Source organism: Eretmochelys imbricata, chromosome 9, assembly GCF_965152235.1.
Source record: "Eretmochelys imbricata isolate rEreImb1 chromosome 9, rEreImb1.hap1, whole genome shotgun sequence".
Classification (NCBI taxonomy): Eukaryota; Metazoa; Chordata; order Testudines; family Cheloniidae; genus Eretmochelys; species Eretmochelys imbricata.
The window spans coordinates 31,847,233-31,986,638 of NC_135580.1; the positions used below are offsets into that span (position 1 = coordinate 31,847,233).

At 41.5% G+C, this 139,406-nt stretch overlaps 2 protein-coding genes across 8 annotated transcripts; one reads left to right on the forward strand and one right to left on the reverse strand.

Moving 5' to 3' along the window:
• Nucleotides 1–694: 694 nt before the first annotated feature.
• U2SURP (U2 snRNP associated SURP domain containing) lies at nt 695–69,165 on the reverse strand. Of its 7 annotated transcripts, none has more exons than XM_077826763.1 (27): nt 69,065–69,165; nt 49,971–50,018; nt 46,255–46,353; nt 44,820–44,934; nt 44,277–44,413; nt 42,687–42,754; nt 38,037–38,131; nt 37,924–37,956; nt 37,753–37,835; nt 37,096–37,261; nt 34,670–34,881; nt 33,659–33,702; nt 29,693–29,797; nt 28,195–28,261; nt 27,949–28,112; nt 25,351–25,513; nt 24,679–24,758; nt 23,182–23,269; nt 22,322–22,444; nt 19,535–19,691; nt 18,956–19,051; nt 18,163–18,229; nt 14,111–14,273; nt 9,696–9,806; nt 4,277–4,395; nt 3,266–3,442; nt 695–1,227 (listed from the first exon to the last, which is right to left on the reverse strand). In XM_077826763.1, the coding sequence occupies exons 1-27, from the start codon at nt 69,107–69,109 to the stop codon at nt 1,089–1,091; spliced, it is 2,964 nt and encodes a 987-aa protein (XP_077682889.1). In that variant the 5' UTR covers nt 69,110–69,165; the 3' UTR covers nt 695–1,088. The 7 variants fall into 7 exon arrangements, with proteins under 7 accessions (XP_077682889.1, XP_077682883.1, XP_077682887.1 ...); XM_077826757.1 differs by having other exon boundaries at nt 4,277–4,413; nt 37,921–37,956; nt 46,249–46,353; XM_077826761.1 differs by having other exon boundaries at nt 37,921–37,956; nt 69,065–69,164.
• A 32,670-nt stretch (nt 69,166–101,835) lies between these two features.
• PAQR9 (progestin and adipoQ receptor family member 9) lies at nt 101,836–102,900 on the forward strand. The gene has a single exon (XM_077827167.1). The coding sequence runs from the start codon at nt 101,836–101,838 to the stop codon at nt 102,898–102,900; it is 1,065 nt and encodes a 354-aa protein (XP_077683293.1).
• Nucleotides 102,901–139,406: the final 36,506 nt, after the last annotated feature.

Genomic DNA, 139,406 nt, shown 5'->3' on the forward strand with positions numbered 1-139,406 from the left:
AAAATCTAAAATGAAGAAAAAGTTACAGTTGTTTGGTTCAAACATATGATTAAATAAAAAAACAAGTTAATAAAAATTTAATTTCTTCTAATCTATTTTGAACAGTTTTCACAATTGGGAAATCTAGTCAATAAAAAACATGTAATGTAAAAGCTCTGCTTTTGGAATAAAAATCCACTTTTAGAAAAACAAATCAGAATGTACTAGATGTTGCAATCATTGTAACTATATTTCTTGAGGAAAATCATCCAGCCTTTGGCCTTTTTTTCCTTTCATTGTTCCCAAGGCATGCCACTAATGTGGCTTATAGATGCATCATTGCACATAGTACCCCTATACTTAAAATTCACTTTGATTTCAGAGATATTCCCCATACTTAAAATAGAGAAATACCACCAGAACTGGTAACATCTCTAGTACATCAGAAATTTTAAGTGTGCCCAACTGTAGGCACCAAACTGGTAAAATGCTCCTACATTAAGCATCACAATGGGAAATTATACCCATCAGCTGGATTCAAAGGTGCTTTTATTTTGATATTCAAACTAACGAAAAAGGACCACAGCCGTTGATGTTGTATACTCCATTGAAGAAAGCTTTTAAACAGCATAGTATGTCTGAAATACACAGTACTTCCAAACAAACTATGAATGCCTTTAAAGATCTGTGTCATAAGTGGGGCAAGAAAACCACGTTTTAAATTTCTGTTCAGATTTTATTTGAAATCTAATTCAAATTGTCAAAGCTACAAAAAGGGGAAAACATTTGTGTTATTTTTGCTATGTCACAACATTCTAAAACAAAAATATCACTACCGCCAGCAGATCAGATACACACATTTCTGATGAAATCTCTAAACACAAAAAATGTTTCATTTGGGGAAATAGTCACAATGAAGATATTTTGTACAATATAAAACAATGACAGGTCTACAGATGCAGTTACTCATGAGTATACACATGCATTCACAAAAAATTCAGGAATGCTTTTTTGTTTGATTTTTTTGTTTTTTAAACAGACTGTTCAGGCACAAAAACAAAACCGCATTTCCAGTAAGTGACACCATCATAAAAAATATGAACATTTTGTCAGTGTTTGCTTTTCTTTGACTTCTTGTGAGATCTGTGTGGAGAACGGGACTGCGACCTGGATTTTTTCCCTGACTTTTTAGGGGACCTGGATCGTGACCTTCTTGATCTTTTGGGTGTCCTTGAGCCAGATGGTGATCTGAAAAATAAAGTTTGATTACATACGGATAGATAATTCCTTTGCTTTTTTTCTGCAGCTATATGGCCCTTTCTTCTGATCTACTTTAGAATAAAATACAGGGAACTCCATTTAGCCGATCTAATTGGGACCGGGACCAGATCGGATAATCAAAAATTTGGATAATGAGGAAAATGGGCAATCATTTCAAGAAGTAGAGTTGCTTTTAAATTAGCTGACCCCTTCCAGAGAAGCATTAACACATGCCCTCCCCCTTCTTATCTACTTAACAGAATATACAAACCCCTAGTTGTTGCAAACAATGTTTTGTTCATTTATTAACAAGAAAACCAACATGAGTTTTTAACAAGTTGTACAGGTATTGATCATTTTTACACTCTTTACTCTTTAACCCTGAACATTATAGAGACTGGTTTCAGAGTAACAGCCGTGTTAGTCTGTATTCGCAAAAAGAAAAGGAGTACTTGTGGCACCTTAGAGACTAACCAATTTATTTGAGCATGAGCTTTCGAGAGCTACAGCTCACTTCATCGGATGCATACCGTGGAAACTGCAGCAGACTTTATATATACACAGAGAATATGAAACAATACCTCCTCCCACCCCACTGTCCTGCTGGTAATAGCTTAGACTGTCTACCTTTCTCAACCTTTTAGTTGCAATTGCCCAGGGCCCCACACTACACTGGGCCCAGCTAAGTTAAATGCTTCAGCCCCACGATGCTGACAGCCCTAGCCCCACTGCCCGAGGCTGAAGCATCAATTTCCCATATTCCTGTGTGTGTGCTGGTGGTTAATACGGAGAGATGGATAATGGAGGCTCGGATAAAGGGGGTTCTACTGTATTTGTCATTTGTAAACAGAAATATGTTACCTAGGAACATCAGTTAGCATGTACAATTTCTCCCCCCGTGGTATGTGCACTGACTCAGTTTCAGTGCTCAGAAAGTTTGAGAAAAACAGCACCAATCAGTGTCACTTAAAGAAGGCAAATAATGTACAAGCTTTCCTACATGGTTCTTTCTGCAAATGCACCTTAGCCTTTGCGTTAACACCAACTTATTCCAACATTACTCATTTCTATTCCATGCGATTATGTTAACTCGTGTTGTTAATATCTGGAAAATATCTAGCACTCTAACCAAACATGTTCATGGGTTGTGACTGAACCCAGGAATCTACAGACAAATGGATAATGAATAAACCTACGGCACCATCTGGTCCACTCTTAATGCACATGATTAATCTCATCTAATCTAAATTGATTTCATGCCTCATCAGGCTATATGACCACTGCATGAACTCTATAGAAAGATATAATTATCCCAAAACAACTTTCTGGTTTAATATAATTGCTAACTTTGTCTACGAGGAGGTGCTTACATACTTTTGCTTGAAGAAGAAACATCACAAATATAATGCACAACAACAATTTTTCTCTTCTCTGCTGAGTCACTAATAGTAGAAGCTGAAACTTCAGTAACATGACTGCAACAAAATGCATGAGTATAGCAATCTAGACTTGCAGAGCAATCCTGAGTTTTGGAATGCAAACAGTAATACAAACCACACAAAATATTAATGAGAAATATATCTGATCTCATGCATAGCATAAAGCCAGAGACCAGTATTTTGGTGACAGGAGCAGTAGGATACTGTTATGCCATACCTAGAGTCAGGAATTTAGGAAGTAATTCTCCATCATTGGAAGCCCCAGTGTAGACAAGACAAGACAACAGTGGTTTTCTTCTCTACACTGCTAAAATGTCTTCCATAAACCACCAAAAACTTGAGTCTACACCAGGTCTCTCACCAGTGAGAATCTTCGCTTAAGTTGCATTTCCCAAACATGACATGAAAGATAATGAATAATCATTAATACTGTGGTGGGGTCTGCAACTCTGTTGTCAATCCCAGAACTGGGGCATTATTATTGTAGTTTGGCATTAGGCAAAGGAAGGACCTTGAATCATGTGGTTTATTGGTACTGCTGCCTTGTATAATTTAGGGTAGATTTCCAGAAGAGATGCCTAGCTTACCGTTTGGCTTTTTTACTGACATCTCTAGGAGAATCTTTGTGAGATGACCTGGAACGTGAGCTCTCTTTGTGGGATCTTTCAGATCGCTCTGAGCGCTCCGATTTTGGTGATGGGGATTTTGCTCGTCTACTGCCACTGCTGCGAGATGGACTGGGTGATGTACTGTGTCGTCTTTTCCTTTATAAAAGAACCGAAAAAATAATAATTCACACACACACACCACCCCTACAAAGGGATCACCTCCTTTTGTATAGATTCTTTGTCAATTTAATACGCAGTTTCATTCAGTCATTCCTTAAAAATAGCATAGTGCTAACTTTTTTTAAAATCACAGCTTCCAAATAGTTCAGTACTTGGTCAGACTTTTTATCCGGTTCACAAACTACAACCTATGACTGATCCGTTTATGGATTAGTGACAAAGCTGCAATTAAATACAATATTGCTACAAGTTCTTGAAAAAGCAACACAAGTTACAAATAATGTAGCTATGCTTACTGAGGCAGCGCCAAGACTCCAGCTAAACACATACATTAGTAGAGGGCCAGCACACAGACTAAAAGCGACTGTACAATTTAAACTGTTTATACTTTCGTAGTGAGGTGAAGAATATTTAGACATGAGCAATTTACTTTTTCCTAAGTAATTTAGTTTTAGGTCCAGCTTTCAGACCAAAAAGTTATTTCACAGTTAATTTATTCCCAAAATAACAGCTAAACACAGTTAATTGTTTTCACAGAAGTCCTATTTTTACCCACTTTTCCAGGTGCATTGACTGAAACAAAAGGTTCAGAAAGTTACTTGAGGAGTGGTTTGGGCAGGTTAGAATACAAGATCTGTTAAACTCAGAATCCTGTGTTTTACTGTCCTACAATTAGATTAAATTTTAAGTAGCTGAATTCCTTTATTACGGCAAGAACCACAAATACAATCTAATTTAAAGTCTAATATTGTCTTCAAAGCTATTAAACAAATGGTTTCCATGTGCTCTGGTACGGAATAAAAGCTGCACCTCTCTTTTCTTGTTGGTGTACATTCTTCTTTTTCCTTCTTGTCTTTGGATCTGGATTCAGATTTTTCCTTGTCTTTCTTGTCTCTCTCTCGTTCTCTTTCCAGCTCCTTTTCTTTTTCCTGAGTTATTAAAAACAACTGAGAATTTAAGATTAGGTAAGATTTGTTCTATGATACGGAGAAAGGGTATCCAGTGTATCCACTACTGGGTTACAAGTTTGGAGGGACATGATCAACATCTGAATCTGGAGAAAATAATGGTTATACCAACCCACAAATCTTACATTTACTTTTCCTGATAGGTTTCAGAAAATTTAAACATCATCTTAACACCTACATTTTCTAAATTTCCATTTTCAGGAATAAGAGGTACCTCTATCTACTTAAATATATACATCCTGGTCCCTGTCTTGAGAATGAAACTATAGACTACCTTATGACAGTTTATCCAATGTTATAGAAAAATGAAATCAAAGTACTGTACCAGTCCCCACTCCTCCCTGTAACAGTGTATGTTGTCACATGCATCAACAATAAAATTAGAAAGGAGACCATACAGGTTGATGGCTGAACATGTTTAGTTTAATTTTGCCAGCTGGATCTCGTCTCCCCCCTACCCCCCTTCCCCCCCGGATTACAGGAGACAGGACTATACAGTTAGTGAGTTTGAGCATAGGTACTGAAACAAGATAAAATATGGGCTTCAACATAATGTCTACATTTTTATTATTTCAAAGCTCCCTCTGTAGTTGGGAAAATTCTGCTATACACTATAGCATGAAAGGAGGATAAAGCACTCCAGATGCTGAGATAACACTAAGTGCTGCATGGCAGCACCATAATTATAGATGCTAATAAAGCAGCCCAGGAATTCAAATGGACTGACTTTTGAGATTATTTGGATTATAATTCAAATGCTTAGATCTCTCAGAAAGATTATGTTCTACATTACAGTAAATCCCAGGACAACTATATTATTTCTAATGTCACATCTTTTAAATTTGAAATAGTTACAGTTAAAGCATTAACTTTGGATTGCTAGTCCACTAAACCTGCTGTAGTACAATGACACACTACCATGCTACTGAAGTCAATGGATTGTTAATGGGCTACTTGGCACATTTGGCAGTACAGCAGACTAGTTTCAACTAGACAGACCTGGAACATTTAGCAACAATGAAGCTATTAAATAGCTAAACATTGCTATTTTCTCAAACTGACTGCCATACTATGAGGCAACTTTACCCTTGAAATGCTCATTTACTGTAAATTAAATAGGCAGAAAAGGGCAACCATCTCAAAGCTTAATGCACTAACTGCAAATCAGCCATTTATGCACCACGCTTTGGCAGAACTGCTAGGTTTATTTTGTAGCAAACCCAAAGAAAAGAATTATTCACCAAATAGAGAAAAACTGCACTCTCTTGATGCCAGTATTGTAAATAATGTCCGTTATAACTGCCATATTTAACATTTATAATTTATATTTTTTTACATTTTATTTACATATTTATAATTTAATGAAAATTAAAAAAAGAACAAAGCCAGCTAATGACATAGAAATCTATGCTTACAAACTGCTAGAATGAACACCAATCAAGATCAAGCCATTGCAGAACACACAGCATCTGACATGGTTATCTTGATTGTGATTTTATTTTTTTAAGTGACTCCAGTTTACTACATACATCACCTTTGCTACTCAAGATAAATACCACTTCTCTCTCCAATTATAGCTAAGACAGAGTAAAAAAAGACTCTTTAAATGTCAACTACATTTAAAACAGAAGTTTGTGTTTGAAACCAGTAAGCACTAACAGCTGCTGTCATTCTCCAGATGTGTACATTTCCTCCATAGATCACCATTCTGGACTTTGACAGGTCTCTTTCCTAAAGGTGACCTGCAAATCTATTTTTAAGTGACAGGTTTCAGAGTAGCAGCCATGTTAGTCTGTATTCGCAAAAAGGAGTACTTGTGGCACCTTAGAGACTAACAAATTTATTTGAGCATAAGCTTTCGTGAGCTACAGCTCACTTCATCGGATGAGCTCTACGGCTGAAGAGTTTAGCAGCTCTTCCTTGCGCATACTCTGACATACCACGGGCCGAGAGGACTTGCTCGTTTATTTTGGGCCACTTTCCTCTAGCGCTGAGGGGAAAGCCAAAGTACTTGACCTTAGTGGCTCCCGTTAGTTTTCTGACTTCATCTGTCAGAGATGCATAGTGTCGGACTTTCTCAGCCGCCGCATCAGAGAAAGTTTGGTCTTTGTATTCAAAGCGAACAGTGACATCAACAACCAGGGCTGTTCCATCTTTGACAAAAACAAGGTCTGGTTTTCATAGTTCTTTATTGGCAGTGTGCAGATGTGGTTTTTGATAAATTGTCCACTTAAGTTTACGGGCTTCTCGTGTGAGTATTCCACATAACTTGTTGTGCCTGTGGATACGTGCATCTTGAACTGCCAGACATTGTCACAGAACATGAGAAAGCGATTCATATGAGGCATTACAATGCCTGCACTGTACATTGCGATTGTTTTTGCCATGCCCTAGGTATTCCCTGGTGGGATACACGTTTGCTCTCAGTTTTAAGGCAGTAAGGAATTGACGCTCGGAGAACCCACGATGATGTTTCAGCCAGTCACTGCTGATCGGGTCATTTCCAAAACGAGTGACTCCACTGCCTTGGCATGGTAGATTTTCCCAGTGGGAGAATTCAGTAGCTCTCCAGTTGCAAGGGATTGGATAGACAACCTTGGGAGCCGGCTTCTCCCATTCGTTCGGTAACTCAAGGACGTGGCAGTCTGTGATCGATGATCACTGGATCTGTTATTGCAGGCATTGCCTTCTGGTGTCCACCCGCGACCAACCACAATTTTTGGTATTCGTCCTCTATGCCATTAGCCAATGCAATGTACTGAATTGTCCAGTCTTTAGAGTGTGCAACTCTGTGTAACCGCCTCGCCTGTATAGAAGGGATAAGGCTGGAGAGCTTTGTTACTCCCAGTCCTCCATCCCTGGATCTGGCATATATAAAATTGTTACAGATGTCGGACGGTAAGTGTAGCCACTCTGACTGAATGCATCCGATGAAGTGAGCTGTAGCTCAAAAAAACTTATGCTCAAATAAATTGGTCTCTAAGGTGCCACAAGTACTCCTTTTCTTTTTAAGTGAGTTACCCTTACATTTGTGTGCTGAATGCCCCAAAGGAAAAGAGTCAGAGAAGTACTCAACACAAATTACTACATTTATATTTAGCTTCCAATAAATTGTATGGGTAGTTCCAAGCTTTGCTGTGACATGCCAGAAGCAATAATTCTGTAAGACCATGAGATGCTGGCAGACTAGGTGCCAGTTCACGCCAAGGCCGCACTGAACACTGACAAATGCATAGCTGAAAACCAGTCTGGTTCACCTGTGTGTTAGTACTTTTAAAAAAAGGTATTAGATTTACAATAATGCGTTTAGTCTTTATGGAATGCTTGTAGGATGCCACATGTGTTAATCTTCTTTATAATATCTGTGCCCTATGTTTTATGCATTGTAAACCTCTGTAATTGTGTAAGTCAACAAACAGGAAAGGGGTATTAATTAATGTAGAAATGCTAGTTTCTTACAGAAGGTGTTAGGTCCTGACCACCAAGAAGGCCCACTGAAACCAAATGAGCCATGGTGCTTCCCCCACCACACACACACACCCCGCCCCAAAGAAGAGGAGACATGCAGGTGGATTCATCCCATCAGCTTGAACTCTGAGGGAAGAGAATAAAAACCCCTGGAAAAAGGAACAGTAACTCTATGCTGCTTGAAATCTGAGGTGAGAAGATTTGCAAGCATAAGCAAGAGTTCCCCGGGGCTTGGCCTGGGTTAGCCCTAAAGGACATACAGAGTATGTCTACACAGCAACTAGACACCCGAGCTAGCCCATGCCAGCTGGCTCTGGCTTGCAGGGCTTGGGCTGCAGGGCTATTTCATTGCTGTGCAGATTTCTGGGCTAGGGCTAAAGCCCAAGCTCTGGGACCTCCCACCTCACAGGGTCTTACAGCCCAGGCTCCAGCCTGAGCCCAGAAGTATGCAATCAAACAGCCCCGCAGCCCGAACCTACTGGCACACGCCAGCCGTAGGTGTCTACTTGCTGTGTAGACATGCCAACAGAGCTTGCACACTACAGCAGCTTCTATTACTTTTTGGAGCCTAAGACTTGTGTGTGTGTTTACCTGCATTAAATTTGTAAACAACTCTAATTACTTTTCTTAGTTTATAAACTGACTAAAGATTTATGAATAGGATTGGCTACAAGTATTGTCTCTGGTGAAAGATCTAGGGTGCAGCTGACCTGGGGTAAGTGACTGGTCCTTTGGAACTGGGAGTAAACCGAATATTATTGTGATTTTTGGTGTAAGCTTGCCCGAGTGGCAAGACAGGCTGAGTACCCAAGGGGACCATCTGCGACTCCATGTTAAGGCTGTTATAGCACTTCAATCAAGTATCACGTATGAACTCCTGATGAACTCTAAGTATAGGACTTGCACCCTATTTGGGGTCTGTGCACTGCTTCCTCACAGTCTGCCCTGAAGTTGGTATTTACGCTCGTGAGCCACCCCAGACAGCCTGACAACCACCATTACTAGAACTCAAACTGCGAAGTCAGACCAGAGAAACTCAGGTTAAAAGTGTTTTTCATTTACATGCCATGGTTTTGAGAAGTTCAATTTTTATATTGTTTTGGATATATTTTAAAAATTCTGTAAGATACCACTTTCTTCTGAGCTGGCTCTGGAGGCCACAGAAGACTAATGGTAGTGGTAATGTTGCAGAATGATTCATTCTGGGGTTTAAGCACCAAGCTGGAGCTAGCTAGAACAAACTGAGGTGTAGGGAAACTAGAAGAGTTCTGAGTAATGTGTGTCCTGAATGCCATTCTCTCTCTCGCTATTTGAAAGCATTTCACAAAATGAAGTTTTTATCAATTTACCAACAGAACAGTCAAAAATCTTTAAGTGTAAACTGAAGATTTGTTTCCACTCAAGCCAGTCTACCTTGTTTTATATACTCAATAAGGTCCATAAGTGACTCTCAAACTTCTTGACTCATTCACTACAAGCTATTTTCAGCAGCACTTTTTCTACGCATTGTTTTTTCCCCAAAATAAATTTACTGTTAGAGCTTTAACTGTTGTGTGTTTTCTTCTCAACACATTCTGATGGCAAGGAACCAAATCATGATGAACTGAGAAATATGAGATATATATTTTGGCAAGTAAAAAGGTATCCATTCTGGAGAAAGCACTTGGATTGAAACACTTAATTTAACAATACAGTAGAATGTCAACTAAATGCATTTGTGAATACATTGCCTTAGTACAACACTACATCTGAAATCTAGAATCAGTATTGAATATATAAAGAACATTTCTTACCCTCTGAAGAAGTTTGTCTCTATAGTGTTCAACCTGTTCCTGAAAACTCTGGCCTGGTTTCTTGGGTCTTTTTCCAGACTCCAATTCATCTTGAAATTTCATCACCTTAAGCTGCAAAATTAATAACCACCATTTCAAATACATTTTTATTGGACTTAGTTATCCAACAGACAATTAGACAGACAATTTGGCTGAAAATGAAACTTGGTTGAAATGAATTATTTGGGTATTTTGTTCTCACAATATTAAATGTACAAGTGTCACATATGAAAGGACATCAACATCAAAGTGGTGAAATTGTGTATTTGACCTTAGTCTCATGCAACCGTTTACATACTTAAGAACTAAATGAAGACTGAGATTTGTTTACAGTTATTCTACTCAGTTAGTGTCCATCATTTGATTCTGCTACAACCTAAAATCTCTCTCGGAACACTGCCTACATATTTCTTGCAAATGAAAGTTTACTCTGGGTGTCTTACCATACCATTTCAATCTCTCATTTGCAGGTTTTCTTAGAAATTGTCTTTTTTCATTTAACCCCAAATTCTACCTGACCGAAATGAAGTGTTTGTGATACACAAGCCAAAATTATCCTTTTCTTCTGGGATTTTTTGGTAAACTAACTCACTTTCAAGAGGGATTATTTTAATGATGTAAATATTCTTTCATACACTGCCCATTACAGTAGTGACATTCAGCTCAGTAGCACTGCTATAAGTAATGTTGTCCTTACTGTGATGGTACCTCCACCACGAGTCACAGTAGTAGCCAGGGAGTCTTTGGGATTTTTCCTGTGAGGAACTTCATTTTTGTCTCTGCACATTAAACTTTCCATCAAATTGATTCAAACCATAAAACTTTACTCCAACTTCTCACCTTTTTCTAAAGCCTTAATTTAACACTATTCAGTTTCTACATATAAGCAGCACTGAATCATTAAGCCCTCTTCCAACTGACTATGCTCTATGCTTCCTGCTTTTATTCACCTGCTTCATTACTGATTTGTGCACTATTTACATTATGTCTTCCAGTATCTATAAACATTTGTTGCTGTCTCTACAGTCCACTTAGATATTAAAAGTCACCCACTTATTTTTCCTCAAAAAGCCACCTTTTTCAAAAAATATATTTATTAAAGCAAAGAAATGTTAACATGAGTTAAGTATCAGGGGGTAGCCATGTTAGTCTGTATCCACAAAAACAACAAGGAGTCTGGTGGCACCTTAAAGACTAGCAGATTTATTTGGGCATAAGCTTTCGTGGGTTACAAGATGCCTCTGAAGAAGTGATGTTTTACCCATGAAAGCTTATGCCCAAATTAATCTATCAGTCTTTAAGGTGCCAGCATGAGTTAAGAGTCAGAAAATGGAAAGGTTTCAGAGTAACAGCCGTGTTAGTCTGTAGCAGCCGTGTTATGCATCCAATGAAGTGAGCTGTAGCTCACGAAAGCTTATGCTCAAATAAATTGGTTAGTCTCTAAGGTGCCACAAGTCCTCCTTTTCTTTTTGAGAAAATGGAAAGTTAAGTGTTCCTAGAGCAAAATAACTCAGCCATATTGCATATGGAGGAAATACCTTGTAAACACTTCTCTGCAGATATTCTGGCAGGATTCTTACTCCTGTTTTATGTTCCCTAGTATCAGACAGGCAGAATGCCAAATTTAAGGTTTTGGGTTACCGGTTGTACTGGTCTCGGGACAAAAGCCACTATGTATTCTAAGGGCTACCCATGGAATGCTACTGAGTGGAAATCAAAGGCTCCCCAAAGAAAATAAGCCAATCACAAAAATAAAAAAAGAGTGAAAAAACAGTACCTTAAAGAAAGGTAGAGCAATAAATCCTTTTTTTTTCCTTTTTAAAGGTACCTCAATACACTCTGAGAAAAGGTAGGTGGAGGAAAGAGTCCTATCAGACAGACATCCTCACAAAAGCAGGCTTATAAGGTATACATTTCCCGCTTCTCGAAGGATTTTTCTCCTTTTCTCCCCCAGAACAAAAATCCAATCATGATTGCAAGTACAGCAGAACCTCAGAGTTACGAACACCTCAGGAGTGGAAGTTGTTCACAACTCTGAAGTGTTTGTAATGCTCAACAGACCCTTATGGTTATTCTTTCAAAAGTTTACAACTGAACATTGATTGAATACAGCTTTGCAACTTTACTATGCAGAAGAAAAATGCTGCTTTGCTTTTTTTTTTTTTTTTGTAGTTTATGTTTTACACGGTACTATATTTGTTTTTTGTTTCTGCAAACAACTATAGTGTTCAAAACTCTGAGATTCTACTGTAGCTTGAGGAACATCCCAAAACTGTAACCAGCATCAAGAACTAGGCCAGCACCCGCAACGTAAAGTATTTTGTTTAAAATAGGGAAGATATAAGATGCCTCTTAAAGCACCAGACTTAACAATTTAGCAGCCTGTGGATTCATTCAGAGAGAAAAACTTAAATATAGCCAACTAAACAAGGGACGTCTTGAAAGAAACAATGGTCCATAGTAGTGGCCAAAAGGCAGAGTCCAGAAAAGTGACTGCACAACTGCTTAGAAACATCATCGTTTTGAGGGGATTTTTAGTAAAGACTATTTTCAAGTCAGGCTACAAAGTTCATTTCTGAGAGTGAGAGGGGGAAAAGTATGGTAATATGCCTTAATATACTTCTGATCAGGAGCAAATTTCAACTGTTTTCTGTCAGTGGTGACCTGAAGCAGAAAGTTCAAAATCTAAGTTTACTACACAATTCTTGAGATGCTTTGAAAACTAAAAATGAAGATTTTTTTGAGGACCTCAGAAGTCTGAAATTCAAATGGCAATATACCTAACACCAAGAACAAACAGTAAGAGATCATTTAAAAAAAAATTCAAATGCATGCGCTAGCTGAAATTGCACCATTGCTAAAGATATGATGTTAACATTAGTAGTACGTGAAATAGTAAACCAACGTGCAGTTTGCTTCAACATTCACAAGGGTGTTTGGTACATTACAAATACCCATACTGAACAGAGTTTAACAACAAACCAGTAATACAACAAATATTACTGCAAATTGGAAGCTAGCTTACAAATGAACTTTCATTATACTAGCATAATGTGTGGGTGGGTGAGGGGTTGTTGTTGGGTTTTTTTGCAAGATTATTGCCACCAAGAGCAGAATCAGAAATAAATTCTATTTAAATTTTCAAATTATTCAGATTTCATCTATCAGAACTGCTTCTTACCAGGTAAATTTTCAAACTCTTGGAGGGCACAATGCTCAATTATGGCCTGTTAATTTTAATAATCTGAGCTGTTAAACAGTGTATATCAAAGCACATTCGGAAAAAACTAAGAATTGGCATGCTCAAAATATTATTTCTTCATGTCTTTTAAAGGTACCGTGGGAGTATATTTATATACTGGTTTTATATAACAATAGTGCTTTGGTAGTGATTGTTGGGTAAGCGGTTGCAATGCCACATACAATACATTAACCAAAACATAAATAATGTTTTGTCTCCACAAGATGCTGAATCTACAATACATGGCTTAACAGCCTTGTAGTGTCATTTTTATTTATTGTCTGAGTGCACTAGAGATCTCAGTTTTTTAAGTATCACAGCCCAATTCACAGGGCTTTAAACTGAATAAAAGTTGGAGAGAATGGTGCAGTTTTAAGTCTTGCATTTTTGTATTGCACCTGCAACAACAAGCCCCCCATTGCTGATTGAGCCCATGCTGAGTAAGGATCTTTAGTTCCACTCCCATTTAGCTCTTCAGCCAATCAGCCACTTACAGGTGTGTGCGAGGATAGGGGCTGGAGAGAATCTGTGTTCCCCAAGTTCAGCAGATATTCTTGCAACTCCGCTTGGAGGAGGAACAGAGAAGGAGCAAGTACTATATGCCGAACTAAGATCATCAGTTCAATTCCCCACCTGCCTAGGTGGTCTCTGCTTCCCTTGCTTTGTGGCCCTGGTACTTGGAGCAGTAACTTCTAGCACTTGTTCTATCTGCGGTAATAGACAGAAAGAAAAACTGGAAAGAGAAGAAACTTTGAAGCAGGAAAATTAGAGACAGCGCCACAAAGGGACCTGACAGTCCCTGAATAGCCCAAGAGTCACGCCTACTTGCCAGAAGAGGGGAAAGGAGGATCAGGGAGCAAACTGAGGCAGATGGTGGAGTGGAAGGAAAGCAAAACAACAGAACTGAAGAATAGGGCTGTACTTCACATGTGACCCTTCATGCCCACATTTTTCATTCTTTAATGCATTTTTGTGGGTGGATATTCCTAAGTACATATAACTCTTCTATAAAATAGAATGAACTTAGGAGAATCCATACTGCAGGACTAGAGTTATTTAATTCAAAATATAAAACTACTATATTTCTGGTATAAATCAATTTATTTTATTTTTTTTTTTTTTTAAATACACTGACCTCAATCTCTCTGAGTTTGGCACGCTTTTCTTCACTCATTTCAGAGTACTTGACTGATGACTTGGATTCAGGCATTTCTTCTTTGATGGGATTGGAATACATATGCTGCTCTTCTGATTTAGAACTCTGAGTATCCTCCTCATCTTCGCTTTCTTCTTCTTGACTTTAAAGGGCAAGAGTACAGAATCCATTAGTATACAGATATCTGCTTGATGCAATAATTTGCTTGAACATTACAAATCTTACTTATTGAAAGGTCTGTACTTCTGCAGATTTCTAGGTAAGTTAATCTTACTAACCGATACACCTAAACTTGCAATTTAATGGTGTACTGTGTGACAGACCAGGTGCATAGGTAGCTACCCTAATACTTTCTCTCTTTTTTTTTTAATATATAAAACATACATTTAAGCTTCAGTTATTTACACTGTACACTAAATGCATCCCAACAAAGCGCTTCAAAAACTATACGAACTCAGTCACTTAGTTCATAATTATTCTCATAATTATGAAGCTAAAAATGGTGACCCAACACTATTTACAGGATTGATCTAAGTGATGCAATTTTTGCTTCTTCAAATGTAGTTAGTTCCAAAACAAAATAAAAGTATTCTGTTTTTACATTTCTTCTCTCAGCCCTGGGAACAGACATCAGAAGTATCTAACTGTATAATGGTATTCCCAAACTTGCCACTAGAGTGCTGCAGCTCAACACATAATGAAGTCTAAGATGCTGTAATTATTATTATTGATGCTCTCAAACTACTTAAAGAACAAAAGACCAGAGACTTCTCAAAAACTATAACACTGCACGAGGTCTCATAGTATCAAGAAAATCATATATCTGGGAAAGCTACCACCTGCTCCTCTGATTCAAAGTAGAAAGTGAACCTTTAGATGGGTTCACGTAACTCTATGCAAGTCTCACATGTCAAACTTCAGGTAGTATTGGACATATACTATTTGACACTAATGGGTTACTGAATACAACTCCTTTTGAAAGAGTTCAACTGACATTATTACAAAGAATAACTGATCAAATCAGAATGTAGCAATGACTAACAAAGGTATGCAGTGCTAAAAATCTTGCTCATATCTACATTTTCATATTCTCCCTCTTTTCAAATTTTAATTTGGATTTTAAGTAGGGCTGTCAATTAATTGCAGTTAGTTCACACGATTAACTCAAAAAAATTAGGTTTCAGAGTAACAGCCGTGTTAGTCTGTATTCGCAAAAAGAAAAGGAGTACTTGTGGCACCTTAGAGACTAACTAATTTATTTGAGCATGAGCTTGCGTGAGCTACAGCTCACTTCATCGGATGCATACCGTGGAAACTGCAGCAGACTTTATATATACACAGAGAATATGAAACAATACCTCCTCCCACCCCACTGTCCTGCTGGTAATAGCTTATCTAAAGTGATCATCAAGTTGGGCCATTTCCAGCACAAATCCAGGTTTTCTCACCCTCCACCCCCCCACACAAATTCACTCTCCTGCTGGTGATAGCCCATCCAAAGTGACAACTCTATACACAATGTGCATGATAATCAAGTTGGGCCATTTCCTGCACAAATCCAGGTTCTCTCACCCCCTCACCCCCCTCCCAAAAACCACACACACAAACTCACTCTCCTGCTGGTAATAGCTCATCCAAAGTGACCGCTCTCCCTACAATGTGCATGATAATCAAGGTGGGCCATTTCCAGCACAAAACCTGGATTTGTGCAGGAAATGGTCCAACTTGATTATCATGCACATTGTGTATAGAGTTGTCATTTTGGATGGGCTATCACCAGCAGGAGAGTGAATTTGTGTGGGGGGGTGGAGGGTGAGAAAACCTGGATTTGTGCTGGAAATGGCCCAACTTGATGATCACTTTAGATAAGCTATTACCAGCAGGACAGTGGGGTGGGAGGAGGTATTGTTTCATATTCTCTGTGTATATATAAAGTCTGCTGCAGTTTCCACGGTATGCATCTGATGAAGTGAGCTGTAGCTCACGAAAGCTCATGCTCAAATAAATTGGTTAGTCTCTAAGGTGCCACAAGTACTCCTTTTCTTTTTTCAAAAAAATTAATCGCAATTAATTGCAGTTTTAATTGCACTGTTAAATAATAGAATACCAATTGAAATTTATTAAATATTTTGGATGTTTTTCTACATTTTCAAATACATTGTATTGTTTGTTGTAATTGAAATCAAAGTGTATATTATTTTTTATTACAAATATTTGCACTGTAAAAATGATAAACAAAATAAATAGCATTTTTCAATTCACCTCATACAAATACTGTAGTGCACTCTCTCTGTCCTGAAAGTGCAATTTACAAATGTAGATTTTTTTTTGTTACATAACTGCACTCAAAAACAAAACAATGTAAAAAGTTCAGGGCCTACAAGTCCACTCGGTCCTACTTCTTGTTCAGCCAATCGCTAAGACAAACAAGTTTGTTTACATTTACAGGAGATAATGCTGCCCTCTTCTTATTTACAATGTCACCAGAAAGTGAGAACAGGTATTTGCATGGCACATTTGTAGCCAGCACTGCAAGGTATTTATGTGCCAGATACGCTAAATATTCGTATGCCCCCTCATGCTTCGACCATCATTCCAGAGGACATGCTTCCATACTGATGACACTTGTCAAAAAAATAATGTGTTAATTAAATTTGTGACTGAACTCCTTGGGGGAGAATTATATGTCCCCTGTTTTACCTGCATTCTGCCATATATTTCATGTTATAGCAGTCTTGGATGATGATCCAGCACATGTTCCTCATTTTAAGAACACTTTCACTGCAGATTTCACAAAATGCAAAAGGTACCAATGTGACATTTCTAAAGATAGCAACAGGTTTAAGAATCTGAAGTGCCTTCAAAAATCTGAGAGGGATGAAGTGTGGAGCATGCTTTCAGAAGTCTTAAAAGAGCAACAGTCCAATGCAAAAACTACAGAACCCGAACCACCAAAAAAGAAAATCAACCTTCTGCTGGTGGCATCTGACTCAGATAATGAAAATGAACACGCGTCGGTCTGCACTGCTTCTGAAGGGACATATAAATCTTTATCACATCTGGCACATAAATATTTTGCAACACTGGCTACAACTGTGCAATGAGAACACCTGTTCTCACTTTCAGGTGACACTGTAAACAAGAAGGGTCTAAAGAAGACACGCCATAAGGCAGTGGTCCTCAAACTTTTTACCTCGCGCCTGCCACTTACCCTGTCCAAGCTCCCCGCCCAAACCTGGGCCAGGAGCAGGGCCACGACTTGGGGGTGGGTGTGTGAATGCGGACAGGGGTAAGGGGGCTGGCAGCCAGGATCCCGGGCGTGGGGCCAGGAGCAGAGCTGGGTCGCGCTCCCACCCCACTCCCGCACCCCCATGGAGGCTGACCTGGGCCCAGCCACGTCCCCCTTAAAGTTCTTCCATACACCCCCCAAGGGGGGATATGCCCCACAGTGTGGGGACCTCTGGCATAGGGTAAGCAGAATAGTTAAAATGATGTCATTTTAGACTGTGTTCTGGGGTCTCTCACAGTTAAAAATGCATATGTACACTATAATTGTAACAAGTTATATGACGTTAAATATTGCTTTCAAAGCAATCTAGAAACAAAACTGTACTGTTTACATAAACAAAAATATTTTAAATATAGCCTTTATTCAATAAAGATGACATTTCCTTGCTACCAAAATCCAAGCTTGGAATGGACCTTTACACTAAAATCAATACGCTGTTCGTTTGCCAGTCACACGTTACTGTTATATGGAATGTTGTAACCTAATGAACTACTGTATATACAAATGCACTGGGGAATTCTTAAATCAGAGGGATAATAATTTTTCAAAATTATCTGAATTTCAAAAAATTCCCGAAAAGGGTTTAGAATTTGTAATCTTACACCAAGGTAGTTATTACATCAGCTTGGATGAAAATCCTGGCCCAACTGAAGTCAACAAGAGTTTTGCCATAGACTTCAATAAGGCAGCCCTTAACTTTAAGAAGCCTACATGGGTAAACTAGAAACATTTAGAGCCTTACTTTTGATTTTCTTCCTCTTCTGATTCTTCATGCTGGTCAAACAACTCCCATTTAGAAGTTGTAACAGCTGGAAGAAAAAATAAGAAGGTTTTAAAGATAAACAAAAGTTACTTCATCTGAAATTTGACAGTCAAATGTAAAAATTAAAAAATGCAAAATGTACAACTCTGTAGCATCCAGTGTTTACTACAAATATCCCCTCTTCATTGAAATGAATTACATCTTTACTCAAAACTGCACTTCATCAGAATAGTTAAATATATTTCTGATTTATTATTTAATGACAACACACAGCAAACTTAGGGTAAAATTTTCAAAAGCACCTGAGTAACTTTCAGAAGCTTAAGTCCCATTTACAAAAATTATATAGGTAATTATAAGTCTAAGTCTCAAAACCAATCAATGGAACTTAGGAGCCCAACTACTTACATTACTTTTGAAAATGCAACTCTGGGTGTTCTTTAAAAATTTTATCTTTGAATAAAGATTTGGGAATAGGTAATCTGTAGTATATCACTAAATGATTTCCAATATTTATTTGTTAGGCACTGGAAGATTTTTAAAGTTGACAAGTTACTAAAGTATGAAAAACATGCAGAACAAAGCTCAATTTACTTCACAGAAAGTTATAGCTGAAGGAAGAGATTATCATTGAAGGTATTTAAACTGCATTAATAGTTTTAGATAGCTTGCTTACAAGTGTTCATGAAAAGCAGCCAAGTGATAAGTAAAACATTAAATTTCCAATTTACTTACAAAAGTGCCTCAATTTTAAACATTTTTTTAAACTAACCCTGAGCTTCCAATTCTGCTTCATCCACTGCTTCCCATTTTGAAGGGGCAACTTTGAATATGGGCTCATTCTTTTTAGACTCTTCAGAAGTATCCACTGTTGAGGAAAAAAATATTAAGAAAATCATTGTCCAAAGTTCTCTCAGTAGATCTTAAACTCTGAATTTTATTAGGGCATTTGCAGTCTAATAAAACATTTAAGTGACTTGTGCCATCTTACTTATTATTTGTATCACTATTAACACCCAAAAGGATCAGGATTGGGACCCCACCACAGTAGGCATTGCACAAACATTTAGGGAGTCATGGACCAAGAGATTACAATCTAAAAACAACAAATTATAAATTAATTTTGTTGAGATCATAAGATTAAAAATAGTCACTCATCAACTCAACATTCTATTTGTTACATACTCTGTCTTATTCCTTGTTGCTGCTCAATGTTTAGGTGTACTTCATTTTGAAATTCAAGTTTACAATGAGGAACAAGGCTATTAACTTCTTCAAGTCAAGCTCCTATATCAGCATTAAGTACATTATATCAGGAAACCTAGAATTCCAAATTACAAGTTGAACTTACAAGGTACACCATCAAGATCATCATCAAGTGATTTAATGGGGATTCCATCAAGATCATCTATCGGAGCAGCATCAATAGGAATTCCATCTACATCTTCCAGTGGTGCACCATCAAGCTCTTCCTCAATGGGAGCTCCATCGAGATCATCTGGTACTTCCTGTAGGCAAATATATTTATGGTAAATACTTAAATTCCTTCAGCTGGGGCTGCGCAATGAGTGATCTAAATTGTTTACTTTAATTTCTCTAATTCATTTCAGGTAACATTTACTTACTTTCTGGATTTTTTTTTTTTTTTAAGTTATAGCTTCAAACACATCTTAAATAGAAAATAACGAAGTGTTCCTGGTAGCACATATATTAGCACATTACTCTAAACTGATATTTGCTCCTTACACTGCTGTGTAATTTCAACAGAAGTGACTAAATTATCTCATACAAAACTAGGAAGCTCGAATTTGTCCACACATTACTTAAGAGTTCTGCAATATCCATATCCAAAGGAAAGGACAATGAAACACATATATAAAGTACAGGTTTGGCTCATGAGGCAAATGCCTTAATTTACTGAAGGACACACAGCTGTGCACCTGACTTCAGATATGTGAAAGATTCCCTGAAAGACTTTAAACTGAGCAACTGGCAAATAGTCTCCCTCCTTGGTAGCAACACAAAGCAATATTCACATAATTAACCATTCCTAAATAATCTTTCTACTACAGTAAGCACAAGCAAGCACTTTCCTTCAGGCTTGTATGTTTTCCTGATTCTATTGTTAGCATTCACAATACAATAAGACCAATCCTACTTTCCATTTATATTTCAGTTACCAACTCCTGTATACTATATTTTGGCAGTGCTGCAATGCAAAGACTTGTTCCTACCCTGTATTTGTTTACTAGCCCCAAGTGATTTGATCTTCCTCATTTAGGACATATATATATTTAATTATAAAAAAACATCAGTAAGGACCCATCCCATGCTCTGGGTGTTCTAACAACTAGGAGTCTACAGTGCATCCCACTGTAATTATACATCCAGGCACCTCACACAGGTTTCACCATTTACATTGGTCAAACTGGACAGTCTCTACGTAAAAGAATAAATGGACACAAATCAGATGTCAAGAATTATAACATTCATAAACCAGTCGGAGAACACTTCAATCTCTCTGGTCACGCAATCACAGACATGAAGGTCGCTATCTTAAAACAAAAAAACTTCAAATCCAGACTCCAGCAAGAAACTGCTGAATTGGAATTCATTTGCAAATTGGATACTATTAATTTAGGCTTAAATAGAGACTGGGAGTGGCTAAGTCATTATGCAAGGTAGCCTATTTCCCCTTGTTTTTTCCTACCCTCCCCCCCCCAGACGTTCTGGTTAAACTTGGATTTAAACTTGGAGAGTGGTCAGTTTGGATGAGCTATTGCCAGCAGGAGAGTGAGTGAGTGAGTGTGTGTGTGTGTGTGTGTCCGGGAAAAAAAAGAAAAAAGGGGGGGTGGGGTGAGAGAGCCTGGATTTGTGCTGGACATGGCCCACTTTGATTACCATGCACATTGTAGGGAGAGTGGTCACTTTGGATGAGCTATTACCAGCAGGAGAGTGAGTTTGTGTGTGTATGGGGGTGGGGGGGTGAGAAAACCTGGATTTGTGCTGGAAATGGCCCACCTTGATTATCATGCACATTGTAGGGAGAGTGGTCACTTTGGATGAGCTATTACCAGCAGGAGAGTGAGTTTGTGTGTGTGTTTTTTGGAGGGAGGTGAGGGGGTGAGAGAACCTGGATTTGTGCAGGAAATGGCCCACCTTGATTATCATGCACATTGTGTAGAGAGTTGTCACTTTGGATGGGCTATTACCAGCAGGAGAGCGAGTTTGTGTGTGGGGGGGGTGGAGGGTGAGAAAACCTGGATTTGTGCTGGAAATGGCCCAACTTGATGATCACTTTAGATAAGCTATTACCAGCAGGACAGTGGGGTGGGAGGAGGTATTGTTTTATGATCTCTGTGTGTATATAAAGTCTGCTGCAGTTTCCACGGTATGCATCCGATGAAGTGAGCTGTAGCTCACGAAAGCTCATGCTCAAATAAATTGGTTAGTCTCTAAGGTGCCACAAGTACTCCTTTTCTTTTTGCACCTCACACAGACATCCTTCAGACTTCCTCTCCTGGAAAAAAACAAAAGCAATTCCTGGCTCTGATAGACCCAGGTGGGGGTAAGCAAACTGCAGAGGCCATCCTGCATTATGACATACCAACAGTTCCCTCATTTAAACTGAGATACTTCCAGCTCAAGTAGCTCCACTAATTCCAACTGTGATACTCTGGCAGACGAAGAGAGACTTTAAAAGGTTAATACCAACACCTTAAATTCCACCTGGAAATTCACAAGTCAGCTCTACCAGATACTTAGAGTACAAAGTAAATGGCCTGTTACATTCTGCACTAGCATCAGTTTCCAAATAGCTCAGGATGTAACCCCATGATATACTGCATTACTGTAATCTAGTCTGAAAGTGACAAAGGCATGAATTATGGTAGCAACATCCATATCTGAAAGAAACTGTCACATTTATCTTCCAGGGCACAGATGGAAAGAAGTTCTCTTAGCTGCCGCCTGAGCAGCCAACAGACACCTCAAGTTTATCAAAATTTCAAACCTGTCATAAACAGCAGCAGCACTCACTCAATCAGGGGTGCCAAAATAATCCTTGCAATTTTTTCTGGTTGCTTCACCCCAGTTGCACCATTATCAAGGTTTAGCATTAGTCAAGACAAGCACTTACCTCTATTTCTTTTTCTTCTATAATATTTACAAGTCCCAAGAAAATATTCTGCAGTTTGATCAAAAAGGGTTCTGGATAAATCGCCCAGTCTTCCCATGCTCTGAAGCATGTCATTACCCGTTGCTAAAAATAGAAAAATACTAGCACTTTGTAATAAGAGGTATTTTAAAATTATCAGAAGTTTATAGCACAGCACTATAAAACTATAAAGTTTTAAAAACATGCATTTGGCATATAATCAATTTTCAACAGAAAAATAATACTGTATGTTTTCTGCACATAGAAATTAGAAATAAATTTAGTTTAAAAGTAGCAAATGACCATTCTCTGTTAAGATTTTATAAAGTCTAATTATCGACCACTAACAAACAAAAAGGGTGAAAATAAGATTGTGTATTCTGCATCCGGCAATTTCTTCTCACATTAAGATTTCTTACACTGAAACATACATTGTCTAATACAAAACTAAAAAGTGACCCTACCAGAACAAATCCATTCTCAAATGCTACATTTCTTTCCCAATTCCTTAAGTATATACTTAATCTATTAGTTGTTGTATTTATATTTCTTCATTTATATTGATCTTTACTCTCGAGCAAAAACCTTCTAATAGAAAAGCTGTTTTTCTTCTTCTAAGCATTTTTAAAGTAACATTTGTAGAAGGACACAGTTTGAACACAAATTTAAATTCTTCTATGACAGAAGACACAGAAATGGAACTTTGCATGTTCAAAATGGTACTATCCTTAATTTGGAAGTTTGGGGGTTTAATCAACTTTTGTTTATGAACACATTCTCTTGTGCCGAAGTATATTACTAATTCATGTTTTCAATATGTCATTTAACAATAATGCACATACCTTGAAATTTTCAGACTGTAAATGGCCTTGTATTGTACGGTAGGTAGCATTGAGATCAGAAAATATCTGACATAATTTTGTTTCAAAACTGGAATTAAACACATTTCTTAAATTAAACAGTGTAACATGAGGATTGTAATCTAGTTCATACTGCATGCACCTGGTACCTATTCCTTTTAAACACTGGGGTTTCATCATGAGGATTTGTAGCCATGAACTGAACTATAAACCAAACACAGTTACCATATGTGAAATTTGCTCCAGCCATAAGCCTTTCTTATAAAGCTTGACACTGGGGCATGCTGAGTGGAGGGCTGCAATGTTTTGGGGAGTCTAAACAGTGCTGCAGCCTAGGAGGCTGCCATAACGTTAACAAGGCTCCAAGGAAACCCAGGAGCAAAAGGGTACAAAGGCTTGCTCCCTCTCCCTGATTGCAAGTTCTCTATACTGTGCCTCTTACAGTGCTTGGAAAATTCTGAGTTTAGATTCTGTGCTATAGCAATCTTCCAGATTTTCAAAGGACAAAGTCAACATTTAAAAGACACTTCTGTCTGCTAGATTTACTTGCTATACTATTATTACAAATAACATCAACAGCCCCAATTCTATAATGGGGCTCCACATTGGTGTGAGGGACCACCTGCATGACTCTAATTGAAATGGCGGGCGGGGGGTATTCAGTTGTATTCTTTGTGCATTTGACAGGATTTCATACATAGTCAGTTTCATGATTTCCTTGTACAATATGCTTCTCCTTGTTTATGTGGGCCTTATACACAGTAACATGAGAGAGAAGAAATGTGATTGTAAAACAATAAAATTCAGCAAGGAAACTTAGGGACAGATATATCTGAAACACTTAACAACTCGTATTTTTTAAATGAATTTGATTTCAAGTTGACATTGTCTCTTTCACTCCAAAAGTTCAGCACATTTGGAAGTAAATTCAGTACAACTGACACAAAATAAGAAACTGAGGTGATAAACTATGTCACAAAGGAGCAGCTGTTCCTATCATTCTAATTCCTGCTACTATTTGATCCACTGATACGAATTAGGCTACAAAAGGGTAACAAGAGTAAGATGAAAACTAAGAAGCTAGGTGAGGAAAACTGTGCAAGGAATGGAAGGAAAAAACAACAGAAAATTGTTGTTCAAGGCAGCAGCCTAACTGTTGCAAATGGGTACTGGGATCTTAAGGTCACTTCTAAAATTCAAGCCAATGAAAACCATGTGCATAGATGAAAAGATGGTCATGAGAGAAAAAAAAAACAAGCAAAAAGGGCAAACTTACCACATATTTTAAAAGCATGCTATATACTATGAGAGTGCGCGATAATGATACCCACACCAATGAAGTAAGGTTTATCCTGTCCTATTTACAATACAATATTGCACTGCCCCTTTTATCCAGAGGGAAAAACTAGATGAATGTACTTTTAAAGCTATGATTACATTCCTTTATTTCTATAAAGAATGTAAGAAACTGATACTTACAATTTTCTATAATATGAAGCATTGGCAACTTTAGCTGAAGAGTTGTATAACACATCCGACACCAAATATAATCTTGCAATCTACAACAAAGAGCATCCAAATTAAGACCAACTTTTTAAAATTTAAATTATGCTGTGACAATACTGTGATATCTTGGGATAAATACAAGACATGCAAATTCAAGAGATGTTGGTCTATTTTAAATTAAATTAAACTAGCTTGATGCCAGCTTTCCTTTTCTATGTTTATAATCATTTTCAGCAAGAACAGTCATCAGAACTTCAGTACATACATTTGCTGTATAATCGTATCGGGTAAAGATTAGAATTCTGATTTGTTTTTCATATTTATGAAAACTCACAATATTCTATTCAGACAGTGAAAAGGCAACCTCCCATCCATCTATGCCCCCCCCGTACACAAGGCTAATTTAGAAGGAATGGAAAATGTGAAAAGTTTTGAATGGAAAAATACTAGGCAAAGAAAGAATAAGAATTTGCTTGAACAAAATGGCCCTTTTCAGAAGAATGGAAAGCCAACTTCAAACTCTGGTTTTAATACAGAAACTCAGTATCATCTTAAACATGGGGAACAATGCTTTTAACTGCATGCACCCATTATAGAGAAAGGTCCCCTAATTATACATAGTACAATTAAAGAAATTCTTCATACCTTTTTAGGAAGAGGAGTCTTCAGAATGGACAATGACTCAGTAATGCAGTCTACAATTTCTTCAGCAGCTTCAGCATTATTAAGACAGAAAACCATTGCATCGCCAATATCGTTCTTACGAGGCGTTAATCCACGCAGGATTTCCTCTAATTTGTCTCTCTGCCTAAAATTTCACAGTTTTTCACATTTTCATATAAATTTAACAGCACTTTGCCTATAAATTTCTAATTAAGCTTGTAGAGAGAGACCAACTTGTTTAGGGCCAAAGTAACCTTAATATTATAATCTGTTATATGTTTTCAGTGATTAAGATATACATATTCATTAAGATGAAAACCTCTTAAACATTAAATTTAAAGACAAACTAGCCACTAAAACAGACCAAAGGCTACTGTAAACTCTCCTCTAGTCTACGCCAAGTTATACCCTATTTTCAAAACTGTACATATTACAAAAAGAAAAAGGAGTACTTGTGGCACCTTACAGACTAACAAATTTATTTGAGCATAAGCTTTTGTGAGCTACAGCTCATTTCATTGGATACATGCAGTGGAAAATACAGTGGGGAGATTTTATATACACAGAAAACATGAAACAATGGGTGTTATCATACACACTGTAACGAGAGGGATCAGGTAAGGTGAGCTATTACCAGCAGGAGAGCGGGGGGGACTTTTTGTAGTGATAATCAAGGTGGGCCATTTCCAGCAGTTGACAGGAACGTGTGAAGAACAGTAGGGGGAAAAAATAAACGTGGGGAAATAGTTTTACTTTGTGTAATGACACATCCACTCCCAGTCTTTAGTCAAGCCTAATTTAATGGTGTCCAGTTTGCAAATTAATTCCAATTCAGCAGTCTCTCGTTGGAGTCTGGTTTTGAAGTTTTTTTATTGTAATATTGCGACTTTTACATCTGTAATCGAGTGACCAGAGAGACTGAAGTGTTCTCCAACTGGTTTTTGAATGTTATGATTCGTGATGTCAGATTTGTGTCAATTCTTTTGCGTAGAGACTGTCTGGTTTGGCCAAGGTACATGGCAGAGGGGCATTGCTGGCACATGATGGCATATATCACACTGGTAGATTGACTCAGCCTGAATGACCCGCTGATAGTGTGGCTGATGTGATTAGGCCCTATGATGGTGTCCCCTGAATAGATATGTGGACACAGTTGGTAACGGGCTTTGTTGCAAGGATAGTTTCCTGGGTTAGTGTTTTTATTGTGTGGTGTGTGGTTGCTGGTGAGTATTTGCTTGAGGTTGGGGGGCTGTCTGTAAGCAAGGACTGGCCTGTCTCCCAAGATCTGTGAGAGTGAGGGATCGTCCTTAAGGATAGGTTGTAGATCCTTGATGATGCGCTGGAGAGGTTTTAGTTGGGGGCTGAAGGTGACGACTAGTGGCCACAAGTACTCCTTTTCTTTTTGCAGATACAGACTAACACAGCTGCTACTCTGAAACACATATTACAATAATTATGTTGGTGAAAAGAAAGAACAAATAATGAAATAGAAGTCCACACATTGGCTTTTAGCAACATATGGGGAAAAAAGGTTGGCAAAATGGAAGATGTTTATAAGGAGAGAAACGTTAGACCCTATTTTCCTCTCATAATAGTGTAACAAGTGATTCAATTACATTGACTTCAGTAAAATTATTCCTAATTTATGTCTATATGAGAGGAGTATCATGCCTGTGATTTTCAATCTTTCATGAGGGTTTTGGATACAAAAAGGTATATGCAAGAATACACTTATTGTGAACGCTCTTTTGTGTACAATAGTCTTAGAATTTGTTTATCAAATGGAAGACTATAGGGAGAATAATTTAATTTTCTAGCTTCTGTTTTGAATTGAGTTGCAGTTGACATGGCTGTTTTCAATAAGTTCAGCCACAAAGTTCCTTTTGTAACATAACAGTTTGTGCACTACTGTTGTTAACACGTCATCGCAGTTACAGCAAATGGAAGAACAGAACTTTATATTGCCCTGTGAACTAAGTTTCTCTTTGCAATTAGTAGCTATTTCATATTTTAATTTTCAGTCAACAAAATCAGTGGATATAAAATTATTAAAAGTCTATCAGATTAGAATAAGGTCAAGATAGATCAAATTCTGGTGATAGGATGATTGAACAGGGACAATATTTACATTTAACTCTTTTCAGACATCCAAAGCAGGCAATGTTTACCTGCTCATTTATTTTCTCCAGCCCAGACTCTGGAATTATATTCACCCACCAACAGATGGAGATAAGACACCAACAAATACTTTGACATCATCCTTCCAAACCCCCATAAATAGGGGGCTACACTGACGTAAACAGTCTGAGCACTTCTCAAGCAGTTAAACAAGCCAGGGCAAGCCAACTCAACATAATCTAAGTCAAAAGCGAAAGGTGACTAGGAATTAATCACACTAAAAATCCATGAACTGTACTAAAAACATAACAATAGTTCTAAGAGAGTTCCAAACTCCTAACATTATAGTAAAACACAGTAGGATGCCTGGGATGGCATATCATACTACAATAAAAAAAACAAATTAGCAGGTAAGACATTACAATGACATCATTGAAAATACTAGATCTTTTAAATTCTTACTCCTCCTTAAGTGCACCCTTCTTGTTAGGTTCCTCTACAAACGCTTCAGTTTCTTGCTCTTCTGACATCCCATGCAGGTACGGATTTAATGGTGGTGGCCTCCAAAATGATCCATTTTTGAACATACGAAAATCTTCTGTCCTCCACTTGGTTGGAGCGTCTCCCTAAAAAGAGCAATAATATTTCACAGTGTTCCTGTACTTTATCATGTACAACATTGTGAATTATCACTAACATATTACTTGCCTGTAAAATTGAATAAAGCTTCCATCTGTAATATACATGGGCTGGAGTTTGGTTTTCAAACAAAAACCTAAGCCGGGGCAGGGAGAAATAAAAAGTAAAGCATTTTATTGCAAGTATACATTTGAAACACAATTCAAAGGAAATACTATTTAAAGAAATGAAAGGCATCAATATGCAACTCCTTCCCCTCGTCTCACTCTGGCCACAGAGCGACCCAAGAGCAGCAGAAGTAGAGTGCTGCGCCTGCACAGTGAGAGCAGCTTTGGGGAACCAACACATGAGACACACACAAGCAGCACGATGAAAAGCAAAACTCCATTAGAGCTCCCTGAGCCACAGGACTGAGTAGGATTTTGGTAGCACAGCTACTGGACCTAAAAAATTTAAGTGGCTTGCCCCATTGCAAGGGGGAGACATCAGCTTAAAGGGCTACTATAGCCCCCAGGACTACACTGGAAGTTGTAAAGGTACTCTCTAGAATATAGTTCAGTTACTCAAGTTGTACATGAGGGACTAGAACTGGTCAAAAGTTTTTCAACTGAACAGTTTTCCACTTGTAAATGATGATTTGACAAAATCTAAACATTCTGTGGGAATATTATGGCAGGCCAAAGTGCTTTGTTTAAAATTTTATAATATAATAGCATAAATTAAGATGAAAGTTAAAACAAAGTTGATATGAAACACTTCAAACTTATTGAAATTAAGGTAAGGTTGTTTTGATTTTTCTGAATTGCAGTTTTTCATAAATTTTGTTTTGTGGGAAATTTTGAAGTTCCATTCAGATTCAGGACAAAAGGAAATTTCAAAATGTCAGTTTCTTATGAGACAGAAATTCTGAATTTCAACCACAGATCTTATCCAATTCCTGCTCAAAGTTAATAGAAAGACTCCTAACTTTTACTGAAGCCTGGCATTCATGTAACACGTTGTGTAAAATATGCATTTTGTACTCTACTATTATCAATGACATTGAACTCTTCAGACTACTAGGAGTCACATGTCATTTGAAAGATAATTTTACTGTAGATCATCAGTAAGGTGTTGACTTCACCAATGGCTTTAATGGCATGAGCATTAGAGCTCACCGAAACAGTTTACCATTGGAAAAACATCCTTTTGACAAACCAGAATTTCACTAAATTGCACTGACATTTCATTTTTAAAAAGTTAGAAGAAAATCATGTTGAAAATGCCAAAACTGAATGTTTTGTTATTTAACAAAAATCTTCAATTTTTCATTTTGAAACTATTTTGTTTAGAAATTTTTTGGGGGGAGGAAATTTCATTTCACAAAAAATTTTGAAGTTCTGGCTTTTCATCCTGATTCAGGATACGTGAACAATTAGTAAAACTCACTCATTTCCAAAATTTTACTTATTTACATTCAAGATATCCACCCAGAAAGCATCTCCCACTGCAATATTTTAAAAAAGATAATTATTAGCAATAACTGAAACAGATTCAATGTTACTACAAATTAAACAAAAATAAGCACCTGAACATTGGATTGTTGATTTCTCGGTTCATGATCATGGCTTCAAACATAGGTCCTTCACGTACCACAAACTCTATCATTCGATGTATCAATGCGAGCAAATTCCTACAACAACAACACAGTTAAAGAAAAATGGATTCAGACCTAACGCTATACAAAACTACACTCCACCTAAGATACTATAACTGTGTGCAGGAGATTATTTTGCTGTACTGTTAAAAAAATAGTATAAAAATAAGGTAACGTGGAGCAACCGTGCTAAATGAAATGATGCCTGATAAAGGTGGAGTGTGCATTTTCTAAGTGAAGCTCTTATTCCTAAACGTCAACAACTTAGCACGCAGTCATCTTCTGCCTTAGTCAAAACTAACCTTTGCCTTAGTCAAAGCTAACATAATGATCTTAGCTATAAAAAAGGGCAACTGAACACCAAAAAGTGAACTACATCAACAAAAAGTGATCCCTGAACTAGTGCTGATACATTAAATCTAAAATGTATCATTTAGTGCAGATACATTTAAAAACTTAGTCAGTATTCTGTAGACCGTGTCTACTGTTTGCTTGCAGTACTCAAAATTAATACAAGTTATCATTTTAACCTATTTAATAGAAACTCCATCCAGCTTTCAAGCTAAAGACATACAAAAGAAAGAAATATCTGGGTGTGCAAAATTGTGCATCAGCATTCCTGACACAAACCAGGTGGAGATTTTATTAAAATTAGGCCATTAAGGAACCAACATCCTTTTGGTCAACGTTTAAGATGTATGCCATTAAAACAACCCTGTACATCATTTATCAAGACATACCATTTGATGTTTCATCCAATTTGTAGCAACCCAAACTCAATGAGCCAAATTACAATTCCAAAATCTATACAGATTGCTAGATCCCATGTTGCTCCAAACAACAGCCTTAGACATTCACAGTTAGATGAATCTGTCAGATGAAAATCTGAAAATATTTTTTAATTTGAAAATTTAGGCCCGCTTAAAGACTGGTAAAACAACTCCTGCAATATGGTAGAAACTGATTTTCAATCAGAAAATATTTACTATTTAACAGTGACCTTCTGTTGGCTAAACCACTATTAAAGTAGGATGCAAATTGGTTTATATTTTGAAACAGGGCCCTAAGTTTTCAAATATAGGTCATAGCCTACACATATCAATGAGACGCTTCACGATGGAAGTATTTCAGATATGGTGCAAGCAAAACAAATGCAGCTTTACTTTTAGCTGGTTTGTGTTTTTACCCCATATCAGTTATTTAAAGAAAAACAAAAGGATATTGGCTCTTTGAACATTGTACATATATTTCCCTTTCAGTGACCCCCAAATAGGTTAAAACCCATAAAGTGTTAAGTTTAAAATTTGGTAACTGTTCATAAAAGAAAAGGAGTACTAGTGGCACCTTAGAGACTAACCAATTTATTTGAGCATAAGCTTTCGTGAGCTACAGCTCACTTCATCGGATGCATTGAGCTGTAGCTCACGAAAGCTAATGCTCAAATAAATTGGTTAGTCTCTAAGGTGCCACTAGTACTCCTTTTCTTTTTGCGAATACAGACTAACACGGCTGCTACTCTGAAACCTGTTCATAAAAGAAGATACAGAATTACTTCATTTGTGTCTCCATGTACCGAAGAGCTTAATATGATTACTAGGTGATGACTATTTTATTTTTTACCGTCTTAATAGTTCAAAGTTCTCACAGATGTAAAGTTTTTAAGCGGACAATTTTTTTCCACAAAACTAAAGAATGTAATGAAAAATAAAAACTGAAGACTAAAGAAACAAAATCTGTCCCTATAGCTTTAGAAATTGGCAAATGGTCTGAATTATGTATTAATTATTACTAGGACTACTTTCCCTTCATATATCACACAAAAGACCAAAAGCAGTGCTTCAATTAAGCCCTACCTAGAACTCAGGGGTTTTTTGCATACTAATACATTTGACAAGCTTGGAAACATCCTGCAGAAAACATACTCAATGTAATTCTGCAAGCCATTTTATTCAGTGCAGTGTTCTGAAAGTTCAAGTAGCAAGAATGTTTCACAATGTACAAACTAACTGTATTTGAAAATATCAGTGTAAAATTACAATTAGACTTTCAAGCCTCCTGATGCTGATAAAGATCACAGATTTTTAAGGCCAGAAAGGATCACTATGATCATCTAAACCAACTTCCTGCATAACACAGCCATGGAAGTTTACCCAGCAACTCCATCATCAACTCCATTAACTTGCGATTGAACAAGAGAATATTTTTAGAACGATAGCCAGTCCTAACTGCAAGACTGAATATGATAAAAGATTTAGCACATCACACTTCTGAAAAGGTCGTATCACTCCTAATATCTACAGTGAGAATCCAATACTTTAAAACCAGTTTCTCTTGCAAAACTATGAAAATACAAACAGAAAATCTTCAGTGTTTAGAATATATGCAATATTAAATATTGTTCAAATCAACAGGAAGGAAACTGGCTTTACAATGTTAGGCCCCTAATCTTGCAGATATTTACACATTATCTGTAATCATGTGACTAGTCCCACTGAAGTCAATCACACAAATTAAATGTTTGCACAATAGGGACATTGTATAGTATTTTTCCACTACTGGCACCACTAATGTCACTTCAATCAAGTTACCAACAGGAAACTAAAAAATGTTGAATTTAAAGTTATTTTCTAATACAGTTCAGTTAATATCTGATGAGTACTCCTCACCATGTGAGCTTTCAAAATGCTGCAATACATAAAATGGGAGCATAGTTTTCTCTGAAAGCTAGTTGCACTACACACATTCCTAGTTTAATACTTGTTTTACTAACCAATAAATCTTTCTAAGTCTGATTTTACAGGCAAATTCCTGCTGGCCACTATAATTATCCCACATCACTGTTCAAAAGTTGCACCACCCTGAAATTTAGCAAAATTTACCACTGTATTTGAGTATACTGTAAAATATGTTTATACTACTGCCTTAAACTATTTTTACAAAAGCTTTTATACAAAAAAATAGGGGCTATTTTATGACAATAAAAACAGTGTAGTACAAAAGGATGATAGTTTAAAGTGCATTATTTAAAAATGTCAATTATTGTAAGTTGGCCAACAAAAAATGTCTTTCAGTTACAATAAAACCACATTTATTGGAGCCGATCGTACCAATGTCTGGTCAAAAACTGTATACTTTCCCAATCCATCCCATGATGTTTTCCTGGTCCCCCGCTGCCGCAGACAGTTCAGCTGGTGTTGCTCACCAAGGCCAATGTCAAAGAGAATTTGGTATTCTTTTGTGCTATTTACTTTTTAAACCAGTGTTGTGTTCCTATGTTTGGGAAAAGGTTTTAGCTTAACTGAGCAAGGGTATACCTACATCAGTGCCTCTACTGCTACACTAGTGTGAGGCCAAAATTAAATACATACTCCTTGCATTACAGAACACCCTTTTCCACCTGATTACACATCTAGTTGACTGCTGTGTGTAAAATTTTAAAAAAGGGTAACTTAAAGCTCAGTTAATAGGGTCATCTGAACCAGCATTCTGAGTTATATGTTCATAATTCAGAAAAGAAAGCAGTACTACATTAGAAACAGAAATGTTATAGACCTAATGTATTCAAGTGTTAATGGCAAGACCTACAAAATTATCACTAATCTCAAATGCTTCTCAGACTAATGTTCTCTGATGAAATTACACAAACTACACCTTTGTATTCAACTCTGGCTGCTGAGAATCATAATTCTGTTCTTCTCCACCAAACAAAAACTGCTGAGGTAAATATTAAATGTGACATATAGACTGTAAAACAAATGAATTTCCATTATAAGTAGTATGAAAGAACCATTGCTCAGTCAAGCCATTACCTTTTCCTCAACATCACAATTTTTCTTTAAAATTCCGAAGGGGATATTTTCTATATTTAGATCAGTAATAATAAAGAAAAACATGTACCTTTCTGTTGGGATAACCACTTTGACTATGGCTTGCGACAGAGTCTGTATATGAAGTCACATCAGATAATAAACATAGAATATGTGAGTATTGTTAACAAGTAACAAGCAAAAATATACATATGCATTGAAAATACTACACATCTATCACAAGATTTGCAGGCAATCACTGCTGGAAAGTTATAACTAAGCAATTACATAAAAAGCAGATGGTTGTGTTCAGTGAATCACAAAAGTTCACTAATTGCAAAGTATTAGAACATTCCTGTCGGAATGCACGTCAATGCACTGAATAAGTACTACACTGAGAATAATTAAGGAGTTTTGATTTATGAAACAATTCTCAATTATTTGACCTGGCTCATACTGATTTTTGCTACTCTGTTCCCAAGCCTTTTAAAAAATAACCCTATCATTTAAGTGTCATTCATTAAGGAATCAACAAATTCTTACAAATGTAAATCAAATTGGTTTGTGTTTAAAAAAAAATACTTACCCTTCATTTTTACTGTCATAACTAATGTTCTAAAAACCTCTGAAACTATTCTGACTCCAGAACTATCCTCAAATACTGACTCAATATCTGAACTTACTAGCAGTCATCTAGTCAAAAGAACTATTTTATGAGCTCATTCTAGTGTAAAAAATAAGCTATCTGAATTCAAATGTAGCATTTGCTTTAAAGGAAATAATTTAGATACTGCAAATTTGGCAGCTTACAAAAGGGGGGGACGTAGGAGAAAAAAACCCAGGGAGCTTGGAGGGGGAAAATGATGGCCGGATTTAAAAGAGTAATGAAAATAAGACAAGGCCCAATACCATGGCCTAATGTACTCAGACAATGCCTCAGGGATAAAGGTCCCTTGGGCTAAGGCAGGGAACAGCTCAGTTTGTGTAGCTAAGGGCTGCCAGAAACAGACTGAACAATGCAATTCTATAAAGCCATTGAAAAAGACTACCATAGATTTAATATTTAAAATTAGATATGGCCCAGGGTACATTTTTAAGTTACCTTCTCAAAATCCTCCTTGTTTTTTGGTGGTGGTAACATGGGAGCATTAGGGTTCTTCAATCTCTCTCTAGGCTGAGCATTAAAAGGCAGTCCTGATGGAGGTGGTGGGAGGGTGTGTTCCATCATGGAAGGTGGAATGTATATTGGGTGTGGTGGAATCGGTACAGCTTTACCCCAACCTAGCTTCATTTCAAAGGACATAATCATCTTGCCTGCAAAAGTGAAAGGTTATAGTTGATAAAACTGAAAGCTATATCAAAGCTGTGCCACTGTTTGCAATGTTTCATTACGGCTTTTGGGCCTGTGCCTGCCTATACTAAGGTTAATCTGTTTTCACTTACAGTGTATGGTAAGATTATACCAAGACTGCAGGTTACACCATACCAAAATGAAAGCCCACTACATACTTCATTTTGGATGGTTTCAAAGTATGCCTTCAGGAGAGTAGAGTGCACATAACTCAAATATTTAAAGAACCAACAAGATCCAGGGTAATCATAGGTTCTTTGCATATATACTGAACCTTAACTCTCCAAGCCCTGGTCTATACTATGACATTTCACCATGTCTGACCACAGCTGCAATCATTTTGGCTGATCCACAGTTGAATGTTGTTCCACAATCCATGTAAAACAGAATGAAACATGGTCAGCATACTATATTTAAACCCTAAATGTTGTTAGAATGGTAAAGCTTCAGCAAATATTAGCTTTCCAAATACTAGGTTTCTCCATATGGAAGTTCTGAAATGAGTATTAAACATTAAACAACAAGCTACTCCTTAAGGGAGGCCAAAGATAGCATGAATGTAGGATACAGGGAAGGTAAGATGCTCTCATTACAAAACAGGAAGTATATAAAAAGCAAGGACAATAAAAATTGTTAAATATTTATCCAAACTGGAGAATAAATAACTACCATATTAAAAAAAATCTGAAGTTTTATTCACAAACATACATTTTAATTAGTGCAAATCAAAATTGTACACTCAAATTTTAAATGTACTTTTGGAGCATGATCTCTCTTCATTATCCAGAAAGTTCTGCCAGAATGCCCTCTGGGAACTTTCAAGTTCAAAGCAATCACTAGCAGTCATAGTGGCAAAATTGAACTAACCACCACTAGCCATTCTACAGCTGGTCATATCTTCCTTAATCCAAGAAAAAATGTTTTCATCATAATATACTCACTGGCAACAACAACAAAAATGGAAATGTGGGCTGGAGAGAAAGCCTTTCCCCTCATCCCCCTATGTAAAAGCAGTACTTTAATAAGTACTTTTTCTTTGAAGGTTTATGTTGTATCTTCACTTGGCAGACTCTTCTCTTTATCCCTTGCCAGTATTACAGCACAAGGTTTGTGCATCAAGTCTAAAACTTTATGATCACTGTGTTAAATTCAATTGATTGTAATACTAAAATCAAATTGATGAGCTATAAAATAATCTGTACAGAGTTATTTAGGCCTAGTCTACACTAAAAAAGATTTGCCAATACAGTGGTACCATACTAGTAACCTAGGCCATGTCTGCACTACGCTTTTTGTCAGCAAAACTTATGTTGCCAAGGGTGTGAAAAAAAAAAAACAAAAAAAAACCCCTGAGCTACATAAGTTTTGCCAGTATAAGCGCTCATGTGCACAGCTGACACTCTCCTGCCAACATAGATACTGCCTCTTGTTTAGGTGGTTTTATTATGTCCACAGGAGAGCTCTCTCCCATCGGCAGAGAGTGGAGACATGAGCAATCTTACAGCAGCGCACCTGGATCAGTACAGTTGTGCTGCTCTACGTTCACTAGAGTAGACATGCCCCTAGTGTAGACACAGCTAGTATCAGCAAGAGTGTGCTTTCACTGGCATAGTTATACCATTTCCCCAAATGAAATAAGCTACACTGTCAAAACACTTTTTTGCAAGTATGTCTGCATCTACAATAAGATTTTGACAAATATAAAAATGATGTAAAAATATCACACCCCTAATCAATATTACTATACCAGCACAAGTTTTAAGTATAGACCTGGCTTCAATTCATAGCTTTAACAATTTACCAAAAATAACCAATTCACTGTTAACCGTTTTAACTATTTATAATATAGAAGTATCCCTTCCACTCTCTGCAAAAATAAAAATTTATAATATGGTAGTATCCTTCATACCCTCTGGAAAAGACTATTTTCACTCTCAGAGGAAAGGAAGCCATTATAAGACTTAAGTCATTTATTTTTTAAAATGGCATTTCAAACTGCACTAGCAAGTAAAAAAAAATAAAAATATGGTAAGTTTCCACCTTTTCTACGACACACAATATTTTCCATTATTTGATTTTGAAAGAACTTAATTCTAAGATACATATCTCCCAAACTTATACTTCAAGCCTCCCCCAAAAGGTAATTATGACTAGACACAATTTAAAGTCCCATTTACCATTTAAATTCTTTAATGCTCGTTCAGCATCTCTCCTGTTCATAAAGGCAACAAAACCACAGTTCCTTTCTCTTGCTCTTTCCTCATCGGTTCTTGGCCACATAATTTTAACACTAGCTAATGGTCCAAAGCGCCCAAATTCTTGACATAACATCTCTTCATTCATCTATAGGAAAAGAAACCAGAATGAACATCTAGTTACGATTTTTCTAAGGCACCTATATCACCTTGTTATCTAAGTGTTGTGATATTATTTCTCTCAATTCTCTGAAAAAACAGGGGATTACGTAGATGCTTGGGAGTTTTCAGGGTAGTGCTGCTTATGGGTGCCATTCTAGGGGGAGGGCTCTCTTGAAAAGGAACGTCTCATATTCTGACCCAACCACAATCAGGCTTCAGCTCAGCTTGATCTTTTCCAGCAAGGAGTTCTATAGCAGAAATGCTTCCCCGGAGAACGCCCTACCCTAGGTACTCGACTGTCTAAACCTGGATCTCTACAGTGCCATAACATTTTTCACTAATATATAATACTTTTTTAAGTGTATAGTCTGTAACCACAATTTCACTGAGATAAAAATCTACAGCAAACTCCTGAAAGAGTTCAACTGGATCCAATGTAACTGCTGCTCTTAGTTACATGGCTAGACCCAACATTACCTGAGGATTAATGTTTCCAAGGTACAAATTCGTTGTGCTTGGATCTCCAACATCATGTGAGCCTGGTGCGTAATCATCCAGCACTAAAATGAAGAGAAGATTATTATAACCCAATGCATTAATTTAAGGGACATAATATGGTACAAATGAAAAAAGAATCTATATTACCACCAGAAGATCTGTTTCTTCTTGAAGGAGCATCCACTATATAAAAAGAGATTATGTACATTTAGTCTATACATTTTATAAAAACAAACAAACATAATAAAATAATGATTACTTACTGGAACGGCGCTGGCCATCTGAATCTGACTGAGGTGGCTCAAAACGACTTAATCTACCTTTTGTTTTATGCCTTTCATCACGCTCCTCTTGAATTCTACAAAAATGTTAAATACAGATAGTAATTATCTACAAATCAAGTTATTTCTAATAAATAATTTTTAAAATAATATCTTCTAAAATATGATTCTTCAATATTTTGTTAGCAGTCATTTTAAAATGAAGTTAGTGGCAGTAAAAAGTATCAAGTTGCCAGTCAAAGTTTTCCACTTAGCCCACTTCCACTTCCCACAGAAATGGGATAACTGAAATAGTCATAAATGTAATCTTCCCCATTTTACCCCATTAGCTTGCCTTTTCCTCAACCTGGATGGGCCACCTGTAGGTGCCAGAAGTTGTTCAATTTACAAGATCAAGGTCTAGGGCAAAGGTTTGAAAAAAATAAGGAGACCTGGGTTCTGTGCCCTGCTCTGCCACTGACCTACCATGTGTCTCTGGGCAAGTCACTTCACTTCTCAGTACCTGTTTTCCCCTCCTACCTTTTCTCTGTCTTGTCTAAATTTAGATTGTAAGCTCTTTGGTGTATGACCTGTTCTCATGTTTGTACAGTACACAGCACAATGAGGCTCCAATCTCAGTTGGGGCCTCTGGACACTAATGTCACACAAATTAATATTCAATCATTAGAAGTTTTGCTGAATGTAGTCATTTTTCTTAATGTAGATATCTGTGTTTTAGGAACTAGAATAAGACCACGAATTCATTTCATATTCACAAACTAGCCATGAGACGGTAATAAAGTTTGGTCACTCTCAGCAAGGGCTATCTGTGGATTTATAACCCAATGACTCTATATCAATTACCATAAGACTCCCATGTGTCCTTTGCACCTATCCAACCTTACCAAAACAAAACATTTAATATCATGGCATACACGTATTTTATCATCTGTGGATATAGAGCAGTGGTGGGCAACCTGTGGCCAGTGAGGGTAATCCACTGGCGGGCTGCGAGACAGTTTGTTTACATTGGCCAAGAACAGCGAACAGCGGCCACTGGGAACCCGTGCCAGCCAATGTAAACAAACTGGTTTTTGAAGAACAATTTCATTCATTAAAAAAAATTATCTGAACTGTAGATTGACCGTTGCTCTTCAATTAAGTTTATAAAAAACCTCTTCGATCCCCTACCCACCTCCCATCCCCCACCCACCTCCCATCCCCCAGACCATCCTGCCCTCCTTTGCACACCTTCTTATCCAAGAATAAGATATTTTGGCTGTTTTCCCTTCAGCTACAATCTGCTCAGCACACACATAGAAGCTACCACCTCCCACCCCACTCTCCACAATACTATTCTCCACAAGTCATCTAATAAAACCAGAGATCACAGGCAACATTCAGAAGCATATAAATTGCCTCTGGTCCATGGGACATGAAGTCCTTGGCATAGCCAATGAGATATGTGCAAAGCTCAGTCAAAGAATTTTCATGTTTTGGTTTGTTTAGACTAAACTGCTTTTGTATTCAATCTTCATTGAAAAAAATGGAATCTTTCGTCACCAGTATCACTCTACAGTTCCTTTGGCCACAGTGTAAGAGACACAGACACAATCAAATACTTTGTTGTTCATTATTCCGATCAGGAAGTGGAACAAGTGTACTACTGAAATACATGTTGTTTCTTTGGATCCTGAGGGAGTGAAAAGAGAAGCCTCAACTTCCTCTTTTTTATAGTATCTGATCATTTTGCTTCAACTTCCATATATAATATAACCAGTGACGGTAAGATAAAAAGTAGTACTCACTCCTGAAAGTATTCAGTGGCTCACTTTCAAGGAACAGGAAGAGCAAAAAAGCTTAAGTCCCTTCTTTTGAATGGAAGTTGCACTGAGAGCAATCTAGCAAAACAGAGGATGCCCTGATCCCAGTTTTTCTAGCTGGATATTGAAGTATAATGTTGGTGGTTGGTTGATCCAATCCAATCTCTGATCTCTACTCACCCTTTAAACTGCAAGAGCAGCTAACTGATCCAAAAGCAGTCATCCTGGGTCATCCGCAAAAGCACTCTTAATGAATATTACTCATTGCTAGTCCCTGGAAATACTTCAGACATATTGTGGAATGTAGGTTCTCCACACAGAGTTGTGTGTTTTTAGTATCTTTTGCAAAATTTAGGTCTCATTTTAAACTGAATTACATTCCTAACCTTTCTAGTTACAAGGATATCTTTCCAAGTAGGAAGATCATAGTCCACTGTTTCAAAAACCACAATCAGACAAACTGAAACAGCTCTGAGAGATTCAACCCTAAAGAGAAAGTTTTAAGTGTCAACACTGTTAATAGTTTTGCTGATCATTTTAGCAGAGAGACTTTCAACTAATGTTGAGTCTTACAACACGATTTTTTTTTTTTTTTTGCAAACACTTACCATTGCTGCTATGACCAGTTCAATCCCAGAGGTGGTAGTAGCAGCAAGAACACCAGCATAAATTAAATGGCAAAAAAACCAAACAAACAAAAACACGACTCTGTTATCCCAGATTTAAGGCTATCCAGCAAAAGCTTGTGCCCTTCCAGAACATCAAGTTCAGTAAAACTCAAACTTGTGAAAACAGGATGTGCAGAGTTAAGGTACACACCCACACAACCTTAACTCTGCCCTCTTGAGTTGGCAATAGCCATTAGCATGAACCCCAGCTGCATTCACTGTGTAGGTGTAGCCATATTGAATGGTGAAGGAATTAGTTGGCACAGCTTAGAAGAGTTGTGATTGTGATATGAGGTTATCTGGGGGGCCGTGGCATTTTGCGGGTATATGTGACCCCTCTCCCCAAATCCTGTGTGTGAGATCAAAGAAAAGAGGTGTAATATGTACCTTCAGAAATCCAGTATGCTTCATTTCAGCACTGAGTTGTGTCACTAATGAGGAACAGTAGTCCCCTTGGGGACTGTCAGCAATTAGGCGATAGATGGGTGTAGTTTGTGGGATGAATGAAGGATAAGTGAAAGCAAGGTGTTTGATGGATTTGTGTGCACAAGGGTGAAGGGGGAGTAAAAGTGGTTGAAGAAGTTGTAAAATCTAGTAGATGTGGTGTTCTTTCTGTGGAGTACGCTAAGTACAAGAGCATAGGAAACTCCTGTTCCTTACAGGGCAAAGGCAGACTATGAGTGTGTGTGTTATGGACTTACTGGGAAATGGCTCAAAGACGACAGAGTTAACACTTCATGGGCTTGTACCTTAACTCTGTGTTTCTTAGTTTTCACGAGTTTGACTTTTGCTGAACTCAACGCTCTGGAAAGACACGAGCTATAGACAGATATCCTGACCTCTGAGTTAACTAAGATTTTTTCCCATTTAATTGCCCAGTGTTTTTAACAGCATGAGAAATATTGTTAGAAGAAGTTAGCAATCATTTAGGCAGCTGTAATTACCAAACAGGTGTGTAGTTAATGACAGATTAATTACCTGTCGACCCATAATGATAATTATACCTAACTCTTAGATACGCTATCACTAGATCTCAAGAAGGAAAACATTTTTCCCTTTATAGTGATGGGGAAACTGAGGCATAGAAAGGCAAAGTGACTTGGCCAAAGTCACCCAAGCAAGCCAGTGACAAAACAAATAGTGCGCCCAGGTTTTCTGAGTCACAGTCCACTGTTCTCCCTATTGCTATGTGATTCCAAAGTGTTGTCTCTCTCTTACTGCGGCACACTTTCTTGCAATGGAATGGGAATAATGGTCATGCTTTGAAATGTTTGGAGTCTGTGGTTGCTAACAAAGCCAGTGAGAGAAATCTCAGATACGGTCTGATTCCCAAGAACTTTATAATGTTACTAAATGACAGCTACAATAACTTTAAGCATGTGAGGAAAGATCCCCCCAACCCCTACTATTCCCTGAAACACAGAACTAGAGCCCAGCAAATCTGCAGATTCCTGCTTTGTATCTGTGGATATTTGCATACATCCCAGTCTACCAGCAACTTACCCCCATATTCTTTTCCCAGTGTCCCCCACCTGAACTCCCACCCAACCCCATTTATCTCTCCCCTCATGATGCAGCCCCAAGCCCCTCTCACCCCATTCCTCCCACTCCTCCACCCCCAAAAATGCTCCCCTCCCCGTTAGCAAGCATTCACGTCTTTTTAAATGAAAAAAAAAATTATTCCCCCAAAATTTAAAAAAAAAATCCAACAGACATTTTAACATTTGACACGTTCTGTCCCTTACCACATTTCCCAGAGGTCTGCCCATTTTGGGACTCAAACTGACGCTGGCAAGTTAGTAAAGTTCAAAGGCTTACTGCTTAACCCCTTGAGTAATCTATCTGCTGTGAAAGTTTTAAGGTAACAGACCCTGTTGGCTTCTCTGTCTGCACATACTCAATGTAATCCATTTGGTACATGGGCCTTAAGACTGCTGGACAGCATGCTTAAAAAGAACCAAACTCTTTGGCTACTAACATTGAAATCTGACTCCCCACAAAGGGCTAGTGGATGCCATATACTTTGTTGGCATAACACTCAAGTGTTTGAGACCTGATGTGATGATCTCAGCCCTGGTTTGATCTCTGTAAGAGGGAAAAATTCAAATATTTGTGCCATTTTTGCTAATTTATGATGGCATTCCATGCATAGTCAAACTTACTGTTTTAGTTCTTCTTTGAAGAGTTCTAAATTGCTCTTTTTCTTTTCTTTCTCCCCCTTCTTCAAAGGCTAAAATAAAGGATACATCAGCCAATATTTCAGAACACCACACAATGAATGGTTTGTCAAAGAAACTTTTGTGACACCTGTATTTTAGATCATTTCCAATCCATAATGTCTTTGGTCTACAGGTTTCCTAATGACTGAATCACAGACAAAAAAATCCACCTTTAAAACACAGAGTCAGGAAATACAAAAGTTAAAGTTGAATGTAATCCTTAACTCTGTTTTCATGCTTATACATTACGATGCAACCTTTAATTGTGTTCTCATGCTCAAACATTCTCTTTACTACTTAAGATAGAATTACAAGATGTTAAATGTCTTTGTCAGTCTTAACACTTATTTTAATCACAAAAGTTGACTACATCCTTAGTGACAAAGGGCAAGTCTTCACTACAGTGCTACATTGGCAGTAACATTTTTACAGCAACGTGACAGTGAAGGACTCAGGGGGAGGAGTAAGATGCACTCAAGAAGCGCAACTAAGTAGCTCTTTTGTGTAATTGAAAATCTTTGCACGCTGTGAAATATCTTCTATGTTGTCCATTAATATCCGACTCTACTATCTAAATCCACAGCATATTGTTTTATGTTTGGAGTGAGTTTGCATTAATATCACTTGTTACTACTAATATCACTAGCACACAATGCTATAGATGCTTCACACATATCTAAAGATTGTAGAAAGAATTCTATTTAGGAAACATGATTAAGTAGTTAAAGACCATCATAACGAATTGACACAGAAACAGCATTAAGTCTGCAGGTTAAACCTTAACTTTCACATATTCTGACTTGAGTGTTCAGTATTGCACAGTCTTAATGTGCCCCTAACAGTATTTGTATTTTTTTCCAGTTTTTTTTTTTAAAGGCAAAACAAAATCAAACTAACAATGTATATGCAAACTGACAGAAGAGAGAAAAATGAAAGAGAAAGTAAGTGCTTCATCTTAGAAGACTTGCAAGTCAAGCAGGCTATTGGTCATAACTCAAAGAGCTGAAGGATTTTGCTTAAGCTTCAAAAAAAATCACCTTAAGACAGAGACCAAGCATGGAAACTATAGATCAGTCCAAAAGATAAAAGTTTCTTAAAGTTACACGCATCTGAAAATGGATGGTTAAAATGAAAACTGTTTTGAAACCTTCAGAATAGCTGGTGGTACCAACCATATATATCTTCAATAGTGACTGGGAACATTCTTTTAACATTCACCAAATACTAATTCATGATGAAGTTATCTTGATTAAAAAGAATAGCTGAGCATGTACAATATTTCTTCTGAACGAATTCAAGACAGAGCGCCATTTTTAGAGAGCCATGGATACCAGTCTGCATACAGGACTAGTAGACCTTCACATTCTAATCTCTACAATGATTTACTATATGGTTTGGCAAATCACTTAATATCCATGTCTTGGTTCCTCTGATATGAAAAATGGGGATAAAACCACTCTAAGTAGTTAATGTGTATAAGTGCTTTGAAGAGGGATTAAACAGGTAGTAAATATTTTGAAAAGAATAACTTACAGGCTTTTTGGTTTCTATCATTAGAAGGGATGGAGGCTTCTCATTAGAGGATGGCTGATTTGGCGGATTTTTTTGATCTGCAAATCGTGCTGAAGGTTTGTAGATTTTACCTCGTTTTTCATCTGTTTCATGTTCATCTGGATTTAAAAAAGGAACTCAGTTAACAGTTACTGCATAATAATGAGCCAAAGAATCAGGTTTTTTGTATTTATTTCTGAAATTCTGTCTCCAACACAGAATCTAAAAAATTAGTTAGTTATTTATAAATCAAAATGAAATGCTGTAATAGTATCACACTCTGCAATTTAAATGTAATACTCAGGAAAAGCACGTGTAAAGTGTAGTTGGTTTAAAAAAAAAAAAAAAAAGAACACTTTCCTCTAAATATAAAAAAAAGTGATAATTTATACAAACATCTCCGAAAAGCATAATGAAAAATTCTGGCAAGCAACATACTGCATTAAACACAAAATAAAATCCAAACCTAACCTTTTTCTTTGTAATTAACCAGACGTTGTGGGGGATAAAATATTCAAGTCTTACCTTTAGACGCGTTAACAATTCCTCCTCTTACAAATGTTTTCACTTTATTACCATCACTTCCTTCAAAGGCAGCAAGGAATTCTTCATAAATTTCTGCAGCTGCCTTCTCATCCTCCTACACACCAAATGTTAAATTTGTTTACTATTTTTACAAACAGCATCCATGAGACATCTAACCTTAAGTAGCCATACAGCTTTCCTTTTTATTTTCTAGAGGTCATGATACTTGTCCTAATTCAGCGTAAGGTTCAGTTTCAGACAAGACAATATTTCAGAGCAGGAATGTGGGAAGAATTAACAACACAAGAACTAGAGACAAACAGTTTTGTATAGTCAAATATGATTACTCATTTAATAAATGTAGAGTTGATTTTTTTTTAATGATTTATAATTTCAGAGGTAAAAAGAAGATGGCAAACACAAAAACACGACAAAGACCTTAGATTCTGCGCTAGTCTGTGTGTTGCAAAAAAATATTTAGTGTATACTATGAGAGTCAAATTGTGTGTCTGGATGAAGTTAATAATGGGCTCAGTTTTAAATGGTGTGTTTCACAAATGACAAATTAATAAAAATAAGTGAGATAGCAAATTAAATTAAACACCATTGCATTGCCTTACATTAGGATTTTCAAAGGAGTCTGGGGAGGGTAGGAAGCTAGATCCCACTGAAAATTCAGAGAAAGTTGAGAACTTAACTTGTTTAGGCTCTTTGAAAACCCCCAACTTTAATTAGCTGAGTTGACATCACACAAGCTAAAGCAAGAAGTTATAATATATTGAAACATGTTAAAGGCTTTTACTAAAATTCCAAATTTCAAGATGTTCTTAAGCCATTTTACATCAGATATGTGCATTTCTGCACCAAACCATATTTAACATAAATTTACTGTGTTCCCAAGATAAAAATCTCTAGTTTGAAAATAAAATCTATTTTGTAGAATAAAACATTTTCAGCACTGAAATATCTAAACAGAACAGTGCCACTGATTCTCTCGGTAGAAATTAAAATCAAATAATATACAACATAAAACCACACAACAGAAAAGTCACCTGAGGTGATAGCAGGTCAAAGGGAGGGACTGATTTCACAGTCCAGTGACTGTTGTGACATTCAGTCTGTCATAACCCAAAGCTTTCAGGAAAGCCACAGAATCTGAGCTCTCATTTAGACTTAACCTGGCTTTTTTCCCATTTCAAAGGCAGACCTCTGTGCGCCCCAATACAATTGGCAGCAAATGTTTTAAAAATTACCACATGAAATAAATTAGTACAGTTACAGTATTATTTATTTAGATTTTTAAAAAGTTAAGTTACAACTAATTCTCTGAAACAGAATTTCTATTTTCAGTGCCAGTTCTTTGTTTGGATAAGTAAATGGCAAGATAATTTCATATATAAAAGAAGAAAAAAAAACCTTGTCTATTTACCATTACCTTCTTTTTTAACTCCTCTTGTTCCTTCTTACTTAAAGTCCTCTTGGCAGCACTCATTTTGCCAATACTGAATGCTTTAAGTTTGTTTTCCAAAAGAGGCTACAAAAGGAACAGAAAACAAAATGTTTAGAGAAGTAATTTTTAAATGCAATTCATCATTTGAATCTAACATCCAAAGTAACATTTTACCCGAAAGGACTCACCCAATCTGCTGATTTAGTTACTTGGAAAAAAACTGAAGTCCTCCTCGACTTGTCTCTCAGGACAGGTAGTTTTCCAACAGCAATACAATTTTGAAATATTTTGATAATTTAAAGCTATTCCGCAATAGCTTATGGAGGAAGCATTTAACGTCCAAACTTAGATGAGCTAGATTGGTGGTCTTGTGGTATGTTCTGCGCTAACCTGTGGGAAACCTAACAAAGTCTGTGAGCCCAGTACATGTGTCAGCAGAAGCTGACACTGCTGAAGATGCCTAGTTGCTTAAACCTGGAGAACAATATGCTCCATAACTCAGAGGCAACCCCTGCAGTCATTTAAGAAATAAGGACAGGCACTGAAAAGAGCTGCAGCTAATTAAATTCTCCTGGCCAGAAAAATATTTTGTGATCCTAGCTAGTTGTGATGGAGGATTTTAATAGAAATAAAATTAAAGGAGTGTTGAAGAATTTCAATATATGTTTTTGCTGTGGGAAGATACAGAGGAAAGTTATATTCTTGAGCCTTTTCAGCCCCAGGGCAATTAAAACCTTCATTCCCCAATATCGCATTCTCCTTGACTCTCCCAATTTCATCTCTCCCCCGTAAGACTATCAAAGAAGGAAGATCACATAGCAAAATTACACCTGCATACTGAAATAGTAATAACTCATCATCTGCAGGATTCTCCTGCTTTGCTGACTGAAGATAGATAGTAAGGCATTGAGAAGGAGGACAACTTCTCCAAGAAATGGGCAGTGGGGAGGTTTGGCAAGTGGAGAAGAGACAAGGCAGCAAACTTATTCTGAAATTCCAATAGTCAAAAGAAAGTAGAAATTAATCTCAATTTTTAAATAATTTAACTTATTTGTTATTGAAACTATGAATCAATATGGGAATAAGGAAAACATCCCCAGTAGTCACCAGAACATCTCTGCATATGGTATGACACTTCACCCCCTCCAAAATATTTTTGAAGCCCTACCACAGCTATCAACTCATTTATACACGATGCTAATGACTGCTATCTCAGCAACACATAACCTCTTTAAATAACAGGTCCCACACTTTGTGAGAAGTTAAAGTGAGTAAGCTGAACAACTTAGTCATGATACCAAAGAGATTTCAAAATCAGCTGCAAAAAAAATAAATGTTAGCTTTGGAAAAACTTCTGTCTGGAATGGAATTTCTATCAGAAATGTCAATGCCTTAGTCATTTAACACCACGTCTAATAGAAGTTTCCTACTCAAAGCCATTTTTACACAACATGAAAATAGCACTGTAGGAAGCTATTGCTTGAAATAACTTGAGCTACAATACTTGCTTGGTGTCCATACATGCACCGCCCTAGATGTGTGACAAGAACAGAGTCCAACAATAGGAACGAGAGAATAAGAAGGCCAAAGGCTCACTGCTCTTGAACACTGAGAAGTTTGGCCTGGGGAGTGAAGTGGCTCACTCATCTTAAAGCAGTTTTGTGCCCTTATGATTCCCAGGAAAACTTTCCAAATGTGAACGAATACAGTGTTGTCAGCAGACTTGGAAAAAATAATTCCCCAAGCAGCATGAAATTAACAAGGTTCTAGACTGTTTCACTGCTGGAATACAAAATCCTGTAAGCAGCTACAAAATTGACAAGAATTATATACTGCTTAGAAAAACTATAAGAAGAGCCAGGTACTTGAAAATTTTTGGGGAATACCCCCCATCCAAAAAAATAGAGGTTGCCAGGAAGAGGAGAGTAATTGAGACAGAAGGAGGGAGGAGAAAGCTTCCATTTAAATAGTCAGGTTGGAGCATGGAGGGAAGAGAAATGTCCCCATTTACAAATGCCTTGCTAACTAGAGGCTGATACAAAGGATGGAAAGCCCAAGCAAGATCCAGGATCAATGCTCTATTAGCACCTTCTTCCTTCCTAGAGGCTTGGGGTGGATAAAGGATTTCTCACCACGGCACTGTCTTCAGAGCTTGCTGATGCACCCCTCATCTTTTTTGTGGGCATATGGCTAGCAAGCTTATTAACAAGTTTTCCCATTTCTGCTGGGGAGCAAGTGTTCAGCACAGGCAAAACTGAGCTGGTGAAGTCTACAGTGGTTTCTCCCCTGTGAGGGAAGGAAGCCACAAGTATTGGCTTGTGACCATACCTGGTACACCATCCTGCATACAAAACTAGACTGAAACTGTGAATATAAAGTGTTCCATTATCAGCTTCAAAATTGCTTGTAAATCATCAACATTGTAGGTTGTTTTTTTGGTTTTTTTTACTTTTGTTAAGCTATGCACTGATTCAGCTTTGAAGTGCAGTGGTAGTCTAAAAAGCAACCATAAGTAGGATCGGGGGCTCCACAGGCTTACTGTCTCAACTTGCAGAGCAAACCACAAAAAAAAATTTTTTAAATAAAGGAAAAGGATATTTTTGTAACTACCGGGCCTGTAAATTCAACCTGAAATTGAACTCAAACTAGGTCTTTCTAACTCATACAAAGGCTCTGCACCAGGATTGAGGGAGGGAGGCCACCTCAAAGACTAACGCCATGCTTGTTGTAATGAAGCTGCTAACATCCTGTCATTAAACAATAATGCTGGTGATTTATATGCAATTTTGCAGCTGATAACAGAACACCTAACATACACAGACTGAAATTTTGAAAAAATCCTGTGCGCAAACTAAGCTTGGTGCTGTGTTTCAGAGCTCTATTTCCCAGGCACCTGAGAAAGAATTCTTTGCAGTAACTCAGAGCCCTCCCCATCCAGTGTACCCAACCCTGGCCATTGAATATATTGGCTGATCATTTGTGTGTTGGCTCAGAAGCTGATGTACCTATCAATCTACCAGCTATATAACAGGGATAAATAAGAAATCATCAGAAGAAGGCAAAAAAAAATTTTTTAAAGCAAGAACAAGTAACCTAACCAGTCGATTTTGTAGAAAACTGCTCTACTAGGCATTCTAAAAAGCAGAGGTTTAAATTAGAAAACAATAGTTCACACACCAGATCACTTAAAACATCACTTAATTTAGCAGGCAAGGAGCTACACTTTGTCTATAACACTGAAGAAATTGTTCAACTATATATACTCTCTTTACAACTAGTTTATTCAAACATCTATTGCCGTTGCAAAGAATATTATATACAGCTCTTCTAATATTGGTATTTATTATGAAGGAAAGGATCTTGTTCTAGTATTCTACCCCTTTCTGGCAAGAAAGAGGTGAGGGGAAGACAAATTCTCTAGTACCATCATTAAGCAATTATTGTTTTCAAAATTATTTAAGAATATTCTGAAGTGCTAAAATGAGGAGTGTCATATCTCGGAAACGTGCAAATGGATTACGCTAAAATCCCAAGAGGCAGACACACATGCATGAGACTCTAAAGCAAGGTTAAAATAATTCTGTGAATCATTTACTAATGAATATTGATAGTTTATATTATTACCCAGCAGTGGGGGCTGACTGTGGCAAAACAGGTGAAGTATTCTTTGCAATCTAATAGCTATATTCTTTAGGACTTACGTGACTATCGGCAGATCCAGTTGTTTGTACCGCATCTGGCAGTCTGACCTGCAAATGATGGGGAAAAAAGTCACTTAGGAATATACTAGCAGCATTTACTGATAAGCAAAAGACATTGGCCCTTTCAGATGCAGCTGTTGGGCTTCCATTCTCATTTCCACCACTATCCTGGCATGCATCTTTACCCTCATATATTTAAGATTTTTTTTTTAAATATTTGAGCAACACAACTGGTATACTCAATGTGGGTTGATATAGAAAAACGGCTCTTGCCCTTATCCATTAACATCTCAATTCAGCTCTCTGGATTTCACAAACTCATCACTTCCACCAGGATTCAGGAAGGGAGGGAGGCCATCTTGAACACTAATTCCAGGCCTGTTGCATTGATCCTGCTTAGACAGTGTCAACATGAAGTGCCTTCAAAGATAATGTTAGTTGTTTCATTACATTTGTCTTAAGCTATAAAATTAATTACTAAATTTTATTTGTTGATCTTATACTTCTGGGGGAATTCTGCGTGAAAATGTAAAAATTCTGCACACAATATTTTAAAATTCTACAAAATTCTACATATTTTATCTGTCAAAATAACGCAACATAATCATGCCAGTTTCAATTATTTTGGTAATTTATTTAGAATACAATACAATGGCTAGAGAATGGGAGTGGGGTGCACTGGAGGAAATCCCCAAACTCTCTTTGTCTAATAGTAACATTGCTAGGTTTGACCCTTTATTTCTAGTTATTAGTCAACAAATATATGCAGCCATATGCTAAGTGTTACATCATAGGCAACTGAAGAGCAAGTGAGGGCTGGGAAATCAAACTCACTATTTATGCTGGCTATTGACCATCTCCAAAAAGGACAGCACCGAACAGGTAATGGAGCACATTTTGATTGGAATTTTTTTCAGTCCAAAAATTTAGACCAGTTCTAATCACTAAATCAGCATATGCATTTATAAGGCTATCCTGTCCTTCACACAACTCTGGCAATGTAAAGGAGCCTTAAAACTTTTACACCTGTTTTATACTCCTGGGGGAATTCACAGAGACAATGGGAACAATTCACTAAGCAGGAAGGCTGCTACATTCTGCTCTGACCCACACCTATCTCCTCAGAAACACCCCAAAGCCACACCTCTCCATGCCGAGTGTGCCACAATAGTGAGCAAGAGAGACAGAGCGTCTCTCTTTCTTGCAAGTCAGCAGAGCTCCCACCCTCCACCAAGTCCCAGCAGTGATTTACATCTCTAACAGCTGCTCTGGTGGTAGTAATACCAGTTCACTGGCGCAATACCAGTTCACTGGCGCAACTGGGAATATAGGTGTAAATTAAAAAGCCACACTTCTTTTCTGAAAACACTTTTTCCTCCTTTCCAATTACCAACTTCAAACCTTTTTTCCATATCCCATTATGATGTGTTACACTAGTGCCTAAGGGCCCCAATCTACAACCAGAGACACACTGTTCTAGGCCCTACACAAATGTAATAAAAAAAGACAGTCCCTGCCTCGGAGTGACAAGCTAGGTGTATGACAAGACAGGAGTGGATGAAAGACAAATGGCAGGGATGATTTGGTTACCACATGTTAAAATGAGCATATTTTGGAAAATAATAAGAGCACAGCAAAGCCTGAAACACCCGCCCTTCTCACTTGTTATGGGAAAACATGGAAGGCTTACGACATAATTTGAAATTCTCCACCTTTTAAAGAAAATAATTTTCTAACCTTGATGTTTTGAAAATAACCTTCCAAACATGAACTGATGCAGTGTCGTCTTCCTGGGTCTACTGAAAATTCCAGTGCCTGGGCTGCTGGCCACAGCTGTCTTAAGCAGCAGAATTAAATTAACAAAACCCTTGTAAGTTCCTTACTAGAGGCACTGGAAAACTCTGAGCATCAGCAGAGGCAGGTACAGAGGCATATGATCCAGCATATTAAGCGTAACACTTAGGCTATGTCTACATAAGAAGTACATTACCAGTACAGGAACACCAATATACTATACAAGAAAACCATTCCTAGGATGGACACACCTATACTGGCAAAGCTGCATTTTATATCAGTATAGTAACACTCTCATGCTTCCATGAGAGAAGCAAGCTGTACCAGTAAAAGTGAAGTTTTGCTAGTATAACTGCATCTACACTAGGAGCTTCTGTCAGCACAGCTATGTCAGTCAGCGATCACACCCGACTGACACAGCTGTGCTGACAGAAGCTTGTAGTATAGACATAGCCACTGTTGTAAAGTTATAGTGAATAATACTGTACACTATTTTTGAGAGGTTTCAGAGTAGCAGCTGTGTTAGTCTGAGAGAGAGTGTGTGACAGGGTAGATTTGATTTAAATCACTAGTCAGGAAGCCTCAATTTAATCATGGATTTCTACAGAAAAGTGCATTCTTGTTGTTTGTTATAACCTTAATACATATTCTTCACAACTCAGAGATAGGTGTAGATTTCATTTTTAGAAGGTACACACTATACATTTTTAAGTGATTTATTCTGAAAACTTTTCAGATTAGTTTTACAGCTGTATCAGAAAATAAATGATTGTTTGGTTATTTTATTTACCAAAGGTGACTGAAGCAGATATTTATGAAGTCTTTGGGAGGTGAACTATCTCCAATTCAACAGGTTAATCATTAATATTTGGAGGATTTTCTTGCCATGCTATATTAGGAGAACATCACCAGACAGATATTTAAATTGTTTTAGTCAACTAAAACAACAATGTTATGTATTCTGGATTCTTTTCTTCAACAGCAAACATATAATATTTTAACAAAACAAGCATTTGAATTTAGTTAAACATTCAAGTTTTTTAAAATCAGGTTTGTTTTTGATAAAGTTGTTTTTAACTAAAATAGTTAAATGAAATATTTAAAAAAAAATCGACTGTCAGCCAGGTCAACATGAGAAACTTAAAATATTTACTTCTGCAACTAACTCAGTAGTCTTCACCTTCATTTTCCTGTTTGTTCATAATCTGGAAAAGAAAACAAGCTTTTCTCCTTTTTCAGATCCCAAACGATTTCTCAACTTGGAATGAATTAGTCCAAAGGAAGAAAATATTCTTTCTACACGGGCAGAAATTACTGCTGTTGAAAGTGAGATTATCATGTCAACAGTCTCTGAATCCAAGTGCTTAAGTGACTTCCACCAGTTCACTGATGTGACTTTCTTTAAAACTTTATCAGCAAACAGATATTTCTTGAATGGCTCCTATTCCCAAACTAGGTCTCTTTCATGGCCTGCTGCCATTGTAAGTTTTCCCTTCTAGTGAGAGAATGGTATGGTAGACCTCAAATCAATGAAAGCTATACTTAGGGTGACCAGACAGCAAGAGTGAAAAAACAGGACAGGGGCAGGGAAATAGGAGCCTATATAAGAAAAAAGCACCACGTATCAGGACTGTCCCTATACAATCGGGACATCTGGTCACCCTAGCTACACTCAGAAAGACCTCAAGACTTCTGGAATATACTGCTCAAACAGTTTCACTTTTGTTTCTACTGCCTGTCCTGCCCTTCTCACATTTATCTCCAGATTTCTTCCCCTTGTCCAGATCTATTCCGCCCCCAACAATCTTCTGTTCATTGAACTTTCTGAAACTTTGCACTTTTAGAGAGGTAAAGGATTGACTCTGTGTACACAAATTTGCACAGGGACAATAGGGTTGCAGTGTGTTATTTCTCACCTTTATATATTATGTATTTTAAAACATTTTTGCTGTTAACAAAATGTGTTGTGTCTGGAAACATTAATCCACAGTTTGAGAACTGCAAAACTAAGCATCCCTAATGGTATAGCTAGAAAGATTAACCTAATAATCTACACAGAAGCCCCTGGAACCCCATAAAATTGGGTCCCTAATCCATGAACTATTGGAACTCATTTACAAAACTTTTCTTAAACATTATATGAACATAGAATCATAGAATATCAGGGTTGGAAAGGACCTCAGGAGGTCATCTAGTCCAATGCCCTGCTCAAAGCAGGACCAATCCACAATTTTTGCCCCAGATCCCTAAATGGCCCCCTCAAGGATTGAACTCACAACCCTGGGTTTAGCAGGCCATTGCTCAAACCACTGAGTTATCCCCTCCCAATATAATGTCTCATACTATAGAATTAGAAATTATAATCCCTATTCCATGATGAGATATCTTTGAGCTATAATGTATCTTAATTAAAACTATCTTTAGATAAAATGCTTTTTGAGGAAAGAACCTATCAAAAAAATCTGATTTAAATAAAAAAAAATCCGATGTTTTTATTTATTTTTTTTTTAAATCATTGATTTTTATCCACCCTGGTATGTGATCACATAACATTTGTAAATTTCCTAAAGGATTAAACATACAAGACAGAAGATGTAAAAAAAAAAAAAAAAAACCAACCAAACAGAGGGGGTGCCATATTCCACCAACATATCCAACAGCAATGTGCTGGGAAAGAAACCAACCCTGAATACCAGGAAGGGTGATGGAATTTCTGCTAAGGTGCTGCTTGACAGGCTGTTTTGGACTCCAGCTTTTGTATCACATTCCACTTATAGAAGTCTAATAAATGTGACACTCTAACCTCCTACAGTTGTTCCCGGCTGCTGCAAAGGGGAAGAGTTTGCACTACTCTACCATTACAGCAGGATCTATTTTTCAAGTACAGTAACTCCTCACTGAACATTGTAGTTATGTTCTTAAAAAATGCGACTTTAAGAGAAATAATGTTAAGCTAATCCAATTTCCCCATAAGAATTAATGTAAATAGGAGGGGTTAGGTTCCAGGGAAATTTTTTTTGCCAGACAAAAGATTTTAAAAATATACATACACGCAGAGTATAAGTTTTAAACAAACAATTTAATACTGTACACAGCAGTGATGATTGTGAAGGTTGGTTGAGGGAGTGAAGTCAGAGGGGGGGGATATTTCCCAGGGAATGCCTTATTGCTAAACGATGAACTAGCAGTTGGCTGAGCCTTCAAGGGTTGTTAATGTAGCCTCACACTCTAGAAGGCAGCAGGAATGGAGGGAGGGGAGACAGCATGGCAGACGGAGACAGAGGCTTTGGCTACACTTGCACATTTTACCGCAATAAAGCCTCCCAGAGCACTCTACCTTACTCCCCGTCCACACTGGCAAGGCACGTAGAGCGCTCTGACTCCCTGGCTGGAGCGCTCCTGGTACTCCACCTCCCCGAGAGGATTAACAGCTGTTGCACATTGGCTGAGACGCTCCAGCGTAAAAGGGGAGTAATGTTATTACGTACTGATTGACCTCCGGAAACTCCCCATAATCCTTTTAACTGAAGTGTCCTCTATTGTTTTGCTGTGAACTCTGGACACGGAAGTGACATTTCGAAGTGACATTTCAAAGCTCCGATTTGGGGGCTGCTTGTCAAAAAAACAAACACAGCTACTGTTTGCTTTGAATGAGTAAGAGGCAGGCAGGGGGGCTCCTTGGATTGCCGACTGCTAATGTTTGCTTGAAGAGCAGGGGGGAAAGGGAGTTTGGGGTCCATTTTGGGGAGTGGCTGCTTATCTTGTGTATGAGAAAAAAAGAAACAGCTGAAGTTTGCTTTCAGTGAGTGAGACAGAGGAGGGGGAGGGAGAGGGGTCTGTACTTACAAGACAGCGTGCTGACACACTCTCAGCACCCCAAAAACCCACTCTCTCTCCAGCAGCTGTCAGTGTGGACAGACTGCAGCGCTTCCCCTACTGAGCTGTACGAAGGCGGATTTAACTCACAGTGCTGTACATCTGTAAGTGTAGCCAAGGCCATAGACACACATCCTGTGTGTGTGTGAGACAGAGAGATGCGCATTTCCCCTTTAAGTATGCTGACCCACTCTTAAGTACACTGCCTTGTTAAGTTAATCAGCAAGCTGAGACCACAAGGGCTGCCAGGAAGCTCCCTCCGTCCTGAACCCTGTTGTGTGTCCCCCTACTCTATGGAGATGGGATAAGCAAAGTGCAGGAGGACACCCTGACATTAGCCCCCCTTCTTCTTCCCTGCCCACCCCCTCCATCCCCCCCAGCAAGCAGGAGGCTCAGGGAGCAGCTCCAAGGCAGAGGGCAGGAGCAGCACATGGCAGTAGGGGGAAGGACAGCTGAACTACAGGCAACTGATAGCCTGCTAGGCAGCTGCTGCACAGGGAACTTAGGGGAGCGGGGAGCTGATGGGGGGCTTCCGACCCACCCTGGTTCCAAGCCCCCACCAGCTAGCTGCAAAGGGCTGCTCTTCCTGCAAGCAGTGGACAAAGAAGGTGGCTGCCAAACGTTATAAGGGAGCATTGCACAACTTTAAACGAGCGTGTTCCTAACTGATCAGCAATGTAACAATGAAACAACGTTAACCGGGACAACTTTAAGTGAGGAGTTACTGTACTACTCTCCCATGAATAACTCTAGTCCCTGCTTCTGCTGCTGCTCACAGCTTACCAAGTACCCCAAAGGAAACTGTCATTGCTTGACATTTACACACTGCTAACCACCTTTCTGAATAGCAACAATTAAACTGACCATGTTAACTTTTTTTCTCATGGTTTAGTGTCTTTCCCTCTTCCACAGTGTCTGAGGCCATGTCTACATGAAAAAGTTAGGTTGATCCAGTTACATCACTCAGAGGCATAAAAAAAATCTAACCTCCTGCAAAGATAGGGCTACCTACCATCTCTCAAGGAGATGAATTAACTACGATAGGAGAACCCCTCCTGTCACTCTAGTGCGTGTCTCCACTGAAGTGATACTGCACCTTTGCCACTGTAGCAATTTAAGTGTAGACACAGCCTGGGGCATGGCTATACTTGCAGATGTAGAGCACTTTGAGTTAAACCAGCCTTCAGAGAGCGCAATAGGGAAAGTGCTGCAGTCTGTCCACACTGACAGCTTCAAGCGCACTGGCATGGTCACATTTGCGGCTTGCAGCGGCATTGGGAGCAGTGCATTGTGGGCAGCTATCCCAGCATGCAAGTGGCTGCAACGTGCTCTTCAAATGGGGGGGGGGGTGGAGTGTGACAGGGAGTGTGTTGTTTGTATGTGGGGGGCTGGGAGCACGTCAGCATGCCACCTTGTAAGTTCAGACAGCAGCAGACCCCTCCACCCCTCCCCATCCCTCCGCCCCCCTCTCACACACACAGCATTCCACACTAATGGCTTGCTTTGTCTCGGAGCAGATAAGCTGCCTGCTGTCAGAAACAGAGCTTTCAAAGGGCATATCTGCATTCCTGCAGCGATTCAAAAACAATGACAAGAGTGGCCACTTGACTTAAGGGAATTATGGGACATTTCCAGAGGCTGATCAGAGCGCAGTAATGCAACACCTCGTTGCAGGGGTGCAGCAAACGTTATTCCACTTGCTGAGGTGGAGTACCAGCAACGCGGTGGCCGCAGAGTCAGAGCGCTCTACATGCCTTCCCAGTGTGGATGGGTAATGAGCTAGTGCACCCGGGGCTCCTTTATTGCGCTGTAACTCGCAAGTGTAGCCAAGCCCTTAGTCTGCAAAAGGCTGTGTTTATCAATTGTGTTAGATTAAGTTAAGAGAACTTTTCAAATGTGTTACATTAACACTCATTAAGATATAGAGTAACAAGTCTGAAGGTGCTATCCAGTTGTGCTGTAGCCTAGAATAGGCCTTTTCAATCATAATAAGCTAACTTGATTGAAAAATACCCTTTTTTCGCCACGAACGGAGGGCCTGCTGTTTTCCCCCCCTCTCCGCTTGCATCCAAACAATTTTGTTCAAACTTTCAAAAAATAATTCAATGTAAAGCAGCATCTAAACACTGAAAATGTTTGCCCTAAGTGTTAAAAAGATATAAACACCTGAAACAGGAGTTTAGAACTGAAATATTTTTACCACCTAAATTACAGAGGTGACTATCAATTCCACTATAAAACGGTCAAAATTAAAAAAAAAAGTTCTATTCAATTACATCACTTAAAGACAGATATCTAAATATTGATACATTTTATAAGTGCTTGTACACAAATACTAGAAGTGTAAATACAAAGATGGATGAACTTGAATGCCTGATATTAAATGCAGATATTGATATAATAGGTATCATAGAAACCTGGTGGAATGATAATAACCAATGGGACATGGTAATACCAGCATATAAAATAAACGGGAATGGCAAAATAGGTCGCACTGTTGGGGGAGGACATTATATGTAAAAGAAAGTATAGAGTCAAATATAGCAAAAATCTGGAATTAATCAAGCTACCATAGAATCTCTAAAAAGAGAAGGAGTACTTGTGGCGCCTTAGAGACTAACCAATTTATTTGAGCATAAGCTTTCGTGAGCTACAGCTCACTTCATTGGATGCATAAAGTGCATGATGAAGTGAGCTGTAGCTCACGAAAGCTTATGCTCCAATAAATTGGTTAGTCTCTAAGGCGCCACAAGTACTCCTTTTCTTTTTGCGAATACAGACTAACACGGCTGCTACTCTGAAACCACAGAATCTCTACGGATAGAAATTCAGTGCTTGAATAATAAGAGTGCAGCAATAAGAACATACTACCAACCACCTGACTGAGATGGTGACAGTGACTGTGAAATGCTCAGAAAGAGGAGAGAGGCCACACATAGAGACCTGCAAATCTGCAGATATCTGCGGACCATTTTTGCAGATAGTGAATCAGATACAGATACAACCATGCATGGCTCTACTCACTGGTGGTACCTGGCCCGTGGTACCTGGCTTGCACAACCTGGGGGATGTAGTGCTCTTGGGGTCGGTGGCCAGCAGCCAGTCCAGCCGCTTCCTGTCCTGCAGCTCGGGCCTGTTGGGCAGCATCAGCGTCCCCACCATGGCCTGGCCCGGCAGCACTGGCTGCACTCCCAGTCCTGGGCCTGGCAGCTCCTGGGCAGCAGCGCCTGCCCCTAGCCAAAGGGATTGGAGCAAACAGGGACCCGGCACCCCACCCTACTGTGATGCAACCTGCACTGCTGCTGCAGTGTGCCATTGCTCACAAGCTCCCAGGAGCAGCACACAATGCGATGCCCATTCCCCATTCTGCGCCATCCCTTCTTCTCGAGACCCCACCCCCATGCTGCTCCTTACCCCCAGTCCCCACCCTGGCGCTGCCTCTTCCCTGCAAGACCCTGCCACCCACTTCCTTCCCCCCATCCCCCTCCCCGGTCTCTAGCCGTTGTGAGACGGCTTGCTGGTGCAGATGCGGAGACCAGTAAAAGACGGCTAACAGATCGTGGGTCGAATCGTGGGTTGATCCTGGCGGATGCGGATCAGGTGCGGATCCACATTTTTGTATCCGCGCAGGGTTCTAGCTACAAAAACAGAAAACCCAATAATAATGGGGGATTATAACTATCCCTATATTGACTAGGTACACATCACCTCAGGACAGGATGCAGAGATAAAATTTCTAGTCACCATTAATGACTGCTTCTTGGAGCGGCTAGTCCAGGAACCCACAAGGGGGAGGCCATTCCTTATTTACTCCTAAATGGGGCAAGTATCTGGTCCAAGAGGTGTATATAGCTGAACCCTCAGTAATAGCAACCATAGCGTAATTAAATGTAACATCCTTGTAGGGAGGAAAATAACAAAGAAACCCACCACAGTAGCATTTAACTCCAAAAAGGGAAACTACACAAAAATGAGAAAGCTAGTTAAATGGACATTAAAAGGAACAGTCACAAGTGTGAAATGCCCGCTAGCTGTATGAAAACTATTTAAAAACACGATTATAGAGGCTTAAACTATATATACACACCCCAAATGAAAAAAACCCACAGTAAGAGAATCAAAATAATGCCACCTTCACTAACCAACAGAGTAAAAGAGGCGGCTGCAGGTGTAAAGAGGTCAAATCCTACTGAGGAAAATAGAAAGGAAAAACTCTGGCAAGTCAAGTGTAAAATATAATTAGGTAGGTCAAAAAGAATTTGAAGGAAAACTAGCAAAGGCACAAAATCTAACAGCATTTTTTTTTTTTTTTAAGTACATCAAAAGCAGGAAGCCTGACAATCCAGCAGTGGGGTCACTGTACAATTGACGTGCTAAAGGAGCACTTAGTTGTGAAGAAGCTAAATTAATTCTCTGCAACAATCTTCACTGCACCAGATGTGAGGAAATTCCAACATTGAGCCATTTTTTTAGGGCACAAATCTGAGAAACTGTCTCAGATTAAGATGTCAATAGATTAAGTTTTGGAATAAACTGATAAATTAAACACTAATAAATCACCAGGACCGGATGGTATTCATCCAAGAATTCTGAAGGAACTCAAATATGAAATTGTGGAAATATTAACAGTGGTATGTAACGTATCTCTTAAATCATCTTTTGTTGCAGAGAACTGGAGGATAGCTAATGCAATGCCAATTTTTGAGAGAGGCTCCACAGACAATCTTGACAATTACAGTCTGTTAAGCTTAACTTCAGTATCAGGCCAATTGGTTGAAACTATAGTAAAAGAACAGAATTATCAGGCACATATATGAACACAGTATGTTGGGAAAGAGTCAACATGGCTTTTGTAAAGGGAAATCATCCCTCGCTAATCTATTAGAATTCTTTGGGGGGGGGGGAGGTCAACAAACATGTTGTCAAGGGGTATCCAGTGGATATTGTGTACTTCAACTTTCAGAAAGCCTTTGACAAGGTGTAGCCAGACAGCCAGCCCCCCCCCCCCCCCCCCTCAGACCAGCATTGCTGGAAACACAGGAGGAGGCCGGAACAGGGCACTTAACATATATTCCAGCACAGCCTTTGAAGCTGTGAAAGCACAGGTGTGCCTCTGGGGGCAGATACAACGATTAAGCTCACAGCAGGCAGAGGCCCTGTGACAGACATGGCTTTTAGCCCCTACTAAATAGCGTGATGCACACACACCAACATCCTAGTTGGGAAAATATTTACCCTGATAAAAGAAATGTCCAGTAGTCAACACTTATTGTTTCTCTCCCTTGCAAGTGTAAACTACTCTTGCGAAAGCTGGCGTCACCCAGACAGACCAGCCTCGATTTGGCATAAGAAAGGAGAAAGAGAATAAAGGAGTACAGAGGTATAAGTAGGGGACCTACAGCACCATGATTTTTGAGTGCTTTTCACTATCTATCTGCTGGTCAGATAAGTGACAGCCTCCCAAGGCTTCTGCAGCTAAGAGGGTCCCTACGCCTTGTCCCTTATTCGTCTTTCCGCGGAATTGAGTGACCGATCCTGGCTTGGCACCGCTGGAATCGAGAGATGCAAGGAGGGTAAGAAGCACCCACACCTGATCTCCTATCTTTAGTGTACACATATTTTGAAATAGAGCTCTATACTTTGTTTTCTTTCTTTGGGATTGTGGCTTCAGTTTTGTAACTTGTTTGTGTGTGTAACATCTCTACATTTAAATAAGTAGGCACTAGCAATTTTGTAACCACATGATTAGAATCTAGCTTAATAAATTTTGGTAACCATTTATGCATAAGCCTGACTTGTTTTCTCTGGTTTACTGTAAAGCAGCCAACACAATTAAAGAACCTCAGCCGTTTTGGCTCTAAAGCCTGGCCATTAGGTGAGAGTACTAAGAGCCTAGCGTTGAGTTGTGCCGCCTCCACGGGGCAAACTCTTGGGGCACCTGTCAGTCAATCCTGGCTGCCCGCTGCGAAGGAGCTGTGAGCTCTAGCAGTTAAAGTCACGGGTGTGGAGAGGCTCTTAGTGCTGCCATTGGGGCACCTGTCAGTCAGTATTGACTGCCCGCTGCGAAGGAGCTCTGAGCTCTAGCAGTTAAAGTCACGGGTGGTTAGGACCTTGGGGCATCCGTCAGCCTAGCCCGGGCTGCCCGCCGCGAAGGGACAGTGCGTCCTAGCGGTTAAAGTCACGGATGGTATAAACGGGCATAGCTGGCACCTCACCAAACATCCTTGGCCGTCGGCTAACACAAGGTCCCTCACAAAAGGCTCTTAAGCAAAGTAAAGAGTCATGGGATAAGAGGGAAGGTCTTCTCATGGATCAGTAACTGCTTAAAGATACGGAACAAAGGGTAGAAATGGTCAGTTTTCAAAATGAAAAGTAATAAATATTGGGGGTCCCTCAAGAATCTGTATTGGGACCAGTGCCACTAAGCATATTCCTAAATTATCTGAAAAAAGGAGTAAACAATGAGATGGCAAAGTTTGCAAATGATACTAAATTACTCAAGTCCAAAATTGACTGCTAAGAGTTATAAAGGGATCTCACAAAACTGGGTGACTGGGCAAGAAAATGGCATATGAAATTTAATGTTGATAAGCATAAGAGGCATGATCCCAACTATAAAAAAAGTGATGGGATCTAGAATAGCTGTTACCACTCAAGAAAGAGATCTTGGAGTCATTGTGGATAGTTCTCTGAAAACATCCACTCAATGTGCAGCAGCAGTCAAAAAAGCAAGCAGAATGTTGGGAATCATTTAAAAAGGGATAGATAAGACGACAGAAAATATATTGCCTCTATATAAATCCATGGCACGCCCACATCTTGAATACTGCATGCAAATGTGGTCACCCCATCTCAAAAAAAGATATATTGGAATTGGAAAAGGTTCAGAAAAGGGCAACAAAAATTATTAGGGGTACGGAATGGCTACCATATGAGGAAAGATTAATAAAACTTGGGACTTTTCAGCTTGGAAAAGAGATGATGAAGGGGGGATATGATAGAGGTCTATAAAATCATGACTGGTATGGAGAAAGTAAATAAGGAAGTGTGATTTACTGCTTCTTATAACACAAGAACTAGGGGTCACCAAATGAAATTAATAGGCAGCAGATTTAAAGCAAACAAAAGGAAGTATTTTTTCACACAACACACAGTCAACCTATGGAACTCCTTGCCAGAGGATGTTGTGAAGGCCAAGACTATAACAAGGTTTAAAAAAGAACTAGATAAATTCATGGAGGAGAGGTCCATCAATGGCTATTAGCCAGGATAGGCAGGGATGGTGTCCCTAGCCTCTGTTTGCCAGAAGCTGAGAATGGGCAACAAGGAATGGATCACTTGATGATTACTAGTTCTGTTTATTCCCTTGAGGGCATCCGGCATTGGCCACTGTCGGGAGACAGGATACGGGCTAGATGGACCTTTGGTCTGACCAGTACGGCCATTCTTATGTTCTGATTTAAATTTTTTAATTTAAATTCCCTAATATTGTCAGATCACAAAAGTCATATCACTTCCACAGTACTACATGAAAAACCATTTTAAAATACGCACTGAGATGCATTATTTTCAAAATACTTCACAAACCTTAATTTGGGACCATAGCCAACTAAATTACCAGCAAGCTGCGCAGCCGTGCAGCAGCCTATTTAGTGCCATGCAGGCACTTAAGGAACCCTCCCGTGGACCTGCGCAGCCGTGGGAGGGGCACCCCTCCCCCAGCCCGAACTCTGCTGCGGCGTGGCTGGACCCAGCTGCATATGGGTCACCCAGATCTGCTGGGGTGACGTGGCCAGATCGGCCCCAGCCGTGGCTGGGGTGGGGCAGCCTGGCCCCAGCCGTGGCCAGACAAGCCTGATCCAGACCCAGGTGCAGCACCTCCCCTGGCCCAGACCTGCTGGGGCCAGGGGAAGGGGCGCCTATCCTGCAGCCCCAACCCCAGAGCTGTTGCAGCAGGGAGAAGTGCCTCTCCCCCCCAGCCCAGGTGCTGCTGCTGCGGGGATAGAGAGCTGGGGGAAGTCCTCTCTCCCCACCGTAGCCCCTGAGCACCCTCCTGCACCCTAACCCCTCATTCCCAGCCCCATCCCGGAACCTACACCCCCAGCCAGAGTACTCACACGCCTGCACCCCAACCCTCTGCCCCAGCCCTGAGCCCCCTCCCACACTCCGAACCCCCACATGAATTTTGTTATGTGCACTGATATGAAGGTGATGTGTCATACCATCTCCACATTGGTGAACATAAAAATCATTCCGCACATTGGTGGGAAAAATTAGAGGGAACACTGATAGCCAACATATTGTTTTGACCTACGTAGCCCATAATTCCTTTAATAAACCCACATTTTTATAAACTATGGTAACATTACCTACTAACAAAATTAGGTAAAGGTCAAGATTTTCAGAAGTGACTACTTTTTGGTGCCGAACTTGAAAAACCTTGCATGGTCCCAATTTTCAGAAGGGAGGTGCTCGGCACTTTTGAAAAGTCAGGCCCCTTTAAAGTGTCAAACTGGGCTGCCAAAAATTGAACCATACAAAATTCCTAGCCAGAAAACTCAGCCTACTAGACACAAGCAGATACAAAAGACAAGGGGCCCATAGGTGAGGGTCACTGCACTGGAAAGAAACTGAGCCTCCACTCCTCCAGACACTAGAATTTATTATCAAGATGCCATCCAAAGCCACTTCTTGAGACTCCAGCATTCCTATCAGCTTCTAGCTAGTAGTTTCTAATACATTTGAGCTCTATCTCCCCTCTAACTCCTCAAAGGAAGAAGAGTATCTCTTTCTTCTCCTGGAGAACCCCCTGAATGCTTCAAAGATGCAGATTTTTACAGCTTTAAGCCATTTGATCATGAAGTTACTGAGAGGATTTCAAGGCACAACTTGAAGCATCTCTAAGTTGCACCAATGGCCAATAGCCCCCAAGGGTCTATTCTGGCAGCTGGGAATCACTGAGGCATAAGGACACCACATCACACCTTCATAGTAGGAGCATGTCTACACTACAGCACCAGATACATCTTCCACTGACATAAACCAGGGGTTCTCAAACTGAGGGTTGGGACCCCTCAGGGGGTCATGAGGTTATTATGTGGATGGTCACCAGCTGTCAGCCTCCACCTCCAAACCCTGCTTTGTCTCCAGCATTTATAATACTGTTAAATATTTTAAAAATGTGTTTTTAATTTTTTTTTGGGGGGGTGTCGCACTCAGAATCTTGCTGTGTGAAAGGGGTCCCCAATACAAAAGTTTGGGGACCACTGACACAGACACACCTATGCCAGCAGTTCAGTCAACCTAACTTCGGCACTCAGGACACAAAATTTTTCATGAGCAAAGCAGCTAGGTTGATCTAACTTTTAAGGGTAAAGGCTTAGAAAAGTGGTGAGATAATGCCAATACATTGGCTCTACGCCACTTAGCTTCCACAAGAGCAATGCTCATGGTGCCAGAGAAGCCACATTTACAGCTGCTTTTTATCACCAGAGAAGTGCAAACAGTCCTACAGAAGAGCTGAAAATCTGGCCTCAGCTCTTCAAACTCAAACTCCCCCCACTTGCCCCCATGTCCTCCCATGGCTGCTACAAATAAAGGGTGGGGAAGAAAAGAGGCTTCCCTCCAACCTCTTATTTTGAGCCCTCTTCCCTGTAAATAATTCCAAATGTGAGCTTTAATAATAAAATGTAGCTGCAGGAGCGGCAGTGGCCCCAATAGGTTTTTAAAAACCTAACCCACAGGGTGAAATTGACAGGATTCTTGATATAGTAGTTTTACTACTGCTCACAGGATTCTGAACAGCAGCACTGAAACTGAGTTTTGTTAAATACATATTGTTGCTGCTGGGCAAGACTATGAAAAGTAGCAAAAGCAATTGCTGTCTAAAACATCAGAAAGACAATGTTGTATCTGCCCACATTATACGGGTTATCTTGAAATTTTAAGGGCTTCACATTTATACTCGTATATAAGCTTTAACTCAGTAGAAACTAATAATTTAAGTTCTAATGCTCAAAAGGGAAATCTTCCCATTCACTAAGAGAAACTGCATTTTTCAAGGCCCACTACTTTCTTCACCCCTCCTCTTAACATACTTGTCTACAAAAAGTTTATATCAAAATAAGCAAAAATTTCTGGAAATTAAATTTTATACCTATGTGTATTTCCTATTTCACTAGTTAAATCTGTATCACTTGTAGACCTGAATAAAGAATTAGAAGTCATTTCTTCTGAAGCACATGACATTTTAATTTATTACTATACTGCTACTGCTAAACTTGTAAAAGCAGGTGCAGCCGGTATTCAACCCATCGCTGCTGGAAAGCAGAGGAAGAAAGAGAAGGACACATACTTCTTTTATATTTTTCCAGGGGTGAAGGAGTGAGTACCCACATCTTTCATTCCTGCTTACAAGTTTAAGTAGCAACACAATGAAAATTAAAATACCACCTGAAAGTTAACACCACTGCTTCTTCAAATCTTATGGACAGCAACCACACTGAAACTCAGCACATTTTTGTAGATTTTACTTCACTGTTCCTGGCACATAGTGACTCACCAGAGAAAGCTGTTAACTCAGAAAAAGATGAGTGCTATTTCCCAGATTTTATTAATACACTGCCTCACTTAAAGCAATGCAGAGTGTGCATTTCCTTGCACTGTTAAGTGATGAAAATGACAATTTTTGACTTCAAGTTATAGGGAATCTACTGTTTACTCTAATGACCCATACCCAATGTTGCAGAGGAAGGCAAAATATTGATTCGGGTCAACACTTTAATGTACCTCTTCCTAATTACCCTTGAATACAAGAACAGTTTTCAACATAAAACACTTCCACCGCTAAGTCCCCATATATAAAGTTTAGCTTGAGTGTATATTTTCCCTTCCCAAACTCTGGGTCCACTTCCTGGTTGAAGGCAGTGACTGGGGAAAATAAGGCTCTCTGATCATACTGGGAATAGATCAATGGGGGAAAAAACAACACCCCAGTGATGGGGGACATTTATATATTTAATATCTATATATCGTTCATTTCATCTGAGCTGGATAAGTTATCCCCACTTTGGTGAAAGGAAAAATTGAGTAAGAGGTTAAATAATTTACATATTGAGTAGCAACAGAAACAGAATCTTGGTTCTCCAAGTCCCATATCCTATTCCTGGCCCACGACCCTTCTGCTTCGGAAGACTGAATAGCCAGCTACTAGGAAGAACTACATACTGTTACTGGCTGGCCACTCTAAGGCTTTGTCTACAATAGCACTTTTGTCGGCCACAGGTGTGAAATAACACACCCCAAACCAACATAAGTTTCACCGACAAAAGCACTGGTGTGGACAGCTCTATGTCGGTGGGAGATGCTCTCATGCTGACATAGCTACTGCTGCTCATTGGGAGTGCTTTAATCTCCCGTGAGCATAGAGCAGCTACACAGGAGACCTGACAGCGGTGTAGCCGCAGCAGTGTAGCTGTGCTGCTATAAGGTCCACAGTGTAGACACAGCTTAATACCTGCAATGGGATTGAGTGGAAGAGAATTTATGGCTTCACTATCCCTAGGATCATTACCAGGTGCTGGAGAGCACCCAACCATTGGAGTACACTATAGTCCCTACTGATTCCTCACTTTTGTGGGAGATTCAGGCAACAAATGTTTCTCCCACTTCTAGGTATTACTCCTAAGCATCCACCCTGATCAAATGTAGATTTCCTATGTGGCTTTAAACAAGCCAGCCAGTGGCTACCATATAGTTTTGACTCGAGCCTCTCAATCCTCAGCAGCCTTAATTATGCACAATAAAGTTGGCTCACTGAGGGAAAACACCAATGATTTCAACCAGAAGTGAGAAGCGGGAGATGGAAACAGAAAAGTCAATCTCAAATTAACTACGAATTTCTAATCCACAATCGGGAAACATTCCCTAAACAGGTTTAATATTTCCAAAGTAGGAAATTGGAATACCTATGTGAATCAAGTTAAGCACATGCACGTGTCTGCAGGATTGAGGCCTTTGATTATTATAACAACCTCTTCCTCATTTCCATCCACTACCACAAAAATATAAACTCCAAACATTTCTAGACCTTTGAGTCAAGAGGATATGGTTCATATGCCCCAATCCTACAACTGCATGGGGGCTCCACGGGGACACAGGATCTGTGCAAATGTTGCTGCAGGATTGTAGGAAATATTGGATTATTCCAGTATTATAGGAAATCATGTCAGCAATGGGAATTAGGAACACAGAGAAAATGCATTCCATGAGGCTGCAAAGTTGTCACACCAAAAACATCTGAAAAACTGCAGTCTGAGCACAGGACTAGGAATCAGACACTAGAAAATGCTGATTTGCCATGTGATTTTGGACGTCTCTGTCTGTTTCTTCAGAGTCACTGGCCACATCTACACTAGTGAGTTTACAGATGCACAGCCGTGCAGCTGTAAGATTCCTCATTTAGCCACTCTATGCCAAAGTGGGAGAGAGTGCTCTGGTTGACATAAAACTACTTCAATGAGCAGCTAGCTAAGTCAACAGGAGACACTCTCCCACCAATATAGTGCTGTGCACACTACCATTTATGCTGGCAAAACTTATGTCCCTCGTGGGGTGTTTCTTTCACGTCCTTGAGTGACATAAGTTTTACTGACATAAATGGTAATGTAAACATGGCCTAAGAACACCTGAGTTGCCACCACCCTAACAGAGACATTATAACAAATAATTTAGGCATAAAACAGAGAGTAAAGGGGAAATGGTTTCAATCTGGAACTGAAATTTACAACAAATCTGTTCATCACCAGAGCAAGAAGCTTTAAAAATAAGGCCTTCAAACAAGGCCCTGTAAAGCTACTGAGATTGTGAGTGTTTCAGTGAAACAAAACTGTGGCAAAATCCATCCCAAATGAGCAAAAGAACTAGTTTAACATGAATCCAGGTAAAGGGGGGGCATTGATCCCCCCCCCAGAAGTGCAGCGCTGGGAGAGGGCAAACCCAGAGGAGCAAGGCTGCAGATGCACCCCACTCTGCCCCAACACAACCCCCGCCCCGGGAGAACGTGGTGCCAGCACTGGGTGCCGGAAGGGGGCCCCGCGGGCTAATGGTGCAGGGAGGGGGGCGCTTCCCACAGGCCTTAGACCTCCCCCACCTTTTGATGCTAGCTAAGCAGTAGGAGAAACCCTGGACCCCGACCTCCCTGCTGCCCTAGCCCTTCCCCACTGCCCCATCCGTCCCGCCGCCAGCAGCCCGCAGTAACGCCACGGAGGGGAGGGACGGAGCAGGCCGCACGGCCTGCGCACCTGGGTCCGTGCGTCCCGCACGCCCTGGCTCCCCCGCCCCCAGGGCTGGATGCCGCCACCCTCCGTGCCCCGAACGGGCCCCGAGCAGCGGCGCCGCTTACAGGGCCCGCGAGGCGGCCTCACCTTCGCACTGGTTTTCTGCGACCCGCCTGGCGTTTTGTCCGCCATCTTGATTCTCTCCCTGGCTCAGCCCTGGCGGCAAGGAATCGAGCACCGATTGAAGAGGAAAGGGGACAGGCCGCGCGGAGGAGGGGGGGGGGAAGTGCGACGAATCGATGGCCGAGCTAGCGATGCGGACGGCGGGGTTGCGGCGGCGGGTCTGGCTCGGCCTGATGAGCGCGCGGCAGCCGTTGTCGACCTAAAGATACTGCAGTGTGCTGCGTTTGTGTCAGGGGGCCTGACTCTCCCGTCACGTACACACGTTTTACCCCAGTGTAACTCCATTGATTGCACTGGAGTTACACCAGCTTAACACTGGCGTAAGAGAGTGGTGAATAAGGCCCCAGGAGTGAGTGTACTGGTAAGGGTGTAACTGAGTGGAGGATTAGGCAGAGTGCTGGCCCTGGCCTCTGCCTGAAGACAGGATACTTGCCTAGGTGGACTAGTGGGCTGACCAGTACAATCATTCTTACGTTTTTTATGTTTGCTCTGGTACTTTACTCAAATGATAATTCCCTTGCTGATCCTGCTCTCCGTTTTGGGAGCTGCTCTCTGTATGCAAAAAGAAAAGGAGTGCTTGTGGCACCTTAGAGACTAACCAACTTATTTGAGCAAATTGGTTAGTCTCTAAGATGCCACAAGTACTCCTTTTCTTTTTGCAAATACAGACTAACACGGCTGTTACTCTGAAACCTGATCTCTGTATGCAGTTCCCATGCCACCAGATGTGCACTGTTTCATGCAGCTGGGACTTTGCTTCTCATTCTGCCTGTAGCATGCATGTCACTGTGAGGCAAAGTCTGGAGAAGATCCCTCATCAGTGAGAGAGTGCTGTTGGAGTGGCTACTTCTCCCAGGCCTTTACAATGGGTAGGATAATGAGGCAAGCTTGGAGCTCAGAACTTTGGAAGCAAAATGCCCCTTAATATTTAAGTAAGAAAGCTGGAGAAAAGATAGAAAAAAGAGGAAAAATGGATGGTGGCATAAGGGGGTAAAAACGAAGGAGGAACGGGCTGAGAAGCCAACTGAAAGGTTGGTAGGGAACTCAAAGTGGGCAGAGAGGTAAGAAGGAAAGAACATGAGCAGAAAAAAAGTGGCAGAGCAAAGGGGAAGGGAGGGAGAGACCAAGAATAGACAGAGAAGGGGAGGGAAATGAATGAGGAGAAAGACAGATTCTGAATCAGCAAGGTATTTAAGCATATGAATAGCCTATTGACTTCAGTGGAACTATATATGCACCTAAAGCTAAGCAGTGTCTTGCTGAATCTGGACTTCAATGCTGGCAGGGGTAGGGGAAATTGTATCTATGCCTTTATTATCTCTAGAGTTGATTCCTGCAACAGGCTCTACCTGGCTGTCTACAAAGGCCACTAGAGATATGTCTACATTGCAATAAAAAGCCTGTGGCACAGCTGCAGTTGGCCTGGGTCAGCTGATTTGGGTTTGCAGGGCTCAGGCTGTTGGGCAATAAAATAGCTCTGCAGATGTTCAGGCTCAGGTTGATAGAGCCTGGCCTCTGAGGCACCATGAATGGGGAGGGTCTCAGAGCCTACGTCCTCCAGCCTGACCGTCAACAGTGCTATTTTTAGGCCCATGGCCCAAGCCTTGCTAGCCCAAGTTAGTTGACCTGTGTTCTGTGACTCAGTGCCATGAGTTTCTTATCATAGTGTAGACATACTCTAGGAAGCATCAGCTAGTGTTGAACATGGTTGCCCAGCTTCTGAGCAAGGTGAGCTGGTGGGAGCATTTTACATTACTGCTCCATACTGCACTGTCTGGGTAAAGATTTAGGTACTGGTTATGATCAGCAAAACACTGAAGCACCCTTGTACTTAGGTCCCATTTAAGTCAATGGACATGCTTATAGCTACATACACAATTGCCATCATGGGGGTGCTTTGTTGATATACTATGTTATATTACAGAGCTTTGATAAGATGAAATGTCAGCCAAAGATAACCTGTTCCTAAAGTTGGGGTGAGAGACCTGTAACTTATTGCCAGGATGATTATGGTGAGGAAGATCAGGTTGTATCATTAATTAAAGGGAGGAGATTGGGGGGCAGTGCATGAGAGCAGTCAAGCATGTTCACAAAATCCAAGGATGACAGGATTTTGAGAAGAAGAGTATGATCCATAGTGTCAAGGTGGGCAGCCTGGTGAAGCTACCTGTCAAGGTTCCTCCCCCACTCTGAACTCTAGGGTACAGATGTGGGGACCTGCATGAAAAGCCTCCTAAGCTTATCTTTACCAGCTTAGGTCAAAACTTCCCCAAGGTACAAAATATTCCACCCTTTGTCCTTGGATTGGCCACTACCACCACCAAACAAATACTGGTTACTGGAGAAGAGCTGTTTGGAAACATCTTTCCCCCCAAAATACTTCCCAGAACCTTGCACCCCACTTCCTGGACAAGGTTTGGTAAAAAGCCTCACCAATTTGCCTAGGTGACTACAGACCCAGACCCTTAGATCTTAAGGACAACGAACAATCCTCCAAACACTTGCACCCCCACCTTTCCTGGGAAATGTTGGATAAAAAGCCTCACCAATTTGCATAGGTGACCACAGACCCAAACCCTTGGATCTGAGAACAATGAAAAAGCATTCAGTTTTCTTACAAGAAGACTTTTAATAAAAATAGGAGTAAATAGAAGTAAAGAAATCCCCTCTGTAAAATCAGGATAGTAGATACCTTACAGGGTAATTAGATTCAAAACATAGAGAATCCCTCTAGGCAAAAACTTAAGTTACAAAAAAGATACACAGAAATAGTTATTCTATTCAGCACAATTCTTTTCTCAGCCATTTAAAGAAATCATAATCTAACGCATACCTAGCTAGATTACTTACTAAAAGTTCTAAGACTCTATTCCTGTTCTATCCTTGGCAGAAACAGCATATAAACAGACAGAGACCCTTTGTTTCTCTCCCTCCTCCCAGCTTTTGAAAGTATCTTGTCTCCTCATTGGTCATTTTGGTCAGGTGCCAGCGAGGTTACCTTTAGCTTCTTAACCCTTTACAGGTGAGAGGAGTTTTCCCCTGGCCAGGAGGGATTTCAAAGGGGTTTACCCTTCCCTTTATATTTATGACACTACCGATGTAGGTTTCCCACTCCTAGTTTGTGGAGGATGGTGCTGGAATCTTTTCCATGTAATATAACTGCAAAGCTGTTTTGCTTCTGGCCTTAAACAATGTTTCAGTCTGACTTTATTTGGGAGACCTTGCACTCCCACCCCCCATCTCTTTCTCTCTTGCATATGCACACTAAATAATACAGAGATTAATTGTTCCTCTTTCATTTTTCAAACAATCACCTTGCATGGATTAACTTAATCTTTTTCATAATCTACACATCAGAACTTTTGGTAAAAATAACTTGTTAACAGTGGAAATTGAATTTCCATAGCGAATTCTTATTAAAATTATCATTTGTGTTAATATGGTAATTGATTTGTTTGCTGTTTTCTTATTTTATGAGTACAGAAAATTTACAGTTGGTTAGTAAAAAGCCTCTCAGAGATAATTCATTCAAATGGCATACTGGGGTTCTATGTGTACTGTGTCTCAGTGACTCCATACCAAATTTGCTTAGTTTATAGCTAAAGAGAAGGATATTTTCTAACTGCCAACCCAGCAGACTCAGTCTGTTTTTTGAAAGTCAGGATGGATTTTTTCTGACTCATCATCACAAGTAATGAAGATTCTGCAGGCCAAATTCTCCAGAATTACACCTATTCAATCCCATTATCTTCCCATTCTGGTCTCAATTACGACTGTATACATTGTAAGTCTTCAGTGGGGTAACACAAGTGTAACTGAGCACAGAATCTGGTCCCGCAATTGGAATTTGTTGATGCACAGCAAGAATAAAATCCAGCTCACTTGCTGATTATTGCATTAGCTTTGCAGTAAGATTAAAAAACTGTACAAAACTTTTTTGGAGCCTAATGTGAGTATGACTCTGAATACACACAGGGAGTTGATCTGTTGAGTAAAAAGGTACTTTTCAGAGCAGAACACACTTTGTGTTATTATCCAGTCCCACTAGAGGGCACATAAGGCACAGCTGATTTTCAAAAGGAAAACAAAATTACACACAGCCATGGATGTAAGCAAGCATATGTGATGTACACCACAGGATGCAGATTTTAATTTCTGGAGGCAGCATTACTCTGGAATACTGGCAGGTTTCTTTGTCAAGCATTTATTTCCATACGGCTACATCTCTATATCTAAGTGCATCTGCTTTGTTAGTGATCATAGTGGGCTAAATTCGTCCCTCATGTAGCTCTGTTGACTTCAGTTGAGTTACTCCAGGGAATGCATTTGTCCTCATTGTGTGTTATTTCTGGTCTACATTGGGAGTTTATGTATGTTTTGCTACTGCAGGCACAAGCAGTGGATTGAGTATGGGTCCAAATTTCAAATTGCATGTCAGTTATCTCCATGAGGATGTTTAAAAGAAGGAAAAGAGGAAATTCAAGTTATTCACAATAGAAAATAGCCTGAGACCACTTGTAAGGAAATCTGTTACATTTGTGGAGTAAATTCCAATCATAAAATAGCTTATTTTAAATTTGGAATGGATGTTGATTTTACATTTGACGAGTATGATTTCTGATTCACGGAAAAGAAACTTGAACAAAGGAAATTTAGCAAAACAAACTGGATTACTTTCCAATATGGTAGGGGAGTGGAAGGATTGCACTTGTGTGGCTGAGCAGAGGTTGGCTGGACACAGAGGAGGCATGTGGGGGAATGCCCATTTCTCTCTGCCCCTCCCTACCTTCAACAGCCACACTAACACACAGGCCCCATGCACACACACACCTCCATGCAGAACAACTCCCCAGCAGTGTAACTAAGAAGCTGGGGACACCAGTAGGGGCCCCTACAACTGGTATGGAGCCACAGATCCTCCCTACAGAGTGTATGGTTCTTATTAAGGGCACAGAGAGCTTATTTCTAACAACCCCATTGATTTTACTTAAATATTACATAACACAGCAACCAAAGCCTGCTGTAAACTACAGCCTGCTGCAGTCAATTCTGCTCCCTATCGTTCAGAACCCCACCTTCCATGCTGAAGAATCAGTTTTGATCTCCCCAGCCACACTTACCTCCTTATACATCACCTGCTCCACATAGGGAGGGCATGAGCCTCCTACAAATCCACTGGGCTCCATCCTGAGTTTTTGAGTGAAACCACTGTCAGTTCTGAGGGGAGAAGTGGGAGGAAGATAATTCCTTCCTCTGACAAGAAGATTTAGGAAAAACTCAGTCAGGGAGTCTTTACATCCCTCCAAACCTGGTCATACAGGAATTGCCACAGGAAGGGGTGATCTGGGCCAGTGAATCTTTAGGGGTGGATAAAGAAGGATCATTGTATTCTTGTGGTCTGGACAACAACAATGAGGGAATCCCCCCAGCTTCCTAGAATTCTCTTGATGGCCTACCCATTTGATACAGGATTAATATGCATTGTCACCCACTCCTTGCCATCTTTTATTATGTAGCTCTGGGCCCAGATAGAGCCCTGAGTTAGAGGCAGAGCAGCAGGAGAATATGAAATATATAGAAAGTACCTACAGAGATGCAGGAGGTGATGCAATAGGAGGGAATGCAAGATGCTATTGGACTAACGTGGTGTTCCACTGGCTGAGATACCTGGATTAGAAGGAAGATCAAGGACTCTGGGTAAAGACATATGTCCAGCTGGAAGGGTGTGTGTTGTGGGAATACCAGCATTTTGGGGGAGACCTACCATTTTGGTGATTGCAGGCCCCATTTTGGCTTTAATCCATTCATTTAATCCACTTCATTAATTCTTTTAATTACTCATCTCATTGTCTCCATCTAGCTGCTTACTGCTCAGCTTCCGGGCACATGTAATTAATAAATTGTACCAAAGTAAGAGCAATATGATCCAGAGTATGCTGAGAAAAGGAGGGGTGACAAAGCCATAGCTGACCTTTTAAAGGTCATCTCTAACAATACATTTCAAATTAAAGTGAATTCCTGAATCCATGCTATTTATAAAGCAATGCAGCAGCCCTGTAGTACAATAGCAGCCAGCATACAGTGAGTGAATGATAATATCATGCCATCTCTTGGGCTTAAGTGAGGCATCACAGAGATGCAGAAATCAATGAAGGATTACTACCGGGAGAGATGGACTAATAAAAAGAAAATCATAAAAATAATATTTGGCACTTGTACATATTTTCAGTAAAATGTAGCGGGTCTGGAAGGATGCAGGTATCGGAGCTTCTCAGTTATTGTCATCACAATAATAATCAACATTAGTGTTACCAGATTTGCCTGTTACTTTGGGATATGCTCATTTATCAGGGTTACTCTTCTGGGGGAGGGGAGGTCTGTAATTCTATCAGTGTATTGCTTGTGATACTTGTGTTCTCATACGGAGCTCTACTTTTCCCTGCTGCAAGTTCCTGCCCAATGGTGCTATCTGTTGTAGGAGCAGCAGTGATCTGTATGCTCTGTATGACTATGCTATGTATAATCTTTATGCTCAAAAGGTCTATTACACTCTCCCCTCCTTTTGCCTCCTCTCCCTCTTTGAATACCTGTGAAGTGGCTTTCCTCCTCCTCCTTCCTCCTGGAATGCTTGTGTAAGCAGTGTCAGGATTAGCTCCACACTGACATCTGGTGGTGAGGTGTGGCAAGTTGTGGAAAAGAACTTCAGGGGCCGATCTCATTTGCATAGGCACACCCACCCCGCCTAGAATGAGGCCATAGCTGCCCAAATGGTCACTTTGGCTGCAGTGGGATCCCCAGTGTCTCTGTTATTGGGGCAGGAAGAATAAATTGTTATTACCCTGATTATGGGAACTGTGCTTGGAACTGTACTTGGCCTTTTGTTATGCTGGAGGGACCCACCATCAACTAAGTAGCACTCGCTAGGCAAGGGTCATGGGTTCCAAAACTTTGTGAATTGAGAGAGGTTGGGGACAAGTATTAATACTTGGTGGTATGGGCCCCTTGGTGAGGGCCTTACATGCTAATTGCACTTTGTCCTCTCTCTACTGTGGAATATCAGAGCTAATTTTGATTTCATTTGGAGTCTAGTTACAGGCTGCTGAGCTCACTTTGGGCTAATGGTGCACTAGTACTGAGGCTCTCCTACTACAAGCTGAATTCACCAAAGAGCTGACCTGACTAAGAGCTGAAATCACTGAGCATTGTGTTAGGTAGTGGGGGAGCCTGAAGATATATTGTGGAGAAGTTTGCGGGACGGTTGGAGTGCCTTGTGGACAGGCTGGTGGAGCAGTTTTCATAGGACGGCGGGAGCTGCTGGTGGGATGCAGAGCGGAGCAGAGCAGTTCGTGGACTGGCTGGTGGAGCAGTTCGTGGGACGGTGGGAGCTGCTTGTGGGCCACGGAGCGGAGTGAAGCAGTTTGTGGGGCGGCTGGTGGAGTGGAGTGGAGTGGAGCGGAGCGGAGCGAAGGCCTATGGAGCTGTGGGGCGGTCAGCTTCAGATCATGTAAGGTGCCTTTTACCCCCGCCCCCATCTCCACCCAGGTTGGGAGGTAAAGCTCTGCAGATAAACTTTTGAACTCTGGGGCTGCCCTGACCAGGGACAGAGACTTTTGCGTCATTGGACTTTTGGGACTTTGGGTGATTTGGGGTTGCTGGACTCAAGAACCAAAGGGAAAGGGCATGCCCCAATTTGCTTGGGATGGGTTTTTTGCTCATGGGTTGTGTTACGAATCCTGTTGGCGGTGTTTCCCCAACATAATGCCACATTGTTTCTTTCTGTTATTAAAAGGCTTTTTGCTACACTCAGACTAGGTGCTTGCGAGACGGGAAGTATTACCTCTTGGAGGCGCCCAGCGGGGGTGGTATATATTTGTCCCAGGTCACTGGGTGGGGGCTCGAGCCGGTTTGCATTGTGTTATTGGAATGGATCCCCTAGATATTGAACCCGGCCCTTGTTGCTGCCAACTCTGATGGGCAGAAGAGTTACATTTGTGGGATGAATGGGCTGCTTCAGAAGAGCTCTAAGATAGACAAGGTGTCTGGGACTCTAATTAGGCAGTGATCACACACCCAATGCCTGGACACTGCCTGAGGTGGAGTGTGACCAACCAGAAGCAGCCAAGTCATCTCTAGTCGCAGGCCATGAGGAGCAGGTCCTTAAAAGGGGAAGGGGCCATGTGCTCATGTGTGCACTCATAAGCTTGTACCACTGTGTTGCAGTCCATCGTGCCTTGGGAAGACTTACCTTCATCACACCATCCATTGCTGCCCAGTGGGACACTTACCTTGAAGGATCCTGACATCTCCAGTGCTGTGCCTGTCCTGGGAGCGTGAATATGTGAGTGTGACACACACACCCCCGCCCTTTTCTTTTGAGTTTAGCTATCAGAATAATAAACATGCTGCTTTCTGCCAAACTCTGGCCGCCCGGGGTGTTGTTAGAATGGCCCCAAAAGAAAGGGGCAGACCCCTGGATGCCAGGGGCAGTTCCACCTGGGAATACAATTCCTGAACTAGAGCTCACGTTGGATCAATATGCACTTATAAACAGTCCCAATAAGGTGGGACTGGATCTTGCAGCTGCCTGGCTCCTGTGGCAAGCAGGCTGGCAATGGCAGGCAGCAAAGAGTCAGCTCGCCATTGAAATAGATTCACTCAAGGACCAGTGTAATGAGTTGGAGAAGGAACGGGATATGTGGAAGGCGCAGACTTTGACTGCTAGCGCCCAGGCTTCTTCCCTCTCTGTGGCAGCAGTACAGGCAGCCACAGCAGAGGAGGAGAGGCAGTGGGTGGAAACAGAGAATGCCACTCTGAGCCAGGCAGTTACCTGCCTGAAGGATCTGGTCCTGGAGGGGTCCGCCTGGGAGAACAGGGTCCGTGGGGCTTATTCAGCCTGGGTTGCCGCCATTGGGGTGAAAGCCCAGGGGGATGCAGGACCATATGATGATTGGGACAGGGATATCTGGTTTGATCTGGATCCCCTGGATCCGGACCCCAGATGGCCAAACCCCAGACACCATGTTGCAGCAGTCCAGAGGGTGGTCCGAAACTATGGGCCTGCACCCGCAGGAAGAAAGGCAGCTCCAAGTACTGGACACACTGTGGCAGAGACCGAGTTGACTCTCAAGCAAGCAATAGAGCTAGCAAAAACCCCGGAGGGAAAATGGGTACACCACGGACAACTCAAAGATCAGGGTCTGCCGCGGCGGGAGCACTGTTCTAATTTGTTTCTGAGCTTCTATCTTTCAGCCTCCAAACTGGAACATCAGGAGAGCTGGTACCAGCTGATGAGTTATAGAAATACCATGGTTATAGTGTCGCAGCAAAGTCTGTATTGCATGTTCTGTGTCTGTCTCTGGTGGGTGTCTTGTGCTAGCATTGGGCCCAGAGAGAGAGGGGATACTACACTAGACAGGATAAATGCATTTTCCTCTCTCTGCTTCCCCCATCTCCAACCAAATTATCACTCACATCCACCTCTGTCCAAAAGACTTTGGTCCCCAATACATCAGGTTTATTTTTTGTTAGGTTCTCTAATAATCATTTTGCTGTTAAGTTTTGGTATTGATACATTTGTATTGTTAGTTACATTTTCTTGTATTGTTAATTCCACTTTCCAACTGTGGTACTCCTACAAATCTTATTTGTTGTGTGTACTTAAGGGTTAGGGTTGACTTTTATTGTTTGATGGCTATTGCAGCATTAAACTTGGGCCTCATTTTGTTTGTCAATGTACCCAATTACTGTAATGATGATGGTTTTATTGTATTCCCAATTATTATAATTGTGATTGTTTGCATTTGTGTTTATATTATATCTAGTGTTTAGTCAATTGTAATGATTTTAGATATAGTGACCTAGTTATGATTATTTGGTCTGTTTGCAACAGATCACCTGTGCCCTACAAGGACAACAACTACTGTAATGATCATAGATCAAGGGGCAGAGTGTTGTAGGAGCAGCAGTGATCTGTATGCTCTGTATGACTATGCTATGTATAACCTCTATGCTCAAAAGGTCTGTTACACTTCCTCCCTCCCTCCCCCCTTTCCCCGGTTTTGTCTCCTCTCCCTCTTTGAATACCTGTGAAGTGGCTTTCCCCCTCCCACTCCCTCCTGGAATGCTTGTGGGATGAATGGGCTGCTTCAGAAGAGCTCCAAGGTAGACAAAGTGTCTGGGACTCTAATTAGGCAGCGATCACACACCCAATGCATGGACACTGCCTGGACACTGCCTGAGGTGGAGTGTGACCAACCAGATGCGGCCAAGTCATCTCTAGTCGCAGGCCATGAGGAGCAGGTCCTTAAATGGGGAAGGGGCCATGTGCTCAAGTGTGCACTCATAAACGTGTACAGCTGCGTTGCATTCCATCGTGCCTTGGGAAGACTTATCTTCATCACACCATCCATTGCTGTGCTGTGGGACACTTACCTTGAAAGATCCTGGCATCTCCAATGCCGTGCCTGTCCTGGGAGCGTGAGTATGTGAGTGTGAGTATGACTCCCCCCCTCCTTTTCTTTTGAGCTTAGCTATCAGAATAATAAACATGCTGCTTTCTGCCAAACTCTGGTGGTCATTAGTCCTCCCTAAGCTTACTAGCTGGCCCAATTTCGTATAACACTATCCTGCAGGACCGAGGTTCCACAGGGCTGGGTTCTTCCACTCCAGAATCAACCAAACACACACACACACATTAACAGAGAGTGTCTGAGAGGACTGGGTCAATCAGCACTCTCAAGCTGACCCCTTAGATGTCCCTGGACTCAGCAGGCTGGGTGGAACAGCACTTCCAAGCTGTCACCCTCATAGGCCCTTGGATTCAGCAGGCTGGGTGGAACAGCACCTCCAAGCTGTCACCCTCCTATGCCAGGAGCACCGCACCGGCATAGAGTACTCCTGAGCAAACTGGGGCGAGCAACACTTCCAAGCTGCCACCATCATATGCCCCAGGTTCAGCACGTCCCTATCCTCACTTTCACGTTACACTTGTTCTAGTAGTAATCCACTTGATGAGCAAACCCCACAGGATTTTTGGCGCTGAAGGAATCTTTAGCTTCGGTATGAGGAGTGTTGCTGCAGAGTGAATGAGGACACCAAAAAACACCCACGAGGAGGGGAGGGAGAGAGAGAGAGAGAGAGAGAGAGAGAAGCAACCAGCTTAACCATGAAAGTTATGTATTGCCAGGTAACAACCATAGGGGAGCCAAACAAACAAAACAGTTATAATATTAAATCTAACTTAAACTTGATTATAAAAGTCAGCTTTAGAAAACTATAATTGATCACACAAGTCAGGGTCAGAAGTCTATACCTAGAGAAAGAGCTGAGTTCTCACCACTCCGTGAAGCTTGAATTGATTTTTGGGCACTGCAGGGATCTTTTAGTTTAGGTACAAGAAGCATTGCTGCAGAGCGAATAAGGAAGCCAAAAAACACCCACAGGTTGGGGTGGGGGAGAAGAGGAGAGAGAGAGAGAGAGAGATGGGTTCTCACCACTCCAGGAAGCTTGAATCGATCAGGGGTCTCAGATGGTGGTGGTGGTAGCTGAGAGGCCGGAGTGCTGGAGACAAGCAGAGCCCCCAGTACAATCAGTCAGGAGAAGATGACGTCCCCATGGAACTGATGCAGATTTTGGATCCAGCCATCAGAACACTTACTTGAGCATGGGTAGGGGTTTTTGTAGGGAAACAACAATGGTTCAAGGGAGAACACTAGATTTCTTTATGGGTAAACTGGTGGCTCAAGGGAATATACCAAAGTTGTTTTGTGCAGGCTAGACAATAGGAACTGATCATTCCACGCTATGAGCGGTGTTCCTTGGAGGGAGCTCACCATGCAATTAGGGAGTTTCACTATTTTGGTTACCAATAAAGGATTTATTACTAGAATTGGTCTGATAACTACTGAGCTTGGTGTGTACAGGCATGGGTTCAATAATATCTGGAGCAGAGATCCCCCATCATGCAGTGCTTCCCTGCTTTTCTCCTCCCCAGGGTTCCATGCGGTTCTTGCCTTGGAATCTCTGTTCTCCATTCTGTATGCTACTGGAGATGCCTCCCTGTTCCATCTTCAATGCAAATGAGGCTAGGGGAGTTTCCTTAATCTTGTCACCTTGTCCCAGGGGTTTAGTTGTGTCTCCCACTGCCTTTTCATTGCTTTTTATAAGTCTTTCTTCTGATCAGTTTTGGTTCAAGCAGAGGCTGCGTGGGGGGTGGAGGGAAAGGTCTTTTGTGAGTCAAACACAATGACACAGAGCTGATAGGTAACGAGTCCCCCCATTGATGGGGTGCTTGCACTGAGCGAGTATCCCCATCATATCCTTACCCCGTTGTTCCAGGTCTCATCTTCAATCCATTGCAGCTGCCGCATCAGTCGCTGGATCCAGCAAACCAGTAGAACCAGACCAATTGCTAGTATAATTTGGAAACCAATGATCACCACAATGGAGTGAAGCATGATATTCAAAAGATCTGTTGCACTGTAGCTCCACCCAAACAAAGGCTCCCACCAGGAGTGATGGCCTCTGTTTTTAACTGTAACTGCTAGCCTAGAGATCTCCTGGTTGTGGTGTTGAATCTCAAGTTTGCCATTTTCCCCCAAAGTTTGGAGCTTCTGCAGCTCAGTTTCTAAGGTGGGATGAGTTAATAGTCCCTTAATGGCAGTGAGACCCATCCCCAGAGAAATGGGGAAAACCTCCTTGTAGAGCTCAGGATAGGCTTTCAAATGTTGTACAGTCCATATAGGCACAGTAAACGTAATATCACAGCTAACAATAGTGGTTACATTACAGAAACAGTGATTAACGTGAGGCACCATGGGTTGAATCCAATGTCCATTAATCAATACAATATTACCTCTCGTTCTTACACACACACATGCTTTACCAACATAGACAATAACAGACCCCTCTTCCTGGATAACATCGAAGGAACAGTGAGACTTATTCCCAGGTTGTGGGAAGAATCATTCATCATGTTCCTCCAATGCTTGGTCTTCACAGATATAGCCCAAACCTTCTTTTCTCCTACATCCCTTTACATTTACTGTGTTCCACACATTATCCTTCTGCCAAGCCCAAGTGTTAGGATCTCTGGAATACATTACTGAGTTATCATTAATCTGTAATTCCAGTGAGACTACTGGGTGGATTATTCTAATTTCTTTACCTGTCACAGTTATCAAGAATAACTGCAAGCTTTGCTGGTGGTGATTGTACGAAGTGTTAACTCTTAACTCTTAATCTTTTTCTATGAGTCTTTCCCACCCAGGAAATACCTTACTTATTAACTGCTTGCTGTTCCTCACTTAACTGTTTCAAAGATGCTGTTAGTGGGGTTCTCATCTTTCCTATATTTTTGGTGGTATATGATAGTTTATTAGCCAGAACTTCTATGTTTGCAGCATCAACTAAAGTGATTCCTGTTCCTATAGGTTCGATCCAATCACTTAATTCCCTTTTTACTCTACTTACTTGGTTGACCCCTTGCCACATTCTTACCCATTCATCCCAACCCTTATGGCTAGTTCCAATCAAGGGAGCATACAGGTGCTATGTGAGAGATATTCATGCCTTCTTAAGTGGATTTGACCCTCCTTCAGAAAGTCTGAGGTTGAAGAACCAAATGTTCTTGTTGATCCAATTTCAGCATATGGGTTCCTGTAAATGGGGCTCTTAAATGTCAGAGGGGAGCGAGGTTTGTGATCAGAGGGTAAAAATTTAAAACTGTTTGTTGTTGTTGTTGGCCCAATTCCATTCTGTACAATCCGGACTCATGGAATCCCTCCGAAAGGGCAATGTGCCCAAAGAATTTAAACCAAATTGTCGGCATGAGCTTGTCACAAGGTGTGCCCTTTAATGGAACTGCCCAGTCTGGGGGACCTTGCTGAATCAAGTCATGTCCAGCTAAAGTCCAGTTCAGCGGTTCCCAGTTTATGGGATATTCTTGTCTGTTGGCATGATCAGAGGCAGCTGCGGGTAATGGAGGTGTCTGGGTTCCGATGACAATGATGATATGTAGGGGCATGGTTGCTCCCCCAAACAGTGGAGGAAACCAGGACTATTCTGCACCTTCCGCCACCTGGGAGGCTATCATTAGTTGTGTTTGATGGTGTATGTCTCTTTTGAGACCACAACGGCTTACAGAAGAATGGGATGGAGTCTGGTGTGGTCTTAGTTTCATAACAAAACTTGGTGACTCCCCGATGGCACTCTGCATGCAATTGGCAACGCTTTCCCAGGGCACTCCGAGGAGTTGCCGACAACGTAGAACTCGTAGCAACGCTGCAGGGCCGGAGGGTTGCTCCCATTCCCATAGAATCCATTCATGTGGTACAGCAATTTTACTTCTTGGGCTCCAGCTGGCAAGCACCTCCAGAGGTTCAGGGGGATCATAGGTTCAGCATAGAGCCTGGACAGCATCAGATTCCAGACACTTATGAACAGCAGGGTGCTGGTGCAATGGTGGGATGTCATGGCTCATGTTCAGGACCTGTGAGGGGGCAGAGAAGAGAGAACAAAATGCCACACTTCCCGCTGTATATACTGGGAGAATCTAGGACCAATATTGCAGGGTGAACATGAAGCAGTGACTTACATGAGGGTGGCCAGAATAAGTTGAGGACTTCTCTGGCCTTTTCCTGCCTCAACATTGGGGTAGACACTGACAAGCCCGCCCGACGCGTATTTTCCAATAGCCTCAAGCCGTTCCTTCTTGCTAGCCAAGACGGGTGGCTGGCAGGATGGAGAAGACAGTTATACTATTCCTTGTGCATCAGGTGGTTTACCCTTCCACTCTCTGAGCTGTGAGGAATGAAACCATTTCTGCCAGGGTTTCCCATTTTTTCCATTTAGGATTTCTACCTGATAAACACTGGGGCTGGCCCGATTCACAATAAAACAGGAGCCATCCCAGGTGTGTGTCAAAGAGTGCTCCTTTGCTGAAAACTTCCTGTACATTACTAGTTGGCCAAATTCCCATATTTAAGGAGGTTTTCCCCAGCCTAGATTTTGTCCTTGGTTTGCTGTACCATGCCTAGCTGTGCTGCCACTCACTTGTATAAAGCAGCTATTGCCGCTACTAAGGTTTGTACTCATGCATCTGTTATCAACTTCCCTGCCCAGGCACTAGGCAGTTCCACTTCCAACCACCAACTTTCAGGCACGTGCATTTGCCTTCCAGTCATAACTTCAAAGGGAGTGTACCCATATATCGCCTTAGAGCCTCTTAGAGCCATTAAGATGATTGGTAGCTTTTCATCCCAATCCCTCCCTGAGCTCTTTACTTGTTTTTTCAAAGCCTCCTTTAGTGTGCAATTGGTTCGTTCAACTTGTCCAGAGGACTCAGGGTGTGTAGCTGTGTGGAAACATGCTTAATGCCTAAAGCCTTATATAGCTCTTGCATAACATCGCCCACAAAATGGGATCCCAAATCTGTATCAATTTCTCTGGGAATGCCCATTCTTGAGAAAACTATGTTAAAGAGCTGCTTAGCAGTGACTGAGGTAGTGTTGGTTTTAGTAGGGATGGCATCCACCCATTTGGAAAAGGAATCTACCATTACCAGACAGTATTTATTCCCTTTACTGGTGGTGGGCAAAGGGCCTATGTAATCTATCTGAATATGGGACCAGGGACCCTCTATTCTCTGGTGCCCCAATGCATTTTTTCAAACCTGGCAATCAGCATTAACCATGGTGCACTGCAGATAATTATCGCACCACTGAGCTATATCCACTTTCATGCCTGGCTACCACCCTGTATCTGTAACCCTATCTAAAGTATCCTGTTTTCCTTTATGCCCTTGCCCATGCACGAACTGAATCAGGTCCCCCCTTACCGGGCTGGGGACTATCCAGCGTCTTTGACCATCTGCATCCACTGCCCATCAGACATCTCCAACCTGCTCAATCCTGTATTTTCCTGTGGGATCTTTCCCTGGCTTGGCTAAGGACCAGATTTCTGTATCCCCATCTTGAGGGGTACTTAAGTCCAAGGTATCTATTCCTTTGCCTAAAGTTTTCCCTCAGGTAGTTACGGCCTCTATTTGTTCTACCTGGTCTGTATCTCTAGTGTGGTTACTAGTAGCAGCAGCTTTGGCTAAGGCATCAGCTCTGTTGTTCCAGTGTGCTTCTTCTGAGTGATTTTTCTGATCCCTATTGGTGTGAGTCACTCAGCTGTCCCCAGTTCTTTCCTTGATAACCTGTTTATCAGTGGGTCTCCCTCCGGAGATCCACCAAGGACTTAGAATGTTTATTGATGCTCTGGTGTCCACTAGCAATTGGGCTAATATCCCTGGGTTCCCCTCTGTAGCCCTCTGTTAGCCGACGGCCAAGGATGTTTGGTGAGGTGCCAGCTATGCCCGTTTATACCATCCGTGACTTTAACCGCTAGGACGCACTGTCCCTTCGCGGCGGGCAGCCCGGGCTAGGCTGACGGATGCCCCAAGGTCCTAACCACCCGTGACTTTAACTGCTAGAGCTCAGAGCTCCTTCGCAGCGGGCAGTCAATACTGACTGACAGGTGCCCCAATGGCAGCACTAAGAGCCTCTCCACACCCGTGACTTTAACTGCTAGAGCTCACAGCTCCTTCGCAGCGGGCAGCCAGGATTGACTGACAGGTGCCCCAAGAGTTTGCCCCGTGGAGGCGGCACAACTCAACGCTAGGCTCTTAGTACTCTCACCTAATGGCCAGGCTTTAGAGCCAAAACGGCTGAGGTTCTTTAATTGTGTTGGCTGCTTTACAGTAAACCAGAGAAAACAAGTCAGGCTTATGCATAAATGGTTACCAAAATTTATTAAGCTAGATTCTAATCATGTGGTTACAAAATTGCTAGTGCCTACTTATTTAAATGTAGAGATGTTACACACACAAACAAGTTACAAAACTGAAGCTGCAATCCCAAAGAAAGAAAACAAAGTATAGAGCTCTATTTCAAAATATGTGTACACTAAAGATAGGAGATCAGGTGTGGGTGCTTCTTACCCTCCTTGCATCTCTCGATTCCAGCGGTGCCAAGCCAGGATCGGTCACTCAATTCCGCGGAAAGATGAATAAGGGACAAGGCGTAGGGACCCTCTTAGCTGCAGAAGCCTTGGGAGGCTGTCACTTATCTGACCAGCAGATAGATAGTGAAAAGCACTCAAAAATCATGGTGCTGTAGGTCCCCTACTTATACCTCTGTACTCCTTTATTCTCTTTCTCCTTTCTTATGCCAAATTGAGGCTGGTCTGTCTGGGTGACGCCAGCTTTCGCAAGAGTAGTTTACACTTGCAAGGGAGAGAAACAATAAGTGTCGACTACTGGACATTTCTTTTATCAGGGTAAATATTTTCCCAACTAGGATGTTGGTGTGTGTGCATCACGCTATTTAGTAGGGGCTAAAAGCCATGTCTGTCACAGGGCCTCTGCCTGCTGTGAGCTTAATCGTTGTATCTGCCCCCAGAGGCACACCTGTGCTTTCACAGCTTCAAAGGCTGTGCTGGAATATATGTTAAGTGCCCTGTTCCGGCTTCCTCCTGTGTTTCCAGCAATGCTGGTCTGAGGGGGGGGGCTGGCTGTCTGGCTACATTCCACCCCCTGATGCACCACACTACATCCCAGACTGCAAGGTGGCGGTGATGCCAGCACCTCTTGCCCTCCTTGGGGAAATCTAGAAATACCCAACAACCAAATTAGAGGATGAGGGTTCGCGGAATTGGTTAGGATCCCTTTTTAGCTCTAGGTATCTGATTTGCGTGGAGGAAAGAGCAGTTTGAATCAAACGCTTCATAATACATAAAGTTACACAAAAAACAATTACAATAATTAAAAAGGTTAAAACAGTATTCACAACCGAATGTAAAAATGGGGAGAGGGAAAATCCCAAGTGTTGAGCTAACCATTGCATCCATGAGGTTTGTCCATTCTCAGCCACTGCATGTAGTGGTACAAGTTCAATTCCCAGTCCATTGGTTGAATCTAGCAAGGTGCACATCCAGCAATTTGTAGCACCAGCAGCTGAGGCGATGGTTTGGATTGCTCCCCGAAGAGGATGTTCTGGTATTGCCAAGGTGACTGGAGCCAACAGAAGGATCATGAGGGCTTGCAGGAACATATCTCTTGTGGGTCGTGTTCTAGCTAAAAAACTTATTTTAAAACCAAAAGCAAAAAATTACACCTGCTATTATAAGTAATGGCAAATATATCAACAGTCCATAGTAGTCTCTAGTGATCAAACAGGTCTGCTGCATGGTCCATTTTGCTGACAGGTTAGCTGGCAGGTTGCTCGGAACCGTGGGACCATTCCTGCAATAAATCACATGGTCAGCCGGTCTTGGATGTGATCCAAGCCTCTGTAATGGTTATTAGCCTTTTATCAGCATTTAAAGCACTCCATACACCTTTCTCTTTATAGGCATGCAAAACGCAGGTAAAGGTTCCCAGGGCTGGGTGTTTAATCACAACAGTGTCTCCGGGAGCATACTTGGAACTGTGCAGTGGTGTTCTGGCAGGGGAGATAGCTTTCCCTGTAGGGAAGAATCCCCTGCTGATTGGACTTCCTGTAGGAGTCTGTCTGTTGTTTAATCTCTGCACCACTTCGTCCAGTCTGTCTCCCCATGTGCCATCAGTAGGCTTCAAGTGATTCTTTAGCAACCCATTCCAGCGCTCGACCATGCCATTAGATTGAGGTCGATATGGAAGGTGGAAGGTCCATTGGACTCCATGTTTAAGGGTCCATTCCCTTACAAGTTTATTCTTAAAATGCGAACCATTATCTGATTGGATTTCTTGAGGCATTGGGACAATTGCTGTTAAGCGGTTTAGTCCCATAACTGTGGACAACCCTGTTGCCAATCGGGTTGGATATGCAAAACCAATCCCTGAAACAATTTCTACCCCAGTCAAGATGTATTTCCACCTCTGCCTTGTAGTGGGCAGTGGTCCGACATAGTCGACCTGCCAGGTTGCCCATAGTGTTTTTCCATCTCTTAGCCTGGCAAACCTTTGTCCTTCTGCTATATGTTTTCTAGTCTCAGCACAAATAGCGCAGGCTTGCACCAGGTCTCTAGCCTGTCTGTGGGTGATAGGCCACCCCCTGATATGTGCTTGCCGCACTAACTCATCACTTCCTGTGTGTCCTAAATTATCATGTAACCATGAATATAAGCGTTCCCATTCTACTTGTGCGGTAAAGAGCTGGGCAGCTGCATCGGCTAAATTGTTTAACTGTGCAGCTGGGGTATTATTCCTCTGATGAGCTGAGACATGTCCTATAGACAGGGGTTGTTGCAGGGCATGCTGATATAACCACTTCCAGTATTCCAGTCCCCAGACTGGTTTACCTCCTATTTCCCAGTGGTTATTTTTCCAGTTAGCGATCCACTGAGTGGCACCTGCCCATACCGCATAGGAGTCCGTATATACTGCGGTGGCTCCTGCTTCACAGGCCAGTTTAATTGCACCCAATTCTGCAAGTTGTGCTGACCCATCAATTTCAGCAGTTAGTGGTGCTGCAGAGGTGTCTGCAGGCACTGCTGCAGCTTTTCCCTTCCATTTTCCTTTTACCAGCCTGGCACTGCCATCAGTGAACCATACTCCCTCAGGCTTAGAAGGATCAAATGGGTCAGCATCCTTAATGGGAGACTGCTGTGGAGGTAGGCGGTATTCATCAGGCATTCCTACTTTCCATAGGGATTCCTGAATCATAGTGGGGTTTTGTGCAGTGTCTGCACTCCCTACCCTGTGGTGTATGTAAAGTGCCCATCTTTGGATAGTCATCTTTTGTGCTACACCAGGTGGTAACTCTTTCCCTTCCAATATAGGTTTAATGATTGGAAGAGGAGTGTGAATTGTGATGTCCTTATCCTGAGTTAATTCCTCAGTTTCTCTCAAGGCTGTGTAAGCTGCCAGAAGCACCTTCTCATAAGGCGCGTAGTTAGCCTGTGACCCTTGCCATGACTTGGAACCAAACTGAATTGGTCGTCTGGGAGCAGTGTCACTTTCTTGCCACAGAGCATAAGACATTCCAGTGGCTCCCACAGTTAGGTACAAATGGAATGGGGCTTCAGGATGTATGGGACCCAGAGCCTGATAGGTGTGTATCTCCCCTAACAGTTGCCTGAGGGCTTCCTCATGGGCAGGAGCCCATTCCCAGGCAGCACTTTTCTTTAACAAATTGTACAATGGTCTGGCTATAATGGCAAAGCCAGGTACATGTTTTCTCCAAAACCCCAGGGTTCCCAAAATCTGTCTCAATTGATCTTTACTTTCAGGGGAGGGTGCCTGATTTAGTTCTTGCACAGTGTCATTAGGCACAGACCTCCTACCTCCCATCCATACAGTACCTAAGAATTTTATCTCTTGGGAGGGACCTTGGCATTTCTCAGCTGGTAACTCTAAATTAAGGGCTTCTAGTGCTCCTTTGATTTGATTCATAGTCTCCTGTACCTCTTCTGAGGTTTTCCCACCTATTAAGATGTCATCAATGTATTGCACAGTTTGTACATTGGGTGGCAATATAAGGTCATCTAGGACCTTTGCCAGTGCCCCATGGCAAATAGTGGGTGAGTGTTTAAACCCTTGTGGCATTCGGGTAAAAGTGTATTGTACACCTTTCCAAGTAAAAGCAAATCTTTCCTGGTCAGCTGGTTGCAAAGGGACCATGAAGAACATGTCCTTTACATCTAATACTGCTAGCCAGGGTTTATCCCAGGTTTGTATGGTGTTTACAATATCTGTTATGCTAGGGACTGCTGCAGTTAATGGTCCAGTGTTACTGTTTAGCTTTCTATAATCTATAGTGAGTCTCCATTTGCCATTTGGTTTCTTGATGGGCCACACAGGAGAATTAAAGCGAGAGTGGGTACGAATTAAAATTCCTCGCTGTTCCAAATCTTTGATCAGGTCAGTAACAGGGCTTATGGCCTCAGCTGGAACATTATACTGCTTTATGTTTGTTACTGTTGAGGGCGGGAGAGCAGGCGCGCTGCTAAGTAAGTTTACAGAATAGTGGGGAAGGCTTTCCTCTTCCAGGTGGGTGGCATGAGGAACAGAACTGACTCCAAAAGCCCATCTTTCCCCATTAATCCTTCCCTCCTTTCCTCTTAAAACGTCCATGCCCAGTATGTTGGCATTGCCCAAAATCACCTCATATTTTCGGGGCTGATGGTGGGGTTGCAATGGGATATCCAGTTTTATCTTAACTAATGGGTAAGTTATGGTACTGCCATTTACTCCTGTAACAAGTACCTGTTTTCCGCCAGTAGGTGGCGAGCCCTGAAAACTTTCTCTCTTAATCATGGACCTTTGAGCCCCTGTGTCCATTAAGAAAGGAATAATGTGTTTGTCATTTACAGTTACATGTATCCGGGGGTCTTTTGCTGTTGTTTTCTCCTCTTTGGATTTAAGCTGGTTTATTAGGAGAGGAGATTGACCCCCGCAAGCTAGTTTCCCTGCTCTGGTAACTCTTGCAGTTGCCGCAGCAATGGAGTATACCGGGTGTCTGCAGGTGGGGAAAGAGGAGAGAGCTGCAGAGGTGCACTGGGAGTAGCATTAGTTGTCTCCCAGTCAGCTCTTTTAAAGGTGGTGAATAATTTTAGCCGCTCTGTGGGCAGTCCATTTATCACATCTCTGGGATAACCTAAAGCCAGACATTGTCTCCACAACTTGGCTCTAAGCTCCTTTTCCTCTTGGGTTGGCTCTCGCTTGTTTTTATGTCCTTTAGATGGTGCCCCCTTGTTTCCCTGAAGGGAACGTATCTTAGCTTTGCCTGTCAGTGCTCTGATGTCTCCGAATTCTCTAAAGTATGACACCAGAAGGTTTAGCAGTGCCCGAAAGGTACTGTTATGTGCTGCAGCTTCTGATCTAAGGGACAGTGCCATAGCCCTGTGGTTACTTGGAACTCCCTTAAGCAGGGGTCTGAGATCATCTACATCTACCTGACCCTCCCATGGGCTTTCATAGGCTAACTCTTGAGGGTTTTGGCCAAGCATGCTAATAACAGCCACAGTTAATAGAGCTGTTTTTACCTCATCTATGTTGGTCCAGTACATTACTGTGGGTTCATCTCGGTCTGCTGGGTAAATTCCCCTTGCCCATCGACAAGCCAGAGACCAAAGTGTTTTAGGGGTGTTCCCCTCTGAATGTTCCAGGAATATTCCTGCACCTAAGTTAAGGCGCTCAGTTTCTTGGGCTGTCAGGCGTATATATCCACCCCCAGTGTCCCAGAGGCGGACCAGCCACTCTATTATACCTTCCTCAGGTTTTTTAGCAAAATCTCCCTGGATTGTTTTTAACTCCAAGGGAGTATATTGGCGGGTGGTAATTTTGGTAAAGTGTGTTGGAGCTTTACTCCCTTTTCCCTTTTTACCTCCCTTCTTTGTTTTTGAAGAGGTGGATGGATAATTGTCATCCCCTTCTTCATCCAGCTCTGCCCCACTCAAATTTTCCTCATGTTCTTCTGATTTGTGATGTGTGATAGCTGGTCTTAATTTTACAGAGGGACCTTCCTCCTCAGAGGAGGGGGACTCATCTGCTGAATCCCAAATGTCTCCATCCCATTCCTCAGGGTCTAGCCAGAGAGCAGTCTCAACTTTAGCCCGGTTGATACTGCGTGTTTTAGTCTCCAGCTTTTCCCTTCGTTCTATCCCTTCTTTCTCAATTAAGGGAAGTAATCTTTTCTGAAGATGTTCCATATCCCTATTCAGAGTTCTTACTCTGGTATCTAAATTCTGGCATTCCTTGTGCAGTGTGTCCCTTTCCTGTTGTAGCCTATTAAATTCTATTGCCAGACTATGATAATCATTACAGGCAGCTTGCCAGATGTAAGCAGCCATATACAAGCACCTTTTCCTTTCCCTTTCTTCATCTTGCAGGCAGTTCTCCAGTTACAGAAATGCTGCCAGATCTCTGCTGGTTTTCCCCAATATTTCTCCAGCAGTTCTTTGCTCCACAGAGGATTTCCCCATCCCTCTTGGGTCAAACTTTTCTCTAGCTCAGGGAATTCTGTGGTTTTTATCATGACTGGTTTCATTGTGTTACTGTAGTGCAGCCTATATCACAATCCTGTTCGTGACGCCAATTTCTGTTAGCCGACGGCCAAGGATGTTTGGTGAGGTGCCAGCTATGCCCGTTTATACCATCCGTGACTTTAACCGCTAGGACGCACTGTCCCTTCGCGGCGGGCAGCCCGGGCTAGGCTGACGGATGCCCCAAGGTCCTAACCACCCGTGACTTTAACTGCTAGAGCTCAGAGCTCCTTCGCAGCGGGCAGTCAATCCTGGCTGCCCGCTGCGAAGGAGCTGTGAGCTCTAGCAGTTAAAGTCACGGGTGTGGAGAGGCTCTTAGTGCTGCCATTGGGGCACCTGTCAGTCAGTATTGACTGCCCGCTGCGAAGGAGCTCTGAGCTCTAGCAGTTAAAGTCACGGGTGGTTAGGACCTTGGGGCATCCGTCAGCCTAGCCCGGGCTGCCCGCCGCGAAGGGACAGTGCGTCCTAGCGGTTAAAGTCACGGATGGTATAAACGGGCATAGCTGGCACCTCACCAAACATCCTTGGCCGTCGGCTAACACCCTCACAGTGGGTCTCCCCCATACGTTGCACTGAAGTCTTGTGATCAGCTGGGGAGGCCCGAGGGGAACCGGGCACCCCTACTGATCGGCCGACTCCCTGGAGTGCCTCCACTCAGAAGACGGGGCAGGGATCTGGTTTTGACAGGGAGTGGGCGTGGGGGATGCACTCCGTACCAGAGCAGTGAGCCGAGGGGAGGCTCCCTGCATTAACTCTGTTCTCCGCATGACCTGAGACAAAGCATTAATCAGGATGCTGAGGGGCTGGTGATCATATTTTCCCATATCCTCCCCTATCTTCACCAGCTCCATCCAAATCATGTTCCTAAGAGTCTCCTTGGGTCAGCGCTGCCCAGGGTTATGGGAAATAGGGGGATTATCATTGGGAGGGCGACTGGCAGAGTGAGGAACATTATTCACAAATGTGATCGCGTGTACTGGCTCTGAGGTAGTCTTTTTGCTGATTTATCTTTTTAAGATGCCAGTCTCTCACAGCAAATCCCCTGCCTGTTTGATTTTTGCAACTAGTTCATTCCAGGTTAGGTGTTCTATAGCCACAGCCCCCATGGTCATTTTTGTCTGAGAATTTAGTCCTGCATAAGTGCTCTGTACTAATTCAGGTCCCTGATAATGGGAAGTGATAATCCCATTCTCTTCTGTCTGGGGTAATGAATCAGAGAGAGCTGTCAGCATTTTTTTTTCAAATTAGGTAAGCTTCTGGGGCCTCACCTGATTTCTGCTCTTCCATTATAGGTAGTTTCTTGAGGGAAGAAGCAGGCAGTAATATTTTGAGAGCACTTATCATCCATTCCTGGGGTCCAGCAGCAGTCCGCTCCCAAGAACCTATGCCTATGTCCAAAGCATCTGCATCACAAAGAGAGGCACATAAGAGAGAGCCAATTGGGTTAAGCCCATGCCGTCAGCAGAGGGGTACATTTGCCAAATGCGAGCCAGCCATGCCACGGCAGTGTCACAGTTCAGTGCCCCCAATCTCTCGGCAATTGCCTTGGCCTAAGTAGGAGACCACCTTAGTACGTCCATGACCAGCTCCGTTGTGGGAAGATTGGCTCCTGCAACTATGTGTTTAACCTCCCTTGTGGAAACAGGAGCAACATTATGCATGTGTGGCCAATCAGGGTTGAATGGGTTTTTGGGGTCAGCATTAGGGGGTATCTCTTTTTCCCCAGGGGGCTCCAAATCACAATCCTCTCTCAACCTTACAGCCACTACCGTTCCCTTATGGGCACTAAATTGGGCATGCAATTTACTAATCTCTGCCTCACACGTCTGATGGCCTTGGCTGCCTTATTCTCATCTAAAAGGAAGCTAGTTGCTGCTCTCGCATCTTCTAACAAAATTGTTGTGTGTTAACTCTTTCCTATACTGTTCTACAATCCTGCTGGCCTTGTCTCTCTCCTCTTGCATATTCCTAAATACAGTCACTATTTTAAGCTTTTCTGCTATAAATTCACACCCGTTTGTCTCACATTTGTTCAAATGCTGTTGTAACTGCTTTTTCTCCAGTTCCTGCCTTTCCTTTACCATTTCAACCATGTCCAGATATGCATAAAACAATGCCTATGCAGCAGCCACATCCTTTGCACTACCCTATGGCTTAAAGGTTGTGCAATATTGTTCAAAGCTCGGACTTGCTTCAATCAGGAGATTCTCACCCTTAAAGCACCACCTTTCCCAGGGGCATTTCCCGTTCTTCATTACCCATCTCTCTAACACTTGTTCTGGTAGTAACCCACTTGATGAGCAAGCCCCATGGGATTTTTGGGCGCCGGAGGGATCTTTTAGATTAGGTACAAGAAGTGTTGCTGCAGAGCAAATGAGGAAGCCAAAAAACACCCACGGTGAGGGGAGAAGGGGAGAGAAAGAGAGATGGGTTCTCACCACTCCAGGAAGCTTGAATCGATCAGGGGTCTCAGGTGGTGGTGTTAGCTGAGAGTCCGGAGTGATGGAGACAAGCAGAGCCCCCAGCACGATCAGTCAGGAGAAGATGAAGTCCCCATGAAACTGATGCAGATTTTGGATCCAGCCATCAGAACACTTACTTGAGCATGGGTAGGGGTTTTTGTAGGGAAACAACAATGGTTCAAGGGAGAACACTAGATTTCTTTATGGGTAAACTGGTAGCTCAAGGGAATATACCAAAGTTGTTTTGTGCAGGCTAGACAATAGGAACTGATCATTCCACGCTATGAGCGGTGTTCCTTGGAGGGAGCTCACAATGCAATTAGGGAGTTTCACTATTTTGGTTACCAATAAAGGATTTATTACTAGAATTGATCTGATAACTACTAAGCTGGGTGTATGCCGGCATGGGTTCATTAACATCTGGAGCAGAGATCCCCCATCATGCAGTGCTTCCCTGCTTTTCTCCTCCCAGAGTTCCATGCGGTTCTTGCCTTGGAATCTCTGTTCTCCATTCTGTATGCTAATGGAGATGCCTCTCTGTCCCATCTTCAATGCAAATGAGGCTAGAGGAGTTTCCTTAATCCTGTCACCCTTTTCTCAGGGGGTTAGGTGCATCTCCTACTGCCTTTTCATTGCTTTTTATAAGTCTTTCTTCTGATCGGTTTTGGTTCAAGCAGAGACTGCGTTGGGGAGGGGAGGTCTTTTGTGAATCAAACAAGTTGGGTACTGTGCCCTGGTTCCCCAAGAACACAGAGCGGATATGTAACATTATCCAATATACTACAGAATAGTTACTAGAAAATTGTGAAGTATCATAAATAATTAACATTAAACTGCACTGAGCAAACCACATGCTGTGATGCATTATCCTTGTTTTTCTTACTGTCTTTGTTCACTAAGGGGCACATTCTTCCACTCCACTCTCCTCACTGGGCATGGTTGGACCTGAATGTAGCAGAACTGCTACTATTCCAGTGCACAGGAGGGGAAGAGGAAGAATTTGGAGAGCCACAGAGGCTCCTTACACCCAAATACATGTACGACATTTAGGAGCAAAGCAAAGGCAGGCCAGAAGGGAGGCAAAGATATAGCTGGTGGAGCTGCAAATTTGCATCTCCAACACTCATTCCCCACAAACACCATAGGGTATAATGGCATTAAAGCTGCAGTAGTGGCCAGGGAGTGGCTCTGCTGTTTCTCTATGGCCTAGGAGATAGGTTGCTGAGGAGTTCTGCAGGACAGAAGGAAGCCTATCTCACTACTCAGGCTATTCACTGGGAACAGGATTTGGCCCCTATTCTCTGACTGGCAAAATTTAGTAATTTAAAGTGCATCTACCAACCATTAGTGTGAGTATCAACTCACAAGGGTCCTTCCTATGACTTGTCTTCAGGGAGAGTTTTCTTCGCTATGGACTATGAGGCTCGAACAGGGGTGGGCAAACTTTTTGGCCTGAGGGCCACATTGGAGTTCCAAAACTGTATGGAGGGCCAGGTAGGGAAGGTTGTGCCTCCCCAAACAACCTGGCCTCTGCCCCCTATCTGCCCCCTCCCACTTCCAGCCCCCTGACTGCCACCCTGAGAACCCCCCACCCATCCAACCCCCACTGCTCCTTGTCCCCTGACCGCCCCCCCTTGGTACTCCCCGCCCCAACTGCCCCCCCAGGACCCCTCGCCCTATCCAACCCCCCTGCTCCCTGTCCCTGACTGCCCCGACCCCATCCACACCCCTGCCCCCTGACAGGCCCTCCAGGACTCCCACACCTATGCAACCTCCCACCCCATTCCCCATCCCCTGACCGCTCCCCCCCCAGATCCTCTGCCTCATCCAACCACCCCCTGCTCCCTGTCCCCTGACTGCCCCCTGGGACCCCCTGCCCCTTATTCAACCCCCCCCCCCCACGCCCTGCTCCCTTACCATACCACTCAGAGCAGCATGTCTGGCAGATGCACCGGAGCCAGCCACACCACTGCGCTGCCCGGCAGGAGCTTGCGCTGCCCTGCAGGAGCTTGCGCTGCCCTGCAGGAGCTTGCAGTCCCGCCACCCAGAGCACTGGTGGCACGGCGAGCTGAGGCTGCGGGGGAGGGTGGACAGTAGGGGAGGGGCCGGGGACTAGCCTCCCTGGCCAGGAGCTCAAGGGCCAGGCAGGATGGGCCCGCGGGCTGGATGTGGCCCACGGGCTGTAGTTTGCCCACCTCTGGGCTGGAACCTATGTATGCACTTTCAGCATCTATTTGGAAGTGTGAATATTCAAAACCAGTGAGAACGGGTTACACAGAACCCTTCCCATGTGTTGGCCAGGGTTCCCCTTCTATCCCCCCCCCACACAATAAGGTTTATTGTGGCTGTTGCTTGTGCTCCTGAACTACTCTCACTATGAAGTTGAGTTAGCCATGTATGCATGCATAGCACAGCCTTCCTTAGCCACACACTTTACAAGCAGAAAGTCCAGTTTTGCCACCCTAAATGTGGACAAGCAGTATTCTCCTCTGGGAGGAATGGATTGGGCTCATTATTAGTTAGGGTGACAGAACTGGGTCCTAGAGCAAGAAAGCACATACAAATCTACTGCCATTTTAAAAGACTCATAGCTCAGTCAAAACAAACCTAATTTCACCATAATATTTGTCCTGAGAGTAGGCTATTTCCCCATCAAATTTCTATCCCAGCCATCCTGGTGAGCTGTTCAAAAAAACCACTACATGATTTTTAATCTTTTTAGAAGGTAAAAAGTATATTTTCCAGTCTGCTTGCAGCCATAATTAATGCAACCATTTCAAACTTTCAAAAGAAAAATTAACTTCAGGCACAGACCAAGCCTGGAAAAACTCAACTCAGAAGATGAAATGGTCAGAAACTTAAAAGCTCCTGAATGTAAGGGATTAGAATGAAAACTATCATGCAACCTTAATTATCTCAGTCATTTCACTCCCTTTATGTCTGTCTTTTCTAAGCTTGAACTAAAAAATGGCCTTTAGGTGCATGTGGCATCTTGGAACATCCATGGTCCAAGAGACCCATGTTCACATTTTATTTGTGTCATAATAACAATCGGTTTATAAAGTCTGTGTAATTAGTCACACCAGAGAGATAAAACTGAAAATTATGCAAGGATTCCTATCTATCCAGTCTAAAAAGAACTCTGGGGAGGCAAGTTATCCTGGTTCTTAAATTAAATCATTTTGGGTACTGATTTATTATGAAAGATAATAATCACTTCACTGTAAAATTATCTGTCAGGATAAAAAGAAAAGGAGTACTTGTGGCACCTTCATCACTTCATCTGTAGCTCACGAAAGCTTATGCTCAAATAAATTGGTTAGTCTCTAAGGTGCCACAAGTACTCCTTTTCTTTTTGCGAATACAGACTAACACGGCTGTTACTCTGAAATCTGCCAGGATAGCCATTTAAGGAGTTGATATGGACATGACAAGGGATAAGAGCTCATATGAAACAGTAACCAAATTATCAGAATGATGCATGTTTGTATGATTAAACATCAGCACAGATGTTTACTCAAGAAAAAAAACTATCTTCTAACTACCTAAGAATATTGCCCACTGAGAAAAATGTGTAGGATCCCCCTATGCCACACCAAGGAGGTGTGCACATACAGGCTGCCGCTATCAGACTCTTGGAAAGGGTACAGGTAGAGTCTGACCCTGCATTCCTTAGCACTCACAACTCCTACAGAAGTAACATCTCTGTGCAGTGCAAGATTGGGTCCTTAATCTCCTTTCAATTTTCAGTATACACAGATCCAATCAGACTGTTATAAGTGATATTTTTGTGATGTATTAGCTAAATAAGTCCCCAAGAGGATGGTAAATTCATTATTTCTTTTGGGAGAAAAAAATAGATGAACTTGAATAAATAGCTGAGTTGTACATATAACAATAATGGGATAATGGATCAGCATGTGTCACTCTCAAAAACTGTCTTAGAAGATAGGTACCTCTGTTAGCTGTTTCCGTTTTGCCCCTCACTGTTGTATATAAGAACCAGGCACAAATGTTTAGGTAGTACTAATAGGATAAAACATACCCCCTGGGAGAAGGACAGAACAAAGCCTGTGCACCACTTTAAGTCCCATTTAAACCGTATTTTGAGGGCACAAGAGGTGCACTGGCCTTCTCCACAGGAAAGACTTTCACCTATAACATCACAAAGGAAACTCTAAGAACTTTGTCTCCGTGAATCTAAATTACTTTTTTTTCCCTCGCTTTTTCTTCTTCTCTCTTTCTTACTCTCCTTGTATCCCTTATTTCCACTGAATGCTGGCTAGGAAAGAATTACTTGCCATTTTAATTTTAAAAATACTGTCCAGAAGAGAGAAGACATTCCTAGTGGAAGGCATTACAAAACAAGTGGGTATGGAATTCTGAGCCAAGTGTGCTTATGTCTGGACTCTGCTTCTGCTTTAGTAAGGAGGTTCAGTGTCAGGGTCCTACCACCAAATATTCTCTTAACTCAATCTGAGTCTGAGGTTAGCTAGCTGCAGTAGACCTGTGTGGCCATTTTGGCTGGTTGTGAATAGTTAATTGATCTTCCAGGTAGTTAGATCTAACATTGATGTCAGTGTGGAAACAGATAGGAAGGAAAGTCTGGGTAGGAATTTAGATCTAACCTTACTGTAGTAAAGTCAAATTCTGCCCAGACTTACACTATTAAGTCAATAGGGATGCACAGAATATATCAGGATAGAATATATACCCTAGAGGTTCTGCTGAAGAAAAACAGAAATGAGGAGTGAACAAAAAGGGAAGAGGACTGATCTGAAACCAACAAGATGAAATTAAATAAAAACAAGTGTAAAGTACTTCACTTAGGAAGGTAAAATCAAATGCAAAACTACAAAACGGAGAATAAAAGGCTAGGTGATAATACTCCTGAAAAGGATCTGGGGTTTATTGTGAATCACAAATTGAATATGAGTCAACAATGTGAGCATCAGTGAAAAAGGCTAGTATCATTCTAGGGTGTATTAACAGGAGTGAAAGACACAGGAGGTAACTGTCCCAGCTCTACTCTGCACTAGTGAGGCCTCAGCTGGAGCACTGTATTCAATACTGAGTGCTACACTTTAGGAAAGATGTGGACAAACTGGAGAGACTCCAGAGGACAGCAACAAAAATGATAAAGGGTTTAGAAAACCTGTCCTGACCTCTGAGGAATGGTTAAAACAATTGGCCATGTTGAGTTTTGAGAAAAGAAGACCAGGGGAAGACCTGAAGACTATGGGAGGGACCTGAAATATGTTAAGAGATTATATAAAAAGGACCATGACTATACATGATTATAATGTAGAAAATTTGTTCTTTATGTATTACAATGTGATAAAGACATTATTTTAGAATGGTCTACAGTTGCCAAGTGTTTTTGAAAGATTTGTTCAAATTACAAACAAAAAGGGGAAACACACCAGAACAGCAAAGAATATCCTATTCATTTGACCATGACCCTGAGCCTGCAGCCCCTTACCGAACTTTCTGTACTGTCTTATATTTACTATCTTTCAGTGTAGTTACATGTTTACAGTGCATTTTTCTCTATCACTTTTAACATTCTGATTATGTAACTGTACCAATTACATAACTGTATGGTTGATAAATGTAGGATTTATCTAAGGATCAACCCAGAGCCTCGGCTGTCAAGCCAATTGCAGATTCTCACTATCCCACAGCATGCAGAAAGCTGCTGTTCACATTACATACCATAAGTACAGTATATATATATATGTTCTTCCCAGGCATGCAGAATAAAGATTTCACCGCAAGTCTTTTACATAGATTGGTGTCCTTTCCATAGTACAATGTCACCAAAAGAAAACATGGCCAGCATGGTTCTTTGACGTATTCATTGAAATATAGAGTGTAAAGATCAAATGAATTAAAGTTTAACCGGGTAGCTCGCCTAGGGGACGGGAAGGGGGTTGCCAGGTCTTTGTTTTGTTTGGTCAGCGGTTCCCGATTTTGGCATTGCTGTCTCTTCTCTCCCAGTGGGCCCCCTCCTTACTGTTGTCAGGGCTTCTTATGCGTCAGATCTGATGCATTTAGTATGACTGTGCATTTAACACACTAAAATGTGTAAGGTTTTTTAATGTTCCACTTGTGTCGGTTTCAGAGTAACAGCCGTGTTAGTCTGTATTCGCAGAAAGAAAAGGAGTACTTGTGGCACCTTAGAGACTAACGAATTTATTTGAGCATGAGCTTTCGTGAGCTACAGCTCCCTTCATCAGATGCATACCGTGGAAACTGCAGCAGACTCTATATATACACAGAGAATATGAAACAATACCTCCTCCCACCCCACTGTCCTGCTGGTAATAGCTTATCTAAAAGCCATTTCCAGCACAAATCCAGGTTTTCTCACCCTCCACCCCCCCACACAAATTCACTCTCCTGCTGGTGATAGCCCATCCAAAGTGACAACTCTTTACACAATGTGCATGATAATGAAGTGTCGGTTATACTCCAATGTGGCCAATTTAAAAAAAGACAATACAATAGCGTGCCCGTTTCAAAGCACCTATTGTTGTGTATTTCTCCCCAAACCGTCCTCTCCTTAACCTCCCTTCCCCAAAGTGGCTGCCTTGTGAATTGCCTAGAAGGACGCGACAGGGAGCCGAGGGAGAGAGACCGTGATGACAGTGACATGCAAACCACAGCACCGCGGAGAGGAGTGGAAAATTCATCCCCCGGCTGACAGTGTATCGGGTGTTCAGAGACGGGGGCGGGGTAGGAGAACTGTCCCAGGCCTTACAAATCAATGGCTCCCCCCGCCCAAGCCGGGGGAACCCGCCGCCTGCGCTCGCAGCGCATCAATCATTAACCGGCACGGCGGGGGAGGCGTGCACCGAGCAGGAGCAGGCATCGCGTTCTCCCGGGGGGACTCGGGGCCCCCAGCCGGGCAGGGTCTCGGTCTCCTCCAGCGGCAGGGGCTGAATTACCGCGAGGCTGGGCTCGTCTGCAGGAGGAGCTGCCTCCGCGCGTCGGCTGGGGCGATGCTGCCGCTGCTGCAATGAGCGATGCTGGGGGGGAGGAGGAGGAGGAGGAGGAGAAGCACAAATCCACTGCAATTCCTCCTCCGGCGGCGGCGGGGAAAGCGGCTTTTCCTTCGCCGGCTTACATCACCAGCCCCGCTCCGGCTCGGCGGCTGCGGCTCCGGGGCCCCAAAGGCGCCCTCTCCTCCCCCCACCGCGCCCCCGCCGCCACCCCCGCAGCGGAGCAGCGCCGCGGCTGGGCGAGGGGGCTGGGGAGGGGGGCACCATGCCTGGAGGCCGGGCAGCCAAGGACCAGGCGCCTCCCCCTCCTCCCTCTGCCCCCCTACTGCGCTGGGACGAGGTGCCCGATGACTTCGTGGAGTGCTTCATCCTGTCGGGCTACCGGCGGCTGCACTGCAGCGCCCAGGAGTGCCTGGCCTCGGTGCTGCAGCCCACCAACGAGACGCTCAACTTCTGGACCCACTTCATCCCCCTGCTCCTCTTCCTGAGCAAGTTCTGCCGGCTCTTCTTCCTGAGCGGGGCCGGCGAGCTGCCCTTCCACCACCCCTTCCTGCTGCCCCTCTGGTGCTACGCCTCGGGCGTCCTGCTCACGTTTGCCATGAGCTGCACGGCCCATGTGTTCAGCTGCCTCTCGCTGCGCCTGCGCGCCGCCTTCTTCTACCTGGACTACGCCTCCATCAGCTACTACGGCTTCGCCAGCACCGTGGCTTATTCCTACTACCTGCTGCCCGGCCTGCGCCTGCTGGACGCGCGGGCCATGAGCCGCTACCTGCAGCAGCGCCTGGGCTGGCAGCTGGACTGCAGCCTCCCCATCGCCCTCTACAGCGCCCTGGTGCTGCCGGTGGCCTTTGTGCTGGCCGTCACCTGCACCGTGGCGTGCTGCAAGAGCCGCTCCGAGTGGTGCGCCTACCCCTTCGCCATCCGGACCTTCGTCTTCGCCATGCCCCTCAGCATGGCCTGCCCCATCATGCTGGAGAGCTTCCTCTTCGATCTGCGGGGGCAGAACCCCACCCTCTTCGTCTACTTCTACAGGCGCTACTTCTGGCTCCTGGTGGCCGCCTTCTTCAACGTCAGCAAGATCCCCGAGAGGATCCAGCCGGGGCTGTTTGACATCATCGGGCACAGCCACCAGCTCTTCCACATCTTCACCTTCCTCAGCATCTATGACCAGATGTACTATCTAGAAGAAGGGCTGTTGCAGTTCCTCAAATCCCCACCTGCCTCCCCTACCTTCCTAGGCACCATTGGATATATGCTGCTCTTAATGCTTTGCCTGGGAATGGTCATAAGGAAATTTTTGAACGTTGCAGATCTCTGCAAACAGGACTAAGTGGCCAGGTATATTTATTCCTCTTGTGATTCCTGTTCTTATTCTTTTTAGAGGATGCTGCAAAATTTAAATGAAATCTACAAAGGAGCCTGGTACCTTTCTATTGAAAGTGGTTGTTTCCTCCTGTCAGTCACTGAACTGCTAGAATACTACTATTACTCTTAAAACAACTAGGTTCCCAAGGGAAGAAATCAAGCACTATTGTTTATAACTACTCCTACATTGTTGTTTAGGACACAAGGTGAAACCATTTAGCACTACTGTTTAATTTGCTAGGAAAAAAAATGCATGAACTGTGAAGGCCCCTTTACTAACTCTAGACTGTTTAGGAGATTGTTTAGGACACAAGGTAAAACCATTTAGCACTACTGTTAAATCTACTAGAAAAAAAGAATGCATGAACTGTGAAGGCCCCTTTACTAACTCTAGACTGTTTAGGAGATTATTTAAATCAGCAATATATGCACCGGCATCAGGATTATACACACAGATTTTTAATCAAATCCTATGTGGAATTCCCTAGCAGATTATGCACTGAAGTTCTTCTTCTGTACTACTGTAATAGCCCTTTGAGGTCACATGCACTGGAACTGGATTTTAAATGCAAACAAGTTGACAGCTGTCCATAGTTTTTTTCCCCCTAGTGTTATAGCCTTTGTGGCAACCAAGCTACAGCTAAGATTTTAGAGAGAAAGGTAAAAAACAACTGTGAACTATTAGGGAGCTATAACTTGATCAAGGGATTTTGGTCATTTTGTGCGACTGAAGCTTGAATGGTTGGTATAGTCATTCCAAGGCAAAATAGAAATACAGAGCCAGATTCTTAGCTGGTGTAAATTGGCACAGTTCCATTGAAGTCATTGGACCAGAAGAGGATCAAGCCCGGAGAACCAAAACCTAATTTCCTACTCACACAAAGCTCCCATTGACTTCAATAGGAGGTTCGTGGAGCTGAGAACATGATTTCACCCTCAAGACCCTAATCCAACAACATCTGATTTATTTTTTAAAGTTATTAAGTATATTAACCTGATTTCTGCTTCCCCTCTTTTTCTGCTCTTTAGTTAGTTGGGGCCAGATTCTGTCACCTTAGATTAATATAGAATAAGATACTACAGAAGATGCATAGGAACTACTGAATGCGTTATAGGAGGCAGAATCTGGCTCTAGATAAGTACTCAGTTTTATATTTTGACATCCTTCCCCCGCTGCTTCATAATTCAGTTTACCTCTGCGGCAGCTGGACATTTTAAAGCCCTACCTAAGTGGCTGTGCTGTGGATGTTTCAGAGGCCAAAAGTTTTAATTGGGTGACTCTTCCAGTTTACAGGTTAACAACACCCATGAATAGATTTTTAAAAAAATACAAATTTGCAGTGTCTTTGCACAGTAACCCAGGTATTATCAGCAAAGGGATGACTTAATTATTAACAACATACTATTGATACTAATAAAGATTTTGTAGATTATAAATGGATGGGGTTTTAAACAGAAATATTTTAAGGTTATATGACTGGACAAACAACAAGCATGCAATAATATAATACAAGGAAATTACGGTCGAAGTTCAGGTGGCAAACTACTTGTTATGCTCCATTTTAAAAATGTATGATGTCGCTACTTACTGGAACTCTAGTCTTATATTGCACAATAACTTAACTACTCTTTATACAGGGCAGATTCATCTCTACCTGTGGAAATACATTTCTGCCTATACATTTGTTTTAAGATATGATGCATCAAGCCCTAATTAAGTATTTGGGGCCCAATCTTGTAGTCCTGATTTAGGAAAAAACTCCCATTGTCATCAAAGGGTGTTGTGGTTGAGTAGGGATTGCAGGATCAGGCCCTTAATTTGAGGTTGGAGTCTTCACACAAACATGATTTTGAAGGCTGAATGCATCAGTGACTGTCATATATAGAGGGAGCTCCTGTGATGGTTCTCAAGGTACCCAGGACAGAGTCACCTTATTATCCTCCTGCCTCCAGAGAGAGGGAAACTTGCTTGTGCTTAACTGGGTGTTAGCTCCTTGACACCACCAGCCTGTTAGCCACACAAGTACTTTTTTCTGGGCTATACCAGCCCTTACTTTACCTTGCAGGTTAACAATAGGTGCAGCCCAATCCCCAAACCCTTTGAGGTGTTCCCTTGTAATGTCCAACCCCTTATCCACTAAATACCATGTCACAGAAATACCAGGTCTTCTGCCCCCAAGAGAACAGTGTACACACCAACTTTTCTGATTCAACACAGGATCAATACCTTGCTTAATACCACAGCACTGAGATATATTTATAGTGAAAAACAACCATAAATTTATTATCAGAGATTCAAGAGCTGGTGAGTAAGGGTAATGGAAACACAAAGGTTACATATAAAACAAAATCATAACACACTTTCTAGAGACTAAACTCAACTATTGTCTTAGCCTCCTTGTCGAATGAAGTTTCTCACCCAAAGCCTTTTTCAACATCTTCAGTGAAGGCTGGTTGTGATCCCATTTTCATTAATGTAAACACACTGCCCATTTACTTCCTAAATGCAGGATGGTGGGGTATCTACTCTGTTCCCCAAATATAGTTCAGCAAACCTTTGAAGTATATCTGAAGATAAGTTTCTCTTCCCCCTGCTGTGTTTCTCTGTTAGTTTCTTGCTGAAATTCTTATAACCATCTGCATTCATCTTAGATAGGTGATGGAAGACCCACTGTGAATGACAAAATACTTCATTTACATTTCAACAGAGAATACGTAAATAAACATCCCTTGTCTGACAGGAAACCTCTATCCACCCCTGCTGTAATACAGACTCTAAGAACATATTTTCAGTATACATACAGAACTCCTTACATAGTACAGTATTTGTACCTACATTTCAAATGACAATGAGCAGTGTGACCCAGCTTTTCATTTAAGACCTCACATAACATTCTTTGGTGAACCAGAATGTACATACCAGAATCAGAATAATATTGTAACCCCCCTTGCCAGTTGGCATTGAGGAGGGCTTGGGTCACTCCAAAAACCACTGCTCTCATAACACAAGGAGATTTTCAAAGACACAAAAACCCTTTAGATGCTCCACTTCCACTGAAAGTCAATGGAAGTGGTGCATTTAAACTCCCATTTATGCCTTTGCACATATTTCCCAGAATGCTTATCACTAGAGTCCTTTATGCCTGAGCAGAAGCAGACGTTTTCCAGTGTGGCTTCCATTAAGAGCCCTTGGTCCAATGACTTCTTCCACTCTTTTCAGATAGGACTCAGTTGGCAGTCTTTGTGCACCCAAAACTTTCACTGAAGTCAGAGAGAGTTTCAATCTGGCAAGGAGGATTACGCCTATCATGAGTTAGGGCTGCTTGAATCCATAGATAAATTCTCCTCTTCACTGCCTACTTTTGAGGTTGTTTAAGACAGAGAATTCATCCTTCCCCATTCCATGACATTCATCTGGTGATTATTGAGGCATGTTGTGGCCCAATGAGATGCAGTTTTTCTCAAGACCCAAGAGGTGGATAATAGAGGGAAAAGGGGGTACACTTCACCTTATTTCCCTACATATTTTTTACATTATCGTAGTTTTGGTTTTATCGAGCTACAGTATTTAATAGGAAAGGAGTCCTTGTGGCACCTTAGAGACTAACCAATTTATTTGAGCATGAGCTTTCGTGAGCTACAGCTCACTTCATCAGATGCATACCGTGGAAACTGCAGCAGACTTTATATATACACAGAGAATATGAAACAATACCTCCTCCCACCCCACTGTCCTGCTGGTAATAGCTTACCTAAAGTGAGCATCAGGTTAGGCCATTTCCAGCACAAATCCAGGTTTTCTCACCCTCCACCCCCCCACACAAATTCACTCTCCTGCTGGTGATAGCCCATCCAAAGTGACAACTCTTTACACAATCACCAGCAGGAGAGTGAATTTGTGTGGGGGGGTGGAGGGTGAGAAAACCTGGATTTGTGCTGGAAATGGCCTAACCTGATGCTCACTTTAGATAAGCTATTACCAGCAGGACAGTGGGGTGGGAGGAGGTATTGTTTCATATTCTCTGTGTATATATAAAGTCTGCTGCAGTTTCCACGGTATGCATCTGATGAAGTGAGCTGTAGCTCACGAAAGCTCATGCTCAAATAAATTGGTTAGTCTCTAAGGTGCCACAAGTACTCCTTTTCTTTTTGCGAATACAGACTAACACGGCTGTTACTCTGAAACCAGTATTTAATAGGATATGGCCCAACACAAATATATCACATTCATTCTTTGTCAGCCATGGGTCTGCTAACACACAACTTGTGGAAGAGCCACTTGAGGAGTCATGAAGCATGTGACTAAATTGTGTAAATCCGTGGTTCTGAAACTGTGGTCCATGAGTATTTATTGATGGTCTGTAGAGAGCAGGCTGGTCCCATATGCCTGTCTCCTTGTTTCCAGCTGCTAAACTGCAGTAAAAGATGCTAAAACTACATTAAACATTTTCCTGATATTACTTATCCATGTAAATGATTATAGTTTCCCCAGTGGTGTTACTCAGTTGCCAGTAAGATAGGAGGTGGTCTGCACAGTAGTCAGTAGGAGGGGAGATTATCTCAAGGACCAGTCTCTCTATTAAGATGTGGTTCACACTAAAAAGTTTTGAAAATCTTTTAGATAAATACAGAGTCAGCTCAGGCAGCTGCACCATGTTCCAAACTCCCCGACTTCCAAGGGAGTCCTGAGTGTGGAGCCACTGCAGGATCTGACCCATGACACTGTTAGAACATCTACATATATTATGCGCATATACAGTGAGTGTGAAATTAATGTTGATGTTTCAGGTGTGATTCACCCGCATTAAAAGAAGACATTTTTATTAGTTAGATGGCTCATCCAAGCTTCAAAATAAATTATTTCTTTCAAAGATTTTTTTTAAGAGATGGCATTACAGCATCCAACCAGCAATGAAGAAACGTACGAGAAATCAGAAAGGCCAGGAAGAACAACTCTCAATGCTAAGAGACAGCTCAGAAACAGCTGAGAGTATAATCCAAATGTAGAGAAAGACTTTAAACCATATTACATAATGAGTTTTATTTGTGCTTGTCAGTAACAATGTAGAGGGCATCTTGAGAAGCAATGTCAAAAAGGCCATGGCTAACTTGTAAAAATACATTTGATATTTGCAGTTAGGCAATGTGAGATCATCTATATATATCCCCATTACAGACAACAGTACATGGGCTTGGATTATCTATGGTTGCAAGTATAACTGGAATCTTACTTCCATTCATAAATTGTGGCTGTAAATCCCACCTGATTTATAGATTTGTGCTCAATAAGGCACCACTAGGTAATATTCAGGACATGGCTTCATTCTGAACATTTGTATTTCAGCAAAGTTTTGAGGTGTATTTAACATCTAAGCCCATCTGTAGAATGATTTATGAACGCTGATCGCAAATGCAGCTTTCTGATTTACTATATTGTCAATTCACTGGATGTATCAAAGGGTGAGTGAGTACAGGTAGGTCTGCCTAGCTTTCCAGAATTATAACTAATATCTTTTTGTTTTAAATGCAGATTAATATTAAATGGTTACAATGATAATTGCCACATTTCTCTGCAGAATTTCTAGGGAGCTGTTACTTGAATGTTTATATTTATTTGTTGAAGGGCACATATGTGGATAACAACACAATCTGATATATTTGATGGCCAGTTTTTAATGAATATAGACAAAATATAATTGAGTTAGGGAGGCCAGCAGTGGGATAAACCACCCTCAATTATGGGACCCATTTCTGCTCTGATTGAAGTGAATGGCAAAACTCCTATTGGCTTAAATTGGAGTAGGAACCATTCCTAGGCTTGCAATCATACCTAAGAGAATTCAGTGCATCCACAGTCATGTCCAGAGCTTAGACAGCAGGTCTGCTTTCTAATAGCTATGAGCCTGGGGGGCATTGTAGGGGACAAAATCTTGCAGGGCATTGTATAGGCACCTGCCAGAAAACACACACCTAGCGTAGAGAGCAGAGAGTGAAAGATTTCTGCTCCAGTCCTGAAGAGTGGGTATTTCTCAGAGCTTTTGTGAAAGGAGTCATGGAGGGCTGGTGTCTAGGGCTCAGAAGCATGACCTATGCTTTATATATGCTTTTCCTTTCTTGGCCCAGCAATGGTCCCCATCCTGACACACTTGTGCAGGTGTGCACAGACCACGTGTGGGGCTGCTGCTACACAGAATGTTGGTACACAACATTATTTTGTAATGAATGTGTGCCCAGCACCATAGCTTAGATAGTGACATGTCCATGAGGAATGACAAGCTTCCCAACTACATGTAGCATGTGAACTAGAGTAGAAATTACTCCTGTGAGTTACACAGCTGGTCTGTAGAAACTCTCCTATAGTGCTATAGCAATACTGGAATTCTTCACGTGGGAAGCTTGTGTATCCATTTGTATGTTAGAATCTAGAATGCCGAGCCAGCTCACAGCTGTTTCACAGCAAGGCTAGCATCTGAGCTCTGGAAACAAGGTGAAAGGGTATGGATACACAGAGTTCTAGTCTGCATGCCAGGGGAGAGATTTGGCAGTTAGAACTAGAATCATTATTATGTTTTCTCATGTGAGAGTTGATTATTTGTTTAAAGTTCCCCGCTCATTGTGTCTGTGCTGAATTCAGCCTCATTTATCATGTTTATGTCAACAGTACCCAACGAAAGTGTGAGTCTGATAGTTTGCTTTATTTTTATGTATAAATTCCATTGCAGTACAATATTCCAGGCTGTGCAATTGTAAGGAATTATTGCATTTCATGACTGGTTAAAGTCATTGGGTTGACATCCACATGCCTTATAGCACCAAATAATGCATACAGTAATAACCCAGATAGCCACAGCAAGTCTTATTGACTGTAACAGTCAACATGATCGAGTGGTCTGAAGAGAGGCCTGAGAACCAGGAGCTCCTCCCATCTGTAAAATGGGAATAATAAACCTTACCTACCTCACAGGAGTGTTCTGAGGATTAGCTAATGTTTGTAAAGCGCTTAATAAAATGCAAAGTACTCTGTAGGTGCTAAGTAATATTCATTGACACAAGGAATGTCATATTCGAAGGGGCTTTTAATCTCCCTGAGAGAGGACCATGGCTCTTTCTAAAATCAGGAACTCCTGGACAAACAAGTGGGCTGTGTACCCTATCTATCCTCCTCATAGTCCTACCTCTAGAAGAGCCTGATTTTGCTCCCTTTGAGATCAATGGCAAAACTCCCACTGACTTCGATGGGGACCTCAGAAGGCCTCAAATGAACGGTACACCTTTTTACAAGCCAACTAAATGCAAAGGAGTCAGCAGAGAAGCAGGGAGGAAAGCAAAAGAGGCTTGCTTTTCTTTTATAAATGCCGACTAGTGATGCATTTGTACAGAGCAGCCCTTTAGCATTCATGAGTCCTGGTTGTTCATTTGGGGCTTGATCCTATTCCCAGTTATTGTGATGACAATGGGGAAAGATTTCCATTGATGTAAATGGGAGTAGGATCTGGCCTCATGGCCTTTGTACTCTGTTAACTCTTATCTCAGTGATAAAGACCTGCTGCACCAGTCCTGATTAAATAAGTAATATTTAGGGAAGAGTAAACTTTGTTCATTTGTTGGATCGATCTAACATACATACACCCCAGTGACTTCAGCCAACTCAGGCCTTGCCCTTTACATGCATCAAAACTGAACGTAACGCATCTGATCCGTCTCTTCATCCATTTTGCCCTTCTCTCTAGAAATCCTCTAGAATCACAGCTACAAGCAGCACAGCTGCATAACTTTTAAGGCACAATTTAAAGCTAAGGGTATGAAGTGTGGGGCACCATCCTTTATATACTCAGGTGAGATGTAAGAAGATAAGAAGGTTTTACATGGATCAAAAGATACAGACCTCCTTTCAATATGTTTATTTCTGCTGGGGCTGAAGTAGAAAGAAGCTAAATGATTTCTTCCCCTCACAGTTTGCTAAAGGAGGGCCTACTCTGCTCCACTGAAATCAATGGCAATTTAACAATTGACTCAAATGAGAGCAAGTTCCCATAATTATTTAAGAGGAAAGACCACCAGTAGACTTCCAGTTCCCTGGGAGCTTTTTCATGGCTGGCTATATTTAAACCTCAAGGAGCCTCCAATTGCACCTTCCTGCTGTAGGTGAATGCCTTAAGGCTTGCAGTTGCAAATGGGAGTCAATAGTATGGAGAGGCATAAAAAAATACAGCGACAGTTGCATCTTTTTATCAGCTAGTGATTCAAGCACATTTTAGTATAAAGGAGATATCTTGCTTAAGGGTCTCTGCATGCAACTGAATAAAACAGTGTGAATCTTCGTTTCAATTGGATTGTGTTTGTTTTTTGAGGAATTTGCTCTCTGTAAAGTCTTGGATGCTGACTACTGTATACATAATTACTATGCACTTTTAGCAAAAAAGAAAGTGTGAGCTATAAATAAAGTTGTTTCTGAACTCCTTGTAGAAAGGCATGTGTGTGGTTTGTTCATTTCTTTCTCTAAGCTAGTGTGAGGCCGCTGGGAACAGAAATACACGAGATACAGCCATTTAGATAAGTTAGATGCATTGAAGTTGGCAGGGCCTGATGAAAAAAATTCACTCTAGCATACTTAAGGAACTAGCCGAAGCAATCTCAGACCTGTAAGCCGTTATCTTTTGAGAACTCATAGAGGACAAGTGAGGTACCAGAGGACTGGAGAACGGCAAACAGTACCTATCTTTTAAAAGGGAAACAAAGAGGACCCAGAAAATTACAGCTTAACCTCAATTCCTGGAAAGCTACTGGAACAAATTATCAAATCAATTAATTTATAAGCACCTAGGGGTTATAGGGTAATAGCCAGCATGGATTTGTCAAGAACAAATCATGCCAAATCAACCTAATTTCCTTCTTTGACAGGGTTACTGGCTTTGTAGCTAGAGGGGAAGCTGTGTGTGTGATATATCTTGAGTCTAATAGGGCTTTTGACACGGTCCCAGAGATACTCTCATAAACAAACTAGGGAAATGTGGTTTAGTTTAAATTACTTATAAGATGTTCGCATAGCAAGTTGAAAGACAATACTCAATGAGTAGTTATCAATGACAAACTGGGAGGATATATATAGTGGGATCCCACAAGGGTCTGTCCTGGGTCCAATACTACTCAATATTTTTATTAATGATTTGGATAATGGAGTGGAGAGTATGCTTATAAAATTTTCAGATGACACCAAACTGCGAGAGACTGCAAGCACTTGGAGGATAGGACTACAATTCAAAAAGGACCTTGGTAAATTAAAGAATTGGTCTGAAATCAACAAGATGAAATTTAATAAAGGCAAGTGCAAAGCATTACACTTAGGGAGGAAAAAAAATCAAATGCACAAATAGAAAATGGGGAATAACTGACTAGGCAGTACTACTGCAGAGAAGGATCTGGGGGTTTATAACAGATCACAAATTGGACAGGACCCAACATGATGCAGATGCAAAAAAAAGCTAATCACATTCTGGAGTGTATTAACAACAGAGTTGTATATAAGATGAGGTAATTGTCCTGCTCTATACTGGACTGGTTAGGCCTCAGCTGAAGTATTGTGTCCAGCTTTGGGCATCACATTTTAAGAAAGATGTGGACAAATTGGAGATAGTCCAGAGAAGAGCGATAAAGGTGTAGAAAATCTGGCCTATGAGGAAAGATTAAAGAAACTGGGCATGTTTAGTCTTGAGAAAAGAAGATAACAATCTTCAAATATATAAAGAAGATGGTAATCAATTCTTTTCCATGTTCTTTTTTACTTTTCTGAGAATTATACTAGTCAATCCACGTTACAGAGAACCCCATCCTAGAAATGCTAGCAACAACTGTATTTAAAGGATTGTAGCTAGCACAGTTCTGACTGTAGTATGAACAGAGTTATTTAATACAACCAGAATGTTGGTGGTTCAACTCAACAAATTGATTTAATCTTTTAAGTTAAAGATGTTAATAAATGTGCTGGGTGAGATAGTTTTACAATTAAGTGAAATGCCATTTGAGAGAGAGGACGCTGTCAGCTTTCTAATAAAGTCTGATTTATGGCACAATCCTATACTCTGTAGGTATGGATTTGGCATTTGGCAGATTACCTTTCTTCAAAAGCTGCATTAAAGGTTTATCTGTTTTCCATCAACACACAGTAGCTTTCTCAGTTACACCTACTGTGAAGCATCCTGTTCTGTATTAAATAAAATGCAATTGTTTCCCTTTGCATTCAGTTTAAAAATCAATGGCTCTTTTCAAACACAAAAGTGATTACCTGAATTTAGCCCATGTCTTTTAGAAATTCCATGACCATCTAGTTTATGTATTTTCACTTATATGTATGATCATCCATATGCATTTACACAGATTTTTAGTCCTTCTTTGCTGTTTTATCTTGGTTCCTCTGGATTTTTTCATCTCTCTCAGGTTTTCTTCCACTTGTTTACTGAATATTTAATTTTATGGAATTTCTACAAAGCTGAACAAACTGAAGATTCTAAGATGAACACTGTCAGCACCAAAGAAATTGCAGTGAAACGTCTCCCACTCAGCAATATTTCTCTTAGAATGTTAGGTGAATAGTCCAAGAAATTCTCCTTCTGGATATATTAATGAAAAAATAGACCTGAACACAAAATCACTGAGACATAATATTCACATAGAAAAGATCATTCTGATTGGTGAACAAATGTAGCATCTGTGCTGATTTCTGATATAACTGCAGTGGTTAGAACTCATTAGGTAACTTATTATATAAAGCAAGGTAACAATCCACATCATAAAGAGTCCGATTCAACAAGATACTTAAGCATGTGCCTAACTAAACACGTAAGTCGTTTCACTGAAGACAACAGAACTACTGGTCTTAAAGTTAGACATTAAATACCTTGCTGAATCAGGACCCAAAGCAATAACACTCAAAATGTAGTTGCGTTAGATATCTGCTTTCACCCTTGTACCTCAAAATGCACTGGAAATGTGTTGTCATCCAAGATAATTGCATACACTGCCTTGCGTTAAAGATCACAGAGTTCATGGGCCTGATGGAAAGTCCATTTTAGTCAATTGGAAGCTTTCCATTAACTTAAATGGACATTGGAATAGGCCCATAGTCTTCAAATACAAACCTAAGTATGTATCTACTATGCATTGTGTATGTAAAGGGTACCATCAAATACAAGCTGGGAACTTTTTGTTGAGCTTTGTGTGAGTTCTCAGGATACATGTATGCTGTAGGTGGAAGCAAGCCTCCCTGCCCACACAGACAGTGTCACACAACGGGGCTCAAGCTAGCAGGCTGAAAATAGTGTGGACACAATGGCTGGAGCTGAAGAGCCTGAGCGCCAGCCTGAGCCACAATGTCCACAGTGCTATTTTTAGCATGCTAAAAAGAGTCTATCTATCCAGGCTGGGAGGCTCCCTCCCAGATGCAGTGAAAACATACCCTTAGAGAATTCTACAAAACATCTTTAGATCTCCCATTGCAAAGCCTGTCATTTGTGTAATTTCACCCTCTGAAACATGGCAAGGATTTAAAATATTTAACTATTGCAAAAAATTCCACTGCAAATAGTCAATGAAGGACTAAGAAATCAGAAGGCTGTATTTCACAGCTGTCATTTAGGGCCCTTCCCATTGACTCCAGTGGACTTTGGATCAGGCTCTTGGACATAATATTTGACTTTTAAAGTAACAGAAGAAAAAAAAAACTCTTGAGGTGCTTCAGCCTAACTGTCATCAGGATGGGAAAGAAATATAGTCATTTTTTGGTGACTAGTTTACTGGCATTTGATATCTCACCACTACATTGTAACCATTAGCTGATCCATCATTGTCTTGATATCAAACAGGAAATATAAAAGTCATCTTTTTTCCCCCCTGTGATACCAATTCTCTTACAGACAGCCTTAGGAGTTACCTACAAGCACGCTATCCGGGAGAATAAAGGACATTTGGTACAGAATTTTAATCTTCAGATTATATATTCTAGGAAGGGTGCTGGAACAATGTGTGGTTAGTCAAATTTGTGTATAGAGAGAAGCCTTAGGGAGGAGGGGGTTCTCCTCCCACCCCAAAAGTCATTGTGATGCCCTAAGGACTTAGTCCTGTCCTTGGTGGAAGCAGCTAGCACAGCAGTCTGGAGCAGGTAAACTAGCAGATGCACCCTCTGCAACAGGAATCCTTCTAGCACAAGGCAGGATTTTTTTTTTTATTTACAGCAAACTCAGGGGTGGGGGCTGATAACAGGGTACATGCTAGTTGATTGGAAGCTGGAGATACCCCTTCCATTGGACCCGACCCTTTGGGAAAGGTGTGTGTATTGCAGGAGAGTGGCAGTTTGGGGTTAGTCCCTTCTATGGAGCAGATTTAATCTGGCCTCCCTGCACCATCTTTGGAGGATCTGGCCCAAAGGCTCAAGAGATATGCCAGACACCTACTAATCAGTCTGCTAACAGAGATAGGTCAGAGCACCATGCACCTCCTGGCTGCTGGAATGGCAGGTGCTCCACTATCTTTCCTCACGCTCCTGTCCTCTACTCTCCTCCCTCCTCCCCCCTTTCAGTTGCTGGGAGGGGAAAGTCTACTTTTTGCCCTTTCTTAACTGCTGTTCTGGGGGTTGGGGCAAACCCAGAGCCCAACTTCTCCCACTAGGAGAGCATTTGTTTTCCGCTATCTTTGCCCAAAGCCCTCTGTATTCCATGGTTCTGGTACCACAGTATCCAAACTGCTATAGAACTGTATTACAGAATCTGAGCTTTCACTGTAAAAAAAAAAATCATGCATCTAGCCCTCATGCACGTGAAGGAAACTCTGGAAATGCGAACCAAAGCAGCACTATCTGAAGTGCACAGGAAAATCAGAGAGTAGCGCACAAGTCAATGTTATAGCTTGCTTTGTCTAATGTACCAGCAGGTATTGCCCTAGTGTTCGGGCAGATTGCCTTCTCACAGGCCCCAATTCAGCAAAGCACTTAGGTATGTGCTTAAAGTTAAACAAGTGCCTAACTGTATCCTTACTCAGCAATATGGATGAACTTAAGTTTCTCTTTTGGTGTAACCCAGTATGCATTTTATCTCAGAGTCAATCAATTCTGAACACAAGAACCCTGTAATGCCAGACATGGTGTTTGCCACTGGATCTGTTCGAAAGCTAATCTGATCTAATGAAATATTCATGCTTTAGCTAGGCATCATATCAATTCCTTTTAAGATTAAATGCACATGTCAAGGACTACATTTTACATTAAGAGAACATCTTTATCCTAGATGTTGGAGTATATATAGTATATTTTATTCAACTGTAAATATTCTTATTTTAATTTCAGTGTGCTGTAGCCTTAACTTTATTTTAAGTTAGTTCTGGTGTGTATTACACAAAGTAAATTCCAATGAATGACATTTTAATGAAAAGGAAATTTATAATTAAATGCAAAAGTACAAAAATCCTATTTAAATGCAATATTCAGATTGCACAATTAAAATCACAAAAAACTAGAAAAAGTTAAGCACTCAACAGCAACATCAATGCAGCTGCATTGCTTATCCTGTGAGTGTTATGGCATACATCTACTGACACGATTAGTTGAAACATAAAGCTACACATTTAACAGTGAGTAGAAAATAGCATTTATTTTCATGTTGCAGTTTTGGATTTCCTAGTTTTATTAATTGAAAAAAAGGCTGAATTACTTGGACGGCAAATTCTTTGGGGAAGGGGGTGTTTTTAATGTGCTTGTACAGAGCCCTATGCATTGAGGCCCTAGATGCCATCATACAAACAGCACACAATATCTTAAATTTAATTTTGTAAAAGGCCCATTCAGCGCACAGGAAACACTTTAGTACTGCAGGCTGGGAAGGTGCTGCATTGTTCAGCTATATACAAAACAGATGCGGGGACAGGGAAGAGACACTAACTAAAAGAAAAAAGTAAGGGTGAGGTGGAGCATAGCTCAAACCCATAATACTCTGAATAACCCAGTTACCCCCTTTAAGACCACTATACTACATCCCTCCCCTCTTAATTGACAGCCTGGATGTAGTCCAACCATAAGGAATGGTTCAAATAATATGGGAGGTTATTGTTAGAAAAATTAATACACCAATTATATATCCAGCAAAACAGACAGAGGATAAACATACTCACCTGTCAAATTTTTTTGAATATTAATATTTGCTAGACACGCCTGATCTGTTTAATGTGTAATCAGAGATTTCACTCAGTTTAATGAAGGCACTAGAAATGTTGCTCACTCTGTAATATGGTAATACCTGTTAAATAGAAAGGTCTGATGACTCTACTCCTATATGTCTCTTTAAACAAAAGCTCACTGTTGTAATGATTGTTTTGTTTGATATTTACATGGCAAGGATTTTAAACCTAAATAAATTAATAATTAGGAAAAAATATTCTCCCCCTGTCTGGCCCTGCAAATTCTTTTCTTCCCTTTTAGATAGTACAAACCGCTTCCTGTGTGTCTTCCTCCCCCTCAAGGTAAAAAGCCCTTTGCTTTTTCCTTTTTCTCTGGTCTGTTGGGGTCTACCCTCCTGGGCTTGAGACACTGTTTGATAGCCAGCAAATGCAAAGATGACAAATTGTCCAACCATTTATGCCACTGGGCCATTTTCAATTTACACACACATGCAAAATGAGCATTTCCACAGTAGAAACAGCTGTCAGGAGTCCCTTTTGTTGCTGAGTCAGTTTCACTGGCCCTGCCTTCTAAGTGCAAACCTTGTCAGTTTTTCACTGCTGATTCCATCGCTGTTGCTAATTCTACTGCTTTGGGCCAGGTTAAGTTCCCCTCTCTCCAACCAGCAGTTGTCTTTGAATTCTCTCATTATTAATATCAAACCAATCTGTCCTGCAGCATTTCCTCTGGGACATTTCCAACCGAGCAATACTCAGTTCATCTTTGTAGCTCTGCCACATACACAGGCACCTTTTCCTCTGGCCTCCTCAATCTCCTCTAAAACTTGAACCATTACACACAGTAACGTCTGGCTTTGGAGTGTGGTGCTCTGTTGAGATCTTTGGCAGGTCTTCTAAACTTTTATTTCCCGCATTCTGAGGTTGTAACAAACTCCCCAAGAGGGAGTAGGTGCTACTGCCACAGAGACTCAGGAAAATTGCTTTCTGAGTGTTCAAGTCCTTATCTATAATCTCATGGACAGGAAATGAGTGGCCCCATCTTTGACTATATTGCCGTCACTCCTCCTTTGCTCCATGAAGTTGGTATTCTTATGATTTTCCTTGTTGTCAGTTTTGTAAAGGGACCACTCAGAGGACAAGAAATACACTTTACTTAAAGCACTGCAGGAGGGGAACATGCTGCTTTATTCAACTATATGTGTGGGGAGGGACACTAACAGTGCTTAATTTGTCATGAAAGAGGTGCCAGGGCTCAAGCAATTTTTTTATATTTATAACTGGCATGGCAAGTCCAGAGGTGCTAGGGCTATGAAACTGCCAAACAGACCCCCCCCCCCCGCCCCGAGCAATGCTAGTTACAGCGACCTAAACACTGTCCTCACTGGTGCTATGTTGGCAGGAGACGCTCTCCTGCAGATACATCTTCCACCTCTTGCAAAGATGAAGTAATTATGCCCCTGTTGGCATAGAGCATCTTCATCAGGCGCACTGCAGCTGCGCCGATATAGCACTTCTAGTGTAGACCTGTCCTGAATAACCTCAAGTTAACCCCTTGATGACCACCTTACTACCACTATTGCACTAAAATTCCTATGTTTTTCTTTAAGAATAAGTGAGTGTGGAGGGGAAGGAGGGGTTGGAATAAGCTCCTAGAGTTTGCAAGTTATGTTGGCTTTGGTAGCAAAGCTCATAAGCAATTTGACCCAAAGCTAATAGGCTGGCAGAACTTACAGACCTCTGTTTCTAGTTCAGTAGTTCCCGACGTCGGATCCCCAGACATCTGGGAGTCTGCTGTGGGTTATGTGGAGTTCCATCCCTTGAGCCAGGGAGGGAACATGCCAGAATTGCATACTGGCACTTTTGCCACAAGGAGGACATAAGAATGGCCCTCCTGGGTTAGACCAAAGATCCATCTAGCCCAGTATCCTGTCAGTGGCCAATGCCAGGTGCCCCAGAGGGAACGAACAGAACACGTAATCATCAAGTGATCCATCCACTGTTGCTCATTCCCAGCATCTGGCAAACAGAGGCTAGGGACACCATTCCTGCCCATCCTGGCTAATAGCCATTGATGGACCTCTCCTCCATGAATTTATCTAGTTCTTTTTTGAACCCTGTTATGGTCTTGGTCTTCACAACATCCTCTGGCAAGGAGTTCCACAGGTTGACTGTGCGTTGTATGAAGAAATACTTCCTTTTGTTTGTTTTAAACCTGCTGCCTATTAATTTCATTTGGTGACCCCTAGTTCTTGTGTTATAAGAAGTAGTAAACCACACTTCCTTATGTACTTTCTCTACACCAGTCATGATTTTAATGACATCAATCATATCTCCCCTTAGCCATTTCTTTTCCAAGCTGAAAAGTCCCAGTCTTATTAATGTCTCCTCATACGGAAGCCGTTCCATACCCCTAATAATTTTTCTTGCCATTTTCTGAACCTTTTCCAATTTCAATATATCTTTTTTGAGTTGGGGCAACCATATCTGCATGCTGTATTCAAGATGTGGGCATACCATGGATTTATAGAGAGGCAACATGATATTGTCTGTCCTATTATCTATCCCTTTCTTAATTATTCCCAGCATTCTGTTTGCTTTTTTGACTGCTGCTGCACATTGAGTGGATGTTTTCAGAGAACTATCCACAATGTCTCCAAGGTCTCTTTCTTGAATGGTAACAGCTAATTTAGATCCCATCATTTTATATGTATACTTGGGATTATGCTTTCCAGTGTGCATTACTTTGCATTTATCAACATTACATTTCATCTGTCATTTTGTTGCCCAGTCACCCAGTTCTGAGAGATCCTTTTGTAGCTCTTCGCAGTCTGCCTGGGTCTTAACTATCTTGAGTAATTTTGTATCATCTGCACATTTTGCCACCTCCCTGCTTACCCCTTTTTCCAGATCATTTATGAATATGTTGAATAGGACTGGTCCCAGAACAGACCCCTGGGGCGGCACCCTATTTACCTCTCTCCATTCTGAAAACTGACTATGTATACCTACCCTTTGTTTCCTATCTTTTAACCAGTTACCAATCCATGAGAGAACCTTCCCCCTTATCCCGTGGCAGCTTACTTTTTGTCCGAGCCTTTGGTGAGGGACCTTGTCAAAAGCTTTCTGAAAATCTAAGTACACTATATCCACTGGATCCCCTTGGTCCACATGCTTGTTGACCCCCTCAAAAAAGTCTAGTAGATTGGTGAGCCACATTTTTCCTTTCCTAAAACCATGTTGACTCTTCCTCAACAAATTATGTTCATCTATATGTCTGACAATATTGTTCTTTATTATAATTTCAACCAGTTTGCCCAGTACTGAAGTCAGGCTTAGAGGTCTGTAATTGCCAGGATCACCTCTGGAGCCCTTTTTAAAAATTGGCATCACATTGGCTAGCCTCCAGTCATCTGGTACAGAAGCTGATTTAAAAGATAGGTTACAGACTAGAGTTAGTAATTCTGCAATTTCACATTTGAGTTCCTTCATCTGGTCCTGGTGACTTATTGCTGTTTAATTTATCCATTTGTTCCAAAACCTCCTCTAATGATACCTCAATCTGGGATAGTTCCTCAGATCTGTCACCTAAAAAGAATGGCTCAGGTTTGGGAATCTCCTTCACATCCTCAGCCGTGAAGACCGAGGCACGGAATTCATTTAGTTTGTCCGCAATGGCGTTATTGTCCTTCAGTGCTCCTTTAGCACCTCTACTGTCCAGTGGCCCCACTGGTTGTTCAGGGGGCTTCCTGCTTCTGATGTACTTAAAAAAAATATTTGCTATTACTTTGAGTGGTTGTCTAACTGTTCCTCAAATTCTTTTTTGGCCTTCCTAATTGTATTTTTACACTTCATTTGCCAGTGTTTATGCTCCTATCTATTTTCCTCACTAGGATTTAACTTCCACTTTTTAAAGGATGCCTTTTTGCCTCTCACTGCTTCTTCTACTTTGTTGTTAGCCACGGTGGCTCTTTTTTGGTTCTCTTACTGTGTTTTTTAATTTGGGGTATACATTTAAGTTGAGTCTCTATTATGGTGTCTTTAAAAAGTTTTCATGCAGCTTGCAGAGCTTGTTTTCAAAATGGCTTCCTTTGCTTCATGACCTTTCATGCATGGTGTGTGAGAGGCCATGCTGTGAAAGGGGCATTCCCATGCTCGTAGAGGAATGCTGGCAGTACCAGAAATGGAAGGGGTCCAGGACATCTAGTCAGATGGAGAAAAAAATTGGGGAGCTACGGCTTTAGCTGTGTTCTGCTCCTCCCAACCCAATGGAGTCTGTAGCTGCATTGTGCCACAGCAGCCTCCTCCCTTTTTCCCCAGCCAGAGCTTACTCAGGCACACAGACTGGCTCCAACTCTAATGTGTTACCCTGACTTCACAGCAATAAGCGATTAGTGGGAACAAGTGGGCACTTCAAGCTGACCAGTATTAAATGTAATTTATGCATTTTTTCATGAATAAAAAAGCAGAGAGTTTAGGCCCAGATCAAAGGTATTTGGGTACCGAACTTTCATTGATTTCACCCAGGGTTAGTCATTTATAATTTAAGAAAACAAATCTGATTATTTATGTTTTTATTGTTTGCACTGCACATTGTAGAGTTTGTCTGATGTCAAATTTCAAAAATATTCTGTTCAACTGAAAATTCAGCAAATTCAATTACTGAGACAAGGTGGGTGAGGTAATATCTTTTATTGGACCAATTACCTTACCCATCTTGTCTCTTTAATATCTTGGGATCAACACTACAAGAACATGGCAACAGCAAATTCAGTTATCGTTCCATAGCATTCAGAATGCTATAGAACACCCCTGCAGTGGACTCCAGTAATCATTTTACACTACAGGAATGCAATGATTAAGAACGGCTACGCTGGGTCAGAACAATGGTTCATCTTGCCCAATATCCTGTCTTCTGACAGCCTGATGGCAGGTGCTTAAGGGGGAATGAACAGAACAGGCAATCAAATGATCCTCTGTCATCGACTTCCAGCTTCTGGCTAACAGAGTCCAGGGATACTCAGAGCATGTTACTGCCCCTCTGCCCATCCTGGCTAATAGCCACTGATGGACCTATCCTCCATGAACTCATCTACTTTTTTGAATCCTGTTATAGTTCTGGCCTTCAAAATATCCCCAGCAAAGAGTTCCATGCGTTGACTGTGCGGTGTGTGACGAAGAACTTCCTTTTGTTTGTTTTAAACCTGCTGCCTATTAATTTCATTGGGTGACCCCTAGTTCTTGTGTTATTTGAAGGAGTAAACAACATTTCCTGATTCCCTATCTCCACACCAGTCAAGATGTATAGACCTCTATCTTACCCACCTTAGTTGTCTCTTTTCTAGTCTGAAGAGTCCCAATCTTTTTAATCTCTCCAGATCTGCACACAATATTTAAGATTGTTGCAAGCCCAGTTAACATGCTTTAGTAAAAGCATGTACATTCTACAGAGGGCTTGCTCCTGGATGGGAAAGAAGGGAGATGTGTTAGGAGAGCCACTAGGGGGGGCAAGAAGGCCACTCAGTTTGGTGCAGTGATTCACCATCTAGGGAGGACACAGTGGATAAAGCAGAAACTCCTTAACTAACTCTTTTCATTCTTGTTTTCTGACCATGTCTGAGAGCTAAGAACTATTGTACCAGACATGCCCAACCTCTATGCCCCTCCCATAGTTTTTTTTAATGGGTTCTGTATAATTGCTGGATCACCTTGCACTTCTTATATGGGATGCACAGTGCACTTCTCATATGGGATGGTTTCAGCCTGCACAGCATCTGTCTTCTCCACATGACTTAAGGACTTGCAGGGTCAAACCCAGGGTGTGACAGCAGTACTTTGCTGCTTGAAAAATTTATTTTGTAAATTTGACTTCACTAAGGATTTAGAGGAGGAATTGGCATAAACATCTTGGAAATCTGGCAGAAGGTAACACCTTACAAGGCAGCTGTTTGGTGACATAATTTATAATAAATGGAAAATATTGTTTTGGAGGGTATGAAACTTTAGCTTCCAGAGATGTCAGGGAGGAAAAACAGGGTGTGAATCAATAGCAGGTGGAGTATGTGTCTTGCCATGGTGACATCACAGCATAACTTGTCTAAAACTGATTTATCAGATTCTTGTTTCATTATATATTACAATGTCTACAACATGGTAGAAGAAGTTTAAGATACTTATTAGAGTTAGTCATCTGTCCATAAACACTAATATGACTGTGCTAATAACCGTAGGGAATAAAATACAGTATATGTAAATACCAAATTAAAGCATTCCAATTTTAAAGTAACAGCAAAGCGTCTGTGTTAACAGTGTGTATATTACACAGACCTTCTATTGTTCGAGGCTTTCTCCCTTATCTAGAAGATCATGATGTGATAGCAAAAAAGAAGCTATAAGAGCAAACTCAGAACAGTGGAGTTGAATCTGTCTGAATATATCAGGCAAACAAACTTGATTAATCTTTGGTTAGGCTGCCTCATATCTTTGACTCAAACCCATGATAGGCTAGTGAACCAGTTAGTGACTGGTTAATTTGACATTTTTTAAATTTAACTCTTTAGCTTTCAAACTGAGCCATTAGTATCCCGCATCTATCAGAGAAGACTGTACATACAAATCAGTCTATCCTTTCTCATGTTACTTTTTAAAGCAGATCACTATTAAGTCATATTTAATAGATTTGTGGAATTTAAGGCCAGAATGGACCATTAGATTATCAAGTCTGACCTGTGTATCACAGGCCATTAAATTTTACCCCGGTACTGAACCCAATAATTTGTATTTGGCTAAATCATATCTTCCAAAAAGACATTCATCTTCATTGGGAGACATCAAGAGATGGAGAATCCACCTCTTCCCTTAGTAGTTTGTTCCAAAGGTTAATCAGCCTCATTGTTAAAAATTTGTGCCTCATTTCTGATTTGAATTTGTCTGGCTTCTGCTTCCATCCATTGTTTTTAGTTATGCTTTTCTCTGCTTGCTTAAAGAACCATTTAATATTCTCTCCTCCTGAAGATATTTACACACTCGGACAAAGCACAAGACAGACACATACCTTTGTAACAACAAGCACCTGCATGTAAGGCTCTGCCTTAGTTCTCATCCTTCGGAGAGCCCGCTGGATCTTAACCCTGGTCTACACAACAAACTTATGCTGGTGTAACTATGTTGCTCAGGGTGTTGAAAATCCACACCCCTGAGCAATACAGTTATACCGACCTAACTCCGGGAGTAGACAGCCCTGTGTCCACAGGATGGCTTCTCCTGTTGACATAGCTACTGCCTCTCGGGGAGGTGGAGTACCTATGCCAATGGGAGAAGCTCACCGTCCAGTGTAGGTAGCGTCTTTGTGAAGCAATACAGCAGGACGATAGTGCAGACAAGCCCTTCGAGGTCAATGTCCTTCGAGGAATCCAGGATCCTCCTGTCCAGTCTTCTCCTAATGCATAAGAAAATGCTTCCTGAAGCATTCTAGGGTTTTTTGTTTGTTTATTTTTCCCTTAAACCTGGAGTGTTAATGAAATGTATGCTACTGAATGGTACGGTGATTTAACAAGATACAGGTTCTGCTTTGGCTTTAGTTGTCCTCTTCTTAGTTAACTGCATTCTTTTCTCTTCTTTTATTGCCCAATATTAATGCATACCTTGATACATACTGCTTCACATGCCGACAGAACTGTTAGGATAGATATCGTGTTTATGAAGTATAACTGCAATACATCTCTCTTGTTTAGTGGCTCAACAACAGAAGGATGTATTAGCCATTGGTTTGCTGTGAGTTTTGAGTTCTCTTGGGGCACTCTGATTCATTTTGGACAGTATATTACATAATATTACAAATAAAAATATCCAGTGTAGCCTCAATCCTCAGTTGTAGGAACGGAGCACCTAGTGCATCTGAGGAAAGGGAGGTGCAGAGGCCTTCAGCCAACTTTGCACTAGGCCAGCCCAGACACGAGTTACAGTAGCCCTAAGGCTGCTCTAGTTTGGCCCCCAGCGGCCGTCACAACAGCCAGAGATTCTGAGGCATAGGGAAGTCTCGGCCATACCTCCTTTCCCCCCCAGCCAGCCCCCTTAATCCAGCCACAGGGTGAGGATGTTAGGACAAGAGCTGTTATGATGGCCATTGATTAATCTCTGTATGATCCATTAGGGGCTCACCATGCTGACTGTAGAACCACTTTGTGGTGTTGGGGTGATACACAGCATCCCTCAGCTAGCTGAGATTGAGGCCTGGCTGTAACTTTGTTCTAAGTGTTGATTTACATTCACATTGCATGCCATTTCCCCCCCATCCTCCTGCACAATAAATATTTCTTTACATTTAGTACTGTAATTTCATTATGCCTGGATTACTGCCTTCTTGAGTCAGTCTTCAATTTGGAACCTACAGGCATACTTTCTTAGTTTTAATCTTTTCAGAACAAGTTACACAGTATCAGAACTGGCCAATATATGGATGGGAGATGTCCGAGGAAGGTAGTGTAAGACGTGATCTTTGTAATCCACTAGTGTAAAACACTTTCTCTGAGGGTATGTCTGCACTACAGCTGGGAGTGTGCTTCCCAGGGCAGGTAGACAGAGACGTGCCAGCTCTGCTTGAGGTAGTGCACTAAAAATAGCAATGTAGCTGGGGTAGCAGCAGCAGCTCAGACTAGCCACCTGACTACACACCTACCCAGATGCCCTGGGTACATACTCTAGCAGCTAGCACAAGCTGCTATTTGAGCTATCCCCACTTACTCTACTGTTTTTAGCATTGTAGCTAATTAGAGCTAGCACATGTCTGTCTGCCAAGTGGGGAAGCACCCTCCCAGCTGCAGTGTAGACATACCCTGAGTCAGCACTGGACCAGTGGCTGCCCTAGGCTTGGGAGCACTTTGCTGTTAGTGGTGCTGTTGTCTTTCAGGTAAGACATAAAACTGACATCCTGATCACTTGTGAACAGTAAACAGTCCATTGGAACTTTTCTCTAGAGTAAGTGAGTTAATCCTAGTGTCCTGGCCAAATATAGCTAGAACAACTATAGTCTGCCTATCAAAATGTCTACCTTCCTTGAACACTTACGATCTTCACTTCCTGTCCTAAACTGTTGTATAAAATTTGACATTGCCCAGCAATGCTAAACAGTCCCCACATCCACCCCAGCTATGGTCATATTTTAGTGATAGGGGAAGTGATATGTGTAGGTAAAGGATGCATGGACACTTACTGCTGTGAATTCTCATTGAAGTCCGTGGAACTGGAAGGCACTCAGCACCTTGCAGAAAAGGGCCCATGTTTAGGAAAGGCACTTTGGAAAGGTTATTTAAACTAACCCCACGTGTCCTTAACCTACCCACTACAGAATGCTTTCAGAGTGGTCTTTAGAGCTTGCTCTTGTAGAAGAGATTTATCGCTCTCCTGGATTCTGTTCTTTAAATCCATCACTGTTACTTTGACTTAACAGGGCATGTGTTTATGGAGTGAGCATGTGCAGGACTGAGTATCCTCTCTGACAACAGGGATAGGTGGTTGGCCCTATCTACAAATGGGAGAAGTGTTTTCATCACCAGCTGGGGAAGAGGGCAGCAGGGCAACAGAACATTCAGTCTGTCCACCTGCACTGAGCCTAGATAGGAAACGTCTTCATAGAGGATAATTAATGAGATCAATAGCTACTTATCACTCTTTCCAATGCCCTAGAAAGAAGAAAGTTTTACATTTGTGGCCATAATTGTCTCATCTGCAATTCTTTCCTAGAGGATGTGTCAGGATGGGTTTCAGTGAATCATTTACATCTTCCTTATGCAAATATTCCCAGCATGCATTGATCTTTATGGATTAAATACCCTTTATAAAAGGATTATCAATTACTGTCATCATTAAGGTCTACTGAATACATTGAGGACAAGTTTCAGATTTTAGCTGTTTTTGCTGGAATGCTGCTCACACAAGTGTGGCTAGAATTATTTTATAATGGCGAACACTTTTACAAGAAGAAAATGCTCTTTTCCCTTCCACTACCCCTTAACTGAAAATGGCTAGAAGAATTTTGCTCAAAATTCTCATGCACACCCAAATTACTTTCAGGAAGAGACCAAGGCTGAGTATTGGCTCCTCTGGACTGCTTGTTTCAGAAAGACATAAGCATGTCAAACCAGGAGTATTAATGGAAACGGTTATTCAGCATCAGCTATATAATGGCCTATACTTCTCAACTCTCTAATTCCCTTAATTATCTACTAGAGCTTTGGTGCAATAGTCTCACTAATGCTGCTTTTAATACTTGTTTCTAGGCCATACACCATGACATAACAAACTACTTTTATAGAAGGATCACAGTCTAGTGTTTAAAGAACAGGACTAAGAGTCTAGAGAGCTGGGGTTTATTCCAAATGTATTTTATTCCAGATTTGTTATTGGGCAAAAATACTCTTCTTATTTGGTTTCAGAATAGCAGCCGAGTTAGTCTGTATTCGCAAAAAGAAAAGGAGTACTTGTGGCACCTTAGAGACTAACAAATTTATTTGAGCATAAGCTTTCGTGAGCTACAGCTCACTTCATTGGATGCATGCAGTGGAAAATACAGTGGGGAGATTTATAGACATAAAGAACATGAAACAATGGGTATTACCATACACACTGTAATGAGAGTGATCACTTAAGAGCGGGGGTGGGGATGTGGGAGGGAGAAACCTTTTGTAGTGATAATCAAGGTGGGCCACTTCCAGCAGTTGCCAAGAACGTCTGAGGAACAGTGGGGGGTAGAGGGGGGGAATAAACATGGGGAAATAGTTTTACTTTGTGTAATGACCCATCCACTCCCAGTCTCTATTCAAGCCTAAGTTAATTGTATCCAATTTGCCAATTAATTCCAATTCAGCAGTCTCTCATTGGAGTCTGTTTCTGAAGTTTTTTTGTTGAAAAATTGCAACTTTTAGGTCTGTAATCTAGTGACCAAAGAGATTGAAGTGTTCTCCAACTGGTTTTTGAATGTTATAATTCTTGACGCCTGATTTGTGTCCATTTATTCTTTTACGTAGAGACTGTCCAGTTTGACCAATGTACATGGCAGAGGGGCACTGCTGGCACATGATGGCATATATCACATTGGTAGATGTGCAGGTGAACGAGCCTTTGATAGTGTGGCTGATGTGACTAGGCCCTATAATGGTGTCCCCTGAATAGATATGTGGACACAGTTGGCAACAGGCTTTGTTGCAAGGATAGGTTAGTGGTTTTGTTGTGTGGTTGCTGGTGAGTATTTGCTTCAGGTTGTGGGGCTGTCTGTAAGCAAGGGCTGGCCTGTCTCCCAAGATCTGTGAGCATGATGGGTCGTCCTTCAGGATAGGTTGTAGATCCTTGATGATGCGTTGGAGAGGTTTTAGTTAGGGGCTGAAGGTGATGGCTAGTGGCGTTCTGTTATTTTCTCTGTTGGGCCTGTCCTGTAGTAGGTGACTTGTGGGTACTCTTCTGGCTCTGTCAATCTGTTTCTTCAGTTCAGCAGGTGGGTATTGTAGTTGTAAGAATGCTTGATAGAGATCTTGTAGGTGTTTGTCTCTGTCTGAGGGGTCGGAGCAAATGTGGTTGTATCGTAGAGCTTGGCTGTAGACAATGGATCATGTGGCGTGGTCTGGATGAAAGCTGGAGGCATGTAGGTAGGAATAGCGGTCAGTAGGTTTCCGGTATAGGGTGGTGTTTATGTGACCATTGCTTATTAGCACCATAGTGTCCAGGAAGTGGATCTCTTGTGTGGACTGGACCAGGCTGAGGTTGATGGTGGGATGGAAATTGTTGAAATCATGGTGGAATTCCTCAAGGGCTTCTTTTCCATGGGTCCAGATGATGAAGATGTCATCAATATAGCACAAGTAGAGTAGGGGCGTTAGGGGACGAGAGCTGAGGAAGCGTTGTTCTAAGTCAGCCATAAAAATGTTGGCATACTGTGGGGGCCATGCGGGTACCCATAGCAGTGCCGCTGATTTGAAGGTATACATTGTCCCCAAATGTGAAATAGTTATGAGTGAGGACAAAGTCACAAAGTTCAGCCACCAGGTTTGCCTTGACATTATCGGGGATAGTGTTCCTGATGTCTTGTAGTCCATCTTTGTGTGGAATGTTGGTGTAGAGGGCTTCTACATCCATAGTGGCCAGGACGGTGTTTTCAGAAAGATCACCGATGGATTGTAGTTTCCTCAGGAAGTCAGTGGTGTCTCAAAGATAGCTGGGAGTGCTGGTAGCGTAGGGCCTGAGGAGGGAGTCTACATAGCCAGACAATCCTGCTGTCAGGGTGCCAATGCCTGAGATGATGAGACATCCAGGATTTCCAGGTTTATGGATCTTGAGTAGCAGATACCAGTTGGAGAACACTTCAGTCTCTTTGGTCACTCGATTACAGACCTAAAAGTTGCAACTCTTCAACAAAAATCTTCAAAAACGGACTCCAACGAGAGACTGCTGAATTGGAATTAATTTGCAAATTGGATACAATTAACTTAGGCTTGAATAGAGACTGGGAGTGGATAGCTCATTATACAAAGTAAAACTATTTCCCCATGTTTATTCCCCCCTCCACCCCGCACTGTTCCTCAGACGTTCTTGTCAACTGCTGGAATGGCCCACCTTGATTATCACTACAAAAGGTTTCTCCCTCCCCTCCCCCGGCTCTCCTGCTGGTAATAGCTCACCTTAAGTGATCACTCTCATTACAGTGTGTATGGTAACACCCGTTGTTTCATGTTCTCTATGTATATAAATCTCCCCACTGTATTTTCCACTGAATGCATCCGATGAAATGAATTGTAGCTCACGAAAGTTTATGCGCAAATAAATTTGTTAGTCTCTAAGGTGCCACAAGTACTCCTTTTCTTCTTATTTCGGCCCTTTAACTGCCTCACAGGGATCAGATGGAGAACACTGGGGAGATTTTCAAAAGCACAAATGAGAAGGAGGTTGAGTCAGTGGGGTGCTTTACTGCCTTTGTGTATTTGAAAAATCACCCCCTTATATGCTACTGTTTGTGAAGCACTATGACACCTCTGAAAGTGATAGCTATATGCATTTCTAATTCATCAATTCCTATGGAAACTAGGAGCTATTTAATTAAGGGCAGGATTGGCCTTCAGGCACAACTCTGAGGAAGGGTGGTGTATAAGCAGCATGGAATAATCCAGAAACATTGTGGCTTTTATTTTGTTATGGTCATTGCCTCAAGTGGCCTTACTTTCTGGAGACATCCTTATTTACCTTCCAGGCCACTCAGCAGGTCCAAGGAAGGCCAGCAAGTGAGGCTGCACACATTTAATAAACTCTTTATGCTACCAGAACAGTTTATTACTGTAACCCTGCTTTCTCAGGGACAGAAGATTCAAACCACCCAGCAGGTTTCTGTTTGCGTGAATCATCCAAGCTTTGCTCTCATCCTTAGTTCATGATCAGTGCTATTATTTGGATGAAACATTGGTGTAATAGCCACATGTTTTTTTCCTCCCATTGTCACAGAGTTAACTCACCACTAGTGGTGCCTCCTGCTGACTATTTTGGAAATTAGCTCTGCCAGGCTTGCACTCTCCTTCCAGCAGGATCTTTCCCCCATGCTGTCTCACCCTGCAGCCCCTCTCACTCTGGGGATTGCAGTCTCCTCTTCATGGCTGGGCCCTCCAGCTCATTCACTAAAGGTCCCCCCTTCCAGGCAATTCAAAGTCCTTCCAGAACTGCTGATTGGGTGGCATTTCCAATACCATTGCCACCTCCCAGTCAATAGTAGGGAAAGTCAGGCTCACCCTCTACACTGGGTTCTATCCCAGAGACCCTATAACAAGCAACCAGGGTCTCTGCATGGTCTGACCCCTTGCTGCTGTTTCCCTGGGCTTCTTCCTACTCATTTGGCTCCTTGGGCTTGCTAGCCTTCCAATTCCCTCCACACAGAAAATAACTGTAGCCTACTTCCCTGCCTTCCTATAGCCTCCTTGCTTCTTACTGCTCCTGGGCTTTATACTGTCCCTGCCTGTCCCTGCCCAGCTGAGCCTACTTCTAATTAATGGCGTGCTTCCTGGCTTCTCCTCCAGGTGCACCCAGTGGAGTTCATTGGCCTGCCCGGCCACTTAAATCCCTTTCAATGCTGTGTGGGGCAGATGCCCCATCACACCCATGTTCAAAATACTGTCATAATACATCAATTTCTTGACAAGGATGCTTCATCAATTCTTATTTGATCTTCTACTATCATGTCTAAGCAACTGCAATTCACATCTTGCTAGTCTGGCAGTCTCCAGTGCATCAGTTACAGCCTGTACAATGTGCAATTGCTGAACTGTTTGATAGTTTATCAGGGTGATACTTCCCTGTGAATTTCATTGCCTGTGTATTCCATGTGATGGTGACAGCTGCTTTTTTCCCCCTTTAGAATATTAGTCCATTCTGCCCCTTTGATTAAAGATCAAGAAAACATGACCAAAAAGGAAAGATTGAAAAAATTGGGTTTGTTTAGTCTGGAGAAGAGAAGACTAAAGGGGGACATGATAACAGTCTTCAAGTATGTAAAAGGTTGTTATAAAGAGGAAGGTGATAAATTGTTCTCCTTAACCATCAAGGACAGAACAAGAAGCAATGGGCTTAAATTGCAGTAAGGGAGATTTAGGCTAGACATTAAAAAAAACCTCCTAACTGTAAGGATAGCTATGCACTGGGACAAATTACCTAGGAAGGCTGGGGAATCTCTGTTATTGGAGGTTTTTAAGAACAGGTTAGACAAACATCTGTCAGGGATGTCCTGATAATATTTACTCTTGCCTCAGGGCAGGGAACTGGACTAGATGGCCTATCGAAGTCCCTTCCAGTCCTACATTTCTGTGATCTATGATCATTTCCTCCTCTAACACTCCAGATAGGGCTTTTTCTGCTTTTGAAGTCAAACTTCACACAACCTTCCTTTAGGAATTTCAGATGTGTCTATTTCATCCAAGTTTTTCACATTACTTGAGAACTTATTTTTTAAAGATTCTTTGCAGTATATTTTTTTGTGCTTGATACTACTTTGTAGACTCCAAACAAGACAGAACCTCAACAATGCAATCCCCTAAATCGGTGGTTCTCAGCTCTTTTGTGGACCCCTTAGGCATAGTCTTCCACAAACCACAGGTTGAGAGCTACTGCCCTGGCCTAAATGACAGTCCAGGTGTGGTTTCTGCAGACAGCTATCATAGGGTTTCTTGGGCACAGATCTCCATGATTAGTGCTTTTTCTGGAGAGTTTCATACTGAAATACTTACACCAATAATTCCTAACATGCATCTCATTAACGTGATTGCAATAACACTATTATATATTGGACAAACAGCATTTTGAGACCTTTTTATATAGCTTTCAATGCTAAGCAACTTTTACTGTACTGTGCAATATATCATAGAGCCCCAGTCTAGGATTTTTAACTTTCAAATTAAGACTAACATAAATTAATACAAAGTCCTTCTACTCTTACAACATCGCCATGAATGAGATTTAGAAACTCATCTCATACTTGGAATTGGAGGCAGAGAAACTTAGTCACCACAGCCAGAAATCTGAGTCCCAAGAGTAAACTCTGTAACTCATTCCCGTTAGTCATTCTTGAGTCATATCCTTTTTATTACTCATACGTTTTACAAACATAATCTCACAAAATACATATCTCTAGACATGTTCTCATGATGCCCTCATATAATCCAGTATTAGTCGCTTTTTTCTTATCTCAGTTGCATTTCAATTTGATTATTTGATACTACCATCTGCAAGGATATTGCTACTAAATTTCAGTAGGGAGCTGTTGTTATCCTGTAGCTATGTAATTTTTCACTTGCCCACTAACCAGCCGTGAGTCAAATATTTCTTGTTTTAGTTATTATCATCATAATCATCCAGTATGGACAGATAGATTTTGTGCCGGGCAGGTACAATTTCACATTTTTGCAAGACTGTTGAGGTGATTAACTGGTTAATTTTACAAAAGTGTTTGAGTAATGCAACCCAATAATTTTTAAGAAATTCAATCATTATCCCAGGGCTATAATATAGCACAAGAACATGCAGTCATACTGTGGTTTCAAACTGGACCACACACTTTTCTCTGTTCCAAGTATTGTGCTCTGCCATTCTCTCTGGAACAGAATGATGCCAGCACCACAAACATACAGCTTTCAAAGATGCATGGTCCATTTATCATCCTGATATCTAAAGGAAAGTGGCAAATGCAAAAAACAGAATAGAAAATACAGTCAGAGGAAACATAAATCCAATTACAAAATATTAAATAGTGCTGCCTGAGTGCACATTTTCCTTGGTTCATACTGTTAGCAGTTTTATTGAAAGAGACAATAATGAGAAACTTTCTAAAATAAAAAGTCTGAGGAAGCAAATGATACCTATAAGGGACAATTACTTGCTTGGTAATTCTGATACAGATTATTACTTCTTCTGCCCTGCTACAGTAAAACCTCTTGGAATTGCAACATTCAACTTTTAAGCTAATAAATTCGATAGTGTGACACTGATTTGAAAGAGGTTCAGTATTAAAGGTGACATGCAAATCTTTGTATATATTTCTCTCAACTGTGGCAGTATGTGGAATGCTCGAGTACCAGCCATTTTCAGAGACAGGATACTGGATTAGATGAACTGTGGGCTAATCCAGTATGGCAATTCCTAAGTGCTGAATAGCTGACTGCATAGGCTGTGACTATAGACACAAAAGTTTTGTTCCAAGAGCTCTCACTACTGATAGAATACAGCCTTAGAACCACATCAGCAGCTGGGCTGTTGTTACCAGAGCTGTCTCAAACGCCTGCATCTTCATCTTCCATTGCAGGAGACTCTAGTTCCATCTTCACATGGTGACTACTAGCATGGAACTACCAGGAATACATTTACTTTCAAATGTAAAATATACAGGGTGCCTAACAGCCAGGCTAACAGGGGCAGTCAGTATGTCACACACTGCAGGTGCAACTCACCCATGAAGGTTAGTACAAGTCCTATGCGTCATTTTAAGCCTTATGTATAATTTAAGCTTTGAGGGCTTAAGTGATATCTCTTGTACTGGCCTCTCTGCACAGGGATGAATTTCACCCTTACTGCTCAGCGTGTCTCTGAAGGGAATACACATGTGTAAGTGGGAGGTGAGAAAAGGTAGACAGAGGAGCGTGACTGGAGACGTAGAGTTGCACCACATCTTCCTCTCTCCATGCTCAAATTCTGACTGCCCAGAATATGCAAGTGAAACCTGACAGCCCTCCCAAGTGTAATCCAAGCTGCTTGGAAAATTAGAGGCAGCAAGATTGCCAGTGCCAAATATTTGTGCAGCAGCACCCAGATACACACACACACAGGTGATACCAATCTCAACCCTATATACTATATGTCCGGTTGCTTTCACCAGCTAGGCAGGGCAGGGACCCAACTTATAGGTTGCCACTGCTTTTCTAGTAAATGGTACTGTCCTATGTCCAATCAGAGAAGATGGTGCCTTTGTCTCTTCCTGATACTGTTCTACCACAATGAAAGCCAGACTGGTATGAAAAGATGGATCTGTGACATTGCACTCCATATGATTTTATGAAAATATGCTAGTAAGTGTCAATATAATGTAACTGGAATATGCTTCATGCAAAGGGTCTCTTGTAAGGTATCATTACAAAGCTTATAATCTACTGAGTGTGTTCATCCTATTTGTATGAATGTATCATTCTTGTATCTGAAACTAGAAATATGAAATCTAACTCTGAGGTCCTATTGTAATTATGCAAAGTGAGGGCCATTAATGATGGTTTCGAATCTTGATGGCTCTCATCAACTAGGACAATTGGTTGTAAATGGCTCTGTTTACTTGCAAGCCTTCCTGAGAGTCAGGCCAGGAAGAATGAAGGCTTGGAGTCTCCCAGGACATGTGACCATGTCACCTGGTACTGGAATCCATCTTAAACCTGGTGCTTTTCCATTTAGAAGGAGGGGTGGTCACCCAAAGAGACAAAAGATTCCCACCTTGTGTGAGAGGTACATAACGGGGGGGTGGAACAGAACAAAGGGGGCTGCAGTCATGAGAAATCCCCTAGCTACCACCTGAGCTGGAACAAGGACTGTACCAGGGGAAAGGATTACCAGACTAGAAGGAGGCTATTAAGAAGAAGCTTATTGGAACATCTCTGAGGGTGAGATTCACTTGCATTTAGTTTCCTACTGTATTAGGCTTAGACTTGAGTGTTTTATTTTATTTTGTTTGGTGATTTACTTTGTTCTATCTGTTAGTACTTGGAACCACTTAAAGCCTCCTTTTTGTATTTAATAAAATCACTTTTTACTTATTAATTAATCCAGAGTAAGTGTTAATACCTGGGGGGAGGGGCAAACAGCTGTGCATATCCCTCTACCTGTGTTATAGAGGGCAAACAATTTATGAGTTTACCATGTATAAGCTTTATACAGGGTAAAACAGATTTATTTGCAGTTTGGATCCCATTGGGGTCTGGGTGCTAGAGACAGGAGGACTTCTTAAGCCATTTTCTGTTAAGCCTGAAGCTTTTGGGGGACATTGTTCAGACCTGGGTCTGTGTTTGCAGCAGGCTAGTGTGTCTGGCTCAACAAGGCAGGGTGCTGAAGTCTCACACTGGCAGGGAAAACGGGCTCAAAGGTAGTCTCAGCACATCAGGTGGCAGTCCCAAGGGGGTTTCTGTGACCCAACCCATCACAGGATCTTTATCCTTAAAGTAGACAAAAAGCTCCAGCAAGAAAAATCTGACTGTTTCAGAGTGGAGGAAGCTATGGTTTACCAAGCTGCCAACAACTTGAAACAATTCTGCTGGGCAGGACTTTGTAGATGCAATGGTGGAAGAGAACAGCATTTTCTTTGTATCAACCACAGCCATGGCATATGACTTTATAACAGGCTGAAAGCCCCCTCTCAGAGCAGGCAAGGCAGTACATATTGCTACAGTTGAGGGAGTTTTGTTAAAACATGCATCTCACCTTTAAAGGTACAGACCATGCACTTCTTGAAGCTTCCCGATTTTTTACATACCTAACATCTTTATAGTCCAAACTGACTTCAAAGAGATGCGTCACAGAGCCAAACTCTGCTCTTTTTATATGCAATTACCTATTTAAGCACATCCTAGTAAGTGCTGCTTGAAATACTTCTTTGGACTGGATTTCAGCATTTTCCTACTCTCTGAGCAGTCTCCTCTTGTTTTCTGTAACAGTCCCATGCCATTTGTGGTTCTGTGTGCCCCCTACCAAAGCTCAATTTTATGGGGAAGGGATAGGGTCCAGAATGACCTAGAAAAATTGGAGGATTGGGCCAAAAGAAATCTGATGAGGTTCAACAAGGACAAGTGCAGAATCCTGCACTTAGGAAGGAAGACTCCCATGCACCGCTATAGGCTGGGGACCAACTGGGCTAAGCAGCAGTTACACAGAAAATGACCTGGGGATTAGCGGGGTCAGCAGTGTGCCCTTGTTGCCAAGAAGGCCAATGGCACATTGGGCTGTATTAGTAGGAGCATTTCCAGCAGATCGAGGGATGTGATTATTCCCCTCTATTTGGTACTGGTGAGGCCACACCTGGAGTATTTGGTCCCCCCCACTACAGAAGGGATGTGGACAAATTGGAGAGAGTCCAGCGGAGGGCAACGGAAATGATTAGGGGGCTGGAGCACATGACCTAGGAGGAGAGGCTGAGGGAACTGGGGTTATTTAGTCTACAGAAGAGAAGAGAGGGGAGATTCGATAGCTGCTTTCAACTACCTGAAGGGGGGTTCCAAACAGGATGTAGCTAGGCTGTTCTCAGTGGTGTCAGATGACAGAACAAGAAGCAATGGTCTCAAGTTGCAGTGCGGGAGGTCTAGGTTGGATATCAGGAAACACTATTTCACTAGGAGGGTTGTGAGGCACTGGAATGGGTTACCTAGGGAGGTGGTGGAATCTCAATCCTTAGAGGTTTTTAAGGCCTGGCTTGACAAAGCCCTGGCTGGGATGATTTAGTGGGTGTTGGTCCTGCTTTGAACAGGGGATTGGACTAGATAACCTCCTGAGGTCTCTTCCAACCCTAATATTCTATGTTGTGCTTTCTCCACTTGGAGATTTTGGTTTTGGATCTCTCAATTTACGTGAGTGACTCAAAGGCAGCTTCTCATCTGTGTCAATCACAGCCTCTGCATGATTTTGCTCTTAGGAAATGTAAATTGAAAACAAACCCTAAGAGCACACTGGATTTTCCTAAAATTTTTCTAATGCTGACTTGTATTAGGAAGTTTCACCAGAGTATGAGAAATCCATACAGCACTCTCTGTTCAGCTCCCAGGTAGGCCTTGAGGGTTCTTTATTTTAGTCAGACTTGAACTATTTTATAAACACATACTGTGATAGACACCTCTTGTTGTGGGACATAAACAGGCTGTTTCTGCTCCCACTGAAGTCAGTGGGGAGCAGGGACAGAACCATGATGTTATAAGATGCTATGATCTTAAAATATGTCTCTTTTCTCTGGATGGTTTCCAATGAAAGAGCTGTTTTGCTGGTGAGGACAAATGGTCTGTTCACTTAATACTACAACAAAGGCTTGTCTTAAAGATGTGGAAGAACATCCATATGAGGAAATTAGCATCTAATGCTTAAATATTTCAAAAACAATCTAATTTTCTTTAAGAGCTTGTTTAAATTGTTAACTCCAGCTGGCAGATCTTTGGTAAGTGTTTATTTTTTCCTTTGCATTCCCCCTTCCTATAAAAGGTATCATCAATGTTCCTCTCTGATCTATTCCATACCCATCAGAACCTGGTATATGAGAGAGATTCCAGTCACCACACACAGAATAGAAAGATGAGCTTACTTTAGAAAGCATTTCAAATAATATACTGTTTATCCACAGAGGCTTTATTAATCCTGTATTTATTATCTCAAATCAAACTGAGGGTGAGAAACAGTAGATAACCTGTAATGTATCCCTAAAAAGTTATGAATTTTACATATTCTCATGAAAGGAAGGGCTTCTGTGAGAGGGTTTCCTGGGAATTCATGCCCTGGAAAAACTTCCAGTTTTACTGGCAGCTACTTGGGCTACAGCCTTCTGAGGTAGAAAACATTCAGTCCATCTACTGAAGAAATCTGGAAAAATATGGTTATATTGATACCCTCTTGCTGTTTTAGGTAATGATCCAATAATAATAACTATTCCCATAAATAATTTATTGAGAATTATTTTACCAGTAGCTCTTTTCTTGCAACAAATCAATCAGTGAGAATCTCACAGCAGCAGCAGATGATACATCACTATAGTTATGGTCCTGTCAGTTTTTTCCATTTTAACTCTCTTTTTTCAGGGGTTTAAAACTTGGATGTAAAAATCACACCAGAAAAAAACAGCTGGCAAGAGGATTCTAGTTGGAGACCAACTATTTTTTACAGAATTTAAAAACAATTTGGTCATTTTGAGGATAATTACATAAAACTACAGAGGTTTTGTGGTTTCCATTGAGTTTTTGGTACTCCTGTGCCTCAAATGCCTTCCCTGTTTACAGTTATATTTGACAGATTAATTCCTGGTAAAACAGAGCTGCATTGGGGGGAAAACTTAGCCCTTGGTTCAGAACATGAATGAATCCATTTGGGTACGTAAAAATACAAACCCCAGCCAAATTGGGACCCATACATGAGTGAAATGTGTTGCTCTGCAGTCACTGTGAGTTTGGGTCACAGGCCCTAACTTCTGATTATCATGGACCCTCATTTTCTTAAATAAAGAGCCTGAGGAATTTTGAAATGGAGTTAGTTTGTCACAGTAAAACATAATATCCCTAAGAAGGAGTGTTTGCCTAACTACATAGGGCATGACCCAAAGCCATTTCCACAAAAGTCATGTAAAAGGAGAATCAGTCCCTAGTCTTTCAGTCACAAATGGGCCAGTTTATATATCTTTTGTTTCAATTTGTATTATTTTCCAAATGGTAATTTAGATAATGCTTAGAGACAAGATACATGAATATGAATTAAAAACAATTTTATTTTCAGATATTTTATTGGGGTCCACACAGACCCCACAGCATTGTGGATTATTTTATTCAAATTCATTAGGCTAAATTCTACCTTCAGACATTCAAGTATAACCTCTCTGAAGTTATTACATGACCTTAGCCAACTCACTGAATCTCTCTGTCTCTCACTCCCTGCACCCCACCTGTAAAATAGATAATAATGTACTTACTCGTCTTTATAAGGTGCTTTGACATCCTCACTCAAAAAGGTACTACTTTTTTCTTATTAATGTAAATTCAGTTCAGAGGCCATATGGGATGTGAACTAGGTGATCTG

Excerpts from the sequence above, each read along its gene's own strand:
- U2SURP (XM_077826757.1), bottom strand. The coding sequence starts at position 69,109 with ATGGCGGACAAAACGCCAGGCGGGTCGCAGAAAACCAGTGCGAAG. Across the intron at positions 37,836-37,920 it reads AAGAAACAGATCTTCTGGTG|TGCTGGATGATTACGCACCA; the intron begins GTAATATAGATT and ends TCTTCATTTTAG. Across the intron at positions 4,414-9,695 it reads GAGACAAACTTCTTCAGAGG|TTGTTTTTAATAACTCAGGA; the intron begins GTAAGAAATGTT and ends TTAAATTCTCAG.
- PAQR9 (XM_077827167.1), top strand. The coding sequence starts at position 101,836 with ATGCCTGGAGGCCGGGCAGCCAAGGACCAGGCGCCTCCCCCTCCTCCC.